Below are 120,794 nucleotides of genomic sequence, written 5' to 3'. Positions count from 1 at the left end.
AGACTAATACTCATGTCAACTTCTTGCATTTTTTGACCAACTATAAAGCTGGTCCAAACTTCTTGAAGTCTCAAATCATGTTTTTGGATTTTTGTTTGGACTAGCTCTGACTATATGCTCCACAGGATACAGAAGTACTAGAAACTTATTTCAGGAAGGGAAGGTATGTAGAGAGATACTAACCTGCACAAGTTGAAAAATTCTGGGGAAGTTCAAGACCCTATTTAAAAATATGCTGTTGTATTTTCTCACTTCAAAGACCTGAAGTCTCTCGGAATACTTTACAAGAAGTAGAAAAAAGATGAGACCACAAAATAGCAACTGAAGGACTACAAAAAAAATCTGTTAGATGTGAGTAACAGAACGGATATTCACAAACATGGAGGTGGAGATAATACAGCAGTAAATAGATCCATTAAGAATGGTATGCAACTAATGGCACTACTTTTTAGAAATACATAACCTAACCTGTCTAAATCACTAAGAAGACATTGTCAAAGTTTGGTATGGTACTTTTCCATAGAGACTCATGTTGATGAAATATACCCTAAAGCATTAAAGCTAATGAACTTGCTTGTACTACGGAAATCCCCCTCCCGACATACACAGGATGAGGTGCAGTACCAGAAGACATGAAGCAAGTGTAGCAATGACTATATATATAATTTACATTTTCTAAATAGGAAAAGGGGTAACTTACCTCTTCCTTATTGCAACAGAATGCACAAAAGAAAATTGGACATGACAATGCAACCATGAAGATGTAAAAACTTGTCTGGCACGATCTGATCTATTTTAATCTCTGAAAAATGGTGGTTTGAGCCAATATCAAATGCTTTCAAGTTACAATCTTGCAATTCTCATTGGCTTGCTAAGTGAGACAGGCAGCTGGACTGAAATAGCTGGGGTAGTAAATGTAAAGTAAAGTGGAAAAAGCATCAGGTTATTTAATAACCTCATTGATATGACTGATTTAAAATAAAAACTCTCAAAGTGCTTGATCCAATGTCCCTTGAAGTCCAATGGAAATGCTCCAACTAATTTCAGTAGTCATCTGAAGTTCAGTGGGGAGGAGTAAAAACAGACAGAAATAATACCAAGGAAACAAGACAGATTAGAAACATGATGGAAAGTAATGGATCAGATTAAATTTAAACTTGTATTTATCTCCTTTTTAGGGTATGGAAGAATAATCAAACAATTAAGGGGAAGATAAAACCTGTAAAGAAATGCTGCTTTTTGCTATGATCTTAAGTAGCATTGCAATTTTTGGGCTGCAGAGGCACATCATGGAGTCCCTCTGACAGCACCTTAATATTAAGTGTGAGTTCCTTATAGCTAAATATGCAGGTCCAGAAGTTGAGGATGAGCAATAAAATCAGAGCCAGACTCATTTTAATCTTTCCTGAATGTCAGATATACTTTGGCTAAGAAATGGGGGAAGAATTACAACTATAAAAAAAAAACACATTAAGAATCTCTAATAGAGGTACTTATACAATGAGGTCTCATGTAGAATAATGGGCTAAAATTAAACATCCCTCAACAGTTTGACAGAATAGACAGACCTCTTTCAGGCGCAGGTAGAGGACACAGCAACTCTGGACGCTAAGCTAGTGGGCTCTCACAGCCCAGCAAAGAACTAAGACTACACCAAAATCTTCTAGACCCTTGTCTCAGGGCACAAATTTATTTGAACACAACTCAAAGTAATGTACAACAAAGCTATTTCTCTGACCAAACTGGCTGCAGGGTCTCTGAGGCTTTCCCCTTGCACCTCTCTGCCACGGAAAAAGGAGGATTCGCCCTTTGCTTTAAACCTCTGCTGAATCATGTGACAGGCAGGCACACCATAACCCTTTCCTGGTTTCTTCCTGTCAGACACTGAACACCAGAGTTCACAATACTCTTGAAAGTAACTACAGAAAAATCTTGCATTAGTGGGAAAGGAGTTAATGGACCAGATATTAATAGAAGTCTTCTACAGTGATGTATTTTCCAAGGCAGCGGTGCTAATGTCTGAGTGTACTTCATCAAGCTGACTATATATGATAGAGCAACTAAAGCTACCCCTATTGTGTTGCTATTTGATAAATATGTAAGCTCTTTTAAAAAGTGTAGTGACTAATCCGTATTGTATTTTATTTGGTGTCTGAAATCAGCAAGTTCTGCAGGAGGCACATTCTCTTGCTTATTAACATATTGTCATTGTTCAGGCCCATGAAATATACTGTTGCATCCATAACTTTTTAAGACCACCAACTGAGTATTAAAACAGATCAGTGAAGATTACTTCCATTAAATTGTTTAGTTTTTTTTCCTTTTCTTATATAATTTAACCATTTCTGAGAAACTGACTCTGGGAATAGACATGTTCACTATTTACAAAACTAAACTTTATAAAAAGTACTCTGTACTCCGTGAATTCCAAAGCGTTTCATAATTAACTAGATTCTGGTGGCAGTGATTATGCAAGCTCAAACAGTGTGTTTAATGCTAGCAGAGATGGCCTTTGCCAATACTCTGAGAGGCAGAGTGGGAGCATTGGTCAGGACATCCACGTTAGTCCCTTCTTTTTGAAAAATTACAGAAGCTATAACTACCCATTGACAGCCACCAGAGATGACGCAGGGCCATCTTTGTTCAAAAATACACTCAGTGTTTGGCAAGAGCTTGATTCTTGCCTTCTAGATCACCTAGCAACCTTCTAGGTCACAGGTGAGTGTCACAGATAAAAGGATAAGGCTGCTTATTAACAAAGCTTTAAAAGGTTCATGTGGGCCAATGGTTTTTCAAGTGCGATGACATAAGTGGATTACCATATGGTTAGGAAGTCAGACTCTATGGTCTAATATTGCAGAATTTGGTGCAGTACAGCATCTTTAGATCTGCTGAAATATTTGCCAGTTGGCTACTATCCAACACCGTAAGTAACCTGAACAGACTGACCACTGATCCAGTTCAGTATGGCAGTTTGTGTTCTTCGTTTTACCTTTCTGCCTGTTCCCCTCAGACTTTTCAAATGATCATTACCTATTTGTTTCATAGTTAGATGGCTTTTTATACAAATCTCTTTCCAGATCACTGTACCTGACCTTTCCAAAGTAGAGCTGCCATAAATATAAAGGGAAAGGTAACCACCTTTCTGTATACAGTGCTATAAAATCCTTCCTGGCCAGAGGCAACATCCTGTTACCTGTAAAGGGTTAAGAAGCTCAGCTAACCTGGCTGGCACCTGACCCAAAGGATCAATAAGGGAACAAGATACTTTCAAAACTTGGAGGGAAGAGGGAAGGCTTTTGTTTTTGTGTTCTTTGTTTACGTGTTTGCTCTCTCTGGGACTGAGAGGCAAGAGAGAAATCCATCTTCTCCAACCCATCCTAATCCAAGTCTCCAATATTGCAACCAGTAGAGGTAAGCCAGGCAAGGTGGATTAGTTTATCTTTTATTTTATGTGAATTTTCCCTGTGTTAAGAGGGAGGTTTATTCCTGTTTTCTGTAACTTTAAGGTTTTGCCCAGAGGGGGATCCTCTGTGTTTTGAATCTGAATACCCTGTAAAGTATTTTCCATCCTGATTTTACAGAGGTGATTCTTTTACCTTTTCTTTAATTACAGTTCTTCTAAAAACCTGATTGATTTTTCATTGTTCTTAAGATCCAAGGGTTTGGGTCTGTGTTCACCTGTACAAATTGGTGAGGATTATTATCAAGCCTTCTCCAGGAAAGGGGGTGTAGGGCTTGGGGGGCTATTTTGGGGAAAGACATCTCCAAGTGGTCTCTTTCCCTGTTCTTTGTTTAAAACGCTTGGTGGTGGCAGTATACTGTTCAAGGACAAGGCAAAGTTTGTACCTTGGGGAAGTTTTTAACCTAAGATGGTAAGAATAAGCTTAGGGGGTCTTTCATACTAGTCCCCACATCTGTACCCTAGAGTTCAGAGTGGGGAAGGAACCTTGATGAGCCAATATCCATGAGTACAAATTCACAATCTTACATTTCTATAGGGCTTTTAATGCTTAATGATTGCAAAGCACTTTACAAACTAGATACAAGAATACTTTACTTAACTCTGAAATTTTGGCTATTTACAGCATACAGAAACAATATATACCAATTTCTCCAAGGGAGTGACTAAACATGGTAGCCAAGTGATACAACAAGACTAACATAGGAACACAAAGCAAAATGTAATAAGTTTGAATTGGACCAGTACTCTCATGCAGATTTCCCTACTCTTGCAAAACATACAGTGGGATTTTAAGGACCAAAAATAGTCAAATCTGTTTTACTTATCTGGGAAATGGCACCTTGACAGTGTGGTGCTGCTTAGAACTGTGGTGGATCACTGGGTCAACAGAGTTAGAGTGAAACAAACCACGCAGTAGGTGGCTACTGACTTTTCAGCACTAGGGTTTTTCCTTGGTCATTATTTACCAGAAATGAGAAGGCCCAACTCTGCCTCTTTTAGGAGATTAGACTTTGGAGCAGTAGGGTGAAAGGCACAGATGAGGATTTAAGGGTTCAAAGTATCAGTATCACCATGATTAGAACTCAGTTTTCTGTGGTCAGACCACCAAGCCTGTAACATTATTAAATATAGCCATATAATAATACCCCTTTAAATACAATGTTCAGAACAATCCTGCAGTTGCAGGGGAATGGACAAGATAACTAAATTTCTTCCATTTTGAATTTCTGTGACTTGAAGGTGTACTGTCTATTTAGGTGTAGGCAACAAAATGTTTACTTATATTACTAGGATAGTACCATACTGCAAATGGGTGTGTTTTTCACACTTTAAATAGTTATTTCATGAGAACAATAATACTCCTTTTTCAGAGTAGAACATTACTGAACTAAAAGTCAGACTTTGTATAATTTTAGTAGCTTTATACTGATACTTCAGATAAATAATTTGCATTTTAACATCAAGCAAAGCATACTACATTTGTCTAAGCTCTTAGAGGATAAATATTTATTTATAACCTAAGGCATCTATCTTAAACAAAACAATGCAATACATAATCATTTTATACAGTCAAACTTCTACTCTTATTATTAAGGCAACAGTTGCATTGTTCCTTTTATTAAAAAAATGCAGTTTTTTCTTTTATATATCTACTAAATCATATATGCAGACTTAAACACAAACTTATCTGTGGTATTTTCCATATGACAGAGAGCATTTTGATAAAATATTAAGTATGCAGGTAATTACAGTATTCAAACTTCCCCCAGACTTTCACAACTTTCTTCCTAAAAAAGGCATGTAGTATAAAATCAAGCCAAAGTTCTCAAACATTTTAACCCAGAGCAATTATCTCATTGAGAATGCAGATGGATTGTTTTAAAATCAGAAATCCACTTCAATATTCTCCTAATGTACACTAGTTACATTTAAATAAACAGCCTTTGTAAATCATATTGCTAAACATAGTGTTTACAGGGAGTAAAAATATTTTCATGAATGATATATTCATCGAATTATTGGTGCTGATCTGTCATTTGTTACTGTTGGTCGGAGTTTCACAGTGGTAAAAGGATTTTCTCCGCTGTGAAAAGAAATATGAAATTACTACAGGTGTGAGGGCAAGACAAGGTGTATGGGTAGCATGACTAAAAAGTAACTCTCATAAGCTACCATTCAGTAAAACACTTAAGTATGTACTTGTGCTTATGTGTTTTACTGAATAGGGATGGATTTAAGTATATGCTTGAGTACTTGGTTGAATGGAGGCTATTGTATGCATGCACTTGTTTCAGGGAGTTATTTGGATTTTTTCCCCAAGGTTGAATTTTTTAGAAAACACACTAGGAATTAAATGCTGCAGTAAAATGGTATTGTGCAACAATTTAAGACTAAAATTTACATTTCCTTCTCTGCACTGACCCTTACGTGAAGAATAAAATGAGTGTTTCAACTCCAAGACACTTTACAATTATTTTTAACTTAACTAGAATGAAAAATATTTTTATGGGCTCAATTTGAGGACTCTTAACAGAGCAAACTCTTTTTCATCTGTGTAGCCCAAGAAGCTTTCACTTTCTGTATTTGGGACTTTCTTAAAACTGGTTGAAGCAGGAGTGATGTTCTCATTGCTTTTTCTTTCCAATCTTTTGTTTCCTCTGTTTAACCCCAAACTAGGAGCTTGACCCTGTTACCTTTCATGTAAGGGGAAAAATCCCCTTGGCTTCACTGGTGCTAATTCCCCACAGAAGGACCAACCCCCTGTGCCGGTGGGGGTGGGGTGGGTAATATGGCTACACTGCAAAGGTTCTCAGGGTATGTCTACACTACCATTAAAAACCTGTGGCTGGCCTGTGCCAGCTGATGCAGGCTTGTGCTAAGGTGCTGTTTAATTGCAGTGCAGCTGTTCAGACTTGTGCTGGAGCCCGGGCTCGAGGACCCTGTTATGTGGGAGGACCCCACAATGTTTTTAATTGCAGTGTAGACTTGCCCTCAGAAGGGATCATCAGCCTGCTCCTAAGTGAAAGCCTGATTTGTAATGTGTGCCATGCTATTTTACTGCTGCCCAGTAGGGGAAACTGCAAAATGGACATCTATTTTCCTTTTAAGATAACGACCAACTATTACTGCATTAGCCTGTTTTAACATTTGTTTTATTTAATTAAATTATAAGCTGAACAAAGCATACCTTAGGAAAGGTGGTTTTATAATGCCATTTATAACCGGTTTCTGCAAAGGAAAAGAGAGGCTATTATCAGTGTTATACAATTTACCACATCAATTCTGAAAATTGTTTAGAAAGATATGCTATCTGCTTGCAGTTGTTTGATAGTCAAGAATAATTTTATATTTAAACAAATTAAGTATTCCCAACATTCACCATTCCACATTATCTGGCTGCACAATGAAATACTCAGCCAACAGGAAGGGACAATAGCAGTTCAAATGCAGAGGGGTACGGAGAAGAAAAAACAGTAAGACCAATGCTTGAATATCAAACTTAGAACATTAAATAAAAAAGTCAAATACATGATGGAGACCCGCAGAGATCTTCACCCTATTACCCTTCTATTGTTTTCAAATGTAAGGTCTGCACGGGTTACCTGCATATTATAGATCAAATCAGGAGTTATAAAAACACATTGGAACAAAAACAATTAATCAAGTAAAAGAAGATTCTAAAATAGGTTGGGAGAAATCTACTGATCTGACAGGTTAAGAATCCCAAGATGCTATATCTATCTATCACAGCATATTACAATTCATTCCTCTAAATTTATGAGCCTCATTACTTGCAGCAGACATAACACACAATTTGTAAAATGCTAGTGATTTCAATAAGACACCAATGCATGACTGGCTGGTCTGGACCTGCTCAGTTGTAAGAATACAAATGCATATTTTAAATGTTATTTCTATAAACAGGATGTAATCTATATATCTGCTTGATACATTGTGAAATCATGTAAAACATAAAGACATCACCCAATTTAACTGCAGGTTTGAAATTAAAAACAGTAGGGCACCGATTCTGATCTGTTTTATAGTGGTTGCACGCTAGTCTATCTGCATTTACTTCAGTGTAGCTACTGCAGAGTTACAATGGATTGAGTTCAAAATCAGACCCTTCCATTACACTTTTGCACTGAAAAAAATATAATTTTTACATGGATCTATGCTTTCTCTACTATCTGTAGTAGTGTGAGACAATAAAAAGGAATAGCCATATCTTTACCATTTCATTACTATTCATGGTCACATATTTAAATATGAGACAAAAATATTACTGTGTGGCTAAAATTATCTGGTACTGTACATTACTTTTCCTCCTGAAATCCATATTCAGTTGTGAAGTTCAGATAATTACCCAAAAGATGGCAGTGTTGCACTGCCATAATGTTACTATAATAGTCAGTTTTACAGCTGAGATAAGGAAAGCTATCATAGCGGTGACATTTCAGACACAAATCTGCAATGTTTTCTTGAGGCCATTAAACTTGTTCCCCTTTATACTGCCTATTAGGGAGAAAAATTATACTAAATCAACTGTATAAGTCAATGCATAAATCAGTTCAATAAATTTATACTGTAGAATAAACAATCATGTTGCTTTTAACAGTTGTCAACAGAAGAATGAAAGCAGTTCAAAGATGATGAAAAATTGCCATTACTAATATGAAAAATTACTGTTTTATATTTGAATATACACACACACACACTTGAATAAAATTATAGGAATACAGGATTGTCAACCAGTCCTCATTTGGTTTACACTAAGCATTTCCTTTGCATGGCTATTCTAGGTGTTTGATTTTTTAAGTATACAACAGTTAGAAAGAAAATTGGTTTGGTAAACAAGGGTCTATAAAACCTTAAACAGTTGTATCAACATAGTTAAATCTAGATGTATGGGTTCTGATTTCACCAGTATGGGTGAAAAGGTATTTAGGGATCCATACTCATTTAGGCCCCAATTCAGCAAGGTACTTAGGCATATAACTAACTTTCTGTGCATGAGCAGTCCCATTGAAGTCAATGCGATTGCTCACACCCTTGAAGTGTTTAAATACCTTGGTGTATCATAGCCTGAATCATGGGTTGCTTGTTATGAAACAAACACGCCATGCCTCCCCTCCCATCAAAATGAAGTATTTTTAAAACCTGAACTGCTATACTAATCCTTTTAAATGTAATTGTTCTGTAAGGAATCTTTCTGCCCCATGAAGTGAAATATCAGAGGGGTAGCTGTGTTAGTCTGCATCCACAAAAACAATGAGAAGTCTGGTGGCACCTTAAAGACTAACAGATTTATTTGGGCATAAGCTTTCGTGGGTAAAAAACCCACTTCTTCAGATGCATGCAGTGAAAATTACAGATGCAGGCATAAATATACTGACACATGAAGAGAAGGGAGTTACCTTACAACTGGAGAACCAGTGCTGACAAGGCCAATTCAGTCAGGGTGGATGTAGTCCATTCCCAATAACTGAATAGGAGGTGTCAATACCAAGAGAGGGAAAATTGCTTTTGTAGTTTTGTAGTGTAGTTGTACTCACTCACTTAGCCACTCCCAGTCCCTATTCAAGCCCAAATTAATGGTTTTAAATTTGCAAATGAATTGTAGCTCTGCAGTTTCTCTTTGAAGTCTGTTTTTGAATTTTTTTTTGGTTGAAGTATGGCTACTTTTAAATCTGTTATAGAATGTCAAGGGAGATGGAAGTGTTCTCCTACTGGCTTTTGTATGTTACCATTCCTGATGTCTGATTTGTGTCCATTTATTCTTTTACATAGAGACTGTCCGTTTTGGACAATATACATGGCAGAGGGGCATTGCTGGCACATGATGGCATATATCACATTAGTAGATGTTCGTTGAACGAGCCCCTGATGGTGTGGCTTGTGGTTGGGTCCTCTGATGGTGTCACTAGAGCAGATTTGGAGACAGAGTAGGCAACAGGTTTGTTACAGGGATTGGTTCTTGGGTTAGTGTTTCTGTGGTGTGGTGTGTAGTTGCTGGTGAGTAGTTGCTTCAGGTTGGGGGCCTGTCTGTAAGCGAGCACTGGCTTGCCTCCCAAGGTCTGTGAGAGTTTTCATGAAGTGAAAGTAACTTTCATTGCCTCAGCTTTCAACCAAGAACACAGAAGCAAAACCCCAATACTTAAGCCACTAAGCTATCCACTCTTTGTAAGTCAAAATACTTCAATGAGTTAAACTGTGCTTCAGTATAAATTGCATACCGTTGCATATTGTTCCATTTGAACACTAACTGAATATTGCGGAACATTCTTGATCAGCCTGGTGTTACATGGAGCCAGTTTCTATGGCTTCACAGGGAAAGGGGTTTAAAAAAAAAAACTGCCACAGAAGTGGGAGGGACAGGCAGTAAGTGCTCTCCTTTTCCCTGAATATGTGCAAGCTCCTTAGTGTGAGCTCCACTTGGTCTGAGGTTTTGTGGGTTCTTTTAAGGGAAGGAGTTGGAGTAGGCAAGGGGTATAGAGCAGGCATGACTCTCCACAGCTGGCTTCCCTTCTAATGTAAGTGGCGGTGATTTCTCTCTACAACTCTATCCCTTCTGGAGTAGAAAAGGTTGGGGACAGCAAGTGGGCATTGCAGAAATGTTGCTGCCAGGCCTTAGGGGCACCCCAGACAGAAGTGATGAAGATCACATCCTCAGGAGCTGTGGAACTCACTTTTCCCTATGTACATTTAGTATCTACAGAGCTTGCCTGTAGTGCCCCTCTCTCCTTTCTAAGAGGCTATAAACCCATCTTTTCCTCTGAGGGGAGCATGCAGCTCTAACTACCCAAGGGGAACATACCAGAATTTTACAGGTGATTTTGCTCTTCCTCTGGGTTTTTCCATGCAATGACAGCACAGGGGACACCTTCATTATGTTTATTAATTTTTTTAAAAAAATCACCTAAAATGAATGGTCTCTAAAAGTCACCAGAGGTAAATTAACCATATGAAAAACTACACAGCACAATGCTGCTGAGACAACTTTACTGATGCAATAATTTAACAGAACTACAGTAAGTCACCTCTTTCCCTGTCATGGCAAAGAACTCACTGTACTGCTTGCTTGGCAACTTCCCCTGGGCTAATAAATCTTTTAAACTATTGCAAACGTGATTATCGTCAAAGGACACGTTGATCTAGTAGGACTCACCAGTTAGCCACAGAATAAATGAACCAATATATAATTCTGACATTATATAATTGTTAAGGCTCATTTATTCTTTATCCAAAAATGAAAACTGCAAATGTTTCAGAATGTCGATGCTTTGTTCACATCATCATTTTGGAAGTTCCTAGATACTTTGTCAAATCTTTTTTTAAAACTTTCCCAGTATTTTTGTTAACACAGTACTGTACCATATTTGCTTTTTTTTGGGTCTCTGGTGCTTCCTGATTGCATATTTCCAGTTCCAAATGAGGTGTGTGTTGATTGATCAATTCATAATTCTGAGGTTCTACTGTAGTTGATTTACAAATTCACCCAAAGCTAGAATATAAATCTTATTTTTTTGGAAATCGATTTTATGGAGTGTAAGAAGTTTTATTCTCACGGGAGCAAGTTACCCTAGAAACCCTGCATGGTAGTGAGGTCATACAGTTCTATGCAACAGAACTAATTACTTATCATTGTAAGTAAGTAAAACCACTTATTGAAGTTTGGCTTCAAACGTAGCTTAGAAAATGGTTTGCTCAGAGCACTCAATGAACAATCTGGATGTACTCTTTTAGTAAGAAGGCGTCAAGTATGTATGGGCCATAGAATTTATGAATGACTTTTCCTCCTTGAAATATATAGCAGCTAGTCATATCTTCTGTTCCAAATAAAGAAAACATCTGGCAGGTCAGCAACAACCAGCAGTGCAAGTATGCCGGTATGCTCTGGTACACCGTACCAGCAAGCTGTTTATAGCTGGTATGGAGTACTGGAAAGACACAGCAGCAGCCCGCTGGAGAAGAGGGCTGGGGGACAGGGCTGGGAGTTCTGCTCCTTTCCCCGCTGGGAGGGGCAGCAGTGGCAGCCCGGCACTGCTCCGGCGGCTATACCGCCCACCCCCAGCCTCGCCTCCCCAGCACTATCCTCTGGCGGGGCTGCTGCTGAGCCTGTAGTACACAGATGGAGACACAGCTCCGTGGAAGGGCAGGGGGTGGGGTTAGGGGTTCTGCTCCTTTCCCCGCTGTGGTTCCTGGGAGAGCCCTGCCCCAGTGCAGCAGGAGGACAGGTAACATGGGATGGATCATGGGGAGGGGACGGGGAAAGCTTGGGGGCCCTGGGCTGGGGGTGGGCCGGTGAGTCACACAGAGGGTCACGTGCGGAGGTCACACGCCCTCCTTAGTTGGTGACCCCACCCCATACCAGTAAGAAATGGATTTTACTTGCACCACTGGCAACAACAGCTGTTTACCACATCTAATAATAAATCCAAAAGCAAACAAAGAAATAGCATAACTGTCTACAGAGTTTAACAACAAATGCACTATGGCTATTGGAAGAACATTTACATGTACAATGTTCGGAGCTGTAGCCATGCTCAAGTGTATAAATTGTTGTTATGCTCGTTGAAGCAGTGGCATTGGAACAATTGATAGTGGGAGTACTGAAAGCCACTGAAGAAAACTAAACCCTGTAGATGATGGAAACCACTTCAAGCCTGGGGGGTGCTGTAGCACCACCATCACTCCTGCATTGAAGGAATGGTCATGCACCCCCAAAAAAGCAATGTTCAGCCCTAAAGGAATATGTAAGCCAGGAGAAAGGAGAAGTAATATTTGGATTTTTTTTTTTAAATAACTAATTCTGTTTCCCAGTCTGAAAATATTTTTGAAATGTAAACATTAAGATTACACTTAAATGCCTTGTGAGAAGTGACATATAAGCAAACAGATAATATGTTCAATTACTGTTTTCTATTTAAGGTTGTAGTTCTGGTGGATAGACCAGGATCTGTCCCCTATTTTATACCCACATAACAAATTAACATTTGAAAATCAATAAATACATAGGTAGGAGAGTCATGCACAAGTGGATATATATCACATTTTAAAATATTTTATATATAGGCTTTAAAATTCCCTTTTATTAATTGCATATCATAGGCCAGTATTTTAATGTCAAGATCAGTTTCAGTATGTGTACTGTAACGAGGCACCATTTGTTTTAAATTTTTCCCTTTATAAATCCATAAATACCATATAAAGGTGCTTATTCCAAGCTCTAGGCATCTTTGATACATAAAACACAAACCACATCAGAAAAACAAAACCAGCAGCAAATGCCACCATGTACTGGCAATAATCAGTTAGCCCTTTAACAGCAATTAAAAAAAAAATCCATACTCTCAAAAAAAGCACTATTTTAGACCAAAGACTCCACTGTTGCTACCGTGACTATACTGCTATCTCGCTGAGAGCTAGCGCAAGAATGCATACGCAACTGGGGGAATCACTCCCCAGCTCATAGCATAGCCTTTGCAAGAGTCAGACATTTACTTTTCATGGGAAGTATTGAATTATTTATCAAACATTCTCATTTGGTAGTAAATCTTTGAGTTTCTGCATCTGCAAGTGATATATATTTTGGCTTGTCACTACAAGTAATTCTTCTTGTGCATGTATGGATATTCTTGTGGAACTCCAAAGCAAGACAACAGAGGATCAAAGGGAAGCTCACTGCATTGGAAACTATATGCAGTAAGAGAGGACATTTCCAGGAGACCTAGCTAGCTGAACTTCTGGCAAATCTTTAGATTCTTTAAAGGAATCAGTCATATACTGTAGGTCATGTGTTTTATTTAAAAAAAAATTATCAAAATTTGGATTAGCATGTTATGACAATTAATTCTTCAAAGAAATATTGTTTCTTCGTCAAGGAGAATTCAGATAAATTTTTCCCCTTCTGGGCATGTCAAACTTCATTATTTCATATGTAAATGCTCCCTCCTTTATTTTATTTTTAAAGGAAATAACCCAACTTTCAGATATGTCATCATAACTTGTATTTATAACTGGTTAACGTGTTTTATTTAAATCTTTTTGCCTGAGTTCATATCTTCAAAATAACACTATAACATTTACTTAGTGTTTATTAAATCATTATTAAAACTAGCATTTACTAGTTCATAAATCTCCAGAAATATTGCTCATTCTCCACTTTTTGAGATACACGTGGACAGAGAACCACAAATATATATATGCAGACACATATATAGGCTAATCTATTTTGTCCAATCTAAAAAGGTGCCTACCACCATTATACCTAAGGACTTGCACATATCTAATTATATTAACAGATTAATTAAAAAAGGAGAGAGAGAGAGAGACCTCTTTGATAAAGATTATAGTTTTCTGATGCCACCTGAAAGTCACTGCTCTCAAGTACTATCATGTACATATTATTGATCACTAACTGAATATTTTAATATTAATCAAAAAGATGTAACAAACTTTCAGTTTCTGCTTTTCACTTTCCCAGCAGGATGTTCTGAGACTTCCATATTTCACATTGCCACAGTATGAGATTTACAAGGGCATTCTCATTACTACTATATATGCCAACAGATCACTTAGCAAGCACAAACATGACACCTAAAGTGCTAATTAAATTTACTATAGTTATAAAATATTTAATTCAGTCCTACTAGTTTTTTGTTTATTTCTGGTGCAGTAACTACATATGAATTCTGTTTAGTTAGTCATTTGTGACAGAATGGTATGCAATATGGAATTTAAAGAAACTCACTCTGGAATTATACACTTATCAAGTCTGGCATCTTACTGTGGTACAGCATCTCAGTTTTAGCAGAGTTTCAACTACTGCCTTATGGACTGTTATATTAAAGCAGATTTTTTCTCCCCAAAGCATGTATTCTGTTTCAGGAATTTTGGAAACAATCTGCGCAAAATCATTTATCAGAGTTAGGTATACAGCAATCAACATGCATTGTTTGTATTCAGATTTAATGGCTAAACTACCAGGCTTACAAATGAATAGGTAAAAAATGCAGTCCATTCAGTCGTGCGTGTTTGCAGGGTATGGGACTTAATGTGTGTGTCTAAATACTCCCCCTGGCCAGTGTAGCATATACAAGAGAAGCCTGGCTGGAGTCAGGGAGCTGAGTGGGACTGCTGACAGACAGAGCCTCCGTGAAGGAAGGTAGGGCTGCTGCTGGGAGTCCAAGGCTCTTGGGAAGGAAAGTGAAAGACTATGAGCTATATTCTGCTGTCAGTTATACCCACCCAATACCATTTACTTATATGGGGTTGCACAGATCTTTCTGAAGGCAGAATGTGGCTCATTACTCTCAATTGCTTGGACTATTATAATTTTAAAATTGCGTAAGTGATGAGTTTTCCATCACCTTCCTTGAGATTTTATTCAAGTGTTTAATATCTTCCAGTGCTGGGAAGTTTTTTCAACATTCAGCCTCAATTTCACTTCCAAAAGATCATCATATTATTCCTAGGTATGCGCCTAAACAATTCCTCTCCCTTCTTAACGTTAGCTGAAAGACAAGGACTGAAATGGAAAAAAAGTGGTGTTTCCTAAAAAGGCTTGATCCAGTGTCAACAGAACTAAATAGAAAGCCTCCAACTGACTTCAGTGGCCATTGGATCAGGCCTCCAAGGACACACATTAACTTTGGCATTGTTATTTTTAGGCCTGTCTGCTCTTGATTAGCAATTAAAATAAGATGTCAGTTTTTAACGTTTATTACATTGTTATTTTTTGAATGTATTAAAAACAATGGGTCTGTCTGTCTGTCTATCTAATCTATCTATCCTTTTTACACATGCTAAGAAGCATCTCCACTTTCTGAACTGAAATAACACAGAATTGTTTACATTAAATGCTTATTTTGTATTAGCAAGAATCTAAATAAAGAGTAACCAATTCGATAAAATGACGGATGCATGACAAAGAGAAACTGGGTATGTCTGTTTTAGAGAAAAGTAGATGAACTTGTAAATGTAGATTAGAGGATGTATTGTATAACAACAGTGAGAAGTAAAAATTACTTCAGGTGGTTAAAGGTAGTTTAATAAGTAGTAGCTTGAGCTTCCAAAGGAAAAGGTTTAAATTAGACTTCAGGAAAAATAATTCTTACAGTGGGGACAGTTTGGCAAAAAAAAAAAAAAAAAAAAAAAAAATTGTTGAGAGCAATTGCTGAGACTTTGACACCAGGCGTGTGTGATGGGGCAGATGTTGTTAATGTAAGCTGTGGGCTCAATCAGCCTCACCCGGCTACACCTGCAGTGTGCGTGTGGGGTGGGGGGAAATTAAAAAAGCTGAACCTGGCAGATCTCTGGCTTTCTCAACAAGAGAAGCCTGGCTGGAGTCAGGGAGCTGAGTGGGACTGCTGACAGACAGAGCCTCCGTGAAGGAAGGTAGGGCTGCTGCTGGGAGTCCAAGGCTCTTGGGAAGGAAAGTGAAAGGAAGGAAGTCTGCCCAGGATTCTTGGTACTGGTGAAGAGGCCTGCAGGGAGCAGGAAGACTCCTGCTGGGATAGGGATTGCCCTGTCAGGGGGGTGGAGCAAACTTTCCTGCAACAGAACAAGTTGGATGACAGACAGTTCTAACAAGCTCTGCAGTGAGCCTGTGGAAGAGATATGGAGAGGGAGAAGCTGATACACTTTAATCCTGGGAAGAAGCTATGGCAAAGGCTCTCAACAGGGGAAGAGGGTAGGAAGTGGTCTAGGGATGGAGCAAGGGGTCTGTGTAGTCAGGCCGTGACTGTTTATTAAAAGGCACAGGACTGGAACCCAGGGGAGAAGGAGGGAGGGAGGGAGTGGGACCGTTGTCCCCACTACTAGCCTACTGAAGAAGGTGCACAGGTCAGGACTACTGAAACTTCTGGATACCAGTGGTCAGGGCTAGTGAGTCCAGAGTTGGACTGAAGGCCCAGTGTAAGGCTGATGGACTATTACTTGTTGGACTATTGGTTTATCCCATAAGGCGTGGAAATGTCTGTGATCTGGCTGGAGGGCTGAGTTGCAAGAAGTACCCCACCACGGGACTGCAATGGCTGTCAGCAGGGGGCGCTAAAGGAGGAGTGCTTGCTACACCATGCCTGGACAAAAAAGGTTTGCTGGCTGATGAGGCACATGCATACATGGTGTTCAAGAGTGAACAAGAGTAAACAGTACACTGAGCCTGTGAGGAGTTCAGTCAGATGGCCAGACAAATGATAAGGATGGAAAAGAACAGTTGGACCCATATAATTGATTAAATGTAGTGCCATTTTACTCACAGGAGTTGTGCTTTCTGGTCTGGCCACAGTAGTACCTTTGGAAGAGTCTACTCTCATATCTGAAGTTGTGCCTGTTTGCAATGATCCCAGATAATCTGGTGGGGGGAGTACAACACCACCTTTCTCTGCTATATTTATAGAACTGATACTTCTGATTGGTGCAGCGCTAAAAGGAAAAAAAAAAAGCACATAATAGCTTAATTAAAACAACAACTGATACTGGTTTGGACCCCAGTCCAGCAAAGAACATAAAAACATGTGCCTAGTTTTTAATACACAAGTCGTTCCTTTAACTTCGGTGGGACTACTTGCGCTTAAAGTGTTTTAATAGATATGGGTCTTTGGTGAAAGAAGATGGTGTGTAATCAAGGCATATGAGAAAGAACATATAATGTTCGAAAATATGTATAGTATAGATCATATTACTGAACAATAAAACTCTAGGAGAAATTAATTTAAGAAGAAAAAAAGTTTATTAGAAACTGAACACCTCAACAGAATGTGGTGGGTCTTTGTCTAGCCAGCAGAAAAAAGCAGGAGAGACTCATTTAATGGTTCCTACTGCATTTGGATTATGAGAGAGGAGAAAGGGGGATGGATTTAACTGAGTGGAGCCCAGGGGGAGAACAGGAAGTGACCAGAGTAGACCAACCCATCATGTGCACCAGGGAGGAGAGAGTGGGGAAGACAGGAGGATTTACACCGAGTGCATTCTGGAAGGATTTCTCTCTCTTTCATCAGTCGCCGACAAGCAGCACCCACCCTTCCACCTCTGGGAACAGAGCAGGACTAGGTAACTGGCTGTGTGCATCACTAGGACAAAGAGTTTCTGTAAAGTTTAAAGATCTTTAAGCAGTTCAACAAACCCCATAATATTACCTTCGCACTGGAACATGCACTGTTTCATCACTTGGTTCTAGTAGCTTTGTGTATGATGATGGAAACCATCCTTTCCTGTAAAAAGGGAAAAAATGGACAACCTGATATATTTACTTGAGTATTTATACTTTTAAATTGATAGCACTGTATGGAAGAGCAGGCTCAACAAGGCTGGATGAAGACTTAGCTTTTATGTGTGGCTTTTGGTGATATTGTTTTCAGGGGATTTTGTATATATACTACTTTTTGTATGACAAATTTGCCTCCACAGTAACACTTTCCTGGTTGCTGAACACTTCTCTCAGAATTCCCAATCAATGACAGTGAGCAGGGAAGCAAAAAACGACTTGACAATTTAAATAGACAAAATAGAATAAAATGCATGTGTCCCTCTAATGCTGGAATCAGGTAATACATTGACTGACTTACACTTTAGTAAAGTCATGTTCCCCATAAAGCCATCCATCCTTTTCTTCAGCTATAAGAAGTGTGATGACATCTCCCTGTGCAAAGCTAAGTAATGTCTTGTTAGTTCCAGCAGTATGCGGAAAGATAGTTTTTACTTTCTGCCTTTTCATTATGTTCAGTCCTGTGGCAACAGAAGTTGAATGTGATAAACTGGCATCGTCTGAATTATCTGTTAAAAAAATCAATATAACAATAACCACAGGGTAACCGAGTGAAACAGGTACCTAAAAAGAGAAAAGCAGGAGCACCAAAATTTCCACCAAACAGCACTTCCAAACTGTCTATTGTCCTGTTACAGTAAAATCTTCACAACTGCCATTTGCAAATAATTAACATTACCACAATATTCCTTCTGCTAAGTATAGGAAATACTATGGCTAGTGCAATAACTCCAAATTAGTAAATGTAAAACATGTACAGAATGTAATGACCATGACTGGTTTCCTCTAGTGACTGAATGTAGCTAAAGTATACATTGATAAGAAACCTTACATGCTATCATTTCCGGTTCCAGAAGATTTTAACTGTGTTCAGACACTAAAGGCCTATAAAATCTGACTTTTCAGATGTAACAAGAACTCAGCTTCAGTTGAAGTCAGTGAAAGATGCAGGTGTTTGACACCACTGAAAAATCAGGCCATTAATGTGATGACAGGGATGTCTCAAATCTTTGTCAATGACATAACTACCATACATAATAAATGGTTTGTGTGTGTTTGACCAAAGCAGAAGAGCCAAGCATTATTTTGATTATCTTGGAGAATTTTGTGCATTCCTTAACTTAAGCTCTTGCCCTCGGTTTTTTTTCTAACAAGCAGAATATAATCTGGAGGTAATGTTTTAACACCACTACAACATATCCTAATCTTGATGGGATTTCCCAAATCTTAATGGGACTTTCCATTTGAGCAGTGAGAAACAATGAAATAGTAGACCCATTTTCCCTCACACTTGTTTTTCAAAACTACTTTTGGAACCCTTTTTAAACAATGCAATATTTGTTCATTTTTACTACTTGGATGCACTGAAATAATCACTCAGATTAAGAGAGAACAAGCTAAATTAGAATGCTAGCAATTTTCATTTGGCTTTACAAAATGGCACACCAATATGCCAAAAATGCAAAGTGACAGTCATGTGACTGACCAAATACTGTAGTTCATGAGGATGATATTAAAACACTTTCATCAGAGAATCTCAAGAGTTTTACAGCACTGCACTACTATTTTTCACCATTTTATAGTTGGGGAAGTTAAGGCAAAGGAAGGTTAAAGGTGGGATTTCCAAAGACTCTGTTAGCCTAAATCTACTCCCACTGAAGTGAAACATTAAGTGCTTTTGAAAATCCCACTTTGAGTCTTGATCACAATAAATCAGGAAGTAATTGGCAGAGATTGATAGAGCCCTACAAATCTGCGGATATCCACTTTATATCTGCAGATATCTGTATCCAGACCATGTTTGTGGATCATGGATCGGATGTGGATACAAATTTTGTATCTGTACATGGCTCTAGAGAGTACAACAGAATCTAGATCTCTTGACTTGTGCTTTTACCACAAAACATTCTTCCCCCTTCAGTATTTTAATTTTTCTTATTAGACAGCTACCTACTGCAATATCTTTTTACCAAGAATATCACTAAAATTTTGGAAAGACAATTTTTCCTTCCCCTAGGATTTTCCTGCTGGAACTCCAAAGATATATCGTATAGTGACTACTTTGGACAGCAAGACAGCAACACTAATTTTTGCTAGATAGCACAGTATGTCATTTGTATTTATTGTATATCAGTAGCAAAACAAAAGTGAAGCCCATTTTCTATATTAAAATAACATTTCAACAAGTAAAAACTCACCTGCTGAATTACTTAATCTTTCCGAAGGAACCTTTGGAACTGCTGGTGGATCATTAAACATGTCAACTAAAGGACTAGTAAATGCTCTAACTGTAGGAGCAGGGGGCACTCTTCCAACCTACAGACACAAAGTTTTATTAAGATAATGTTATCATAGTAACAAAATGACAAGGACCTCTTAGATTACTTGCAGCACTGAATTCTAAAAGGTAATAGCCCAATATTCTTAAATTATACAAGCTTCAAATTTTGGAAGGTCCTTAGCTGCCCAACTTCTTTGATTGGAAAAAAATAAATTTGAAAGAGTCCTCTACCACTGGACCCACATGGGTGCAAGGACCTTCCCCCATAGAACCAGTTGCAGGACTGGGGCCTAGTTTCTAACGTAAGTATTCCATTCAGTTACATTCTGGTTGCTATATATTTCATCAGATATATAATCACCATTATCTTTTCAATCATTTGAAAATAGAAACTTAGGTTTCTTTTTAATTCAGAAAAAATACTCTCAAAGTAAATTATAGTACACATAGGTGTCCTCTGTTCCAAGTATATTATGACCGTTGTATGCTACCAATTTAGTTGAGAACTCAAGTGTTTCCAAAAATTATTTTCCCCACAAATAGGGGTCTGAACATGAGAGCCTATGGCTTCTTTTTCCTGGCAACCCAGAATTCACTGGAGTCAATGGGGCTTTGTGAAGATACAAGAATCTACCTGATGCATCTATTTACTGGACTGAGGTTCCAATTTGTAACTCATTCCAGAATCATAATTCTGGTTGTTTGTTATGGCTTTTGAGTCCAAATATTTTTGTACATGAAGAGATCAGGGAAATCAATCCAACCTTGAGAACTTGTAACCAATGCATACCATACTATTTCTCTCTGTCACTGGTGAAGGTTGTGGAGTTCCTGAGATTGGAGTGGAACCAGGCGTCTTCATATCTTCTATCATATTCATAACTTTTTCTGGCACTTTTGTGGCATCACTACACATTTCCTGCCATCCAGGCAACTTGGAGTTAAGTAAATCTGCACACTGTAACCAATAAAAAAGTTACATAATATGTATGTCTTTTTTGGTTAAAATGTTTGAATTGTAAAGGGGCACATTCTGCCTTTAATTACATTAGTGCAAACTCATTTGAAGTATATGGGGTTGTACGTGTCTCAGCCTAATATAAATAGCCTCTTAGCCTAATATAAATACTCTTGTTAGGGAGTCTTTAGATACAAATTTAAAATAATGCTATGTGATAGAAATAACTGCCCTACTTCAAGACTGAGATATTGGAATATTTATTCTGTCAATCCATAGATCTTTCAATAATATTTGGTTTCTGGTCATAATTTATTACAACAAGAGGTAATGGATTACTAACCAAAAATACTACATTGAAAACATTTTTCTATTAAATAAATAAAATTTTCATGAGCTACATAATGTATTTTATATTATCTTTATCATTTATGGACCTCATCATACACTAAGGAAATGAGTTTTGTCTCACCTCATTATGCTCTATGAGTTTTATCTCATCTGATTAGGCCCTATGACTGTTTGCATTCATGCTACCTAGATTTCGAGCCACACTGACCTGTTTATGATAGAAGTGCATGTGCTGAGTTAAACTGCAGTGCTTGTCAACCAGAAAACAGAATCTTCTTTTTTCTTCAAGTAGAGCTTCTCTGCAACCTTCAGCAATAAATCTTTGAATATCACTCTGTCGAGAACTCACAGTTTTCAAATACTAAATAATAATAATTAATAAATTAATAATGAATTATGCATAGGCTACTCATGAGCTTGACTTTTCTTACACAACTCTACTTATCTAAGCATATCTTGTTCCTTTGTGGAATTATTTTAAGAAATCTAGTAACCTAAATTCCTGTATGTAAAGGAACATGAAACTTTTGCTTTAAACATCTTTTAAATTTCAGATAATTATTTATCCTTAGTATGCCCACCAAAGTAGACAAAATTGACTGTTTGCCAGTAATCCTCCACGTATTAGAAGGCAAAAAAACCAAAATCCATACAGTGCAGTAGCAAAGGGAAAGAACTTCTAGCCTCTACACAGAACTGAAATAGGTCATAAGATTACTTCAGAGTAGCAGAAAGTGAGCAGAACAAATCAATTTTGTGTATTTTTTTTTTAAACTTCAGATGTTATCTATTATCTGACTTTTTTTTTTTTTTTAAATCCCACAGGTCCTGTCTTTGGGCTCCCATCAATATAGTCCATCAGTGATTCACAAATATTAACAAACTTATTCTCATAAAACCACTGTGAATTATGGAACTATCACTACCTCAATTTATGGCTGGGGAACTGAGTCACAGACAGATTGAGACCTGACCAAGGTAATCAAGGAAGTCTATGTTGGAGGCGGGAATTAAACTTTGATCTTCTGAATCCCAGTCTAGTACCTTAATCACAAGACAATCCTTCCTCTACTGAATGTAGGTTATTGTACAAATAACTAGAAGCTGTAGCTAAACATTATGTTCAATATACTTGGCTAAAATTTCAACTATTTTATAAAGAAAAAACATTGAAAATAGGAGATAAAGAAAAAAATTAAAAGAATAAGTAACATGAAATGAAGACTGAAGTAAGGAAGTGCAAAGAAAACTGCAAATAAACAAGTATTTGTGTATATCTTTTACATACAAAACATTTACATTAAAATTTGTACCATTATTTGAAGCAACAGCACAATCTACGTGTTTACTTTAACAATGTTACTATTTTTTATTTTGCATCAAAATGGCAAGGCTTTTTATAGGATCCTAGGACAGGTACTACTAAGTGATAATATATTATGTTTAGCGTAACACCTTTCAGAATAAAGGTTTCCAAAGCACTTCAAAAACTCCAACTGATAGACCAACTACACACAGGTCTAACTTCACCCACTACTGTTACTACAGGCAACTGTTTTGGTACACAAAGGAGTTACAAAGTTTATCTTTTACAAAGATTACCAGGTGATCTTTAATGAACACAAATAGTCAGTCCTAAGTTTTACATCTCCCCTCGAAGATGGCAGCACGATGTCCCCCAGTAGCATACTGGAACCTCCTGCACCTACTCTGCCACTTGCTGACACCACCTGCTCCATTGGAATTTGTGTAAAGGGGGTGGGGGTTGGAGATAGAATGGCAGAGAGGGAGTTTGTCAGTGGAAGGAAGGGGAGGGGTGTGCGATGAAGTGAGGCGCCACTAGTCCTGATTCTCTGCTGGTAGATGGTCTTCTGCCAACAGCATCACTTAAAGCTGTCCCCCTGCAGCTTTATGTTATGCCAAGGCCAGGCAAAACAGAAGAATGGCCATTCTGGATCAGATCAACGGTCCATTTAGCCCAGTATCCTGTCTTTCGACAGTGGTCAATGCCAGATGCCCCAGAGGGAATGAACAGGTGATCACCAAGTGATCCATCCTGTCGCCTTTCACAGCTTCTGGAACAGAATCAGGGAGCTGTGACTGGCCCTCTGTCAACCCTCCCCGCACCCACCCAGCCCCTCACTGTGTCTGAACTTGCTTTGGCAGAGTGAAGAATTCACCCTTGTATGTACTGGAATACATAATAAGTCACAATTAATTGTGGCCACAGGTAATAGTATTCAGATGTCCTACTATTTGAGGCTGATTATAAATCCAGTAGTCAGAAATCCAAATGCCATTACGACAACCCATAATTAATTGCTAGTACAAAAACAGAAGCTGCTACGTTAAAAACAAAATCCAGGGCTTGATTCTACAAAAGCGTAATGCAATCAGTGGGACTCCATGTAAGGAGTATAGGATTGGACCATAAACCTCAATGTCATTTTTTTTTATTACATATGCTAGTAATCTCCTTAACCCAAAATAACTTGGGAAAAATCAAAAGCAACAATCACTGCTTTGAAGTTCTTCTGTCTAACTGCTGCCAAATAACTAATATAGGAATTATTCTATATGACAGAGGTGGGCAAACTACGGTCTATGGGCCACATCCGGCCCACGGGACCCTCCTGCCTAGCCCCATAGCTCCTGGCCAGGGAGGTTAGTCGCCGGTCCCTCCCCTGCTGTTCCTCCCTCCCCCACAGCCTCAGTTCACTGTGCCGCCGGCGCAATGCTCTGGGCGGCGGGGCGGCGAGCTCTTGCCGGGCAGTGCAGCTGCAGAGCCTCGGCCTGACCTGGTGCTCTGTGCTGCGCGGTGGAGTGCCTGGCTCCAGCCCGGCGGCACAGCTGCCTGTCCTGGTGCTCTGTGCTGCGCGGTGGAGTGCCTGGCTCCAGCCCGGCGGCACAGCTGCCTGTCCTGGTGCTCTGGGCGGCGTGGCTGTAGCGCCGCCAGCCACCGGTGCTCCAGGAAGTGCAGTAAGGGGGCAGGGGAGTTCGGGGTGGTGGTCAGGGGGTGGGGGTGTGGATAGGGGTTGGGACGGTCAGAGAGTGGGCAACAGGGGGGTTGAATGGGGGCAGGGGTCCCGGTGGGGCAGTCAGGAAGGAGAGGAGTTGTTGGATGGGGCGACAGGGGGCAGTCACGGGCGGGGGTTCTGGGGGCGGTCAGGGAACAGTGGGGGTTGGATGGGGCAGGAGTCCCGGGGGGGGGCCGTCAGGGGGCAAGAAGCAGGGGGGGTTGGATAGGGGGTGGGGGTCGGGCCTGGCTGTTTGGGGAGGCACCAACCGGCCCTCCATACAATTTCGGAAACCCAATGTGGCCCTCAGCCAAAATGCTTGCCCACCCCTGCTATATGATAACTAAATATATTGTAGGCTTAGCAATCAAGGTCAGTTTGCACCAAAGTGGATTCAGGAAAACTTGAACTAACAGCTGTAAGTTTTCTATTGTTGACCAGTTTCCCTAAACTGGATAGAAGAGAAAAGCCAATAAGTAAGAGAAGTGAGTACACTAACCTCAAATTCTTTATTCTCATATTTCATTGTGTTTCTTCCACCTTGACTTTTCCTTTTGATTTTTTTCAGCTCAGCCTGAGATTTTTCCAATGAATCTAACTTGCTTCTGTGTTCTGTTTGGTATCGCTTTAAAGTTGCCTGCAATCAAAGCATTGAAGTATCTTGCAGTGCATGCAACAATACAACTATCAGAGCACTTATGCGGGCAGCTAAGAAATCCACTGTATTGTTATGATGATTAACATTAAAGCTACAAATGTATCAACTATTTTTCTTCATGTTGGAGAATCTAGTTCAAAACAAAATTCCACTGTTAATTCACTCTCAGGTTTTTCATTTACAATTAAAATAAATGAAAAATGTTACAGAATTTTTTTTAAAATTTAGGATGTAGATAATATTCTCTAATATATAGTTGTACATTACAAAATAACTTATAAAATAAACCAAAGAAGTTGAAAACGTCCCTCAGTAGTTAAAGATCAAATTCTATGTATGCTCCTTTTGTAAATTATCATTTTAAAAAGGCACAAACAGTTGCTATGGCTACACACAATGCAAATAAATATATGATCTTTTCTGGTATTTAATTCAGTGTACTTACATTCATATATTTTACATCCAGTTCTGTTTTCTTCTCCAGTTCAGATATAATCTCTTTATGAAATTTTTTGAACTTTAAAAGTAAGCAAGTGATAATAGGGTTATTTAAAATTAAAGTAAAACTGTTTTTTTATTTCAAAAAGGTTAGATAGAGTAAAAAAATACTTACACTTTCCTCTAGGCTGTCATTAAGTATCTTGTTTGTGCTTGAAATCTCTATAAGAACATGTCCTGTGGATAAACAAACACCCCTTTTTCTTGTTTCTTTACAGATGTTTGAAGTTGTCAACACACAGTAGACGTGGGATGATACTTTTATAACTAAGATTATAAAGTGAACTAAGAATTTAAGCAGGGCACCTTCTTGCAATTGTTAATCATAGCAATCTTATCCTGAACAAAATAATTTTATCTGGCCACAGTTTTACCAAGCAGCTTACACACACGACTTGAACAATCAATTATCTATGTGAAAGCAACACTGAACCTGTCTTCATGTTTTCTTGCCTACTGCCCTATATGCATGGAACTCCCTCCTTGGACTAGTCAGCAAAGCCACTGTCCTTTCGTCCTTCCTCCTTTAGACCCACTTCTATAACTGCTGTAACTACATGAAATCAGCCAACCAGGGCAAAATCCACAAAGGCATTCAAGAGAAAACAATCCCTCTCAAAAGAGAACAAAAATACAAACAACCCCCTCCCACAACAACCCCCAAAACAAAACAAACCTTTCTCCCCAGACTACATTTAAGGGATCTGGAACCATCAAGCTGCAGACATAGCTAGCCTATGTAAGTGTGTGAATGTATTGTTCATATCCCTATCTCCCTATCCTCCCTTCCTTATTGTTTGCCATGCTCAATTTACGTCTGTCTTAAATCAGGCTGAAGTAGAAACCATGTCTTTTGGGTTTGTAAAGCACCTCGCACACGGAGCACAATGGAACCGGTGTTAAATAATGTAAAATATGGGGTGTACAATCTTTTCAGGGAGAAAGATGTGCATCTCCCCCTATTTCTTGGACTGCCCATGTCTGCCCCATCCCACCCAGTCTCCATCCGCTGCACGGATTGCTTCATGGGATTTGGAAAAAGGAGAGAGAAGAATGCTATGGAGATAGCTGAGCTCCAATCCTTCTGGAAGGAAAGAGATCCCCAGTTGGAGGATCCCCTTCGTGCCCAGATCTTGTGGGTGGGAGAGCTGGGCTATCGTTAAGGGGATTTTCATGTATCTGTTTTTCTGGGTCATTACATCCACCTGACAGAATGCTGTGATTGTTTCTCTGGGTATTCTCTGTTTGTAGTTAATACAGTGTGCAGGGGTAAATACCATGTGAAGTGAGAGTTGCTATAGTAACTGGTTATTTATATGCAATAGAAAAAGTAAATACAGTGCAGTTGCATAAAAGCACTTGTCTGGTAAGTAGATGGCATGAGCAAGTGAGCCTGTTATTTTAGGACTTCAGGAGTGGATGCACTCTCCTGTAGTATTCCTGTTAACAGAACTCCATCATCACAAAGATATTGTAAATGTTAGACTGGTAATCCCAAACAAAAAACTAGATTAAACTGGAGAAAGCCTGTAGACATTTATCAATAACTTTAAAAGAATATTGCTAAAAGAAACTTAAAAACAAGAAATTCAAATTTAAGGTTACACTTAAAACTAAAACTAAATGTTTGAAAACATATAAATGAAAGGGGTGGGGGAAAAAAAGAACTGACAGTACATTTACTTTAAAGGGCATTTAAGCTTGCCTGTGCTAACTTCTTTTAAGAACTTACTTCCACTCTCTCGGACAGCATGTGAATTTGCTGCCACAGCTAATGGCTGGTGGCGTTGTAAAGATTAATGCAGCAGACCTTGGAGCTCCAAGTACTGACAGCTATCCAACAACACTAGGTGCTGGCTCACTCTCTCATCACCCTTTTACACTCCCATCCTCTGGGTTTCCCCTCCCACCACAGTGTAAATGCTTAGTAAAACAACCCTTTCACCTGGTGTGTCAAGAATGGAAAACCTGACATGTGAATGTTGTTTTTCTTGTCTGAAACAGCACTCAGGCTGACTGTAAGCCCTCAGTTTTAGGGTCTGAATACTTAGTTAGAAACACATTTTTTCACCCTTATTACAACATGTATCTTGCCAAAATTTATCTTGAAATAAAAAATATTTTAAAAATTACATGTTAATTTAAAAGCTTGCACTAGTTTAGTTTACAAATTTATTTTCTTCATATTTGTATTGGTTACAAAATACACGAGTACATTTTTAAATTAATATTTTTAAAGATTAGTGACCATCTGTTGCATAAAATTTTTTCCTCTTTTAAGCAAATTCAACCAAAGCAAATCCTTGTATTCTTCACTCCAGATATAAAACCAGTTTTCATGCTAGAATCCCCTCATTGCTTCCAGTAATCCAGCATCACTCATATGTATTGGCTCACCCATTTCATTTCCTGTTTCATGTTTTGAGTCAACATTTGGAGCAAAAACCCATAGTAAGTGCACTGTGATCTAAGAAGATGCATGGCCAAATTATAGGCCAAAATCTACCTCAGATATAAATCTGGAGTACTTCCACTAACTTCAGAACTTGGCCCTGTGTTTTTAAAGGGTACTTTAAAAAGAATTTGGCATACTTTTAGATTAAAAACAATATCGATTAAAATAATTTGAAAGTCAATGGGAATTAGGTTCCTAAGTGCCTAAGTAACTTTTGATGACTTTGAGCAAAGCAGCACCTCAATACCTTTAAAAATTTAGGATTTATGGATATTTACATGGGGAAAAAATATGGACTCAAACTGCTCACATGTAGTTGCCCCATTTTCTTAGTATTGCAGATGAAAATTGGTAAAGTTAAAAGCCATTATATTTACAGAGCATGTGCCGAGTGCTCTACAGGAGACAGAGGAAGACATAATCCCTACCTCAAAAAACGTACAACAGTACCTTTTACCAGAGTATTTCAAACTGTTTCACAAAAAGGAAACAATCTTTTCCCCATTTTATAGGTGGGGGAACCGAGCCACCAAATGTAGTTGTACTCTGAAAATTGACAAGTCAGAATGGCACTACCGTGCTAATTTGTGAATCGTATGTGCTTGATGTACAATTACTTCTGATAACTCATCTCGGCTTTTGAGAATCAAGCTGGCCTCTTTCCATCTCATTCCCTTAGTAACACCTGTGCAATCCCATTCCCATCACATGGGTTTACAGAAGTGCAGTGAATCGGAACTCAGTAAACAATTCTCTTGATGAAACACAAAATGGAATAGAATCCCATTAACTTAATCTTAGCTGTGTTGGTTCTGCAAAGCTAGCATGAAAAACACTTATTTATTTCAGTAAAGCAAACAGATATGACTCTATGCACAAAAAGAAAAAAAATCTGAATCATTTGTACTTCGTTTTCAGAGTAGACCTGCACTTTAAAGAAACTTTCTTAGAAGAGACAAATGGAGCCTCACCTTAAGAGCCTATGGATAAACACACTCCTCTTTAGGGCTGGTCTACACACTGTTTTTGTACCATTAAACAAGCTGATTTAGTTAAAATGCAATCCCCTGGTGTGGTCACACATATTGATTTAAAAGTTTGTATATGATATTAGCTTATGTTAATTGTTCTTAATATGAGAATTAGTTTGACTGAAAGACAAAAATGGAACATTTTTAATACTAAAGAGCCTACCTATAAACAAATACTCAAATTATGCAAACTATATAAGCCACTTGAACACGCTTTGAAAATGTCCAATGCCTACACCAGAATTAATAAACACATTATATATGTTACTTGCTGAGGAGAACACAAGTATTATTTCTATTAAAGGCAGATTGTTCTGGAAACACCATTCTGGAAACACATATTTTCCAATATGTTGGGAGTGGTCTTCAAGTACCTAAATTATTTCATTCATCCATCTCCTGTTGTTTCATCCATGGTAGTTCTAGTGCCTTAAATAGGAAGCACCTCACCATTTTTATTTCATTAGACATGTGAAGAAGAGGCTGTATCTAAGTCATAGGTTACAATGGGAGACAACAAAGTTAACAAGTATTTTTAGGTCCCATTTATATTAGGATCAGTCCCTTCTATAAATTACTCTTTGTCCAAGAGGAAGAATTTTATTGTGAAAGAAAGTTGAAAGTAAAGTCCTTTGAAGCCATTAGTCCCCCAAAATGTGGATAGGATAAAGGGTGCATCAAAGAAATATAACTAAACAAACAAATGTTATTACTAACTGTGTTAAGTTTCAGAGTAGCAGCCGTGTTAGTCTGTATTCGCAAAAAGAAAAGGAGTACTTGTGGCACCTTAGAAACTAACAAATTTATTTGAGCACAAGCTTTGCATCCGATAAAGTGAGCTGTAGCTCACGAAAGCTCATGCTCAAATAAATTGGTTAGTCTCTAAGGTGCCACAAGTACTCCTTTTCTTTTTGTGTTAAGTTTGTCACCCTTTCAAAGGAAAGATTTATTGCATGAAGATGGTGTGACCAAAAGGACCACTGTATTCACATCCCACACACTAGTATAGCCACATGCACACACACTAGTATAGTATAGAGTATATAGTATATAATAGTATAATAGACTCAACTATAATTAATTTGCAAACTAGATACCATCAGATTAGGCCTGAATAAAGACCGGGAGTGGTTGGGTCATTACAAAATCTAAACTTAATTTCCTCATACTAATTTCTCCCTACTGTTACTCACATCTTCTTGTCAACTGTCTATAATGGACCACTCTCTTACCACTTCAAAAGTTATTTCTCCTCCCTTGGTATCCTGCTGTTAATTGATTTATCTCGTTAGACTGACCTAACACTTGGTAAAGCAACCCACATCCTTCCATGTATTTATACCTGCTCCTGTATCTTTTACTTCATACATCTGATGAAGTGGGTTCTAGCCCACGAAAGCTTATGCCCAAATAATTTGTTAAGTCTCTAAGGTGCCACAAGGACTCCTTGTTTTTTTCGCTTTATTTAAAGATTATATTTTGTGATGAAATCTCCAGAAATACTTCCAACCAAAATTGGCAACCCTAAATCCCATATGCCCAAGGGGAAACCCACTGAAGCAACAGAGTACATGTTAACAGACTCTACTGCAGAATGAGGGCCATAGTTTAGTTTATAATGGTGCCTGTCACAAGGGAGATGGCTCCTTAAGGGGAAATGGGCCCTTGTCATCCCCCTCCCCCCAACCTATTTGCCTCCACAGGTGGAGGAAATGAATTAATCATGTGACATATGGTCATGTGACAAAACCAGGCCTCTAGGAGTTAGAAAAAGAGAGGCCTGAGGCTGTGGATGATCAAAAGCAAGACAGGCAGAGAGCTAGAACAGAGGAGTGACCCCTTATGAAGGAGGGGCTAGTCCAGGCTAACCCTAGTTGGAAACTGGTACAAAGAAAGCTCCAGGGAGCAGCAAGGCTCTTGCAGAGACCATGAAAAACCAAGAGAGCGCCTGAAGACAAGGTTTGCCCCGTGACCTCTTTGAACCACAGAGAGTTGGAAAGGTAGGCAAAGGCTGGTGGAAGAATTCCAGGTAGGAGTGTCTAGGAATGGCTGCTTGAATTATTTTGAGACTCTGAGAACGGTCTGAATTGTTTTCAACTTTAATAAATCAGACCCCAAGAAGGAAAGTACTTACTAGACTTATGAAAGCTTTTTGTGAGTTCTTGATGAATCCAAGAGAGCAGAGGAAGGGAGGTTTCTGCAGAGCCATGGGGTTGAGGCAGGGGGGCACTCTAGAAATGACCGACCCTCTTACAGTGTCATTCTCATAATCAACAAAGTTTTGATTTTTATCAAAGTAAACTTAATAATGTGCTGAAGCACTTTCAGGAATTGCCCTTTAAGTCTCTTCAATGTTGGCAAAATTACAGTAAATTAAAATGGAGTCAAATATACAAGCCTTACTATCCTTTTCATTCAATGCAAACTGGTATAAAAATCCTATTGTATTGTAGCATAGGTTGTCTGGTTTGTTTGCAGTTGAACACATAATACAAGTAGGTGGCCTTCATTTTTTAAAGAATGCTGCAATAATTATTGGTTTAAAATATAAATCTCAAAATCCTGAAAGCATCCCTTTAACTGTAGAAGAGCTTTGTATTGAGCTGGTTCACAAATAATTTTCTCAAAATTTGCTCTCAAGTTACATTAGCCACCATGTTTCAAATAAGTATTTCTAAATTGAATTGTTTAACAAGTTATTAAGACTCAGACATTTCATCTCCTTTGAACTAGGGATAAATTCAGACATTTTTAATTTCATATACACTCTCTGATTTTTGAATTATTTTAATCAGCTGTGGGTTGCTTTAGTAAGGTAATTATTTTATTACAAAAAAATCTAAAACGTTTAAAATATTTGGAAATCTCATTGAATTTGGTTCAGAAGACAAGATCCACAACCTTCTTAAATCCATAAAGCCCTGGAAGCTGCCTGGGACTAAGCATATTGGCTCAATGTCTAGACAAAGCTACAGTATTCAACAGCAAGTCAAGCAGAATTGTAACAGCTACTGTTACTAATTTTGTGGGTAGGGCTCCAGTGTTATTTGGAGGTGACGAGCTCCTGCTGCTATTCTTTTCTCTTTCTACAGAGTTTCATTCTTGATTGAGATGAGTAAAAGGCTGATCCTCCACATTAAACCCCTCCCCCCACCAATAAATTCTTCTAGCAAAAGGGAGTAGTAATCTCTTTGTGCACACATACACCCCTTTTCATATGCCCGATTTGACCAAACTCTCAATATCTTGTACAAAAACAGAAGTACAACTGTTTTTACAATTCTTAATTTTTATTATTTTTGCTGTCTTGAGGAATTTCTACACCTCTAAGAGTAGGTCTACACTGCAATTAACAACCCACAGCTGGCTTGTGCCATTTGGGTCAAGCTCATGAAGCTTGGGCTAACAGGCTGTTTAATTGAGATGTAGACATTCAGGCTTGAGCTCCAGCCTCAGCTCTGGGATCGTCCCACTGCGCAGGGTCCTAGAGCCTGAACATCTACACCACAATTAAACAACCCCTTAGCCTGAGCCCTGCAAGCCTGATGCAGCTGACATAGGCCAGCCAGGAGTGTCTAATGGCAGTGTAGACCTACCTTAAAAGACTGAAGGGGACTAGACTAAGGATAATGTCTTCACTGCAAAATTGACTTACCTACACTCTAGTTACTTCTCTTGAGGTAGCCTAGCTTGAGTAAGAGTGGCCACACAGCCAAATAACACTGGAGTTGCTGTGAATTCACTCATACCACACAGGTCTGATTGACTATACTGATTCTAACCACTACTCCTAGGAATTAGATTACACATTGCTTTAAGAGTTATGAATGCAGCCAAGGATTCCTGATACCCCAAATTCTTCTGCTGTCTCTCAAATTGTTGTGACACACACTTTACCAGTGGGCTATACATCTACTCTAAAGCCTGATCCCAACAGGGGACTACAACCTACTTCTTCTACCAGTTACTCCTATAGTTCAAGTGGAAGTGGCTGTAGATTTGAAGGTCCTGTGTACAAACCCTGATGACCATGTGGTGGTGGCTGGGGAACAGTATACAATGACAGAGTATCCTAATGTATCTGCCTAAAAGGGCAGAATTAAAGTTGCATAACTAACCTTAATTCTGGCTTTTCTTTAGTTCTGCGTGCTTTGACTTTGTAACTTTAATGCTTTCAACATTTAAGAGTATGACTACACAGCTGCTGGGAGCAAGTCCTGCAGCCTGGGTTGACAAGCTTTTGTTTGCAGGGTTTATGCTTGTGTAACACTGACAGACCCTGGTCATCAGTGGGCAGGATTGAATCTGGGACCTCTGGAGCTTAGTACATGAGCCTCTACTGCATGAGCTAAAAGCCAACTGGCTGTTACCTTAGGTTGTAGAGCAGACTCATTAATCTCTTTCTTTATGTGGTCTCGCTGCCACTAGATGTGACAGAACACCACACCCAGGAAGTGTGTGGGTTACACTAGCATGCTAAAAATAACAATGTAGATGTTCTGACTCAGGCTGTAAAGCATAGGGAGGAATGTGGGGTTCAGAGTCCAAGTTCCAGCCTGAGCCTGAACATTGAAAGTACCTCTGCAAAGTTATTTCTAACACGCTAGCCTGAAATCTGCTAACATAAGTCCATCTGCCTGGGCTGCGAGACTCACTCCCAGCAGCTGTGTTGACATACTCTAAATGGCCCAAGGAGTTGCGCATGACTTACCACCTGGGGAAGCTTATAGGGGGCTTAATACAGCTACATGTAACTAATAAAACTCAGTTGGTACTACATGACAGATCAATCAGAATATTTTACATAAGTTACAGATGAAAATCAATCCTGAAGAAAGGGTTGAATGTGCATTTTATGGATTTTTCTGTCTAACTTCATTAGGCCTGACCTACTAAGTGGTTTAAATAAAGAAAATGAAAGTTCTTAACTAATATGCTTTACATACAATATAATCATGATGAACTGCTTACAAATAGTCACTCCCACACAACTACTCGCAAGAGAAATAAAATATTTATAATGAAGACTTTACTAAACTTTCCATTTATCCAATTTAAGAACACTGTCCCCAAACCAATCTTACTACTTTTAAATATCAGTGAAAGATACTTGTTAACATTCAACATTCTGTACAACATTGTGTACACAACAATGTGTACAACATTCTAAAAAGGAAATGTTTTTATTTCCTTCTGTCAATTTTCTGTTAACTCAGCTTTTTGCCACTATGGTTTGATCTCTCAATCATTATTCAGACAAACTGCTTGATGGACTAACCACGCAGCAAGAACAGCAAGACCAGGCCTATGTTAGGTTCCACAGTATGTCTTTTAAAAAAAAAAAAAATCAGTTTTACACTAAAATATTTTTTTATCTAATTTTAATCAACCAGATGTAAATGAACGTTAAACTTCATCTTGTTTTAAACAATTGGTAAGTTTGCATTAATTTTAATGTTAAAAAAAACAAACAAAGCAGGTGCACTATAAATAATGGATGAAAAATGGCAAACTTGTTTTCCACCTGTCACACCATTGCTAATAACTTTGATCAAAAATATGCCTGTAGCAGTCTTTAAAGTGTACAGGAAATAGTTTACATTAATACATGTGTATATAAAAGACTGACCTTTTATAAGGCCCTGAAAACATTATATGTAATGGCTTTGTTGAGCAATGTCTGAGTTCTAATCTTGTTGTGGCTGTAATGATTACACAAATCAGGCACAAATAGAAAATAAAGTTACAACACCACTATAGGTCTGAACATGCCTGCATGAAGCCATGCTGTTCTTTAGGCAGATAGTAAAGGAATACTAAACATGTGAGTTGGTCTTTACTCTTGCAAGAAGACTAGAACAGGCAAAGCATAGTTAATAGCTGGAACTGAAGGTTTCCGGTGCTTAAAAAATAAAACAGAAGTGGTACCTATAAGCTATAATGTGGTTCTGTTCTGGGTGGTCTGGTCCAATTTTTAATATTGGAGCTCTCTGCATATCTTATCAGTTTCTCAGTCCCAGCATTGTCAGAAACCTCTTAACTCTAAAATGAAGAAATTAATGAAACACAAATGATATTGTAAAATGTCAACTGGTAGAGTCCTAAAGAAGTTGCCTTCCATTAGTAATGGCCGACATCCACAATTTCTTGATTAGATCGTATATTCCTCAGGCAAGAACAGTCTATATTTTGTGTCTTGTATAGGCCTTAAAATATTGTCATCTCTTTATTAATAAAACATATGGACAATCACATACATATATTCAGTGACCTTCTCCAGGGCTGGTGTTAGGGTTGCCCACCCTTCAGGATTGTCCTGGAGTCTCCAGGAATCAAAGATTACCCTTTAATTAAAGATTATGTAATGTGATGAAACCTCCAGGAATACATCCAGCCAAAATTGGCACCCTAGTTGGTGTCATCTAGGTCTCCTATTTTTACCCTATTACTCTCCCCTGCAAGAGAAGCTTCAATAGCACACAAATATAATGAAAGCTCAAATGTCATTCTATATGTATATGTAATTAGTTACTTACTCCCTTGTGCATTAGCAGAATAATGTTGGAAGGAAACGCATACTATCAGATGTGGCCAACAATGGACATATGTACAGATCTGTGGGAGTGGCCCGCTGCATATGACACTCAATACCTCAATCTAAATATGTGACCACACCCCGTTTGGACAAGCCTCACAGTTCAAAGAGCTGCGAGAGGGAACAGAAGCCACAATGTGAAAACCTGCATCTAAATATACTAGACCTGGGCACTGGCCAGTCAGTGTGTTGTACATATATGAAAGCAAGGAACGCACCAAAGGTTTGTTTGGCTCCTATGGTTTACATGCCAATCAAACAAGATGCCTACAAGACTAACATATATAACACAATTATCCAGCACAGCCAGACACACTACAAGACAGCACCCGTTCAGTGTCTTTGCTGTTACCCACAAATCATGCCCAAGGCATCAGATTAATATACACCATTGCAGGTGTGTTGAGGTTTTTTGTTGTTTTACCTTCAAGGAGTCGTCACACATATGACAGGTTTCAGAGTAACAGCCGTGTTAGTCTGTATTCGCAATAAGGAGTACTTGTGGCACCTTAGAGACTGACCAATTTATTTGAGCATAAGCTTTCGTGAGCTACGCTGTAGCTCACGAAAGCTTATGCTCAAATAAATTGGTCAGTCTCTAAGGTGCCACAAGTACTCCTTTTCTTTTCACACATATGGTTACAGATGCATTGTACTGTGGTCTGTACAGTCAGGGTTCATACATGAGTGCATGTACAGTAGGTGCTTGGATGTGGTGTGTATAGAAATGAGTCAGAAAGGGGTGAATAGGCTAACTAGTACAGCCTAAGAAATCTGCATATCTTTAAATTAACCACCCTGACACTAAACAAAGGACAGTATACGGTGAGGCTACTCGTTACCACACAGCACTCTCACTGGGGCCAGGAAAGCCCACTTTAGAGTGTGGATTGTAGGGGCTCTTAAGAAGTTGTTCAAGCTAGCACATTTTTCCAGTTATCTGTTTAACATTATAGAATAAAATCTTTAGCAGTCCATTATATGCCTTCTCATATTGAGTAGCAGTGCCAATTTCTTTCTGTGTTCTCTGCTATTAATACTCTCTTCCCTAACATCAGTGTCCCTGGAGTTGGTCTCAGTGGGCTGTCTTGAAGGACACAGTCTATCCCTTGGCTTTTTGTTTTTTTTCTCATGGCTGTAGGAGTTACCAACATTATAAAATTCAAGTTTCATAATGGAAGTTTTAAAACTGAAGTTAAAACAATGCAGCTGTGTATGGAACAAACATAATTCTCCTGTAACCTTAGAAGAACCAGCTGTAGTAGCAGAAGCTTCTAAGCATGTGCACCCCTTGAAGTGCCCTCCCCACTATCACTTGGTGCCCATATTGCAGAACTTCTTGTGCTCTGTGTTTTTAGGAAGGGAAGGATTACATAATCTGAAGGAAGAAGAGGGGTACTTTAGGCTTAAATTAGTGGTGGTTTGTCCTGCTTCGCTGCAGATGTTAGCCTGGAACATGAGGGCTGCCGCTATTTCCTAGCTTCCAGTGCTAACTGCAGTGTATGATTCGCTGACTATTCACTGGCTGTATTCTATTACTTGTGATCTCTTCCTGCTAGCAATGATTGTATGCAATGAGGGATCATGCATTTCTCTTGCTTTCTGGTCATTGTTTGGTTGGAACGTTCCTAGTCTATCTATGCAGCAATTTTGGAGAAAACTTCTGAAATCTGAGAAATTGGCTGCTAGGATTTGAACAGTAGGCTCCTTGGGCCATCATCGGAGGATATACATGGGCACCATCTGCAGGCTCCCTTTGGGTGTGCTACCTTTAGTTGACAGAAATGTACACAGCTACCTCTATCTAAAGAGAAACATTTCAGTTCTGCGGTGGCATATAAGGTAGGGACCTGTTAAGGTTCTTATAAAGCACATGCCTCATGTGAGCAATGCAAAGCTTCAGCTCCTCTAGACAGCTAATCTTAAATAACTTTCTCTCAACCCTGTTCATGGATTTAATTTAAGTACATAAATCTGGTTAGTTGCTGAAATACAATCTGTCTGATTTTCTTCCACAGTGCCTGAATATGTATAGCTCCCACTAGGTGCTCAGCATGTCTAAAACTCAGGGCAATGATTAGGTGACTAAATATGGACTTATTTGCTTACATTTAAAGATCCAGGTTTGAAAATTCTGCACATAACCCCTACGGCTACGCAAACTTCCATCAATTTGTTATATACAAAATAAAAAAGGAGGAAGGAAAAGGCTCCAAGCAAAAATACCTACACTACTTTTTTGCCAGAATTGGTGTATTTATTAGGGCTGTCAATTAATCACCGTTAACTCACATGATTAACTCAAATTAATCGTGATTTTAAAAAATTAATCGCAGTTTTAATCACACTGTTAAACAGAATACCAATTGAAATGTATTGAATATTTTTGGAGGTTTTTCTACATTTTCAAATATTTTGATTTCAATTACAACACAGAATACAAAGTGTACAATGCCCACTTTGTATTTTATTACAAATAGTTGCACTATAAAAATGAGAAACAAAAGAAATAGTATTTTTCAATTCACCTCATACAATACTGTAATACAATCTCTTTATCATGGAAGTGTAACTTACAAATGTAGATTTTGTTACATAACTGCACTCAAAAACAAAAGGTCTATTTTCTCTTTTGGTGGTTCGGGTTCTGTAGGTTTCACATCAGAGTATTGGTCTTAAGACTTCTGAAAGCATGCTCCACACCTCATCCCTCTAAGTTTGGAAGGCACTTCAGATTCTTAAACCTTTGGTCGAGTGCTGTAGCTATCTTTAGAAATTTCACATTGGTACCTTCTCTGCGTTTTGTCAAATCTGCAGTGAAAGTGTTCTAAAAATGAACAACATGTGTTGGGTCATCATCTGAGACTGCTATAACATGAAATATACAGCAGAATGCAGATAAAACAGCAGGAGACATACTATTCTCTTCCAAGGAATTCAGTCACAAATTTAATTAACACATTTTTTAACGTGCATCATCTGCATGGAAGCATGTCCTCTAGAATGGTGGTTGAAGCATGAAGGGACATATGAATCTAAGACATCTGGCACCTAAATATCTTGCAACATCGGCTACAACAGTGCCATGTGAACACCTGTTCTCACTTTCAGGTGACATTGTAAACAATAAGTGGGCAGCATTATCTCCTGCAAATGTAAACAAACTTGTTTGTCTCAGGGACTGACTGAACAAGAAGTAGGACTGAGTGGACTTGTAGGCTCTAAAGTTTTACATCGTTTTGTTTTTGAATGGAGTTACTACTTGTACATAAATTCTACATTTGTAAGTTCAACTTTCAGTGATAAAGAGATTGTATTACAGTACTTGTATGAGCTGAATTGAAATACTATTTTATAGCAAATATTTGTAATCAAAAATAAATATAAAGTGAGCACTGTACACTTTGTGTTCTGTGTTGTAATTGAAATCAATATATTTGAAAATTTAGAAAACATACCAAAATTTTAAATAATGGTATTCTATTGTTTAACAGTGCGATTAATCACACGATTCATTTTTTAATTGCTTGACAGCCCTATTTATAAAAAAAAAATTGTTTTTACGTTCTGAATGACCAAGTAAAGTAGAACCCTCAAAAGGAAAAGAGAAAAAACCAAGCTGTGCTTCCATGTTTGGAAGACAAGATCTAGGAAGCCTGCATCTCTTCCCCCCCACCCCTTGCATTATCTACTGTGGATTGGAAGTTATAAGCTGATACAGTATGGTACCAGATCAGTCATGACAAGAGTGTTTTAAGTACAAAATGAAGAGCTTATCCTTACAGAAACAGAGGTCAGCCATGCGATGATGATGGGATATCTAACTGGTAGGTGGTGTATGGACACATACTTCATCCAGACAAGTATTTTCTCTCTCTCTCCCTACACCTGCACGCGCACACGCACACACTATTGTTTGGCCAAAAATCTGACAACATTTGAGCCAAATAACCATAGAGGAATAAAAGTCTCTCGAAAACCCAGTAATTCATGCTCCATAATATGCCACTTATATCAACACATTTTTTTCTAAAGAAAATAATTATCCATAGCACTGTTTGTTTTTTGAAAAAACAGAGAACACAGTACAAATATTGGGTGACTCATATTAATGAGTCACCAATAGGGAATTTATTGACAATTATTTGTCACAATTTAATACAAAATGACACAATTTTTGGACTTTAAGATGAGTGCAAATGTATAAACACACAGTTGGTTTAACTTAATAAAAAAAATTTTAAACTTGCTGTACAACCACTTTGAAACTCCAATTTCAAACACTTTGACAGTAAAACTTATTCTTTCAGACCCACTTTGTATCTCGTTTTCAAGATAGCTTCCTGTATACTTAATTTTTTTTTAATTAAGAAAAATGTTAGTGGCTAGTTTAAATTTAACTTGAGTTAGGAGTGTTCCTTAATCTCTGTTTCACTAATCTTTTTTTAAAAAGAGCTGGTCCTATATAGTAACTTGTGCTACAGCAGCAGGTAGACTTTTGATTTTTTTCCAGAAATTTCAGTTGACTGAGGTGCCAGAGTGGTTCAGTTTTTGTTGGCATCACTTCATTTGCCTGTCCACAACTCATTTTATTTCAAATAGTAAAATGCTTGTCATTATACAACAGAAGAGAGCTCCTGTGCTAGCAGGGAGATGAGGCCAGATAACCTATAGGCTTTCCTTTAGAGTCAATGAGCTAATAAAGAAAAGGGCACTCCGTGTTTAGCTTTCTAAGGCAGGTGAAACAGGATTACAGTTCAAAGGGTCTAATTATACCCTGGCTTAATGAGGCACAACTCCAGTAAAATCAATGAAGAAGCACCTACTTAAGCCAGGGCTGAATTTGGCCCAAATTGTGTAAGCAAACTGTTCTTTTTCTGCTTGGCTCTCTCACTAATGAGTGATACCTAAGCAGTGTATTCTGGTAGGTGTGGAGATAGTTAGCTCTCCAGCTTTTTAGGTTAGAGCTCAAGTAACTGTCTTGCTTATTACTCAGGAAAGGAAAAAAGTAGTCATCTGTATGATGGAAATAATGGCAAGATAACATTTTGGGTAAATGTTTCAAGAAGCTAATGCCCTCCATTAAAGGTGTAAAATGGGAATTTTTCAAGGATAAACTTCATCCTTTGTTTTAACTAAGGATACCCCCTTTAGTGTGTGTGTGTGTGTTTTTTACAAACAAAAAAAAACCTGACAACTTATTTTCTAGTTTGTACTATTTCTAAAATTGTTCGATAGGAATTGCTTCTCTACATGCTCAAGATTCCTTGTAAGTAAAGTTCCTGATCGCTACAAGCGATGAGGCAGAACAAAGCCTATTAGAACTGACATGTATTTGGATTTTCAAGAACATTCCTTTCAGTGTATCATTTTCATGTCTGACATCACAACAGACTACAATAAAAGTTTGAATTTACAATATTAGCAAATACAATCCTATTCACTTTTGAAAGATTAGTGAAACTATCAGAATCGCACAATCTTCATTTGCTAATGATAAACACTTGTAGTGCTGTTTAACATCCCAGATTAGTTAGATCTGAGAAGAGATTCTTAAAAAAGATAAGATTGTAATCTGGATTTCACAGAAGTATCCAACTCACACTTTTTTTTAAACTGTCTTACTAAAAATATTATTGCTTCTATTTCAACTGAAAATTATTGCAATAGTTATAATAAGCCAGAGGATCAAATAGTTCTATTTGTTTAAAAAACTCACTTGAATCAAACTAAGCTTCACTCTAAATATAAAAGCACCATATCTTTTCATCAATTTTCATACAAAACTTTCATTGGCTCAATGTGGGTTCGAGTCATGTAACAATGGAAGGTTATGGCCCTTAGTGCAAGCAGCCAAACTCTGAGGAAACTACAACTTGGAGATTGTAGAAGGCCAAGGAGTCTGAGGAATGTTCATTTAAATCATAAGTGTAAACAAGTATGTAATTTAATAACACAGTTCCAGAATCATTCATTGCTTCTTATAGTACTTTGCACAATTACCCCCAGGAAACAGTTTTAGCACATATAAGATATGCAAAGAGTTTGTTTTTAGTAAAATATTAAATGTGTCCCTCAGTATATCCACACACTTAACACTAATACAAATTACTATATAAAACTGTCAATTCCAGGCAATATTCTTTATTGACCAGCCCAAATATTTACTATACCAAGCTTAATACTGAAGTATTTGGTTTTAAAAAACTAAAATGCAGCACAGTTGTGTAAAGGATAATTTCATGGTCTGAACAAGAGACCTGTCAGAGAAACAGCTGTTATGTTTCAGGAACAGAATGAACAAATGCTGCTGTGTCTTTTTTTTTTTTTAAATACAGGTTTCAATTCTCAAAGCTTCTCTAAGTACTTGTAAAGTCACAATTTGAAGAGTTCATGTGACTTCTTTTTTTAATTCAACATTGCTTTCACGAGTTGGTTCCTTTCTTCGTCTTACAGTATACCTCGAGGTATACTGGATATAGGTACAAATTCAGGTTAAATTTGCAAAAACTGCAGGATCTGGTCCGTACTGATCACCTTTAAGGCCTTGGTAATTAAACTGTAAAGTAAGAAGGCAGTGCATACTATTGTGGTGGTTCACTTCAACTGTTCTGAAGCAAATGAATCTGAGTGCTTCATATTGACTTGAGAAGTGCTAAGATATTCAGTATGAAGCCTCTATACCTTCTGTCCAGCTTTTCCCCAGATTCTGTATCGTTTTGTTCTCTCATCTCAAGAAAACAGCTGTTTTCTACCTCCAAGTTTGATTTCACTTACATTCTGTCTTTTGTTCTCATTTCTCTGTGTATTTTGTCCTCCCCTAAGTTGTTCTGTTCTTCCCCAAATCTTCTGTAGTTTTGGTTATACTCTCAGTGTCACTAAATTTCTTTACAGTATACCCTTTACTGTAAGTCCAGTCTTCTGCACCATTCCAGGGAGCCTAACATTTTTCACCTCAATGTGCAGTAGTGGTCAAAAAGGTTAACAGGAACTATTGGAAAAGGGACAGATACTAAGACAGCAAATATCATAATACCATTATGTAAATCCATGGTCCACCCACACCTAAAATAGAGTATCCAGTTCTGGTTGCCCCATATCAAAATGGATATAGCAGAACTAGAAAAGCCCATTTTATAACCATTTAAAACATTATCTGAAAGGCTTTATCTGCCAGTGCTTGAGTTTAGAATTCTATTTTATTCCTACATCATCTGACATTACTATCCCTTTAGATGCTAGGTGATGCCATAACCACAGAAGAAAAGCAAAACCACCTCCTCCCCCTCTGGAAGCAAACTTCCATTTACTAAGAGTTGGTAGTAGGACCAGGGCTGTTTCTTTATGACATGGGATCGTAAAAACATCCTTTTACATTCAAATACAAAATTTCAGTAGTTTTGGCCAAGATTTTTAGTAGTGACTAATTTTGGGTGTTTCAATATTTGGGTGCCCTACTGAAGACACTTTTATAAGTTTCTGATATTTTTGTTTAGAAAGCCCTGAGCACCTACCCTCTGAAAATCTGGCCCCTTTAAAGGTGCCAAGTTGGGCTTCTGTACAGAGGCACCTAAAACCAAAATTTTAGAAGTGACTAAAGTTATTTTTATCCTATCTATTGGTGGTGAATGAGGCATATTTTGATAAATGTTGTTTATGTTGAAGACCAGCTCAAACAGAAATAAGTGGGAATTTTGCCATTCTCTAAGACAGAGAAGGCCCTACAGTATTTCCTTTAACACTTGAAAGTAAAATGTGCTGAATACCTCTCAGGCTGACATTTGGATGTAGCCAGCACATGCTGATAAAGTTACTGGAATTTTTTCCTTTACCTTTGCAGGTCACCTTTAGAACAGCTTTATTTGTTTAATAAACCACGCCAGTTCACCTCTAATCAAGTGAAACAAATTCTGAGAAACCAGTTCACAAACAGACATGCACGTTACCAAACCACAACACAATTAGTCACAATTGGCTTTCCTTGCCCATGGAAGACAACAAAAGTTGTATGGTAGAGGTCCTGCAGGTCAAGAATAGAGTGTATTGGCAAATCTGTGAGGAAGCTCACAAGAGGCCTGGTTCTTCTCTGTATTACATCAGTGTAAGCCCAGAGTAGCTACTAAAATTGTGGAATTGCACAACATTTTTTTACAAAAGGGTAGATTACAGCAGAATTTGACCTCACTTTTTTATACATGTTCTCATATTTGCAATTATTGAAGAATGTGTCACAGTTAAAGGCTAAGATACCACATCACCTGAGACTCGCTTAAAAAAAGTATACTCCTTTGTCTCTGAAAGGGTTCAGTGTTGTTTATAGGGCTTTTTAATAATGTGAAAACTATTTTTTTCAGACTTCCTGAAAGTATTACAGTACTTCTTCCAGTGTTCTGACCTTTTGTATTCTACAACATGTACTTTATCAGACTTGAATTTTTTCCAGTTTGACTTCTATCTTCTCAATGAAAATAAAGATGATGTTGTATACCAACTATAAAGTGTTTGTGTGCAGTGTTCGGGGTTTGAATCTGGTGACTGTCAGAATGAACCTCTTAAACCCTACTTCCAATACACACGTTTCATAATTACTTGGGGGAATAGGCTATTAGTCCAACGATTAACATAATTTCATGGTCAATAAGGAGCGCTCAAAACTCAGATCTTTTGTAGACTCTCCTCCACTAAAGAAAGGACTGCAAATAAATTTTGTAGTTAGCCCTAGAATACCTAGCAATGATATTTTTAAAAGGAGGAAAAGCCATTTGAAGTTCTGTAGAGGCACACTTTCTGTACCTTCTAATCAGTTCTTTAAAAGGAATAAAGTTAGCAAAGGCATAACTAAGTTTTTTTTATTAGCTACTGTCTTTTTATATGCCTTTTTTACACAATTAATAGCATTTTTAAATTCTTGTGGTTTTGTACTATAGCACAGAAACTATAACAACTAGACTTACTTACAAAGCAAATAAAAGAAAACTACTATATCGGGAACTGTTTGCTTTTTACTGTTTGCTGTTCTGCCACTCCCTCAGTTTGAACATACAATGTGAAGAGTCACACAATGGTGGCTTCAGAACAAATCAAGAAAATATGAGCAAACACAAAGAAACCAACATTCACTTCTCAAGAACAGCTTAACTCTTACCATCTTAGACCATAGAAATATTACAAAAAAAAATTCAGTTCCTCTCACCAGTTGGATCCTTGTACTAACAAGTAAAATCACAGGAGAAAGAGCTATGAGTTCCCTGTTTGTCTTCTATATATAGAACTCTTATTACAGCATAGTTTAAAAAAACAGACCAATTCTGTCACTAGTTTTCTGTATTGATTAAAGGATATTGAGGTATCATAGTGCTTCTCTCTTACCACACACCTTCTCTGGCTTGATTCTGCAATGAAGTCATAATCCTTTGTTGAAAACAAACAGTTGTCATGGAAATATTTGTGGTGATGTATTCGTAGAATTAGTATTATGACTTCACTGCTAGCAGAACAAGGAGAACACTGATAGGGTGTTTGGAATTTTAGCTCAAATGGCAGGAATCTTATGAAACTTATAATAATGTAAAAGTAATTATACTACCACAGATTTTAATATTTCCTGGAGTTTTAGGTCTCTTTCAAAGGCTGAACTTCAAAAAGAATATTGTTAATACCTATATAAGATTATGGAAGAAAGCTTAAAGTAGGGTTTAGATTTTCAAATATATGTTACTCAGATGACTATCAAATCTTGTTCTTAATGTATCATGTGCTAACACACCCCCAATCTTGTTATCCAAAATCCAACATTCATATCTAATATGAAATTTTTTTCCCATTGCTATGTAACAGAGTACTACAAACTTTGAAAAATACATTTATGCACAACTATAGGTACACAAGACCAGGAAGAACTATGTGACATTTATAAAAACATCATCTTATCTTTGGAGTTTAAAATTTAACACCTCTTTAAACAAATATCATTTTGCTAAGGTACTAAGTAAAAAAATAGTACATCTAAAATTTAAATACAATTCTCAAGTTTATGTAGACCCTTCCTTCTACCCATCATATACAATAAGATTAATGTATTGTGGCTAACCCTTTAGTTAGTCTTGATTTCCCTTATAAAATAAGTGAATACTCTTGGGGATTTCCTCTTTTTTTTTTTTAAATTTAATTTTTCCTTACTGGTAATCTTTGTCCGTCATCCCTAATTCATTTCCTCCTGCTTCTGAACTTCTTTTTTTAAGTTGCTCCTCTATAAGATATAGAGTCAGATAATAGCATGACCTAGCCTAGAAACAGACTTGGGAGGAACACTGAAATCTTCAACAATGTTTGGGTGAATAATCAGGTGACTCATAGGGAATTCATGTATCACAATACAGTAAAATTCTGGGATTTGTTCAGTCCTCTGTAATAAAAATCAGAGGGTCCTACAACAGTCTTCCTGCTTAGCCTGATGTCAACTCTTTCAGGGGTGTATGTGCCTGCAAAAAGCAAGAGTGAAGAACTAGAGAAGGTAGTTTTTTGTTTTCCCATTTAAACTCATAACCAAGGAGGGAGGCAACATGAGTTGGCAAAAAAATTTAAGTGTACTTCCTTCAAAGAGTTATACTGAATTTAGCAACACAGAAAAGTGTTCAGCTTGTGAAATTTGAAATGGGACTGTGTGAAGACATTGAGGTGGATGGGCATTTTTCCTAGGACTGAAACTACCTGACACTGGTACAATCTAGTGCAGCAGTTTTCAAACTGTGGGTCGTGACTCTATCTTAATAGGGTCACCAAGGCTGGCTTAACTTGCTGGGGTCCAGGGCCAAGGGATAAAGCTCCTGTTACAGGCCCCCCTGCCTGGGGCTGAAGCCCTTTGGCTTCAGCTTTGACTCCACCTGAAGCAGTGGGGCTCAGGCTCTGGCACCCCCACCCCAAGCAGTGGGGCTTAGGATAGTTCAGGCTTTGGTCCCCCCCCCCCCCATGGGGTTGTGTAGTAATTTTTGTTGTCGGAAGGGGGTTGCAGCGCAATGAAGTTTGAGAACCCCTGATCTAGTGCATTCCAAAGATACATTTTGCTCTTCAGAAGTATTTTTGTGAGCCCATCTGATAAGTCTCTGAGAGGGGTAATTTAGCAGTATCAAGGTGAAGGATTCTAGGCAGAGCAGTCACCCCAACTCTCCCTTCAGTAAGAGGCTTCTACAAGCTCCCTCATCCCAGCAGCTCCTTCCAGTGCCTAACTGTTAAAATCTAATTAGTTCAGTGAGCCCCCAGCTGGGAAGGAAAAGTATCCTAAGCTGTAATTTAATGAAATGTGATATACAGTTTTACTTACCCAATTCTTTAGAAACTGGAGATGCAGTTGCTATTTCTCCAATCTTTGCAACACCATCATAATATGCTCTTCCAGCCACTATCATAGCTATAGGGAAAACAACAAGAGTACTCAGCTTGTGTGGCATTTAAAAAATTGAGTAAATTATGAATTACCATCCACCAGGAAAGGGTGGATATTTTCACAGTGCCTGCCTGGGGTTCAAACGGGTTGCACAAACTTGGCTTTCTAACTTTTGGGAATTATTCTAGGGTATTCTCCGAGTCCAGTCCAGCGCCTGTTGACATCAATGGAAAAATTCTGACTTCAACAGAGGCGGGATCAGCCCCCAGTAATAGTAAATGACTCACATCCATTAATAGGATATAGAATTCCCAGAAAGCATATGTTTTTAAATGACATAACATACCTGTACAACCAAAAAACACAGGTCCTTTCTGTCTTTCTTTAGATTCATATGCCCTCTTAGTTCTTATTAATATTAATGGACACATGGAAAAATTATACTCCATTGACTGGATTATTCAACTTGAATTGAAATGGATTTTAAAGTCTTATGAGTATGGAGCATTGCAGCTGACTGGCCTCATCACTCAGTAAATAGCAAAGCATGTTACCACACAGAAAACCTGCATTTAAAAGCAGTTATGGGCTCTTGAACTTCAGGCTAGGAAAGAATTATAAAGGTTTGAAAATATGACAAATATCAAGAGCGAAGATAATTTTTAACCACTCCCTTGCAACTCCTAATGAGGAAGTAGTTTTAGAGGTCAAAAGCTATAACAAAATACTTGAAACTACATGGGAGAAGGCCTGTGATATTCCAGGTAAAGTACTTTTAAAGAAGCACAAAATGAAATTGAGTGGGGTGAAAGATCCTATAGAAGCAAACTCCAGTCCACAGACAGTACTTTCAGATGTTTAATGTGATTTTTAACAGCTAGAAATAAGAACCACCAGCAACTCATGATCAGCAAGTTCTCTGACCACAATTTGAAATAATCTTGTGGATGTGAGTTTAGTACAGAGTAAATATTCTCCCCCCCCCCCCATTTCTGTATTAAACTCTTGCATATTAAGATCATGGTAAACCCCTCTCAAGTCTTTGATTCTGGCATACTGGCCACAAAGTAGATTTTTAAAAGGATAGAAGTTCAAGAATGAAAATCTCTTGTCATGGGCATTCTATGAATCAAGCAGGAAAAGAGTCTATATCCACACTTTATACTAGATATTGTTTACAACATACTAAAGATTGCCATAGACTGTCTTTGTTGTGCCATTCTACTTTAATAGGATATGTTTGGCTAAAAGGTGAGTGAGTGTGGCAAATTCCCAGTACATAACTATATTTGGCCTTTGCAGTTCTATGTAAAATTTAAAAAAAAAAAAAGCTTCACTACACAAACCTATCAAGTGAGAGAGAGAATGGAATGAGCTAATTTGAAAACATCTTTCTGTAACTTCTCAATTTTTAGACTTCCAAAAATTGTATCAAAAGGGAGAAAAAGGCCTTCTCTTCATTTCTTAAGTGAAGAGCAGCTACGTAGATTCAGATATACCTGTCCCTTCTAAGCCCTGGTCTACACTAGGACTTTAGGTCGAATTTAGCAGCATTAAATTGATGTAAACCTACACCCGTCCACATGATGAAGCCCTTTATTTCGACTTAAAGGGCTCTTAACATCAATTTCCTTACTCCACCCCTGACAAGTGGATTAGAGCTTAAATTGGCCTTGCCGGCTCGAATTTGGGGTACTGTGGACACAATTCGACGGTATTGGCCTCCGGGAGCTATCCCAGAGTGCTCCATTGTGACCACTCTGGACAGCATCTCAACTCAGATGCACTGGCCAGGTAGACGGGAAAAGAACCGCGAACTTTTGAATCTCATTTCCTGTTTGGCCAGCGTGGCAAGCTGCAGGTGACCATGCAGAGTTCATCAGCAGAGGTGACCATGATGGAGTCCCAGAATCACAAAAGAGCTCCAGCATGGACCGAACGGGAGGTACGGGATCTGATCGCTGTATGGGGAGAGGAATCCATGCTATCAGAACTCCGTTCCAGTTTTTGAAATGCCAAAACCTTTGTCAAAATCTCCCAGGGCATGAAGGACAAAGGCCATAACAGGGATCCGAAGCAGTGCCGCGTGAAACTTAAGGAGCTGAGGCAAGCCTACCAGAAAACCAGAGAGGCGAACGGCTGCTCTAGGTCAGAGCCCCAAACATGCTGCTTCTATGATGAGCTGCATGCCATTTTAGGGGGTTCAGCCACCACTACCCCAGCCATGTTGTTTGACTCCTTCAATGGAGATGGAGGCAATACAGAAGCAGGTTTTGGGGATGAAGAAGATAGCTCACAGCAAGCAAGCAGAGAAACCGGTTTTCCCGACAGCCAGGAACTGTTTCTCACCCTAGACCTGGAGCCAGTACCTCCTGGACCCAGCAGGCAGAGAAGGGACCTCTGGTGAGTGTACCTTTTAAAATACTATACATGGTTTAAAAGCAAGCATGTGAAAGGATTACTTTGCCCTGGCATTCGCGGCTCTCCTGGATGTACTCCCAAAGCCTTTGCAAAAGGTTTCTGGGGAGGGCAGCCTTATTGCGTCCTTCATGGTAGGACACTTTACCACTCCAGGCCAGTAACACGTACTCGGGAATCATTGTACAACAAAGCATTGCAGTGTATGTTTGCTGGCATTCAAACAACATCCGTTCTTTATCTCTCTGTGTTATCCTCAGGAGAGTGAGATATAATTCATGGTCACCTGGTTGAAATAGAGTGCTTTTCTTCAGGGGACACTCAGAGGAGCCCATTCCTGCTGGGCTGTTTGCCTGTGGCTGAACAGAAATGTTCCCCGCTGTTAGCCACAGGGAGGGTTGAGGGGGTAGCCACGCGGTGGGGGGAGGCAAAATGCGACCTTGTAACAAAAGCACATGTGCTATGTATGTAATGTTAACAGCAAGGTTTACCCTGAAAGAGTGTAGCCACTGTTTTATAAAATGTCTTTTTAAATACCGCTGTCCCTTTTTTTTCTCCACCAGCTGCATGTGTTTCAATGATCACAGGATCTTCTCCTTCCCAGAGGCTAGTGAAGCTTAGAAAGAAAAAAAAAACGCACTCGAGATGAAATGTTCTCCGAGCTCATGCTGTCCTCCCACACTGACAGAGCACAGACAAATGCGTGGAGGCAAATAATGTCAGAGTGCAGGAAAGCACAAAATGACCGGGAGGAGAGGTGGCGAGCTGAAGACGGGGCTGAAGCTCAAATGTGGCAGCAGCGTGATGAGAGGAGGCAGGATTCAATGCTGAGGCTGCTGGAGGACCAAACCAGTATGCTCCAGTGTATGGCTGAGCTGCAGCAAAGGCAGCTGGAGCACAGACTGCCACTACAGCCCCTGTGTAACCAACCACCCTCCTCCCCAAGTTCCATAGCCTCCACACCCAGATGCCCAAGAACACTGTGGGGGGGCCTCCGGCCAACCAGCCACTCCACCACAGAGGATTGCCCAAAAAACAGAAGGCTGGCATTCAATAAATTTTAAAGTTGTAAACTTTTAAAGTGCTGTGTGGCATTTTCCTTCCCTCCTCCACCACCCCTCCTGGGCTACCTTGGTAGTCATCCCCCTATTTGTGTGATGAATGAATAAAGAATGCATGAATGTGAAGCAACAATGACTTTATTGCCTCTGCAAGCGGTGATCGAAGGGAGGAGGGGCAGGTGGTTAGCTTACAGGGAAGTAGAGTGAACCAAAGGGCGGGGGGTTTCATCAAGGAGAAACAAACAGAACTTTCACACCGTAGCCTGGCCAGTCATGAAACTGGTTTTCAAAGCTTCTCTGATGCATACCGTGCTCTCCTGTGCTCTTCTAACCGCCCTGGTGTCTGGCTGCGCGTAACCAGCAGCCAGGCGATTTGCCTCAACCTCCCACCCCGCCATAAACGTCTCCCCCTTACTCTCACAGATATTGTGGAGCACACAGCAAGCAGTAATAACAGTGGGAATATTGGTTTCACTGAGGTCTAAGCGAGTCAGTAAACTGCACCAGCGCGCCTTTAAACGTCCAAATGCACATTCTACCACTATTCTGCTCAGCCTGTAGTTGAACAGCTCCTGACTACTGTCCAGGCTGCCTGTGTACAGCTTCATGAGCCATGGCATTAAGGGGTAGGCTGGGACCCCAAGGATACATATAGGCATTTCAACATCCCCAACAGTTATTTTCTGGTCTGGGAAGAAAGTCCCTTCCTGCAGCTTTTGAAACAGACCAGAGTTCCTGAAGATGCGAGCGTCATGTACCTTTCCCGGCCATCCCATGTTGATGTTGGTGAAACATCCCTTGTGATCCACCAGAGCTTGCAGCACTATCGAAAAGTACCCCTTGCGGTTTATGTACTCGGCGGCTTGGTGCTCCAGTGCCAAGATAAGGATATGGGTTCCGTCTATGGCCCCACCACAGTTAGGGAATCCCATTGCAGCAAAGCCATCCACTATGACCTGCACATTTCCCCTTGATATCAGCAGATCTTTGATTGCGTGGGCTACTTGCATCACAGCAGCCCCAACAGTAGATTTGCCAACTCCAAATTGATTCCCAACTGACCAGTAGCTGTCTGGTGTTGCAAGCTTCCACAGGGCTATCGCCACTCGCTTCTCAACTGTGAGGGCTGCTCTCATCTTGGTATTCATGCGCCTCAGGGCAGAGGAAAGCAAGTCAAAGTTCCATGAAAGTGACCTTACACATGCAAAAGTTTCACAGCCACTGGGAATCATCCCAGACCCACAACACTATGTGGTCCCACCAGTCTGTGCTTGTTTCCAAGCCCAGAATCGGCGTTCCACAGCATGAACCTGCCCCATTTGCACCATGATGCATGCATTGGCAGGGCCCATGCTTTCAGAGAAATCTGTGTCCATGTCCTGATCACTCACGTGACCGTGCTGACGTCGCCTCCTCGCCTGGTATTGCTCTGCCAGGTTCTGGTGCCGCATATACTGCTGGATAATGCGTGTAGTGTTTAATGTGCTCCTAATTGGCAAAGTGAGCTGAGCGGCCTCCATGCTTGCCTTGGTATGGCGTCCGCACAGAAAAAAGGTGCGGAACGATTGTCTGCCGTTGCTCTGACGGAGGGAGGGGCAACTGATGACACGGCTTACAGGGTTGGCTTCAGGGAGCTAAAATCAACAAAGGGGGTGGCTTTACATCAAGGAGTATTTCAGGCAGGACTTCACGGAGGGTTCCAATAAGAAATGGTGCACCTAAGTTATTGTTCTTATTGGAACAAGGAGGTTAGCCTGGCCTCTGATTGATACATGGCTAGATTTACCTCACTGCACCTTCTCTGTGAGTGACTGCAGTGTGACCTAGAGGAATGAGTCCCCTAGACAGGAGAGGGGGGGAAGCAAATGAGTACAAAACAAATCTGGTCTATTTCTTGTTTTGATCCATTCCATCTTTTACAACTTTGGCTGGCAGCAGACAGTGCAGAGGGACTGCATGCCATCCACATCTCATGGCTGCTCGGCAGAAGATGGTACAATACGACTGCTAGCCATCCTCATCTCTTGCCTGCCCAGCAGAAGATGGTACAGTACGACTGCTAGCAATCCGTATCGCCTGCCTGCTCACCATAAGACGGTTCAATAGGACTGACTGCAGGACTAAAGAGAATGACCTGGTCAAGTCACTCCAAATTTAGTCCCTGCGCCCATGTCTGCCCAGGCGCTCCCAGCCGACGTGTTCAGGAGCACCTCGGACACGATGAGAATGACTACCAGTCGTACTGCACTGTCTGCTGCCAGAAGGCAATGGGTTGCTGCTACTATGTAGCAATGCCGTACTGCGTCTGCCAGCACCCAGGAGACATATGGTGACGGTTACCTGAGCGGGCTCCATGCTTGCCGTGGTATGGCGTCTGCACAGGTAACTCAGGAAAAAAGGTGCGAAACGATTGTCTGCCCTTGCTTTCACGGAGGGAGGGAGGGAAGGGGGGCCTGACGATATGTACTCAGAACCACCCGCGACAATGTTTTAGCCCTATCAGGCATTGGGATCTCAACCCAGAATTCCAATGGGCAGCGGAGACTGCAGGAACTGTGGGATAGCTATCCACAGTGCAACGCTCCAGAAGTCGACTCTAGCCTCGGTACTGTGGAAGCACTCCACCGAGTTAATGCACTTCGAGCATTTTCTGTAGGGACACACACACTTGAATATATAAAACTGATTTCTAAAAAACCGACTTCTATAAATTCGACCTTATTCCATAGTGTAGACATACCCTAAGGTTCGACAGAAAAGCTTAACCATCACCTATCAAAAAAATCAAACACTGTATCAGCTGGAAATACATAAAATTCATAGGGAAACAAAAGATCAGCATGAATTAAATCAGTAAACAAGGTGACCAATAATAGCTTTTCTTACTGACAACTCACAATGTGGTGCAATACTTTGAAGATGACACAACTGGTCTTCTAGGAACAAATTCTGCCCCCCCCCCCCCCATCTCCCTCTCCATGGCTGCAGAAGTTCCCAGATGTAGTGAAGATGTGCTGTGAAAGCTTTAGGGAAATCTACAAGAAAGCTATAATCCTGGAGTGCCAGTGTTGGGGAAAGGCTGATAGATCTGCTGCTGTGTGTTTTCAACAGCCAGTGATGCCCTGTGAAGTGGCATCACAAGCGTGACCAGGCACATGGAAAGATTACTTCTCCTCTTACCCTCACAGAACCTCCCTATAACTAAACCTGGCTACCCAGAGTTGCTATTTAGGAATGGAGAATAAAACGCAGTTACCTTAAACAGAAAGTTATTATGTGAATTATTCCAGACACCTAAATTGCTGTGACAGAATAGCACAATCAATACTGTTGATTCCCAAAAAACAGATGACAGTAAAAGCAAGGCACTCTTCTTAAAAGAACTAATCCCATATAATTTAAATCAGTGCCAAAAGAGGTCTGTAATTGCCCTATGATAAGTGAGCATGAATTACAAACTATCAGTGGAAAATGTTTACCATTTCACTGCTAGTCAGTACGTCTGAAGCATCCAACTAATAATGTGTTTATCAAGAGTAGCTGAATGAACCAAACCATCCATCCTAAACATTTTACTCATTTGAAGGGAGGTTCCATAGATACAATTCTGCACATTTTTAATACACAAATAATGAAACACCATCAAATAATCTCTTGTAATTTGTGCTCAGAGGACTTTCTTCAACCAGTTCTCTAAGTAGGATTTTCACGGAAAACCATTGTTTTACATATGGACTATTATGAAATCACATCAAGGTTATTGTTCTATTAACAGGCAATACAATGGCACCCTTAACTTCCAACAGTACTGACTACCAATATTAATGACAAGTGTAGTTGTGCCATTCCCCAGGATACAATCTGGAATGTTGGACAGCTGTGTCCCCTCAGTTCTCCAACCTGGGGTGCCTTTTACACTGTTTCGCTGTGAGAGCAACCACTCCTAGCCTGCTCACACAGCCTCCAACATGTGAACTACCCCCAGGTATGCTGCAAGAGTGCTTCAGCCAGCCAGCCACCCTTGAATTATACTGCAGAGTGACACCAGCAAATTCCCAATCCCAGACATCCCCCAGAAATGTGTATCTTGTACTGTCCAGCTCTTTCCTTCTGAACAATACAAGCTCATATAAAGTCCGTCATTTCGTTTACAGAAAACGTTATCCATAAATCTTATCTCAAATTAAGGTTTCAGAGTAACAGCCGTGTTAGTCTGTATTCGCAAAAAGAAAAGGAGTACTTGTGGCACCTTAGAGACTAACCAATTTATTTGAGCATGAGCTTTCGTGAGCTACAGCTCACTTCATCAGATGCATACCGTGGAAACTGCAGCAGACTTTATATATACACAGAGAATATGAAACAATATTATTAAATAATAGGTATTGTTTCATATTCTCTGTGTATATATAAAGTCTGCTGCAGTTTCCACGGTATGCATCTGATGAAGTGAGCTGTAGCTCACGAAAGCTCATGCTCAAATAAATTGGTTAGTCTCTAAGGTGCCACAAGTACTCCTTTTCTTTTTATCTCAAATTAAGTTTCCCAAACACTTCAATGCAAACACACACTAGTTTAAATAAAAAGTTTAACTACAGAAAGATTTTAAGTGATTACAAGTAATGAAACATAAAAGTCCAAATTGGGTACAAAGAAATAAAGGTAAAACACAAACCAATACTTGACAAGTTAAATGAATTCAAAGCAAAAGTCTCTCTCAACCCATGTTCATTTGCAGACTTCCTCGTGGGATGCTTTCCAGCCACAACCCATCCCCCAGTCCAGGGCTCCTTTCCTTGTCCTTCAGGCATTGTGGATGTCGTGGGCAGAGAGAATGGAAGGTGAGAGGTGATTTGGGGCCCCTGTTCCTCATTTTTTATATCTTTTTCTCCTCTTTGATAATCGTCTCCAGCTGGGGTTCAGCAGATCTGGGGAGATGGGAACTTCCAGCTGTTCCATTGCCAAGCTGTAAATTTCTTGCTCACATCCTTCTTCCTGCCAGTGTGTCCACTTAACCAGGTGCCGGTCCATTTGATTATGCTAACATTCCATTTGGTTATGCTGATTATGCCAAGGCATCAGTTTGCCTATTGTCTCTAAGGAACTGGTTTGTGCCTGCTTTTCTAGACATGGAACATATCTCAGCAATATCATACATTAGAATCTTATAACTTTACGTACAATGTTGTCACATTTTACCAGGACAATGGTGTTCAGCAGACTGAGTTTTCAAATGATACCCCACAGGCATACTTTGTACAAAATTTATCATCCTCTTGTAGAAAGGATGAACATAAGGGTGCAGACTGTCACAACAATCTGCTAGACCTTTATATTTTACTCTTAATTTTTCTGTAGCACATGGACTGGTACTCATAGAGATTAATATATTACAAATATTAACCTGCAATCATCACATACTTCCAGCTCATATAATGTCACTAAGCATTTAGAAAATGTCTGAAGGATTCTCTATGGCCAGAATAATAATTAGGTTACCAAATATAGTTCCAGAACTATAATGCCACTGATGTTTTTCATTTTAACTGGTAAGGCATTCTGGAGTCTTTAAATTATAGGACTTGAAAAATCTTTCAAGAACTTAATCTTCCAAGTTAAGGAGATTTATGCTACTTAGAGTTGGAATGCTAGATAGTCAGATTTGGCATTATCATCTTTATTTTCAACTGGTGACACTAACACTTCTGAGACAATAAGTAAGATGCCTGAATTAGCCATACAACATAATATCTACCAACATTTCAAGTTAATATTTCCACTTCCTTGGACAGATCTGAGGAAGATTTGTATGAAGTATTGTCTGCGTACAATTTGTTAATCAAGGATTTTGTCAAATAAAGAATTAGTTTCAGTCTCCAAAAAAATACCTATATCTATATGTGTTTAGATCTTATTTTACTCATGAACACACAGAAATTAGTCGGAACTAAGGTTCACTTGAAACTAGACTGAGACTATCAACTCATATCATACAGGTTACCCAACAGCTATTGGCTGCTAATTAGGTCCTTTTTAAAAACAGGAAACTCTACAAATCTACGGTATCCTATGGAAGAATGTGTCAAGTGATGGCCTGTTTGAATATCTATGTGATTACAATATTGTCCCATTATTGACTCTAGATGCCACAATGACTCTTTCTTTCTTCATATGTAAATTCTCCTACACAGGAATATGATGAGCTAGGAGGTCCCTACCAGTCCCAAATCCAGTCCCCTGCTATTGCAGGCAACTCCATCACATAATTCTGTTCACAAACTTATCATGCTTCATTTTAAAACTAATCAGTTTGTTTGCCAAACCAGTCCTATTAGAAGCCTGTTCAAGAACCTCACTTCTCTGATAGTTAAAATCTTTCTTCCAATTTCCGGTCTAAATTTATTCATGGCTGGTTTTTACATGTGTTCTTGTGCCGTCATTGTCCTTTAGCTTAATTAGGTCTTCTCCTATCTTGATTTTTACCCCTATTATGTATTTATAAAGAGCAATCATATCCCCTCTGACCCTTCATTTGCTAGTCTAAACAAGGCAAGCTCCTTGAAAACTCCTCTCCTTTGCAACTTGCTATGGAAAATGTAGATTCCCAGGACAAAGCATATCAGGATGCAACAGCAACCTGAAAGTGAGCATATACTATAAATTCTTCCAGGTTTGCAGTACTTACGGTGCACTAAAGCTGGACTCAAACCATTTCAATTCAGCTAGAGGGCTGTTATTGATATTTAGTAAATTCTGTCAATTAACATTTCTCACCTTTTCTTGGTCAGTGAATTCACAACTCCAACACAAACTGCATCCTGCATGTTTGACATGATCACATTTGTTAGGCAACAGGCATTATAGAAATTTAAAAGGCGAAGCTGGAAAACTTTCATTGCTGTAAGACACAAGGACTGACCTAATGTACAAGAAAGAACTCCTGTTCTCTGAGAAGATGTGACAAAGTTTTAACTGTCCTGATTTTAAGACAATGTTTTGATTACTTTTATTGCATATTGGCTGGAAACAACACAACTGAGTTCAGGTTTTTCAGGAAACATTAAGCATAATAATAAAGTCACAGTGGTTTCAATTATTTCCTGTTAATGATTTCCATGTTACTATGTGCATTTGATTTAAATGGTAGGGCCAGTTTTGACGGATTGAACACTGAAGCAGCAAGATTCAGACTGGAGAAGGGCTAGCAGTGAACAACTGCTTACACATGTAGAAGTAGTTTATAACATACAAATCTGATTTCGCTGCACCTTCAGGGCTTCTGGATCAGACTTTTATGTCATGAGGTTAAGAAGAAATGGCAAGAATTGGTCAGATATTCTTACAAGTGGAAATGATGCACATGCTTTGAGGAGCAGTTTGTTTTTGAAGGAGACAGAAAGTCGTCTTCCTTTTATCTTTTTGTTGTAGTAAGCTTTTCATCCCCCAAGTACGATCCAAGCAGGCCATCTCCTTTGACCTCAGAATACTCTTGTTGGGGACACCAGGGAGAAGACACAGGGCAGTGAGCCAGCCAGCCAATCATAATTTTACTGCCAAAAGGTACGGTTGCTAATTTTGGTTGGACGTATTCCTGGAAGTTTCATCACATCACATTTAATTAATCTTTAATTCCTGGATACTCCAGGACAATCCTGGAGGGATGGCAACCCTAGCTAAAAGTGAGGTCATTGCCTATCCCATAGTACATCAAGTTGTCCTTACATTGGCTAGTTGTCCTTGAGCCAAGCCCTGAAGGGGTTACAGGATCCCCTTCAGTTCCTGGTCTCACTCCCCTACACTACAACTTAATTTTTTGATAGGTAATGCCCATTACTTTCCAACTCTTGATGGAGTTGATCAGTATTTTTCACAGTCTGGGTCTGAGCCAATTTTCTTGCCCCATTACCAATCTCTTTATTTATGGCTTTCCATGAAAGCAAAACTATTCTGAGGGCTAGATTTGAGTCAACTGGACACATTACAAGCTGTGCTAAGCTCTGACCAGCTATAGATTCAACTTCTTTTCACCACATGGACTAGTGAGGCACTGGATCATCAAGCATCCTGAGGGCATGGGCTACAGAAGTAGCCCTGAGGCAAAAGCTTCCTGCTTCTTGCATGAAAATGAGAAACTTCTCACTGTGGTCCAGGTCCCTGCAGTCTCTCACTCCTTTCTAGGCCATCTTTCACAGGGGTTTAGTATTCAAACTTTCTGAATAGATGCTGCCAAATTAGCCTCACTGACTGGACTACAGGATACAGAAGTCCAAGAGATCAGTATGGTGCTTGATCTAAATCCAATATTCTCAGACTGGAAGCCACAATTCTGTTTTCGAGCAATAACTTAAAATTTCTCCACCACTTTCTCCAGATATGATTGAATGATTTGGAGCAGACTGAGCATGTGAACAGGAGTTTGCCTTTTGTTAAATTATATCGCAATACAGGCAATCTAAATTATTTAATGTTCCTTTTTAAAAGTAAGGTTTTTCTGTGCTTGTACAGCTGGGTTGTTTTTAATGAGGAAAACATACTATATAATCTCTTCACCTGTTTAATGACTGGTAACTTGTAATTCAGAAAAGAAAGGGAGACTTATGTAACCCCACAGTGTCCACAAAAACGTTAATGAAACATTGTGTGTCGATTTAAAGTTTTACTCTTTGTCCGTTTAATTCTGATTTATGTGAGAAGTCATGATACATTTTACTGTGTAGGAACAGAATATTTACTCCTTGTTACAGCTCCATTTACAGCTTACATAAAACAACAATTATCAGATCTCTATTGTTGGCTCCCATAATGTGCTAGTTGCTCATCAGCTGTTGTGATTAAACATTCATTCAAATTAAATTGAGGATACATACAAGACCTGGTACATCAATCTGCTCTTAAGAACACATTTCCTGGTACACAGTACATAACAGCAATGTACTTCTCCAGTTCTGCTGTACAAACCAGGTACATTTTATACCACTGTTACAAACAGATATTTTGTTAAAATGGATACTGGTAGAATTTGGCAGCAGTAAGAGTTTGAGCTGCATTTTCAAAGTGTTAGTGAGCAGTACACAATGAATCAAAATAGCAAGTACGAAAACCTTTTCAAAATGTTTAAATATTGTTGTCATATATGGTACTGCCTTCATTCAAGAAACTGAATAACCGACATAAAGCATTAGTTGACATGTTCATGAAGTCTAGCACTGTGACAAATGAAAAGGACAAGCAATAGACACCTTCAGCCTCTTGAATCAGGTCATATTATAGAGGGAGTCCACAGCTCTCTAATATGGTATCAAATTGTTCCATAGGTCCACGTAAAAGAAGTGGAGCAAACCACAAAGGGTCCCTCTAAGCAAATTCGCAGGGTCAAGAGAACACTCTTGTAAACCAATTCTTATACACATAGTTCCACTAAAGTCAATGGATATATGTCACTTGAGAAAAAGTTTGAGATAGGGTCCGAGGACACTAATTCACTTATTTCAATTTTAACTGATTTTAAAAGTGACACTGTCTAATTTTTTAAAATCTAGTCCAATCCTGCAAACCTTACTCATGCAAGTAGTTCCACTGAACTCATGGGGCTATTTGCATGGGAAATGAATACTTATGTGAATAAGAGTTGGCAGGAACAGGTCGTTTTTCCATGTATTTCTAAAGACACTTAAAATATCAAAAAACATCTAATTTTTTTAACCTTGATATTATTTTTACATTTCCACTAAGCCTGGATAATGAAAATTCATTAGTCTGTTTCACTTTATTTTTCATGCAGTAGTACTATGGTAAAATGTTTGGGATGCAAACACTGCAGCCTAAATCTTATTTTCACTGATTTAAAGAAAAATACAAAACCTAAAATTAATAGAAATTATGATTTTAACATGCAAAATTGAATTTAGGCTTATATATAGTTTCTAATATCTTGAAATATCATATAAATTTAAATAAAAAGTTATTAAATTTATAATTGAATTTAAAAATGAGCAAGACTTACCATTAACAGCTTTTTCATAATTTTTCCCCAGGTTTATTACATTCCGTAGCCCAGGATTGAACTGTTCCATAACATTCTGATGATCAGAAAAAAAGCCATATTATAACAAAGAAAACTCAGTGCTGGCAATAAGTACACAGAAAAGCTGATTTGAGTCACCACAGTATAAGCCAGCACTTGTCTACATTGCAAATAAAAACCTGTGGCTGGCCCGTGTCAGCTGAATTGAGCTTGTGGGACTTGGGCTAGGGGCTATTCAACTGCAGTGTAGACATTCAGGCTTGGGCTGGAGTCCAAACTCTGGGACCCTGAGAGAGAAGAGCGTTGCAGAGTTTGGGCGTTAGCCAGAGCCTGAACAGCTACACTGCAATGAAACAACCGCCCTGGCCCTGTGAGCCCAAGACAGCTGATGCAGGCCAGTTGTGGGTTTTTAATTGCAGTGTAGACATACAGGTCCAGATTTTAATTTCAGATGCAAGGCAGATATTGAAGATCTGCTACTGTGGATGTTAGATTAGGATATCGGTGCAAAATTAACCTCTGGACTAAGCAGTGTAACACTTCCAATTTCAATGTATTTGTGCTCACTTAAAACAGAGATGAATCTGACCTTTTCTCTAACCTTGGTAAGAGTGCTCATATATTCAAGACTAAAGTTTACACAGATCCTTCTTTAATGAGGGAGAGAGGGAGAAATAGGAGAGAAGGGAAATCCCTTTTCTCCACTACTACCTAAATATTTTAAGACAAGGAAAAAATACTGGCTACTATTCAGAATTTGGATATTCCTTCAAAAACAAAAAATACTTTTGAGTTTTCTGACTAGACAAGTGACTTGGATGACTTAACACCTTCCAATCAATAACAATATAGTGATGGGCCTGCTGAAAGGTTGTTTTTTGTGCGTGCATGCGTGTGTTGCAGCATGGTATTTTGAAAGACCAGTTGACACATTCAATTTGAAAGCTCAATATACTGTATGGTGTCAGCCCAATTTGAGCGTTAGTACTTCCACCGAAAAGTAAAATGAGAATTACTGGCTTCCTTCAATGCAAAATGAAACAAAAAAACTCCCACTACAGCTGCTTTTGAATATTGTTACAATTATCTTGGCTGGAGCAACTAAGACTAGAAATCCAAAAATCACATTACATGTCTGCCTTCATAACCACCAAATTCTATAACAGGTGAAGTGGCAGAGATTGTGAAACTGTCATTCACAATTCAGGAAAATAGCTGCATTGGTCCAATTTAGAAAAAGTAACCATCCATTGAGATCCAGTTTTAAACACTCCAAATTTTAGAAATGCCTCCCCTCTGTCGAAAAGTGGAAGGAGACAGCAGCATTTTCCTTCAGACCAAGATATTCAAAAGTGGCCACTGATTTTTCAGTTTCAAGAGCTGAGACACCTTGAAGAGGCCTGATTTTCAGAACATCCATCCTTGGAAAATCTGGCCCTTTTAAAAGTGTCTCAAATTGGGTAATAAAATGCATGCAATATTACTAATTACTTTTGAAAAAGTTGGGTACGGTGTTTAGCTACTTGGTAGGTTGCTTGAACGATAGTCTTATGGATTTATGTGGTTGTGGTTTAGCTGTAATTCAGATAATTACCCCATTTATGTTTAAAAAGAAAAGGTAAAGAAGCAAAAAGAGGAGTGGGTTGATCTTGCATTCCTTACTCTTGCTAAACTTCCACTGATGTAAACAGGACTATGCCTGAGCAAACAACACAGGACTGGCTACATTTATCATATTACTGGTCATTTTAAGCTAAGTAGCTTCAATATTATGACTGTTTTCCCCTTGTATGTTAAATACAATTCCCCTTTTAAAGGATTTTTCTCTTGATATCCACAAATACTGAGCAATTAATCTTCACAATATATACTTTTATTTGGAATATATATATATATAGTGCTAAATTATTTTGTGAATCACTGAGATTTTGCAATGTTTATAATTTCAAATTACCTCAAGCACTCTACAAGCACTTATTATGCCAAAGCAATGCTAGAATTCAAATATCAAAGGTGAAGGAAAATGAAATGGAGAGAAATATAAAATTATATTGTATTAGTTCTGCACTATCAAATTTAAATTGAACAGTTTTAAAATGTAAGCAGTTTCAATGTAAAATCTCCCATCTTTTTCAGATTTTTTGTTCTGTGATGGCTTGTATAGGAAACCCAGAAGCTGGAAGCAGGGGCCGGGGGGGGGGGGGGGAATCTTATACTGGCAACAAATTCTATTAATTGTTTTAACTTCAATTTATACATATGTTACAGAAATCTGTTCTGCAAGTCCATTCTTTTCTGTATATAATCAACCTTTCCATTTTCTGACATATTTCCGTATATGGTACATCAAATACAAAAATAATAGAGGCTTTTACAAAAATAAGTATTACGGGTTCTGAGAGAACCTAGAAAAAAAGACCTTCTAATAAACTCTGAAATCTGCAAAGTAAATCTACAAATCCCACAGTGCTACATTACAAACCACCAGAAACAAACAAGGATCATTACATATTTGAGAACTTGCATAGTAATTGAATAAAGGAGTTTGACCTGAAGCACTGGCATCTTTTTAGATGTTATTCAAATAGATTTACTTTGAAAATCAAGGTGTTCAAAATAAACACCTTCTGTTTAACAGAAAGACCAGATGGCAATGAAAAAGTCTTAATCTTTTGTGTGCTGTACTGGTAATATACTAGCAAACGTATGTCTATTTAGTATATGCATGGACCAAGAGAATGTGATAAGAACATTTTAAAATGTAAAAAATGTGGGAAAAAAACCCCCCAGATTGTCATCTTAAGGCTATTCAGACAACATAAAGAAAAAAAAGAAGCCTTTTTTACAAAGCATCAATCAACAATGAAACCTAGTCAATTTATAAAGTGAAGAATGAGTTAAAATTGGTTTCAAGTACAACCATCACTTCTGTTTTCCTTTTTCTAAAAGTGGAAGGAGAACAGCAGCATTTTCCTTCAGACCAAGATATTCTGTGCCACTGTAGTGCTTTAGTGAAGACACTACTATGCTGACAGGAGCACTTCTCCTGTTACTACAGTTAACCAACCTCCGTGAGAGGCAGTAGCTATGTCGACGGGAGAAGCTCTCCTGTTGACACAGTGCTGTCTAGACCAGGAGTTAGGTCAGTATAACTACATCGCTCGGGGTGTGGATTTTTCACACTCCTGAGCAATGTAGTTATATCAATATGTTTGTAGTCTCAATGTGGCCTTTGTTGGCACCAGCGGGAGTGTAAATTCTAATGTGCACCACCGCATCACACACTAACTGGCTTATGTGGACCCTCTGGCATGCACTAAAAATCCCCCAATGAAATGGGACTGCATTTAACATGCAAACAGTACTACCTTAATGTGCACTATAGTGTGCACTATAGATCTTTTAGTGCTTGCTCCATGGGCCAGTTAGCGTGCAACATGCACAAAGGATGGGAAAGGAAACAAATGAAGTGAAAAAACCCATGTAGGCCACGTCTGCTGGATCGGCGGGTAGTGCTCAATCTATTGGGGACTGATTTATCTCATCTAGCGTAGACGCGATAAATCGATCCCCGATCGCTCTGCCGTCGACTCCGGAACTCCACCATTACAAGAGGCGGAAGCGGAGTCGACAGGGGAGCCGTGGCCGTCAATCCTGTGCTGCAAGGACGCAAAGTAAGTGATTCTAAGTCTATCTAAGATACATCTACTTCAACTACGCTATTCTCATAGCTGAAGTTGCGTATCTTAGATCAATCCCCACCCCCAGTGTAGACCAGGCCCTAGTCTCCTACGTGCTAGTCTAGTGCCCTATGCTCTGGTACCACAATGCCTCTTATCTATTCATAAAAATACTTAACTAGAAGAGAACAACAGGCATATAACCACATAGAAGAGAACAACAGGCATATAACCATCTCATACAGCTCTCTGAGCTTTACGATGAATGGAAATTAAGAGGAAACACCTATTCAAAACAGCCATCAGGAAACATCTTTTTATGCAAAGTACAGCAAAAAGGCAAAACGACCTGCCATGAAAGAGTTTGAGAGAAATATATTGTGGTCATTCATGAAACAATTATATGGAGTTGTAATAGAGTCCACTGCTGGGCGCCTTCAACTCCTATTGAAGTTAATGGGAGTTGAATGTGCTTAGGACTCTCCAGAATTAAAAGGGAACTAACCTTGCATTTCCACACATGTTCTCTCTCTCTGTAATATAAAACACTCACTCACTCACTCCTCAATTCCTGCTACTATTATAAACAGTTTTAACCTTCAAAACAAATGAGACCCATTGTGGGAGTTCTTTCCTGTAAATGCTCAGCTTTGCTTTTTATTTTGTAATGCACCTATTCAAAACAATAGCTCAGCAGGTATCAACACAGCTAAACAATACCCAGAGTCCCTGTAGCTTCAGGTTTACATCCTGCTGACACTTTAACCAACAAAAAAATCGATAGATTATACACAAACACACATGCTGTATATTTAGTAAACCTTACTATTCATATTATTACAGTGTTAGATATTCAGTCATAGCAAGACTGAGCCATACCTTAGTAGTTATTAAATATTTATATTGGGCTGATTACATGTGCTATTTCATATTTAAAATAACTGCAAATTACATTTAGAAGAATCCTTTAATATAACAATTTTATGTTTGGAAATCCCCTTGAGATTTCTTTAATTGACTCAAATAGGAGTCATATATAAACATACATAAAACAAATCATAATGTACTGGGCTCAAAACATTTTTTTTTTTTTTGCGTGATCATACTACATCTCTAAAACAAATAAAATTAGGCCTGTTCTCATCTTCATTAAGAGTCTCAACCTGTTCCATTGGGAGCTTTACCACTGATGTCAATGGGTGCAGAATCAAGTCCTAAACCCATTTTATACTGGTATAATTCCACTCTAATTAACAGAATTGCAGTGGTGTAAAACAAAATTAACAAAGTGAAAAAATTAAGATCCAAATGTTTATTCAAACCAGGTGAGATCTTATGATTGATTGTCAGTTTGCCAAACATTTACCATTTAAAGGAGAAACACATTAAAGCGATTGTCCATCAGTATGTTTCAAATATAAATTATTTTTCAGGAGGTTATGAACATGTGACCCAGGATGAAATCTAGGTCCAAATGAAGCATTAAGAAGGCACAACTCCATTGTGGTCAATACAGATACATATTTTACATTTAGGTGGAATTTGGCTCTTGGCACTCCAGATCTCAACCTGGGAGTGTCTTTTACCTTTTTAAACACATTTTTAAAACAAATTTACTTTAGGTTTCAGTAGTACAAGACAATTGTTTTGATGAAACACATTTAAGGTTCTTAAATTGATTTTAATTTGTTTTTAAAATGAATATGGCAGGCAGTCCACAATCTAGTCACTGGTCCTTTTTTCTTTTAAAGGAATTTAAAGTAACTATTGTCAAGATTCTTAACTATGCATATATAATTACATATTTACATGACAAACCATGACTGTCTACAAGAAAGTATTATTTAGTAATTCCATACATTATCAGAAGAACCTAACACTTCCCTAAGTAAACAGGATATTTTAAAAACTGCCTAATATGCACTTAGAATTATTGCTATAGCGTTCAGGACAGTTATATGCAGTTTTAAATCAAGGCTTAATAACAAACACCATTGAACTATAGGAACTATCACCCCATCAAGAGTTCTGGAAACCTCGTAAGCCACAAGAGCACATCGTGAGTGTCTTGTGCAGTCACAAGAACATAGAAATGGAATTATAACTTTCTAATTCAATGCTTTCTTGGTTATCATTTTGCATAGTATGCAATCAGATGATTCACGGGCAGTTTTTCTCTATATTGCTGCTAGCATGAAGTCACATTGACTGTAGTGGCCTTCCAACAAGTGAATGGCCTAGCAGTCTACCTGGGGTCACACAGTATCTACTCTCACTGCAGAGCCTCCTGATTCATAGGTACAACATCATTCCAGTAAATTATTAGGGTTGTGTGCTCTGAGGAAGGTTGTGACTGCCTTTAAATCACGAACTTCCACACCCTCAAGTTTCATCCTGCATGTGCCAGTGTATCATATACTCAAAAGCTATGTAATATGTAAAGAATAAGAGGGCAAGATTAAGTGTCAATCTTAACTTTGAAATTCTTTGCTTTTGTTGATTTGTGGCTTTAGGGTGGCGGTGTAATAACAATATTGATTAGTTTTGGGGTGTTCACTTTTTCTTTTTATATTGCTAAATTAACACACAAATAATACCCCAAAGAAACATGAATTTACAGTCTACCTTGTCAACTCCTCTTTTAGCCAATCTGATTATTTGGGTAAATATGTGTAAGAACTTCAAACAGAGTGAATAAATATGTATTTAAAGGGCATCCAATAGCATGGATAGTACTATTAATGCAGGACAAGGGAGGCAAGGTGGGAAACAGACAAGCAAGAGAACCTTTAATTTTCCTTTTCTTTTCCAATCTCTTTCAGTTCCCCTTCAAGCTAGGATTTTTTTTTAAGGATGAAAGCCGATAACTGGTCCTGCTAGCCCTATGTCCTACCATTCCTCAGTTCCTGTAATCCTGTCACAATCCAGCATTTGTAACATTATAATTAACTTTCAGAGCTTCCTCCTGCAAACTTACTCAAGAAAATTATCCTATTAGCAATAGGCATACTTGTGTGAGTAAAGGGTTTGCTGATTTAGGGCCCATATTGGTAACTGTGATATCACAAATATTAGAGATTATGTAAGAGACAGGACAAGATAGAGTGTAGAAGAGAGAGCTTTTATTTATACACAAAGAACCTGATCTTCCTTCCAATAAAGTCAATGGTAATTTTGCCCAAATTTGGTATTTTTAAGCCCTCTAGTCACAGGTGCTGGAACTAGGGGTGCTGGGGGGTCCGGTAGTACCCCCTGTCTGACTTGAAGCGGTTTCCCTCATAAAAAGAGTTTACAGTTTAGTTCAGTGGCTCCCAGCACCCCCACTATACAAATGTTCCAGCACTCCTGCCCCTAGTGATCAAACAGAAAACACAACATGATTCCAACACAACTGGACTAATTGCAAGAATAAGAGGTTGTAGGATCAGCCTGAAGTGTGAGAGTAACAAAACAAATGCGGCCGGGGGGGTGGGGGGAAATAACCTTACAGAAACAGTTTGAGGGATTATAAAGAGTCAATTTTTAAAACTGTTTTATGAAAACATACCTTGACAATGTCTTATTATTATTATATATTATCTTGTATGAAACCTAGAAATCCTTCATTTGGGCTCAAAGCTGCAAATGCACACATGTAACTTGATTAACAAGTGTTTTTTGCAAGTCTGAGCACTTTGTCTGGTAAAATATAGTATGCAAAACTAAGATTATGGGCCAAATACTGCACTCATCTCTCAGCCAAAATTCTGATTTTAAAGAGTTTTTCCTGAGTAAGGATTACAGGATTTGACTCAGTATGATTAAATTCAGTGTGTTTAAATAAAGACACATGCAGAAATTCTAAGTATAGAGACTTTTAATATAGGTAGTTGCTGAGTTTGGAGAAGAGAGTTTCAAAATAAGTATGTACAGCTAATGTAGAGAAACAAAACGTTCTGCAACTAGCAATACACAGGTGTGTGTGATTTTTTAAAAAAAATTAAGAGTTGGACTGTCACTCATAGTTCATATACTTCTGCATGAGGCTCATTTATGGTTGTGTGTACACATTTTCACAAAATGGATTTTGTATCTTATAGATGTTGATTTATTACAAGCTTTAGCATATACTTATGATGTAAGTAAAATTTTAAAAAATTTTTAAAGAAAAATTTCACACCCCATACATGAATTTATACATAACTAATCAGCATCCAGACCTACAATTAAGCATGGCCCCATTTATGAAATTAGATCCACAAAGACTGACTCCTCTGCTGATTTGTAGCCTGGCTGGGGCTCAGGATCACCGCATGTGTGGACCTGTGTGAATCCGATTGCCAGACTGGGGCCCATGCCAATAACTTTACTCAAGTGCTTAAACATTTTTAGGCTTCAGCCCAGAGTGAGAATCACTATTCATAAAACACCAGCAGTAAAATACCCTATTATCAAAATGAGCTATATGAATTATTGGTCACTTAAAGTTATTGATTCTGCTAAAGAAAAAATAAATCTTAAACTCTTTACGGCAAAAGAGCTTTAAGGCATTGTGGATCATATTGCAATACAGTGTTATGTGTATAAGCATACATATAAACACACTTGCCATAAACTGGGTTAACAGTAGTCATATTGGGGTATGTATACCCCACAACCATAATGTTTTCATAGATTTAATAACAAAAGCAAAACCCAAAACAGTGCAAGAGTCATAAGCTTAGCTGAAAAAAGTGAACACTTATGGCACAAAATATTTTAATTAATGCTATACTGTTCTCCATGTGAAACTACAAGGAGTCAAACAAATATCCTTAGTGTTACCATAAAAGTTTTTTGAAATTTTTTGTTTTATTTAAACTCCCTCCCCCCCACACTCTTCTTTTTGTGGCATGTGTAAACATGTGTATTGTGGCATGTGTAAACATCTCATGGAAAAAACTTGCTTAGTAGCAGCCTGATCAAGGTAAAAGATCCTGACAGTTTGGGAGTAGCATATGAAAGGACTATAATCATTATCCTGGGTATGCTGAGTTCTCCTATATTGTTTAGAAAGGAAGAATAATGCAAGTATGCTGTACATCAGTGGCTTTCAACCTTTCCAGACTACTGTACCCCTTTCAGGAGTCTGATTTGTCTTGTGTATCCCTAAGTTTCACTTCACTTAAAAACTACTTGCTTACAAAACCAGACATAAAAATACAAAAGTGTCACAGCACACTCTTATTGAAAAATTGCTTACTTTGCCATTTTTATCATAGAATTATAAAATACATTGATTGGAATATAAATATTGTACTCACATTTCAGTGTATAGTATATAGAGCACTATAAACCCATCATTGTCTGTATGCAATTTTAGTTTGTACTGACTCTGCTAGTGCTTTTTATGTAGCCTGTTGTAAAGCTAGGCAAATATCTAGATGAGTGGACGTACCCCCTGGAAGACTTCTACGTACCTCCAGGGGTAAGTGTACCCCTGATTGAGAACCAGTCAGTTTTATACTGATGTGTTTCTGAAGGGTGACCTTTCTGTGCCAGCTGCTCTCTCCCCTGAGGGAGGGGAGTACGTGTGCGCCCAGGCAGGGATGCCCCAGCTGCTCTCTCCCCTGAGGGAGGGGAGTACGTGTGCGCCCAGGCAGGGATGCCCCAGCTGCTCTCTCCCCTGAGGGAGGGGAGTACGTGTGCGCCCAGGCAGGGGATGGTGCCCCAGCTGCCCTGGGAGGGGACTGCCCCTTGGACTGGGTTATGTCGCTGACTCCCTGAGCGCCCCCTTTCGCCGCGCCCCGGCCCGGCCCTACTCACCTTGTAGGTGCTCTCTGTCAGCTTGTTCACCTCACCGGGATCCCGAGACATCGTGCCCCCGGACGCGGCGGCAGCGCCTCAGGCAGGAGAGAAGGGGAAGGGGGCGGCTGCGGCCCCGGAGAATCCGGCAGAGAGGCCGACGGGGCCGGCGGGAAAAACTTTCTCCTCAGGGAGCTGCTCCGCTGCCCCTCACTCGGGCCGGGGGAGGGGGGGGGGGCAGCGCTCTCCGCCCGGCCGCCGCCCCAGAAAAGTCCCGCCAGAGACAGCTCCGCTGCCACCTTCGCCCAAACTGTCAAACTTGCAGAACCAGCCAGCCCAGCCCGGCAGCGCTCCCGGGGCGGAGCCAGCGAGGTGGGGCCGTCTGACGCGGCAGGGCCCGCTGGCGGGGCGGGGCCTTCCCGGAGCGGCGGTGGGTTGGGTAGGGTGGGCGGCTCCGCGCTCTCACCTGAGCCGCAGCCCATCCCCTCGTGCTGGGCGAGCTTTGAGCTGCTGTGTGGTGCCGTGAGACAAGGGAAAGTCGCCCCAGGGCACGACGGGCACCAGGCCAGCGAAGGGCTACGAACAACTCTGCCAGGCGAGCTCCCCTCAGGGGGACACGACACGGCAGGGCCACTCACCCGCGTCGCTGCAGTAATTGAGCACCTCAGGAAGGTTAATGGGCTTATCCTCACAGCACTTGGGCGGTAGGGAAGGGTATAGCCCCTGCCAGTTCTGCCCGTGGTACTGAGGCACAAGGAGAGTGAGTTGCTGGCTCATAGTCACTCAGGCTGGGCATCAAACCCAGATCTCCTGAGTCCCTGTCCAGTACCTTACCCAGTCCAGCAGGACCACGCCCCGCACGGCCCTGAGACCGGAGTTAAGTTTAGGGCTGTGCAAAGACTGCAATGGTACATAATACCCTCCTCCACCCATAGCTAAGGTAAAGGGCTCTGGAGTGGCAGCAATAAAGGGAGCTTTTTCAAAACAGAAAGGGGTGAGAGGGTTGGGGGTTCATTGCGGAAGCTTTCTGCAGAGTGAATGGGATTAAGACACTGGCATCCACTTTAGGCACATTTCTTCTTTAAACAGTTAAGCTTCACTCTCCACCCTGAGAGGTTTCAGAGGAACAGCCGTGTTAGTCTGTATTCGCAAAAAGAAAAGGAGTACTTGTGGCACCTTAGAGACTAACCAATTTATTTGAGCATGAGCTTTCGTGAGCCACAAGTACTCCTTTTCTCTCCACCCTGAGGTTATTCTTGAGGGCTAACTTGAGGGAAGAAGGTTTAGAACAGTCTACAAATATTTGCAGTGTGTAAACATCAAGGATGGAGAAGAATATTAGACTCATAAAAAGTAATTGGCAGGTTTGAGATGAAATTAAGATTAGGGCAGTACCAGGAAAATCTTCCTGATAGAGCAATATAAACTGTCTCAAAAGGGAAGTGACATAAACCCCATAACCTTGGACATTTAAAACTAGACTATATGAAACTGTAGTAAATGTACAATAGGGAACAAGGCAGCATTGGCAAGACATTGGACTGAATAACTTAATACTCCTATTTCTAGAATTTCTGGTCAGCTGGTTCCAATCAGCATAGCTCCACTGAAGTCAAACAAGATATGCCAATTTACACCAGTGGAAAAGCTGACACTATTGTTCTCTTTTTCCTTCTTCTTATCATTACATTAACACAATGGCAGACTCCTCAGTTCTACTTGTATTCAGGATTCTTGCATATTAGAGGTCATATGAATTGGGGGTGGTGGGGCTCATTGGTCTCAAGAGTGATTTTCATGTCCCTGAAACTTGCTCTGACCCTTCTATAGTCTAGACTGCAGACTCAGTCCCATTACGAGCCTCTCTTCCTACAAATGACTTTCTGAAAATGATATTCTCAATTAGAAAGAGTTTGTCTTCAAGCTTAACAGCTTGTTTTAATTAAGGAAAACTTGTTAATTCCCCCCCACACAAACACACACACCTCTATCTCTTTAAATGTTGGGCTTCCCCATCTGGTATTGTCTCCTAGTTTTTCATGCCACCTTGTTGCTGTGGTGAGATCACAAGAGGCAAACAACAAGACTTGGACTTAGAACAGAAAGACAAATGGACTCTGATGTGGGAGGAGACTGTTAGCTTTCAGGAGTTGTAAAACAAATTGTTCTCAAGGTGTTTATGCCTTTAATTCTTTAATTCTTCCTGCTGGGAAAGAGTGAGCTGTGAGAGCATTATCATGACTACAACTAACATAGCAGGAACAGAGGAAGGTTTATGGGGCATTTCCCACCCTTCCAAGCAAAGTCTTCTCAAGCCTCTGGAATTTATTGTATTGATAGCATTTCTGTAACATACAGTTTACAATATTGTCCTGTTAACTGTTCTTAATAATTTTGGGTCCAATTCTGCAACCTTTACTCACACTGAGTGGTACAAGCAGTACATTCAAGACGTTCAATTAAAGTAACCTTTAATTTATGTGAATCTGTGTGAATAAGGGTGAAGAATCAGACCATTTATTTCTATACCTTTTTATAGCATCTTTCAGCCTGCTGGATTTCAAAATGCTTTGCAACTGGAGAACCACATAACTGCCTAACTGAACAGGGGTGTTCAAAGCAGGTGCACGGATGAAAGGGTGCAGAGAAACCCCTCATCTTGCATCCTGACACAGCAGCCAGGGGGTGCAAGTCACTGCAAAGGAGATGGAGAAGAGGTCATGGTTCCCTTTCCTTATATTGCATCAGCCATTGGAACTGGTATGTACGTGGGAGGAAATATGCTGTATCCCCTAAAAGCGTGTACCAGTGATTCCACTATCCTGGTACACTGGGGAGCTCCAGGAGGCTCTCTACAGTCAATGTGAGTCTGTACCTAATTAGCATCATAGCAGGAGAGAGCCCTGGTATATAAATTAGCTGTACACATAGGTCCTGATTCTCATTTACACTTAAGGCCCCTTTATAGCACTCTGGCAGTGTAACAGGGACTTGAAACCTTTTGTGCAAATGAGAATCTGGCTCGCAGGGTTTACTTCACGTACCACTCAAGTGCAACCATTTTTAGGTTACATCTACATTCCAGCAGCAGATATGATTTTCAGGTCATATAGATATACCCATAATAGCTGTAATCTAGCCAGCTTGCTAAAAATAGAAGTGAGGATGGGCAGGTGTGGGCTTCAGCATTGGTTGCACAAGTGAGCAAATACCAAGGGGGATCAAGCAAGCAGACTTCTGTAGCCCTTGTTGAAGCCCAAACTAATGTCTATTTTTAGCGAGGTAGCAGATTACAGCTAGCGAAAGTACATCTAGCTGCAAATCACAGCTGGGGCTGCAGTGTAGATGTACCCTTAGGGTGATAGACAGCAATAACATACAGCCACATTACACAACAACTTAAGGCATGAAGTATAGAATACTATGTTCAACACCCCCCCCAAACCCTGTAGGAGGGATTTAAATTGGAAGTATTATATAAATAAATTAATGTTATTATTCTATGTTTACATTCAGTATGGGATTTTAAAATTTTATGATTCTCAGCACGACCTCATTAAATTCACTGGAGGATGAAGGCATTGCTATCTAGGACCAGAGCAATCAATTCTGGAAAGGCTTCTCTTGTGGTCCTTGTTGTGCTTACCCTCAACATTCATCAGTAGGTTGTATTGTTGTCCACTGATAAAAATGTCTCTGCATGTCACAGAGAATAAAGGGATAGTTTTGGGGAGCTGCACCCAAACTTCAGATGTTTATATGCGTACTTCTAAAAGATCCCTTTGCATTTTAAAAAGTTGTAAATTTTTTCAAGGTTTTATTGAAGACCATCTTTCTCATTTTCTTCCGTCAACATGGACAGTACTCTATTTTTAGCATTCTCCAGTCTTCAGATAACATATTTTTGCACTTGAATTTATAGAATCATAGAATATCAGGGTTGGAAGGGACCCCTGAAGGTCATCTAGTCCAACCCCCTGCTCGAAGCAGGACCAATTCCCAGTTAAATCATCCCAGCCAGGGCTTTGTCAAGCCTGACCTTAAAAACCTCTAAGGAAGGAGATTCTACCACCTCCCTAGGTAACGCATTCCAGTGTTTCACCACCCTCTTAGTGAAAAAGTTTTTCCTAATATCCAATCTAAACCTCCCCCACTGCAACTCTTACTTATAGTAAGAGAAGGTGCAAAATTTTACGTATTTTCTTTATTAAATATTTCAGAAATGTACAGAAGGAGGTAACTAAAGACTTAAATGTATTAGCAAATCAAATTGCAGGGTGAACAGGTCAAAAAGGATCAAAAACATTTTAGAGATAAGGAATGCCACAAAGGGAATTGTAGATGGCAAGGGAGAATCCTTTAATTGGGGAAAACAATGTTGGTATTCATCCATCAAATAATTATACAACATAATGAAAGAATGAAAATAAACAGTTGAAACAGATAAAAATATAAAATATACTGAAAGTTAAATTTTGCAAGTCTGACTTATACTTCAAAGATAGAAACACAAAATGTTTCCTCCAATGTCTTGGAACCTTTGTCGAAGGCATAGTAATTTACAGAATCAATATGTTGAAATGTTACCTTTTATTGGGAAAAAAAGGTGTGTACATTTTGACATTAGATATTCAAATAAAAATGGCAAATGTGGAAAAATATTTTCTGTTTCTTTTATGGAATTTTGTTTTTCATGGTGGTGAATATTACTACTTCAAATCTAGTTAACATTATTTGTACGTGCAGCATTTGGAAAAGGTTACAATATACCTCTTGTTCTGTTATTTGAGATTTTTAAATATCTACTGCCCTGCATAATAAATGGTAGTATTGTTCAGATTTAGTTTACCATAATTGTGTTTTAGCAAACAACATAAAAACCCGTACTTGAAATGTGGAAGTATGGTCTAATTGCATATTTGCAAATTCCCGAACATTGCTGGGTCAGAAAGTCCCACATTCACATGGAAGGCTCCTGATAGAAATAACAGTATCAGCTGAACTTGACAGCAAAGTTTCATTATAGTACAAACTTCTGTATAGAGATATAGAGTCTTTGATCTCATACTGGTTTTACATCATTGTAACTCCATTGACTAATTGGGTTACTCCTGATTTTAACTTGAGTGGGTGAGATCAGAATTGGTGAAATAAGTCTCCTTCAGCAAGTTACTTAAGCATGCTCTTAAATTTAAGCACCTGAGTAGTCCCATGGGACTTAAAATTAGGCATGTGCTTAAGTGTTTTTGCCAAATCAAGCAGAATGCTCATTGCCTTGCAGATTCAAGCTCTTAATGTCTACATTTTGCTTTGTACTCTGTTGCCTATATACAAATATCAAAATCCATCATACTGTTTTGAACATTCTGTCCCATATCTTTGTTTATTTAGGGTCGTGGTTCTCAACCTGGAGTACACATACCCCTGGGAGTATGCAGAGGTCTTCTGGGGGGTATGCCAACTCATGTAGATAGTTGGTTAGTTTTACAAGAGGATATATAAAAAGCACTAGGAAAGTCAGTACAAACTAAAATGTCACACAATGACTTGTTTATACTGCTCTATATACTATACAGTGAAATGTAAATACAATATTTATATTCCAATTGATTTATTTTATAATTACATGTGGTAAAAATGAGAAAGTAAGCAATTTTTCAGTAAGTGTGCTATGACACTTCTGTATTTTTATGTCTGATTTTGTAAGGAAGTAGTTTTTAAGTGAGGTTACGCAAGACAAATCAGACTCCTGAAAGGGGTACAGTTGTCTAGAAAGGTTGAGAGCCACTGATTTAGGGAACATTTTTCAAAAGTGGTCTCTGATTTTGGGTGCTACAGTTTTTGATCTAGCAACTCCACACACATCTTGGGTCTAATTTTTAGATGTTTGGAGTACACATGACTCCTATTGACTTTGAGTTAGGGGAATTAAGCCATTTTGAAACTCAGGCCCAAGGTGTCACCTAGAAACAGAAAAAGATGACATCCAAAATCAGAAGACTTTTTGAAAAATTTGTTTTGCTGAAATGCAGTATTCAGAATCTTTGTGTTATGTCATGAATATACTTACAATATGTTTTTACTATACAGTTATAACATCAGAGGTATTAGAAGGAAAGAAGCTACACCTCACTGTCTTAAAAATCTAACAATGTCTAATGCAGGTGCCTGTCTACTCTAGAGATGAGGACAGGTGGCATCACTAACCAAAAGAACACTTCATTTCAATCTTGTACCTTCAGCCTCTTTTTAAATTACATTATCTGAAAGATATCTCAGAGACATTATTTTATTTTGTTTGAATGAAGTCTCCTCCATAATGTGCCTAATATTTGATGAATGCAAAGTATGGTCCAGAATCTCTGATTGGTTCAGTGTGGGCAAAGAGGACACACACACAGATCCAACTGTAGAATTGGGACCAAAGGACTGAACCAAAATGAACTGGGATATTCACTCCGCTCACAAGCCCAATCCCTCTTTTTATTATTTTAAATACATTTAGAGAATTCCCATGGAAATTGTAAATTTGAACAGACTTGCTACTGAAATACTGTATCCACAGAACAGGTATAGCTTGAGCAGCAATTGTGAAAGCTTTGTTGTGAATTTGTCAGCTTGTCACGGTTTTTAAGTGAAAGGGGGAAGTCTTAGAATTCATGTCTATTGAAAAAAATAAAATGTATCCTAATAAGGAAAAAATAAAATGTATAATGGAATTCTTAAAAATTAATTGAATTTAATACTTATGTTTTCTGAAAATGCCCTACGTCATTGACAAACAAAGATACCTTTAAAAACTATTTAAGCATATTGTGATCTGTTCATTTCCACTCATCATTAAATCTTCAACATGTGTTTTACACAGATAAATACAACTGTTAGTGATTACACAAATTGCTGTTAAGCAGTAGTGGCATATGCATGGTAGAGCCAGCTGTGGCTTATTTCATTCCCTATGGTCATTAGCAGGCATTTAGCTTAATTAAGAAAAAATGTACACATCACTTTAATTTGTAATATGAAGTGATATTCAAAGTCTACAACCAGAATAACATTTTCCAATCTAGAATGTAAAGGGACTCTGTCAACCTCATTGTTTTAAATATTGACTAGTTTAAAAAAAAAGTTCTCTTTCCACCCTTTTGAACATTATATTTTGAATTTTAAAAAAAGCTTTAAAAGGTTTTCTCCTCCTCTGTTGACACTTACAAGAATCTTTTCAGATAGTTTCTCCTCTACTGGCTGTACAGGGAAACAATGAAACTGACTATGTTCAAACTGCTGTTAAATGAACAAAGTAAATACACTTTTTGTAGGACTGACTGAGCATAATGAGTCTTATTCTACTCTCACATTAGTTTTATACCTTAGTTCAGAGGAGTTACTCCATTTTTAAACTGATACAGATGTGGGCAAAATTAGCCCCCATACGTCCCCTGATGTCATTCCCATGAGTGGGATTTTCATGGTGAGTGGAACATGGGGCAGTCTAACTGTGACCTACAGCTCAAGCCTGCAAGGTATTGAGCAACATGGCCCTGATCCAGTAAAGCATTTAAACACAGGCTTAACTTCAAGCATATAGGTAGTCTCATTGGCTTCTTGAGAAAAGGAAAATTTCAAGCAGCTGCAGAATGCTTTTTATAATCACAGGTAATAGTGCTTCTTCTTCCCACATACCCTTTAAATGGGGACATGCTGTCATGACTTTGTAGCCTAGAAAGCTACATTTTTGTTCAGGTAAGACTCTTTGGTATATTTTTAGTCAGTTTTTGGATACCTGTGTTGTTGATATCTTAGTGGTCTTCCATAGCAAATTACTATGGCAATATAAAGAGGAATGGTAACCTACTGATTTCTCCATTATATCATCTTTTTTTTTCAGATTGGAAATGTGTTATCCTGAACATTGAGTGTGAGTTTTTCTCTAAGAGGTATTTGTTGTACTTGCACAAGACACTTCAAGTTATTTAACTTGCCCAGGATTGAGGAACGTTGACAGGCCAAACTGGTGGCTGCTGCCACTAGCACTGCAGATCCTGAGCAGATCTGCTGGTAACTGAAAGTCTTACTTTTCCAGAAGTGTTAAACCAATACCTTATACAAGCACTGATTTCTTATCAATAGATGGATAGATTTTTGCTTCCTTTATTTTATCAGCTGTAACCACTAGATGGCAAGCATGCTATACATAACAGAACCAAATACGATTTTTATATAATGTTCAAAGTGCTTTACAAAATAAGAAGGTAGATACTTGTAGTAAGCAAATGGAGCAGCCATTATGTTGCTCACACACAGCCTTGGACTTTTTTCCTTGAGAGAGGAAACCTTGTTAGGATGCTGATGTTATCACTTGTGTCTAAAAAGTGCCTTGGGATTTTTAACTTTCCCCTGGAGGTCAATCTTGGAAAGCAAGTCCAAGTTCTGGTTAGGGACTTGACCTTCCAGACTTCTAGTCTATTGACATTGTGAATGCTTCCGTATAGGCCATGCCAATAATATACTATTTAGAGTAAGTATATATTCATTTTTCCCTTTTGTAATCTATCAGATGGAGGATTAGCTATCCAACAACATGTTCTTTGTTCCAAAGGGATTAACTGTTGTTGCCTGAAGGAAAATGTAGAGTATTACAGATAAAGGTAGGATACACATTATGCTGCTCTTACTACTTCTAACTGTTTGGCTATTAAATTAGAGATATTATTATTAATTTATTAATTGTTTTGAAATGTAGTATGTTATAGGCTCCAATTAGGGATTGATTCCCCTATTATTCTAAGCACTGTACACATACTCACTGAAAAGACAGTACCTTGTAGTTATCTTCAAAGGACTCCACATACATTTGGGCTCTATTAATCTTAACTCTTATTTTAAAGTGGTATCAAAGAAACAATGAATATCAAGGTATTTGTTTTAGCATTTTCTACTTATAAAAGTAGCAAATCCTGTAAAATCTTTTTTTTTTTGGGGGGGGGGTTATCAAATACATTTCACAGTAAATGTATCACCTTGGTTTCACTTCAATAACAAAGCCTCAAGGAACCATTCAGTGTCACTTTTTGCAATCAATGGGTCTGAAATAAGCCCTATCCGAAGTACTTCGGTGGACAGAAGTTTGAGTTTTAAAGTTCATTCAGAAAAGCCATGTGAAAAGATAAAAGCAAGGACTACCCTCATCCGAAAACATGCAGGCACAACATAGGATGCTGATGTGCACACACTTCGAACAGCTACACTGGCACCGGTGTCCCCAGCCAGAGGAACCCTGGAGTAGGGACATGGGAGCTTCAGCTCCACAGACAGCACAGCTAAGTGAAGCCTGCTCAGGACCAATACTGGGGCCCAGTGCTTTGCGGCCTTTAGTAAGAGGGATCCCAAGGTGCCTTGGGCATGCAAACCCCTCGGTAGTGGGGCCAACTCAACAGGATGTGGTTACCCAGAGGGTTTGGCCACAGCCTACAGGGAGATGCTGCAGCTCCAGCTCTTCTAGGAACCTCTCCTCTGTGCCAAGAGAAGGGGCTGAACAAAGTAGCAGGAATGGCTGTGGAGCATCCAGGTCCCTCTGGAGCCCACCAGACTATCCCAGGCACTGCCTAAACAAATTACAGCTCATAACACAGAATATAATATATGAACACTGGATAGACTGAACATATTATATTATGATAGGTATTTTGTGTGGGCAGTGCCCACTAAATTTTTAAACCTAAATGTACATTTAGCAACTTTGATAAATCTCCTAACTTACTCACCTTACTCCCATTAACATTTATGGGAGTTACATGTGTGTTTCAAAAGGGAAATATAAATTGAGTTCTAATAAATATCTACCAGTACAAGGTATGAATTCCAGTGACTAGATGGATTTAACATCTACTCTGCAAGTGTGTTTAGTGTTAAAATACTCTGGACCAAATTTTGCCATCAATGTTCAGGCAACAGTTCCCATTGCCTTAACTGGGGCTACACATGTTCATCAAGATACAGGATTTGGCCCTGTGAAAAAAGTGAATGCTTTAGCTCTTGGTGAACTTTTAGGCTACACTCTGCCCACTGCTACATCCTTGCAACCTCATTGAAGTCAGTGGCAATAACCGAGGGCAGAATTTAACCCTTAATTTTTAATAGGACTTATTCTGTATATTAACCATTAACTATTACTTTTCAAACATGAACTAATTAATCATCACAACACCCCCTCCTGTGATGTGAATAAGTATTACTTTAAAAAGACCATTTAAGTTGGAAAGACAAGCACCCAAAAGTTAGCAAATGCCAGAATGAAGGTCAATCATACAACTTTACTTTGTCTCCCTTGGCCATGTATATTATGATACAGTCTGTAATTATGTGACCCACTCCACAGGCCCCCCAGGACTGCACACTGTAGTCATGGAAAGGTGTTCCTGAGCAAGGTTGTCCCTGGGTTTTAGTGGTATCAGGATCCGGGTGGATAACTTCCATCCTGTGCTCCCTCAAGATGAACGTGGCTTTTCTGAGTGTCTATGAGAAGTCCCTGTCAAAAGTTCACCTGATTTTTACCTACTATATCAAACAATAAGGCTACTTAAATAAGAACTGGCTCAAATTTGACTATGGAGTACACAATGATCCCACACGATCTGTACATTTTTTCTTTTCGTATTCCTTAAATCCTGATCAGATGCTACCACTTGCTTCTGATTTATTCAGAAATGTTTTAGAAACAGCAGATGGACCCTTGGTAAGCCCCAGACAGAACACCCCAAAAGGCTTTTTCTGAGAACATATTTTGTTGTTGAGCTCTACTAGCCAGGTTCTTGTTGCATTACACAATACCCAGTGAAACTACTTACTGAAAATGTTATGATCTCCTTCTGCATGTGGAAAGCAATGGAACAGGTTTCTACAAACAATACACTGAAACTTGTTTTGCTTCAGTCTTCAGAGGACAGCAGATAGCCAGGTCCCACATTTATCTTTTGTTCCTGTTATTTCTCTCTTAACACAAAATGTTGGAGAGTAGGAAACACAAAGTGTTAGGGCTAATTCTGCTCTCAGTTACATCAGTGCTAATCAGGAACAATTCCACTCAAGTCACTTTGAGTTCCCTTGGATTTACAGGAGCATTACTAAAAAAATTTGGGCCTAGTGCACCATGTTTTTTGCTTTTCCCTTTGAAACTGATCAGCTCTCTGAAGGATACTGTGGTCAAGCCTATCAGAAGAGAATGAAGATTACTTCTGTAAATCCTAGGAGCTGAATTCTTCCCTTGCATAACTTACCTGAAATCGTGAGAGTTACATCGTGGATGAAATTGTCCCTCTGTGTTTTGAGGAGACCCAACTTACTGTTTTCCCGTGTTGTCCATATAGAGACAATGATCTATACCACCATTTCAGTTAAAGGGATGGCTTAGAGGGCTATTCAAAATAACTAGACACCCTGGAACTCTATGTTCAAATCCAGCTTTTGGATCCAACTGCCGGAGGTATGTTGACTTCCATGCAGTTTACTAGGGCTCTGATCCCCAAAGCTCACTGAAGTGAATAGGAAGACTGCAATGGGCTTTGGAATAGACCCTATGTGTGGATCTTCTGGATGATACTATAAATACTGAAACTCTTTTACATGTACTGTATAAGATTCATATCATCCACCACAACTGGGGTAGAACATAGCATCCATAATGGTGGATTTTCGCTTAAATATCATTATACATGAAAGTCAGGGCTGTTCTGTACATTCAAGGGAAACTCAGTGAGTGCCTTATTCTTTTAATTTGTCTTGAGCTTTCAATAACATCAAAAGCTATTTTAAGGGAAAACAAGTATCCAGAACTCTCTGCTACACTAATGGAATAGTATTCAGAGAACATCAATTGACATATATGTTCGCCTCCACTCATTCTGAAATGTCAACAGGCAGGTATGGAACATTCCACATTTTCATTACCTACTGAACATCAGTCAGTTGAGTATACTGTGTGGATAGATGGGATGTTTTTGTAAAGTCATTTTCCATTAGCATCAAACAAGGTACATATTTTTCCAGCTTAGATCATACATAAAGTCTTAAAAAGAACAGGAGTACTTGTGGCACCTTAGAGACTAACAAATTTATTTGAGCATAAGCTTTTGTGAGCTACAGCTCACTTCATAGGATGCATTCAGGCACGCATCCGATGAAGCGAGCTGTAGCTCACAAAAGCTTACGCTCAAATAAATTTGTTAGTCTCTGAGGTGCCACAAGTACTCCTGTTCTTTTTGTGAATACAGACTAACACGGCTGCTACTCTGAAACCTGACATAAAGTCATAGGAATTGTTCCCTGCCCACATCTTTACTATTATAGTGCTACCTAGCAACTAAAAGTAAAAAAGCATCTTATAGGGAAGAGTTGGGCCTGAGCTGCTAAATTCAGGTTTGAATTTGGATCTGAATTTTCCCAGAGTTCAGGGTTGTTTGGATGTGAAATTTTTGGTTTCAGAGTCATCTCTTCTCACATTATTTTACTAACAGAGCCAACTACAAATCGTGGGTACTCTGTCTAAAACATTCACAGAATAAAGCAACACTCAAAACAGAGAATGCTGTAAATGGAACAAAGTGTTACCATATTTATCCACTGAATATAAAAATGAAGGTCCAGGGCTTCCCCTTGGTGAGAAGACCAACAGAGGGAGTGAAAATGTAATGTCCCCAATATAGAGAGTTTCTTTTGATCAACCTACTGGAGGGCACCCTCCCCCTGCAAAATTAACACCTCCTAAAACTTGTGACTCCTCCAAAATCATTTTCACCTCTTTTCTGGGATTGCAGTGACCTTGCAGAAATGTAACATGACCTGAATAACTCAAATTCAATTATACATGATAATCTAGATTCAAAAATAGAGCACATCATTGTGTAGCTCTTACTTTTCTTAAATTGTGTGAAAATGTGCGTTTCAAGCTGCATGAACAGCAGAATAGGGCAGTTAGGTCTCCACAACGCTTAACACACCTATGATACGTACAATGGGGTGAAATAAGCCTGAGGTGGCATCTTTCCCACTACTGTCTCTTGTTTTTATTTATTTAAGTCAGGCTCTTATGGTACTAGTCTCATTTTGATGCCTGCAGATTATTCATATAACTAGTTCCACATGCATCAACATGAGAATAAAATACGTGCACTCTAGAGAAAATAATTAAATGAATCACTAAAGCATAAAATGCCCAAGTTAAAATGCTTAAATATTCCATTTGATGCAGCTATATATGACAACGTAATTTTCATCAGCCCAGAATAAGTCAGGCTGCTCTGATTTTCATTGCCATTAAGAGCAATTGCACTGAAGAGAAGATACCAATGCAGTATTAATGCTACTGTCTGGGATGCTGCAATGTCCACTAGGTTTCTGAACATGCCCCTGTAGTTGAGAGAAGGTGTTATCCTTATAAAATTACTAATAATTACCCTGGTCAGTGAAGTAGCACTGTTGTGGCATGCACACCTTTCTGTAGAAATTGTACTGCCTTTTTATAAGGTATCTGCAGTAGGATAGGATCTTTAAATTATTGGCTGACCAGGTATCAGAGCAAAAACTTATTGAAAGATGTAGCTATGACAACCCAGCATAAGTACAGTTGTTGGCAAAGAAGGAGATGAGCTAATAGCCAAGTACAAGCAGTTGTGAAGCAATTCATACACTTTTCCTATTCTATATGAATATGACAGCTATTGTGGGACTGAAAACTATTTTTCTTTCCTCTAACACAGTGATTCTCAAACTGTGGGTTGGGACCCCAAAGTGGGGCATGGCTTCATTTTAATGGGGTCGCCAGGGCTGGCATTAGACTTGCTGGGGTCTTGGGCCAAAGCCCCACTGCTGGGGACCAAAGCCGAAGCCCTTGGGCTTCAGCCCAGGCTGACAGGGCTCAGGTTACAGACCCCCTGCCTGGGGCTGAATCGCTTGGGCTTGGGCTTTGGCTTTGTCCCTCTCCCCCCCCCCCCAAGGTGGTGGGATTCTGGCAGGCTCAGGCTTCGGTCCCCGCTCCTGGGGTCATGTAGTAATTTTTATTGTTAGAAGGTGGTCGCGATGCAATGAAGTTTGAGAACCCCTGCTCTAACAGAAGGAACCGGCTTGAGAATGAGATGCCAAAAGATGCCAAAAGACCTAAGCCCCAGAGGCATATGGCATTGTGGTACTGGGGTGACCAGATAGCAACTGTGAAAAAACGGGACAGGGGGTGGGGGGGTAATAGGAGCCTAGATAAGAAAAAGTCTCCAAAAACAGGACTGCCCCTATAAAAATGGTACATCTGGTCACCCTATGTGGTACCCACCTCTTCAGACCCATATGCCTCTTTGTGTCCCTTCCTCCCACTTCTCAAAAACCTAATGGTGACATTTTGAAAATATGCTCCTTAACCTCTCTGTGCCTAAATTTAACCATGTAAAAATGGGTACAGTAATATTTATTACGTAATTGGCTGGGTGCTGCGAGGTTCATTAATTATTAAATGTGAAGTGCTTTGATATCCTCTAATAAGAGGTGCTACATAAGAGTAAAAGATTATTCTGATGCCAAGAAATTCAAAGAGAAAACTGGGACTCCTTTCTTAAGCCTACAACTTTGTACTGAAGATGGTTTTTGAAGCATCAGTTTGAATCTGAGTCACAACCTTAATATTATTTAAATAAATACATTTTTTCTATTTATAATAGAATAAGTCAAAGGATTCTGGGGTCCTCATTGTCCTAATATTCAAAGTTCTCCCTGGAACTGGCCATGACTGAGAGATCACCAACTATGATCAAAATCAATGGTGACAGCTGTGTCCAACTGGAATTGCAACACTGTCCACAAAAGCAGGGAGACCGAGGGCTGGATCAGGACCTAAATGCAAAACTTATCTCTTTGAATTAACTTTCCTTTATGAACACAACCAACCAAAACATAAAATACACACAAATCATGTATCTTACTACTGCTAACTGGGAAGGAAGGGAGAGAGATTGTTATATCTTTCTAATTGTTAGGAGGCATTCATTTTCTGTGGTGGTGGGAGTCAGAGAAAAATTTAAAAATGTGACCGAGTTAACATAATGTTTATATCTATTCTGACAAGCTGGATTTTTATGCTTTGTCTCAAAGAGGAAAATGATAAATAGATTAAGCTACAGCACATTGTTGATTCACACTTCCTCTTATACCAGTTCTCTATATAATAGAGATTTTGAACAGATTCTACACTCCTTCAGTTTCACAGCTAGAATCAGTTTAGCAGATCCACACAAAGTGTGAGAAACTAATAAGCTTTTTTCATCTTTAAAGTAGCTTTTGCATCATTCTGTCCATTTCCCACCCAAAAAATTTCTCACCTTGACACAAACAATGGGCTTTAGGTTAGAGAAATCTAATGTTAATTAACATTTGTGGTCATGGTGAATTGTGCAAATGTAACTTTAGTACTGAAGAAAATTGATATGCCAACATTGATCTAAAATATAAAAGATAAAGGCCTATATGAAGGATATCTTTTCCTTCAGAAAGAGGAAATCCTTTGATTTAACCTAGAAGTAAAATAAATGGACCTTTTGGCACCCAGAAAAGATAATCTTTATTTTTAAGTGTATAATAAAGGAAATAACAATGGATATAATTTGAACATAAATTGAAAAATGTATTTCAATACTTGTTGTAGGTTGGTAATATTTTCATATAACTAAAGATGTGTTGTAATAATAAAAAGTGGCGAAAGGAATGATTTCCCAGCCCTTTCCCAAGATGAAAACAATAGACAGATTACACTCCATCTAACTGTGAGGCGCTTTGACTTATGCACATACTTAATGTAATGCTCCTCAGGACATGTTCAGGAGAATACCTGCACAGAACTTATGCAAAATCAGGCAGAGTGATAGAGTGTGGTAGAGTGTCAAGCTCTAGACTACATTATCTCCTACTCTTCACATTATTTAAGTATAGTTTTTGTTTCCTCTTTTTTTTACAGGGGAAAAATGTAATAAGATCTTTGAAATTTCTTAAACAAGTATTTCTTTAATCTGGAAAAAATATTCCAAGACTACTAATATATTTTGTTTAGTTACTTATTTATTCTTGCAGACATAGTCTTTTTATTGCTATGGTTGTATTCCAGGATTAGACGGATGGAGCATAGTGTGAATTCAGTGCAGTAGTCAGTTGAGGGTAGCTATAAAGTCAGCGCAAATACAAGGACACAGATGGCTACTTAAAGTATGGGCAAAGGGTACAATCCAGACTAATGATCAGCTGTGTCACCTCTGCCCTAATTATAAAGGGTAGCCTTTACAATGCTTTGCTGCTATAGCCTCCAACCAGACTGCTCACAAACAACTTCTAGCATAAAGAAAAGGAGTACTTGTGGCACCTTAGAGACTAACCAATTTATTGGTTAAATAATTTATAATTTATTGGTTAAATAAATTGGTTAGTCTCTAAGGTGCCACAAGTACTCCTTTTCTTTTTGCGAATACAGACTAACACGGCTGTTCCTCTGAAACTTCTAGCATGCAAGTCACTCACTCCCAGCTATGTCTGTGTGTGTGCAGCAGCCAGCCAGCCATACCTTGGCTCTTACCAGCTTTGGTTATACTGTAGGTTGATCCCAATATACTCCCACTCTTAGATTTTCTCCCCAGAAATAAATGTCCTGTATTGCCCATCCCTTTCCTGGATAGTACAAGTTTATATGACATCTGTTATCTATGTGGAAGTTATCTATCTGCTTCTGTTTTCTCACCTCTTTGAGCTTCCTTTGTCTCCTCTTCCTGCTTGATGACTCTGTTTACTGCTTAAATGCAAATTAAGCAGAGCACATATTCCTTTGTTTAGGACAGACCTGTTTGCCAACCTCAGTTTCGAACATGTGTTAATAACACCATACAGTGGAATCTTTATCAGGGAGATACTGATCATCAAATTATGAGTTTTCAAAAGATACTTTACAAGGCATACTTTGTACAAAGATTATTACAGTAGTGTGCAGGGTGTGACTACAGGGGTATGTTCTGTCACGCTCAGATCCTGAAAACACTTACATACACATTCAGCTTTACTACCGACTATTTAAGGTAGTAAATTTAAGCACATACATATACATTTGCAGGATTTGGGACAAAATGCAAAGTTCAGACCAACAATGAGAGGCAGCAAATCAAAGTGTAAGCAGCACAAGAAAAATAAAGAATAAATAGGGTGACCAGATGTCCCGATTTTATAGGGACAGTCCCAGTTTTGGGGTCTTTTTCTTATATAAGCTCCTATTACCCACCACCCCCTGTCCCGATTTTTCACATTTGCTGTCTGGTCACCCTAAGAATAAATGAAGTGTGCAGTAGATAGTAACAAGAATATGTACAATATGTTTATTTCCACTGTAAATGTTTATTTGTATGATTATTTTCTTGCTCTGCTTCTTCAGGTCTTCTTCTTGCTCTCATCATTGCACTTTTTTTATTCTATAAGCAGCAACCTGTGTGAATATGTATTATTATTACTCTGGTTGTGTGAATTAAGCAGGGCTAGATTAAGCAGGGCTAGATTTGGGAAGGGGTTTACAAACTGAACCTACAAGTTGGTGGAGTGGAATTGGAAATGAGCACACCCTTGGAGATTTAAAGGCTTGAAAGACAATGGAAAACCTCTCCTTCCTCACATTAAGGCCAAGCACCCCCTCCAACCTTGGATGACACAAGGGAAGCTGGCTTTGAACTGAGCGAACAACCTCAGGCCAGCTTTACCAGTCTTCCTCTAGAATGGGCTGAACTTCAGAAATCTACTCAACCATGAAGAACCCTACACTCAGTTTAAGTGGGTCTGAAGTTCAGTGTGAATATTTTATCCAGCTCCAGTTACTGGATATCAGGAATTTAAGAATATAACCTTTAGCACAGAGCAGAACTATACAAGTTCTCTTTTTTACATATTCTAATTACATAATACTAGATAGCTTATATAGCATCTGTCAACCTGATATCCGGATGAATCACTTTCTAAACAGGCTCCTGTAATGTTTATGGGTTTTTGCTGGGTTAATGCTTTTCATTGTTGTTGACCAGAGTGTAGGCATCTGTGCCACATCATGAAAGAATATTACCTATTCTGTGGGGCATATTTTGTCTAGGAAAATGGTATTTTGTATCACCATAGCTATTGGAAGCTTCAGTAAACATGTTTTAAAATGTGCTACCTATGTACAGAAGAGATGATTTAATGGTGCATTATTTTTTATAAATTCTGAAATGTATATTCTTCCTTTGATAAGATGCAAAGGTTCTGCACCACAACCAGCGTGTAGGTAGTTAACTCACTACTAATCCAGTCTTTTTTCCACACATGAACATAAAGACCTATTTGGATACTTTTCTAGGCCTCCTGATTGAGTGAAAGAGCCCCCACCTGTGTACAATTATTAGATAATGGTATGATCTGAATCCGGAAGCTTTATAAAGGAGTTTCCTCTGCAGTCAGTAGATGGTAGCTGTACCAAAAAATAATAATAATAATAAAAAAAATAAAATCTGTAGCTCTGTTGACCTTCATGCATAGGCTAAAAGAAGAATTTAGTCCCATGTCAGATGAAATATCTAAATGAATGATTTATTTGAGAGAGACAAAACTATTATGTGCCACAGACAGATAAAAGGAAGGACTTAGGGTCACCGAAGACTGCAGTGGCAGGGAATTGATTAATTGAAATATGTGTCTTTGCCTTATAGTTTTTTGGTTGCTTATATAACAACCCCACCATGGGTTGTCATCAGAGATTGAATTTATAACATTCAGCATCAAAAACAGAAATTTAAAGGAGTTACTCCATTCAGAGAGCGATATTACCTATTATATAGATCAGCCACTAGAGGGGGACATAACACATTTAGGATCTGACACTGACAACACCTATGCATGTTCTTAACTTTCTGCACCGTGAGTAGTCCTACTGACTTCCCCACAACCAATGTGCAGGGAGTTAATTCCCTACTTATCCATTCTATTTCATTGGAGCTACTCACCATGTGTAAAGCTGAGCACATGAGTAGGTCTTTGTGGATTCTACTCGTTAGCCAGTGTGGTACCCTAAGACACACATATCATTCTCCTACACTGCATGTAACACTTGTTTTGACAAGCATGAATCACAATTTGTACAGAATTACATTTGTGGTTCTTGGCTTATTGCAGGTAGAGAGAGAAGGAGAGTTTAGTCACTAATTTTATTTACTTAGAGCTGGTATGAAATGGTTGAAAATTTTCAGAACAGTGTTTCCCTTTTTTTGATTAATTCTAATTTTACTAAAGAAATAGAATTGTTGACAGTCCATATTTTCTTACATAAGCACTAAAAGACACATTTTAAATAGATATTTTAGTTGGCGGCAACTTGAAGGGAAAAAAGTAAGAACTTAAAATGCGTGGCCTAGGGGTTCTCACAACAAAATTTTTCGTGGCCTCAGAGTGCGGCCACCAACTCTTGCTGGTGGCTGCTCTAACAAATTTTCCTAAAATACTTAATTAACTTTAAGAAAAACAAATAAATATGCACATCCAAATCACTGTAATTTATTTATATAAGTTTTTTTTGCAGACTCAATAATAAAAATAATGTACAGTTGTATGTTGGTCCTCCTGGTCCCCGCTGCCTCCTGAGCCCTGCTGCTTCCCCCCTCATTGTCCTGAGCTCCCTTCCATAGCCTCACACCCCAGGCTTACCCCGCTCCTTGCCTCTTGACTACAGCGCCGGGTAAAGCTGGCATCGCTGAAACCCAGCTGCCCTGGGCTGAAGCCCAGAGCCCCACGGCTGGAGCCGGGGTGGAGGTGGGGGGCTGAAGCCCGGAGTCTGCCACCAGAGCCCCAAGGCCAAAGTGGGGAAATGGGGTTAAACCTGCCCCAGAGCCCCTGGGTTCTGCAGGGAGGAGCCGCTGCTTTGCCCCTCCCCCATCTCTGCTCAGGAGACTGTTGTGGTTGCAGGAAACCCCCCGGTGGCTGCATGAGGCCATAGTGGCCACATTTGAGAAACAATGGCCTGGATCATACTCCCTGCCCCCATTAAACCATCAAGAGGGGTGAAATAATCCTCATGAAGATCCTATCACAGAGACTTCTGCACTAAGAGGATAGAGCACTAAGGGGGTCTTCTCCCTCCTGAAAAAGGCCACAGGGCTCACCCTAAAACCTGGCAGATTACCAGGGATTCATGAGACCCCACAGCCACCAGTGCATAAGTTGTGTGCCTCCATATTGCCTCTGGCACTCTCCCTTCCCTCCCAGTTCCCTGGCAGTTCTGATTCAGTGGCTGGGACAATGGAGGGGACAGAGGACTCACTGGTAAAGATAATAATATATAGCTATAGGCTGACTTATCCATTCCAGGGAATCAGCTCTCAACAGGGCGAGAGGGGGCCAATGTGTACTCCCTTCAGTCTAATCCTGATCTCTGCCCAAACACTTTTTCCCCATAGCCTGTCCAGTATCCACCCCATCTCCTGGTACTGATCTGAGAGCTGTAGAGGGCCATCTGCGGGGTCCATAGCAGGAGAAAATCTACAGAGGTAGCTGATCTCCCTTTTCATATAGGGCAGGGCAGACCAGTGTGTGGAAAGACACAGATTTCAGGGGCACAATCTGGGCCTATGGAAGCATCATGGAGATTATTACCTTACTGGAAAGCATACATACTGCTGTTGCCAGCACCCAGTGCTGAGAGGCTAAACAACAGCTGCAGTTGGTTTGCTACCCGGTGTGCTACACCCAATAATCACAACGGGGTGGAGAAGCAGAAAAGTTTATTTGCAGCTGCAAAAAGGTACAGGGAGAATAGAATCTCAAATCCTGTATGCAGAGCAGGAAGTTACACAGGCTTTTATACATCCTTTTTCCCAGCATACTTATCCAATAGCAAGCTGCCCTAAGTATCCATATAGCCAGCCAATCCAGTTCCCAGCTCGTTCCCTTGTTCTCTGTATCATTTGTTAAACCATACATAAAGCTGCTTTATTCAGCATTTTTCTTCCATATCTGCCCTGTTCGGCCTTGCTTAGTTTCAGGCAGTCTGACTCTGCAACATATTGTTGCAGATCCTTAGCATAACTGCTGTGAGTGCCTCCAGGCGGGGGGGCCAAGGACACTTGGGCCTAGTACGCAGAGCTGCTGCGTGTGCCTCCAGGCAGGAGGGGGGGGCCAAGGACACCTGGGCCTAGTGCGAGGGGGCTTCATCGACACTCATGGTCTTCCATCCCCTCGAGTTACCTAGTGGCCATGCCCCAGTGTCCCCAACACCCCGAAACAAAACGTCGGAAAGATTAAGGTAAATGGCATGGTAGAAGAGCTTATTCACACCAAAAAGTACCTTTAAAAAAATGGAAATCCAGCCCAAGCACTTCTAACTGAATGGATTGTAAACTTTGATAAAATATCCAATGGAAATTAGGAGAGCTAACAAGAAGTTAGGAGCGATTTGTTAACAAATTATCTTTGTATGCACATAAGAAGCAGAAGACCTTTAGGAGAGTTGGAAGTCCACAATCAAAGAAGATAAAGCGATGGCAGAAGAGCTAAATGCCCCCTTTCCCAATCTGCTTTCTCTAGAGAGAATAATAGTTACACGGAGGGTTACTCTTCAGGTAGTGAGATTGAGACAAAAGAATCAGTGAAGAAATTAAATTGCAATAAATCCCCAAAAGCAGTTGGTGTTTTTGGGGAGTTTTAAAGAAATGAGCTATCAAAGTACTTGAACTAGCAAAAAATATATTTTATCATTAAAATTGCTACTGTACCAAAGGGCTGAAGGGGGGAGAACTTTGTAGTCATCTTTTAAAAAGATAATAATGTGATCCCAGGAATTATAGAACAGTGAGCCTTAGTTCAGTACCAGGAAAATAGTTGAGAAAACCATAAGAGATAACAAAAAGGCACCTATATGTATAATAATGACAGACAAATCAGCATGGCTTCTCTACAGGTAAATCATGTCTGTTTAACCTCTAAGAATTGTTAAGAGGTTTAACAGACTAGAGGATAAAGGGGAACTGGTTGGTATAATTTACTTAGACTTTCAAAAACCTTTTGATAAAGTCCCCCATATAAAGCTATTAGGAAACTAGATAGCCACTGAGTCAGTGTGAGATTTCTGTCATGGATTCACAGTTGATTAAGATTTTGGAAGTAAAGAGGACTAATTCTCCGTTTAGAAAGAGGTCAAGAGTCGGGTGACTCAGAGTTCTGTACTGTGACTGATATGTCATTATGTTAACTATCTGGAAGGGGGTGAATAGCAGGACGTCAACATTTTTTCATGACACAAAATTATTTAGGTTAGGCATAATTAGGAACGACTATGAGGAACTCTAGGAGAGGGTAATAGAACTAGATAATAAAATGTCAGATTAACTTCAGTTTAGACAAGTGCATGGTAATGAAAATGTAAATCACTTGTACATGCTGGATTCTGAATTAGTTCTAGGGAAAATTGCATGATACTATATTGGATTATTTGAGAAATAGTACTGTGATCATGTAATTAAAGACTGTGATAAAGCATAAGCACAAAGGGGAAAAGTTACTGTAGAATTGCATGTTCAGTCTAATTTTTTTACATTTACTGACTTTTGAGCATTCACAGTTGTGATCATGCAGGCTTTTCCCAATGAGAGAACCCCACTGGACCAATGCCACCCAATGCAGTCACAAAGGTCCACCCACAAGGAGTAGTTTGCAGGATTAGGGCCTATATTTGTAAATTTACAACTGTGTAAAAATAATTTTTGTATGCTAATGTAACTTTTTTTTCAAGGGGGAAAAAAGCAGAGAAAATCCAGAGATATTAAGGTTGTGTGAGCAGATGTACAAAGCTCATTATAAGTCCATTCAGAACTCTTAAAGTTATGCAGGAAACTGACTACCTCAAAGATAAAGCTTCAGTACACATTTTGTTTCTGAATCAAAAATTTTTTTCTCTACAAAAATGTTTCTGCATTGAAAAAGTTCTTTGTGGGCATTAGCAATCATGCTAACTGGGTACGATACTAACGTTTCAGAGCTCCCAACCTCAGGAAAAGTTACTTTCATGCATTCACAAAAATAAGACAATAAATACTTCTGACATAGATATTTTTTATTCTTTGCCAACAAGGAAAGGGCCTTGTAAAAATTTGCCTGCTTTAAAGTTTCAAATTGTAAAGTTGAATGAGCAGAAAACATTTTACAAATGTACTTTGTAATGGGAAAGCATTCATTCTTCATTTTACATAATTCAAAACCAACTGAATAGGTATCAGTGAATGTTTAAAAAACTCACTTCTAGACTGAAATCAAGCATGGAAAATTTCAGTCCAAATGATGAAGAGCCATATTGTTCAACCATATTTAAGCAGAGGCCAAAGGGGCCAAAGGGAATCTGCTGAAAATGGTTGGCAGAATATGGGTTGACAATTTCAGAAAGCTGTGTGTCGTAATGAAAATCCTGATGTAACTTCACTTATAGCGGGTGATATCATGAATCTACTAAAATACTAGTTGGAGGGTCTTATTTTCATTTACACTAAGAATGTTTTCCAAACTTAGTATAATTGTACATTTGACCCTATGTCTTGTGTGAGCACTCTCCTAGTACATAGCAAAGCTCCTCTGAGAAACAGGTCAAAGAATGCAGTTTAAAATACATTCATAATTCTTTTCTATGGAATTATATTAGCTTTTTACAAACATACTATAAACAGATCTATATATAATGTAGATTTATGTTTACTCATACATTATACCTGTAGGTATTTACAACTTAAGACATTTTGTGAACTAATTTTTTTTTTTGCTTAAATGAACTAGTAGATAAATTATACTAGGTTATTTTCTACCCTCAAACTGCATGCAGAATTCCCAGTAGTATATGCAGGAGTTTATGAATGAATCAAAACAGTATATGGTGAAATATTATTTAAATGTTACTTGGATAGATCTAAGTTTTAAAATATCCTTAAATATGGAGGAGAGTTGAAGAATTTGAAAATCTACCACAGACAAACATAAATAATGAAATGATATAAGCTAGTTAAAAAAAAAGTCATACAGTTGTTTATGTATTCCCTTTGATTTCTCATTTGCAGTTGCTGGGATATAGGACTTCTCTATTGTTGTGTTCTACCTGTCATTTATTTATATGAAAACAGCCCATAAGCTTAAAAACTTAAAGCTTTGCCATTCTTGGCCTGATGACCCCTATTTATGTCTTCCTCTTATTTTCAATAAATCTAACCTACTAATATAAATACTATAGGGATGAGTACTATAGAGTTACTACAAAATAATAACTATAAGGGCAGTCACATTTAGGATTGAATGGTGTTTATCCTGCAGTAATTTCAGCAGGCTTTGGGCTATCCAGATAATTTTAAAAAAATCTTTGAGTGTGAGACAATTATACACAATGCAGCCACCACTGAATTACTCCTATGTGATTTTTAGAAGCTGTTTTTTTGGGTAAAATCCTTGAATCCCAGAACTCCAAAGGAAAAAATGCTTTTCAATTGGTAAGCAGAGAAGGAAGATGGCGTAAAAGGATTCACACCATCAATGCCCATGGCAAATTCATTTCCCTCTTGCTGACCTGATTCATCAATAGATGACACAGGACAGCAGACAAAGTGAGGAAAAATAATAATGATACTATTAAGTACTAAGATACAAAAAACAGAGGCATAAAAGAGGAAAGACCGTTGGTGTGGCTGCACTGAAAGAAGAGGTGATAGACTGGAGAAAAATTACCAATACAAAATCACAATGATCACAATTACAGAGAGGAATTCATAAAAATTTAGAGATAACTTTTGTTATTAAATGTTGTGTAGAGGTGAGGAATTTTTAAAAAAATATTCTCCTTTGAGTGATTGCGTATGTATCTTTTCCACAGCAGGTCTATGTGTTCCCAACACACTCAAGTTGAAGACTTTTACCAGCAGTACCACTGGGCAGCGCATGCGTCCCTGCTGTTTTTGAGTTTTCAGGTGAGCCTTTACAATGCCTCTTCAGATGATCTGAAGTCCCTCTATCAATAAGGAAACTGCTGATGAGTCACTTGCAGTGGAATGTATATGTACACAATCACAAAGGAGAAAAAAGCAGGACTTAGCTGTACCTTTACTGTTTTTTCTTCCAGATGTCTTGTGCACATATACATTCCATGACTCTCCCACCTTCCCTGCTACTTCAGACATTACATACAGCAGTCTGAAGGAACAGAGAGGGAGGTGGCAGACATGCCGTGATGGGGTATACAAACCCCATACTGGTGAAGAAAGGTTAAGGAGCAACTGTGTGCCCAGCCAACCCTACTAGGCATGCTCACAGTGGAGGCTGAGCTCAAAAAGGAGCAGCTTAGCTCAGTCAGGGTGGATGGAGCAGGCTCCTGCTGAGAAGCTGCTAAGGCACCATGTGTCATGGCCCAGGTCTCGCTGTCAAACCATCCCAGGCCTTTCAGTTGCACAAGTCAAGGACAGTGAGATGTGACTGTGAGAGGAAGACCCTTTGCACGAACAGAGAGGTCTCCAGGACAGCCCAGAAGTAAAACTGTGACACCAACAGAGGAACAGAAGCTGGGGTGGAAGTGGTGCAGGGAGCAGGCATGGGGCGCCCACCTCCGTAGGCTGCACATTTTGAATTATTGTTTCATTGGGCCATGGGTTGGAACCCAGTGGAGAAGGGGTTCCCCTACCTCTGGCCATTGATGTTAGCCGCTGGGAAAGACGGCCATTGACTCTCATCGTTGGGCAATACAGCAATGGGTGATTTAGCCGTCGGCTCTCGATGCTGGGCGAGGCAGCCAAAGACCCTTGCCACTGGGCAGCATAACCCAGAGTATACCGCCAGGCAGTGCTGCCAGTACCTGAGCTAACCCCCCGCCCCCCCCAACACATGACCTTGTATTCCCCCATCTGGGAGCATGAGGAGAACAAGGGTTCATGGGCCACCTAGAACAACAGTTACTATATAGGTAAGTAACCATTTTTCAAATTTAGGAACTCTTTAATTCTAACTCACTTTTGGCCTTGGGCAAGCAATTTAACTTCTAACTCAGTTTTACCATCTCATGTGATGGTTATTGTGCTAATATATAGTGCGTACCATAGCGCTTTTCATCTTAAAATCACTACTAATAAGTACTAGGTATAGTATGACCAGCCTCAAGTGTTTGAAAATCAAGAGTCGGTTCTTCCAAAATCATGGGATTAAAAGAAAAATTATGTGCGGTTCTTTTAATTTACTCTCTGTCTTTTTAGCCTTTAGATTACAATTGATCACATTTTCAAGCTTTTCATTGCAACCATGAAGGCAAACTTAAAAAAAAAAAAAAAAAAAAAAAAGGTGTGATTCTCATGTAATTCCAAAACTCTTGGATGTGGAGCTTTAAGAAAACCATAAAATATTGTGAGATTTGTATTAAAAATATGAGATGTAGTATTATTTTTAATTATTTTTAAAAAGTTAATGTTCAAAACTATACATACTACACGTCAGATTTTTGTTCACATATTTCCAGGTCAAGCTTAAATACCGGTTAGTGTACAATGTGCAATACCCTTTGTGGCAGGGTGCATGAGTATTATCTGCTCCCCTGGAAACAAAGGTTAACTTCAGCTGATCTTCTCTCTCCCCTTGCACAGCTGCTTGTGGAGAAGAATTATTAATTGGTTGCTTGGGAGACAGAAATGGGAGGATATCTTTGGGAAACTTGAGATCCAAGCACAGGGTCATAGGATTTGGCAAAATCATTTCTTTAATTTAACTGTATATCAGTAAGAACTTCACTCATGGACACAACACATTCTTTCACTGAGATGCACAGAAAAGCATAAATAAGAAAACAAAGATAGGGTTGAGTACTGAATTTCAGTTCTGGAATCTTACCTGAATCTAAACTACTACACTGGATGATGTGCGAAGTTGGTATTTGGGTTTGCCTTATTTTAGAGACTGGCACGAATGGCAAAGTTTGGATCTAGGTCTGATTCAGGCTCATCTGTAGACCTACAAAACATTTTTTAAGAGTCTTTGTGTGATTTGTACCATACATTTTATTTGTAAATTTGTTGTGGAACACTCAATATATTCTTTGAGAATTTCTTTTTATGGATTTCATTTGTCTGATGTTTTACTTAGTGCACAAGATCTTCCTTCTTTTGAAACAACAGGATATATTTGGTCTGAATGTGCACGAAGAATAACAAAACTGAGCCCCCTCCACCCCCAAGATACTGATGGGCCTTAAAATGGAAGACTCAAATATCTGATTATATACAAATAGTGGGGATTATTAAACACTCTCTGTATATAATTGTCCTTCTCCTATATAATTTACAATTTGTCCACACCTTAGTTAAGATGTAAGGAGCCAGTTTTGTGGGAAAACACACTGTAGGGTAATACCCTAATTAGGTTGGTTTATTTCAACAATTATATGGATGTCATATAAATAGATTATACTACAGTGCATAAGAAGAGAAAGTAGAAAAGAAATAAAGGTGGGTCTTTTGTTCTGGAACACTGTCAGACAGGAGAGCACATTGCTCACTTAATGCCCAATGTTTTGCACTACACTACACCAGTTGTACCTTCTCATGCCAACTCTTCACGTCCCTTGTGGCAGGAATCAGAAGAAAAGCAGTATTATCTGGATTTTGTTTATGAACTCCAAAGGCGATCTTTGCCAAAACAGCAGATTATGCAGGAAAGGAATGTGTTCATATCAGAAAACACATGTAAGCCCTGTGGCGTGAAGCTTTGGAACAGTGACACTCAAGACTGTGGCTCTCAAGCTGCAAGTCACTCTTTAATGTGTGTCCTGTGGCTCTTTGCAGAACATGATATTAAAACACTGTGTGAGTATTAACCAATCAGGATGATTTTACTATGTTATTAACCAACTAAGTTATCAACTTACATTAAGTTATTAACTTATTTGCTGGGCAAGTAATTTAACTAAATATATAAAACTAAATATTTCCACTGACATTCACACTACTGTGGCTCTTTTGAAGAATGTTGATCACTAATTTGGCTTCTGAACCACTGAGGTCTCAGTATCACTGCTTTAGAGGGTAGGGGGCTTGCTACTACCATCTGTTGGTGAATAGGGGAAAGAGCAATCAACACCATCTTCATAAGCTGTTTACCTAGAACTCCAGACAGGCAGAAGTTTCAAAGGGAAAGAAGCTCTCTGCCACCACCTGTTCATGAATGAGGAAAGAACAGCTAGAGGGAGGGATTCCTCTGCATAAACATTCTACCCAGAAATCTTTCAGGTAACATTTGGGGAGCCACCAGAACTAAAGCAAAACTCTGAACTGGTGGTATAGTGGGACAGAATTGGGAAGGGATGAGGGAGGAGGAGGTTCCTACCTTCTAGCAAGCACTCGGCACAGGAGTCAGATATGCCATTGATTCACCCACCACTGTAAACCTTGTGTAGAGGAGACTTTGTGGTGAAAGCAGCACTTATAGATTCATAGGCTTTAAGGCCAGAAGGGACCATCATGATCTGGTCTGACCTCCTGCACATTGCAGTCCACAGAAGCTGAGGTGGCTCTTCACTGAAGCTACAAATGGCAACAGCAGACTTGAGCCTTTCTACCCATCACCAAGAAAACTGAAATTAGTAAAGTAGGGTTAGGTGGTGGCACCTTAGGACTAGACCAGCAGCACTTCCCCAAAGGGCTGGAGGCAGGCCGGTCTGACTGTATTCCTGGACTCTGGGACTGCACTAACCACTGACATCAATCCGTGAGTGGGGAATAGCAAAGGTGGGAAATGACAAGTTACAGGGACATTTGTCTCTCAGAGGTTCATGCTAGTGGACTGGGAACTAAGTTAAAGGACTGCTGCCGAAGATACCATTGGGGTGGAAATTGTACTTATTGTTTGTGTATCTATATTGTTGATTTATTATGTTTTCCCAAGCTGATACTATGTTCTGTTGTCCCCCAGTAAAGTTTCCCCTTGTTTAATACAGAGAGTCAGTGCTTGTGAGTGGGAAATATTGCCTATTAAAGGTGCCCAGGGAAGGTATTTCGTTTTTTCCAGGTTTCTGGGTGGGGGCTTGAGGCAGTAGTGTTTGTTAATTTTAAGAGGAACACCGAGATATTTGAACCCAGCCCCTGTTGCTGCTGACAACACCTGTCAGAAGGATTACACATTTACCAAAAAAAGCCCCAAAGTCCTATGTTGCTCTTTCCTTTTCTTTTAAATGAAGACAAGATAATGCTGTGGTAAGACATGGCATGGATTATCCTGACGCCAAGCCATTACAGCAATACAGAACAGGCAGGAAAGGAGTCTCTTTCATACTACATAACTTATTTTTCTGTGATTGGCTGGGAAATGGAGCTCAGTTTGTATCCAAACTAATTCCAGGGTGTCTTATATCAAGTCAAGTTGCCAACTCAGTAAGCATATTCTTTGGCTGCTGTTTAGAAGCACATACTCGTGCCATTCTTTTTTCCACATACTTCTTAACCTTGTGCAATGTTTATTTCCCGCTTAAAAAAAACTTGCCAGAACACTATAAGAATAAGGGTGTAGGTATCAAGTTACAAGCATGGGACTGACTGAGCTGAAGAGGAGATGTTATGTTAGTATGGGAGTGACTATGCTAAGATCTCTGTTAAGCCTCTGAGCATGCCCAGTGTGATGTTTCCAAAAGTCTGAGCAGTATCTGGCTGAGCTGAATGCTTATGCAGTTAATAAAAGTGCTTTTTCTGTCCTGACTGTCTTGAGTGCTTATTATACGTTACATATTTTATTTTAAGCTTGAGGTTTTCCAAATGTTGGAAACTCCAGGCCCAGAATAAAGGAACTGAAAGTATGTTGTTGAATATAAGATAGAAAGGGAACTTACTCTTCATGTTGCCAGGCCTTAAGATAACATGGGCAATTTAGTTGCAATGTTTTCCCTTTTTAAGATAGGCAATTAAGAATACTTATTGAGGACAATTTCAGTTTATGCCAAACTCACCTATCAGATATTGCACTCTTAGTTCAGTTTTCTCCAAAGGTGAAATGTAGCTGCTATAACTTTCGTTAGAATAGAAGTACTTATGTGGCCCTATTTTGCAGACCTTACACCGAGTAGCATTTATTTACCAGAGTTTTCCCATTGGAGTTTATGGGACTACATGTGTAAGTGCTACTCTGTGTGAGTAAAAGTTACAGAAGAGTACCTTAATGAATAAAGCCTCATAGCACTACTGTGAGGTAGTTACATATTGTGTTACTTCAGCTTTACAGATGGAAAAGCTGAGGTGCAGAGGTGAAGTGACTTGCCTAATGACATAGAAAGTTTGTGGCAGAGCCAGGAAGTGAATCCAAACAGTCTAACTCTTGGTCCTTTGCTGTTGCTATGAAACCATCCTTCCTCTCTAGTTAAAGAATCATTTTTTAACATGCTCATAGACAGTAAAATCACTGACATGTTTGAGATAAAATACATGTTGCTAACACTGTGTATTTCTTATTTCAAGGACAGAACCAAGATCTGTGAAACAATACAATAAACTGTGTTTTTAAAGAGAGTGCTCTTCACAATGATGCCAGGGCACTTTTGCCTTCTAAATATAAAAGCTATTAAAAGTTGTTTTTTTCTTTAACTTAGTTCCAGGTATCATTAAAAAGATATTTCCAGAAGTGAAGTGCTGCTGTGGGTCATGCCACCCTACTTATTTGCTTCCATTTTCAGAACAAGTGTCTTTTATGAATCATGCATTATTTCCTTTTACCACAACTCAGAATTAGCAATAATTTCTCATGGAGGTAATCTGGGGCACCAGAAAGGAGGGGGTGGGGCAAAATGGGTATTTTATACCAGTTGTTCAATTTGCCTGATGTATTAGACTGTATCATTTGTGGGCAGTGATGGAGTTGCAAAAGATTCCGGAGGGAAATAATTAGGAGCCACCGGGTTTCAGAGTGGTAGCCATGTTAGTCTGCATCAGCAAAAACAACGAGGAGTCCTTATGGAACCTGTGACAGGCTCAGGCCAGATGGCTACAAGAGAGTGGTCGAAGGTAGATATATTAGTTCCAGGTTAAGCAGGTCCCTTTTCCCTGGGTAAGATAACAGGGACTATTCCAGAACACCCAGGAACCTTCTAGAACTAATTAAAGCAGGCAGGCTAATTAGGACACCTGTAGTCTATTGGGAAGCTGCTAGAATTAATTAAGGCTAATCAGGACACCTGGTTTTAAAAGGCTATCACTCCAGTTAGTGAGGGGTGTGTGTGTGTGTGTGTGTGTGTGTGTGTGTGTGTGTGTGTGTGTGTGTGTGTGTGTGTGTGTGTGTAAGGAGCTGGGAGTGAGAGAATGTGCTGCTGGAGGACTGAGGAGTACAAGCGTTAACAGACATCAGGAGGAAGGTCCTGTGGTGAGGACAAAGAAAGTGTTGGGAGGAGGCCATGGGGAAGTAGCCCAGGGAATTGTAGCTGTCGCACAGCTGTTCCAGATGGCACTCTAGACAGATGCAGTCCACAGGGCCCTGGGCTGGAATCCGGGGTAGAGGGCAGGCCCGGGTTCCCCCCAAACCTCTCCACTCTGGACCCAACACAGGAGGTTCCACCAGAGGGGAAGGTCTCTGAGCTGTTCCCCGACCCACATGGTGGATCAGCAGAAACTGCAGGGATTGTTCTTACTCTTTGTTTCCCCATGCTGGCCAGTGATGAGATTATCTGAGTGAACGTCAGATCTGAGCCACGAAGGTGGCCAAACTGAGGGCTACTGTGAATCTCTGAGGTGAGCAAAATCCACCAATAAGCACAGGACTCACCAAGGTAGGTAGAGGAGGAACTTTGTCACACACGTTAGAGACTAACAAATTTATTTGGACATAAGCTTTCGTTGGCTAAAATGCACATCATCAGATGCATGGAGTGGAACATACAGTAGGGAGGTTTAAATACACAGCATATGGAAAGATGAGAGTTGCCTTACCAATTGGGGGGGGGGGTCAGTGCTAACGAGCCAGTTCAATTAAGGTGGAAGTGGGCTAGTCTCAACAGTTGACAAGAAGGAGTGGAAATCTCTTTTGTAGTGCTGATGAGCCAATGTAAACAAGGTGGCCCATTTCAGTTGACAAGAAGGTGTGAGTATCAGCAGGGGGAAATTAGTTCGTATAGTGACCCATCCACTCCCAGTCTTTATTCAGGCCTAATTTGATGGTGTCTAGTTTGCAAATTAATTCCAGTTCTGCAGTTTCTCATAGAAGTCTGTTTTTGAAGTTTTTTTGTTGAAGAATTGCCACTTTTAAGTCTGTTATTGAGTGTCCAGGGAAATTGAAGTGTTCTCCTACTGGTTTTTGAATGTTATAATTCCAGATGTCAGATTTGTGTCCATTTATTCTTTTGCATAGAGACAGTCTGGTTTGGCGAATGTACATGGCAGAGGGGCACTGCTGGCATGTGATGGCATATATCACATTGGTAGATGTGCAGGTGAACGAGCCCCTGATGGTGTGGCTGATGTGGTTAGGTCCTATGAAGGTGAGGTCCTATGATGAATAGATAAGCGGATAGAGTTGGCACCGGGGTTTGTTGCAGGGTTTGGTTCCTGGGTTAGTGTTTTTGTTGTGTGGTGTGTCGTTGCTGGTGAGTATTTGCTTCAGGTTGCGGGGCTGTCTGTGAGCGAGCCACCAGTTATGCCAACTCTTTTGGTTATGGCTGAATACTTCTAACTGCCTAACAGGACAGAAGCTCATGTTGCAGTTGCTGCCACAGACATACGCATAGGACAGACTTTATCTTGAAGGCAAAGCTTTATAAGTAATTTTGAGCTATAATACTAGCAATTGGTACAACAATTTAAATGAGACAAGCAGGATCATTGTTCTGCCACAGACTTCACAGATCAGAACAGCAGAAGCAATAAAACTAATGAAAGGTGCAAAGCCTTATGGAAAGATTTACAGATAAAATGGATTGACAAAGCTAGTGAGCCTAAAAAAACCCAACAACCCACAAATTAAACAGTGGAACAGCTTTTCCTTAAAATGTAATGATCAAGGCAAACAGATGAATGTAGGAGGCATAAGATAAATCAGCTGTTAACTCCCCTTTAAAAATCACTTATTTTTTAAAGGGGATAAAAGGGCTTCTTAGTATTTTGTTTTTTTTTTAAATAAAAGTTTTGGGCTTTTCATTTTTTTAGAAGAAATTGTCTGAAAATAAAAAGTGTTTCTTGCTTCTACATTTTATTTATTTATAAAAATGAAACACCTGTTCCCCAAAGCTGTGGATAGATTTAAATAATAAAAAACATGTCAACATTTCATAATACGCTAACAACAGTTGGGAGTTAGAACAGATGATCCTCAATCTAATTTCTAACGTACACAAGAAGAGGATTCAGTCACATCAAGCTACATTCCTTTGGAATCATGTAACCTCCAATCCAAACCTACCTTAGGGGAAAAAACCTTAGTGAAGAGAGGGGGATAGCACCAGACCCTGAAAATCAACAAATTCAGACTCTGGTAGAACCAGTAAGTGGAAAATGTGCCACTGCTGAGGTTCTTCTCTTTAAAACGACCCTATTCCCTGCATCCCAACGTCTGAAATTTGGAGTGTAACAGTCATGCTTTGGCTGATCAAAGTAGGAAGGAGAGAAGTCGTTTCCAAGTTAGCCAGCACCTAGATTAAACAAGGCTTTGTAAATTAATATGAATACCTTGAACTAACTCAGAAGCAAATGGGAAGTGCAGCATAAAAAGTCCAGCTATAATGTTTTCAGTACTGCCATGCAAGTGATTACCCTAATCTCTTCCTATAAAATATGTGTGGAAACTCTATTTAGACTTTCTTGGAATCTGGTATCATCCCTTCTGTTTCCACAAAAACACACCAATACAGGACACTGTGTACTGCATCTGGCAATGAGCTGCAAGCAACCCTATGGAACTTGGTGCTTATTGAACATATCACAGCAATGATAAAAATATCTAGTAATTGTGGTCTACTCCACAGCTCTTCTTGTGAACACTCCACCATGTTGTTTATAATCATAGCACAGAAATGAAGGGTTTAGACTTCAATTCTAAAGACCTGCAGAACAGATAAAAGAACTGGAGATAGGCCCAGGACATGATCAGATCTGAACTTCCCCAGAGTCTACTGGTGGCTGTATTATGTAAATCCTGGATTTTTTGGGCCTAGTAAATATGTGGATTTTCAGCTTTTCAGGAAAAGTATTGTTGTTAGTTTCAATTCTTTAAAACATATCACTGAAAATTTAGTGGCAGATGATAGCCTCCCCCTTAACTAATTTGCAATTAATTGCTAATTAACTGGTGGGAGAAACTGGAATACTGTATTTCTTATCTGTGAATGGTAATGTTGACAGAAAAGGTCTTTATTTCCAATTTTCCCAAGTGTCTCAGAAGCCTTCTAACTAGTTTAAACAATTTCTGTTACTACAGCCTATAGGCTGCTTACAAAACTTAAGCAGCTTAAAAATAACTTGCAATCTTCTTGATGCCTTTTACAGTAATGTCTCTAGTTTTGGGAAAACAAACTGACATAGATATCACTGAACCATTTACAAAACTCTGAATGTATTTGCTGGTAAGAATTACTTCTACAGAGATATTTATTTTCCTCAGATGACTCATGTTTTAAAAATAAGTGATGGGGGAAGGGGTATTAACAATAAATGCCTTTTAAGTCTTATTGTGGGCCCAATTTCAAAATGAGATGCCTAAACAGGACATTCAGACTGACACTTATGCAGATGGGACCAAATGCAGCTTGCCTCTTCATTAGCACTGAAAGTTCTGGATGAAGTAGAACTACTGATGTTCCACTGCACTGTTGAAGGAAGGGCTGTAGAGAAGCCTTATAAAATGTAAAGTTTAGGGTTCCACCCTAATTCCATATTTACTTTCTAGGTTTTTTTTGCAATACTAAAAAAACAAACCCAAAGATGTTTTTAATTACATGAAAATATAATTCCATATCTCTTATAATGAAAATACAACTGAAATGTACATAGAAAAGGATGTAAAATAAGCAAAAATAAATGTATATTTTTTCCACGGGTTTTAATACTTTTTTTCCCTTTGTGGCCCTGATCTGCATTTTTTTAATAAACCTGTGAAAAACTGTTTATACATTTAATTTTGTTTATTTCTGTTGTCTTTTTTACATTTATATTTATATTTTATATAAATTATATTTTATTGTAAGAAATTAATGTTTTTCTTACTCCTTGAAAATTAATATATAAGGATAGGATTAAAGTTAAAACTTTACATTTCATAAGGCATTTCAATTCAGATTACAGGCATATGAAAAATGAAAAGGAGAATTACTGAGTATACATTAAGTTATTCAGCGTATTCCTACGAGTGGAATTCCTCACCTAGGTGAATTAATAGAATTGCTATTATCAGAGGCTTTTTCCCCCTTCTAAATCTCACAGGCTTTATTGGTTTTGTAGGGTAGACAAAGATTGAATTTATATTTTAAGCCTTCTGATGGAAACATATTCTGGTATGTATAATCACAAAGAAAAACACTCAGGAAAAACTGCCTCAAAATGGCATTCCGTTGACATGGAGTTCACACTGAACAGTTTATTCATCACTTCCATTCTAGGGAACCACTATTTTAAACATTTTCTCCTTTCTAATGGATTTAGTCAATTGTTTGTCTTCCAACCATGAGGGATATGCTGTATAGCTTTATCTGAGACCACTCACCATTGCCACTCCATGAATCAGCAGCATTAGGTACTAGTATAATGGTGACTGACTGATCTTTCTTCAATCTATTAGCATCAGAACTGAGACACACTTTTGTCTCCCACCCCCCATGCACTTTACTGTTGTACAGCATTGCTATTCAGCAACAAATGTTTCTAGATTCATGTAGGCTCATCAAGTAGAATTTCATCTGGCTGATCCTGCTCCCATTGGAGTCAATGGAAATTTTGGTAATGACTTCATTGGATAAGGAACCAACCAGTAGTCTCAAACATTTTCTGTGCTTAAATAAAAACTTCCAGTAATGTTACCTTTTAGTTACTATGTAACTACAGCAGACTTAATGCCTAAGAAAGTATATGAATGTATGTAAAAATCTACCCACAGTTATACCTATGCTGGGGAGAGGGATAGCTCAGTGGTTTGAGCATAGGCCTGCTAAACCCAGGGTTGTGAGCTCAATCCTTGAGGGGGCCATTTAGGGATCTGGGGCAAAAATTGGGGATTGGTCCTGCTTTGAGCAGGGGGTTGGACTAGATGACCTCCTGAGGTCCCTTTCAACCCTGATATTCTATGATTCCATATAGTTCTGCACATTTGTTTTATATGCTGTTTGGTACAAAACAATCTATATTTACTATGGCAACTGCTTCATCAAGTTACAAATATACTACTTATGAGGTGCAGACTACCTACTTAACAAATCGCACACATCAAATTCGTGTGATGTGAAAATCTCTAAGTGTCACAATGTTTAAAAGGAGAAAATGCGATGTAGGTGATAGTTGTCTTTTTCATTTGTGGCCCTGATCCTGGATTCATGTGGTTGAACCACTGTTGCTATGGGGGCTCTGCTGAAGTCATTGGGCCTCCACATAATTGCATAGGCTGGGGGTTCTCAAACTGGGGGTCACAAGGTTCTTACATGGGGGTCGCGAGCTGTCAGTTTCCACTCCAAACCCTGCTTTGCCTCCAGCATTTATAATGGTGTTAAATATATAAAAAGTGTTTTTAATTTATAAGGGGGTGTTGCACTCAGAGGCTTTCTGTGTGAAAGGGGTCACCAGCACAAAAGTTTGAGAACCACAGGCATAGGCAAAGGGATCTCTCTCTCTCTCTCTCTCTCTCTCTCTGTATAATATTAAATACAAAAAATAAAATGAAAAGAATACTAAGGTTGCAAAGTCAAGCACTGAAAATGTAGGAAGCATCAGAATTAAGGTTGCCTTTCAACTTTGGTTCATCCCCCCTGTGCATATGCATTACGGCAGTCTTTAATTACATGATTACCTGCAGTTTTTTCCTCAGGACTCCTGTCCCATTCAGTGCACAAAATGGACATTGCTTATTAAATGGGCAGCTATTCAATATTTCATTTTATCCTCACCATTCAATGCATGACTCCATGCCTTATTTACTGCACTCTATTTAAACCCTGCTCTCAAGACTGAATTATTAATTTCCTCATGGGAATTTATATGGCATTCACTGAGCTCATTTGAGTGCTTCACAAACATTAATGAATTTATTTTCATAGCACCCTTCTGAGATAAAATGATATTATTATTCCCATTTTGCAGATGGGGGAACTGAGGAACATAGACATTAATGTAAAAAATATACACTAATTTTGGGTGCCCAGTTTGAGACACCTAAGGCCTGATTTTTCAGCATTATAGCAGGTAGCATTATATAGCACTTTATATGCTAAAAGCACAGCCACATTGACTTCAGTTGGAGCTGTGAGTGCTCAGCACTTCTACAAATCAGATCCAAGGATCTCATTTTGAGCACCCAGAAAATGAGGAACACACAGTTAGCAGCCACCCGTGAAAATTTGGTTTAAGCAACCCCTAGCATCACATTGAAACTCTGTGGCCCAGGCAGGGATAGAATCCAGTTTCCAAGGTGACATTCCACTGCCTAAACTATAAGACTGTCTTTTCCTCTAGTCACCACAGGTGATGGAGTGGTTGGGAGCTGTGCTTTGAACATATAAAGTACTATATAATGGTGAGTACTCTGAAAAATCAGGTCCTAGGCATCTCAAATTGGGCACCCAAAATTAGTGGATTCTTTTGATCTTAATCTCTGGGCCTCAGCTCCCCATCTATAAAATGGGGATAATAATACCAACAGCTGACCTTGCAGGAGCGTTTTGAAAATAAATTATGTAATATTTGTGAAGAATTCAGATACAATATTGATGAGCACCACAGAAAAAGCCTAGGAGGAAAATAATAATTCTGTCTTCCGAGCTGGGGTTGAATAGGGTAATGTAAACAAGGCACAGAGCCATGAACTGAACAATGAGGAAAAAACAAAATATTGAATAGCTGCTCATTAGCTGAGCACCATCCATCCTGTTCATTAAATGAGCCAGGGGTATTATGGAAAAAATAGTATATGATCATGTAGCTAAAGACTGGATCATAATGCATATAGACAAGGGGCCTGAACTAAGGTTGTGCCGGCAACCTTAATCCCAGCAATTCCTAGTTTTTGAGTGCTTGACTTAACCTTAGTAGTGTTCTTTGAATGTAGTTTTTTGCATGTAATACATATCAAGCTTAACAAATGCCTTTCCTTACATATCCTGTTTGGGAGAGCTACTTTCCATGAGATAATGGAAGAATTCATAGGTCATCTTTGGACTACTTCTTCTGCTTCTTAAGTGTCATCTTACATTACTGTAGGTTTGCAATCATGGTAGCCCATTCTGTACAAACCTCTGCTAATCTCTTTGTGGAGGAATAGTCCTTTTGATCCACCCAGGATACCATATTGTCCATCCACAATATTCTTTTTTTGTCTCGTGTTCTTCTATCAACTTTCCTTTCCAATGATCATAAATGTGCATTGCCCTCTGAACCTCTTAAAATGTTCCCTGCAAATTGAATCTTTCTTTTCATAAGATCTCTAACTAGCATTTGCTTATTTCCAGTAATAACCAATACTTTTTAGTTGTTTACACAGACTATCCAGGACATTTTCAGAATTCTTCAATAACACCATAATTCGAAGCAAGGCTTAAATGCAGGCAGAAGTGTCCAGAGCGGAGCTCCGGTAAATATTTTCAAACCCACGGGGCAGAAGCCCCAAACCCCAGGGCTCCAGGAAATACTGTGGGAGAATTTAGGCCCTGATTTGAAGGATTGTAGTTTCTTTATTATCAATTGTTTGAATGTCCATGTTTCAAGCTGTAAATTAACACAGATCAAACATAAATTTTTAAGAGTTGGAATTTAGTCTGCAGATTTATACCCCTTCTCATCAGATGTTTATTCTTCCAGAATGCCTCTTTCACACTTAGTATTCTGGTGCTGACTTCAAAGTTGGATCTTTGATTTTATGTAATGATGCATTCTAAGTAGCAATAATTTCTCACTTGCTGTACAGCTGTCAATCTTGCACATTTTCCCAGGATACTTACATACCACCATAGTTTTTGTCTTGTTCACATTCAACTCTAGACCATGTTCTTTGCTATATTCATGAACAGTCTACACTAACTTCATCAGATCTTCTTCTGAAGCAGCCAACAGCATTGCGTCATCTGCAGAGCAAATGTTGTTCACCTATTTTTCATTCATCTTTATACCTTCTTCTGTTCTTCAATTAATTTTAATCAAACGCTCACTATAAATGTTGAATAAGTTGGTGATGTTATACCAAATATAATTGTCTTCTGATTCCAGTATAATTGTTTCATCACAGTTCATATCCATCAACCCCTACAAATCTGAATATATTGAGCAATTTGTAGTGGTAGATTGTGTCAAATGTTTTTTGGAAGTCAGTGAAACACAAGTATATAGTGTTTTTTCCCCCATATGATTTTTCTTATATGAACTTCAAGTTCATAATGGTGTTCATTGTGCCCTTTCCACATTTGAAGCTGTTTTGTTATTTTCTTATTTCCTTATCAATCTTTTCTTGTTTTCAGTTTTGAACTACTTGCAAAAGTATCTTACAGGCATGTGATATTAGGCTGATTTGTTCTGTGGTCTTTACAACAGGGGTGGGCAAACTTTTTGGCCCGAGGGCCACATCTTGGTATGGAAATTGTATGGCGGGGCATGAATGCTCACAAAATTGGGGGTTGGGGTGTGGGAGGGGGTGAGGGCTCTGGCTGGGGGTGTGGGCTCTCGGGTGGGGCTGGGGATCAGGGGTTGGGGGTGCAGGAAGGTGCTTCAGGCTGGGACCGAGGGGTTTGGAGGACAGGAGGGGAATCAGGGCTGCGGCAGGGGTTGAGGCATGGGAGGGGGGTCAGGGGTGCAGGCTCCTGGTGGTGCTTACTTTAAAGCAGCTCCCGGAACCACCAGCATGTCTCCCCTCCTGCTCCTATGCGGAGGCGCGGCCAGGCAGTGTGTGCTGCTCTGTCGCTTGGGGTGGGGGCAGTGTGCGGAGCCCCCTGGCTGCCCCTGTATGTAGGAGATGGAGTGGGGACATGCCGCTGCTTCCAGAAGTTGTGCGGACAAGGCAAGCCCCCAACCCGCTTCCTGGCGGGAGTTCGAGGGCTGGATTAAAATGTCTGGAGGGCCAGATGCAGCCCCCGGGCTGTAGTTTGCCCACCCCTGCTTTACAACCTATAGCGTTTTTTTTCTGGGATTTGGATACAGAGTGAGGTTGTAAAATCTTGTGGCAATTCTCCTTACTCAAACATATCCTTCATTATCACTGATAGGGCTTTCAAGCCTTCATCTCCGATACTTTTTAACAATTCAGCCAATATTCCATCACCGCCTAGTACTTTTTCATTCAGAATTCTTTTATTGCTGCCATGATTTCAACCATTATTGGCATGCTTACTTGACTGAGCTCTAGTTGAGATTTTTCAGGCTTATATCACCATATAGTTCCTTGATATATTCTCACCATCTCTTGTTCATGTCTTTAGGGTCTGTCAAATATTGTCCATTTTTGTCCTTTAGAGTCGTACTGATCACCTTTATTCTGTAATTAAAGGCTCCTATCTTTTGATACTTCTCACTTAGTTTGTTCTCTTTATCCAGTTGTTCAGTTTCTTTGCATTTCTCATTCAGACATTCAGACTTTGCTAATCTGCATTTATTCTCTATAATTTTATTTCATCTTCGGTATTTCTCTTTTACTGTGATCCATCTTAGTGCTTTTACTTTCCTTCTTTCAGCCATCAGAACAATGATTTCATCTGTTATCCATGGGTTTTTCTTAGCTAATAACTTCTTCCTTACATGTTTATCTGCAGCTTCTTTGAGAGCATCTTTCAGATGTTCCCAAGTTACTTGGTCTTTGTTTCCATTAGTGATCTGCAACACTTTGTCTTGATAGTGGCTTTGTATCTCATGATTCCTGAGAGCTTCAAGGTTCCATCCCAGACAGTGTTTGGCTTTCTGTAACTTTTTCAGTTTGATACTTAGTTTCATCAATACCAATCTATGATTTGGTACACAATCTACACTTGGTGTAGCCTTAACCTTCTTAACAGTATTTCTGTACCTACAGTTGATCATGATAAAATAAATTTGGTTTTTATACATCCCTCCTGGTTACTCCCATGTATGCATTGAATTTTCTTTTTGTTCAGAAGAAGTATTGCAGATAATGAAGTCATGGCTCTTGAAATACTCTGTGAATCTTTCTCCTCTGTTTCTTTCACTGGTCAAATGGGCCAACTGCCACAGATATTCTTTCCTTTCCTACTTTTGCATTCCAGTCTCCCATAAGAATTATGACTCTATCTTTCTTTCCACTACTGATTTTCATTGCTTCTCCAATGTTTTCATAGAATTTTTTGAGATCCTCATCATAATCTGCAAGTGTTGGGGCATACACTTGAATAATCATTATATCTTTTAGATGTCCTTTTATCACTATTGTCGCTACATGTTCAGATGATAGAACTGTAGCTGAAAGGATCAAACAAGTGAATCTATCTGCTATAACTGCCATTCCTTTCCTACTTTGATATCCACCTCCACTGACAACTCTGTATTCTTTGCTGCTTGGAAGACTTATGACAAAGTTATTTTGACCTCTCCAGAATGTCTCATTTAGTCCCATATTTGTAATGTCTAGCCTTTCCATTTCTCTGTGTGTATTGGCTAGCTCCCCAGTTTGATGATTCAGTTCCCTTACATACGGTGATCCCTGCAGTTGCTAATTTCATATGTGTGATGGGATGGACTAGGCCCAAAGGCCCCCTGCTCGAGGCCTCAAGGTCCTGCCACGCCCATCCCAGAAAAGGAGCAGTGGAGAGGATGTGCAGGGAAAGTCCAAAAATGGAGAGAAAAACTTAAAAAAGTGACTTAAAAAACACAATACAAAATCTTTTTAAAAGTCATGATTTGGGGGTCAATCTCATGACTTTTGTGGGCCCAGCTCATTATTTTTTGATCTCTTGAAGTTGGCAATACTGGTGCATGCTCAAGTTTTCAGTGCCTTTAACATATATTTTTGCTCTGCATCATGTTCCTGCTGATCACTTGCAAAGAATCATCCTTATAACAAAAATCTTTGTGTGATCTTTTCAGATATGGCACATATATTCCTTACAAAGTTTCTCTTCACTTGTCTTTTTTCATACAACTCTCTCAACTTCATATTAGATTTGGATTTATTATCTACTGTAAATGCAGATTCTATTGGCACAATAAATAGGAATCAAGTTTGATTGTGAGATTTTTCTCATTCTAAGAAATCCATTTATTTTTTGCATTATTTTACAAAACAATTAGTGCTATTATTTGTTTAGCTTCTTATGTGGTCTTGGCACCACGCAGCATACATAAATAGACAGTATGTGCCCGAAAGGAAAATTGTTTGCTGTTTATAAATCTGCATATTTTGTTTGTTCATATGGAGTCTGATCAATGTCCCATTAATATCAATGGGAGGCTTTTCATTACATAAAGGTATAGGGGCAAATCCTTAGCTAGTATGAATCAGCATAACTCAGTTGACTTCAATGGATTTATAACATTGCCTGAGGATTCCATGCATCAGGGTGATGTTATTACTGTTGGTTTATTTAAGTACCAGCAGTGCTCCGTGTTGTGCAGAACAGCAAAGACGTGTTCCCTGACTGAAGGCCCTAACTTCAATGGAGTTCCTCTGAACTTTCACCAGTGAAACTGAGATCAGAATTTGGCTTCTTACATATAAAATAGTATGGGACATATCTTTGTCCCTTCTCCTTATCTGCCTGCTTTGAGACACTTTGGTAGTTCAAAGCTAGTAGAAAGCTAGCTTAACTAGCTGGTTGGGGATTCCCCTGATAGAGGGAATCCTCAGGCAATATAGAAGCAGCAAAGAGAGTCATGCCAAGAGAAGGGTATTGAAGAGGACTTGGCAGGAGTGCTGCTGTGCTTGGGTGATCCTCAATTCCTGGGGGTTATCAGTCAGTACAATTTAGAGCATCCCTAAAGCTGTTCTGTGTTGCGCTTGAGTTAGACTGGGACAGGGGGAAGGTCACCTTTGACACATTGCCTCTTCCCCTAGCTATGGTGCATGAAGCTCAACTTAAATTGAAGACTCAGTCCCCATGAATTGTAATTTTGGCTTGAAAAAGCAGAGGTATATTCTCATTTAGATGAGTACTGTTTTGTATGCAAACCTTCTAGGCAACAAGATGAGAATATTCTCCAAGGTGTACAGTTACTTACTGCAAGTACATGGCTTTGCAATTCATTAAATTCTTCTCTCCTGCATGAAAATGTTAGCTCTTGTAAAAAACTGTAATGTGAGTCTTTCGAATGACATGTATAACCATAATGCAGTTATTTTCTATTCGTTACATTCTAGTTACTGTGCAGTTGGTGAACTTAATACCAGTGTTATCGAAAGAAGAACACTTACTAAGTCCTTTTAGTGTTATGGAAGGACATTACAAATGCTCACAATTGAAAAGCATCTATTATATTATAAAATTTCCAGAACTGTAAAGAATTCTCATTCTTTTGCTTTCAGTCTTTGTGTTTTGACAAAAACAGCCATTTTACTGTCAAGATTTCTTTTCCTCTCTCTTGTTCAGATTTAACATGTTTATATATGATTGTTTCACATATTTATAAGTTCAGTTTGAGTCATTTGTTTCTAAAGAAGTTGCTGTCATTAACTTGATTTCTGGGTTTCTACTCTGATTACATTCACTTTATTCAACGAGTGCCTTACCTTTTGTTTGTGTGCTTGTATCTCATTGATAATCAGTGGTAGTTTGGGCAAGTATCAAATAGATGGTGGTGGATTTGAATTTTTCAGTGCTAGTACTCTTATTATAAAGCACAACTATCACCAAATGGTGGATTTAAAGGGACAGGTAGAGAAAAATGTGGAAAATGTGTCATTCCTATAAACAGAATTATTTTGTGCAATAACGTATTTTAATCCACATAATAAGATTTAATGACTAAAATGACCCCATGGGAATGAGAACTTTTTTCCTACACAGTCTAGGTATTTCAATCCTGAGAGTTAGGAGGATGATTCATCATGTTTTCGCTGTTTTGAATTAAAGGGGATTATTTCACTTCTGAATCCCATTAATTTACAAACATAAAGGGCAAGGAAAAGTAGTTCAGCATAGCAGGTATGTGCAGGAAGATCAGTTTCCATTCTGAAGGCTCTTAATACCCATAATGATCTACAGTAGCACAACTCTGAAAACCAGAAAATACTGACCACTTGCAGCTGCAGTGAACTGGCAATCCTATAAATCATTAAAACTCATGTACTGTAAATGCAAAATGTAAAAGCTGGATAATTTCATTGTTACTCTCAGCCAAAACATCTGTCTCATTAATATTAAATGAAAGTGCTTTTGGTTGTTAAGAAAACATTACTATAAAATGTATGAGTAAAATGATCACCTCTTTAATACACTGTTATGAAACTCCCTGCGCAGAGAGAGGGAGATTTACCCTTGCTTTATCTTATGTGGGTGTGAGAGGAAATGGGAGTATAGATTTGTGCATGATAATAAAATGTATAATTTAGTGTCTCTTCATGAGATTAATATTGTATTGTGCTATAGATTGGTTTTTGATTCAAGAGACTAATATTTTCATTTGTTAATTTTTGCCTTATTCATCAAAATCATCAATTGAACACATTCTAATTATTTGATTTTTGAAAGCAGAAAATGTTATTAGAGTTTTGTTCTTACAGAACAAAATTATTCTATATTAATTTTACTATCAATTCTTAATGCTCAATTTTTGCTGAATTGCCAGAGACTTTTTATTAGCTACATTTCTTGGTTTTGATTTTATTTTGATGCTCTGCAGAAGTAAATTATGTTGTGTTAATGAAGGAACATACATACAATGAGAAATGAGTAGTATGTAAATGAGCAACATTTTGTAATATTGAAGGAAGTACCAGTAAGCAACGTAAAGAATAAGGTACAGTAATTTCACTGTATACACTGGATTATTAAACCTCTTGCCAATTCTATACAACTTCTAATAATAAAAACTATTACACTAACAAATTCTCTGTTCAGAATAATGGAACAGCACCATCCACTTCAGCTCTTTGTTGTTACTTTATTATACATGTTGGAAGGCAATGTGATCCATTGGAGAGGGCACTGAGCTGACAAACAGATGCCCTGGGTTCTAGTCTCTGCTGTGAGATCTGGGGCAAGCCATGTCACTTCTCTGTGCCTCAGTTTTCCTATATACATGTGAGGATAACAATACCCTTTTCTATAAAGCACATTAGTGCAGCAAAAGAACTAAGTAGCATTAAATTGTGCTGTTGGTCTATGTGGCGGTTCAGTGATGAGACAGAACACAGCTTTATGCAAGCAAGCAGGCTGGTCAGCTGAGATGGGCTGTTCTGTCCCCCCGCCTTCCACCTTCTCCTTTTATTATATTTCTCCCCCTAAGCATTACACACTGCTACCCAAAGGAATGTATGACGTTGATTAATATACTTGGTTACCATCCTTTATCTACTACAATCCTGGTTCTCAGGCCTTGAGCCCAGGCTAAGAAAGCCTCCCACAGTTGCTGTCCAAACAATCAAGTTCTCATGGTTCATATCTAGCCCTTGTCCTTGGATAGAGCAATGTGTGCATTGCTTCTACAGAACAGTCAGGGTGTGCCCTGCCTGCTTCCAGGTGGAATAGCTAAACATGAACTCTTCAGGTCTACTTGGCCCTTCACAAGCCAACAGGCTTTACCAGAGCTGCCTGGAGGACTTCAACTGACTTTAGTCAGCTAATGAAGACTGATCTTGTTGTAGGGCTGACTGTTATTGGCCAGTCCTAAAGGGATTCATGAAGATGAGTTGCATTTATTCGAGGCAGAAGCATCTCTTCTCTTCCTTCAAGGAGGCAAGGGCAGGGCTCTCATGCAATGCTTTATGTTTTTAGTCTCTTTGCTGCCAGGACTTCCTAACCATGCAATGTGCTTGTTTTAATAAAGCTGCACCCTTGTTCTTTTCTATCAAACATAAAATCGTATAACCTGTCCTTGTCTGAGAGTGCCCACAGAACGTGATTCCTTGGGACTTTGTTTCAGAGTAGCAGCCGTGTTAGTCTGTATCCACAAAAAGAAAAGGAGGACTTTTGGCACCTTAGAGACTAATAAATTTATTTGAGCATAAGTTTTCGTGAGCTACAGCTCACTTCATCGGATGCATTCAGTGGAAAATACAGTGCGGAGATTTATATACACCGAGAACATGAAACAATGGGTGTTACCATACACACTGTAATGAGAGTGATCAGGCAAGGTGAGCTATTACCAGCAGGAGAGCAGGAGAGGGGGGGACTTTTGTAGTGATAATCAAGGTGGGCCATTTCCAGCAGTTAACAAGAACGTCTGAGGAACAGCGGGGGGAAGGGGGGGAATAAACATGGGGAAATAGCTTTACTTTGTGTAATGACCCATCCACTCCCAGACTTTATTCAAGCCTAAGTTAATTGTATCCAGTTTGCAAATTAATTCCAATTCAGCAGTCTCTCGTTGGAGTCTTTTTGTTGAAGAATTGCCACTTTTAGGTCTGTAATCGAGTGACCAAAGAGATTGAAGTGTTCTCAGACTGGTTTTTGAACGTTATAGTTCTTGACATCTGATTTGTGTCCATTTTTTCTTTTACGTAGAGACTGTCCAGTTTGGCCAATGTACATGGCAGAGGGGCATTGCTGGCACATGATAGCAAATATCACATTGGTAGATGTGCAGGTGAATGAGCCTCTGATAGTGTGGCTGATCTGATTAGGCCCTATGATTGTGTCCCCTGAATAGATATGTGGACACAGTTGGCAACGGGCTTTGTTGCAAGGATAGGTTTCTGGGTTAGTGGTTCTGTTGTGTGGACAAGCCATTTACAACACACACTTTGCTTCTCTACAAAAGAAAAAGGACACTAAACTATCTAAAAAGGACATCATACCAAAAGGACTGAAGGTAAAAAATCCATTACAATCTACATACCACCCAGACTATGCTGACAGCTTGTGCCACACACTCTCAAAGAAACTGCGGAAGAACCTGATCAACATCCTCTACAGCAAACAGGGAAAGATTAAGAATGAGCTCTCAAAACTGGATACTCTCATAAAAAACCAACCTTCCACACAAACTTCCTCGTTTACAAAAACTAGACAAGCCATTTACAACACACACTTTGCTTCTCTACAAAAGAAAAAGGACACTAAACTATCTAAAATAATGTCACGGCAAACCTGGTGGCTGAACTTTGTGACTTTGTCCTCACCCATAACTATTTCACATTTGGCGACAATGTATACCTTCAAATCAGTGGTACTGCCATGGGTACCCACATGGCCCCACAGTATGCCAACATTTTTATGGCTGACTTAGAACAACGTTTCCTCAGCTCTCGTCCCCTAATGCCGCTACTCTACTTGAGCTATATTGATGACATCTTCATCATCTGGACCCATGGAAAAGAAGCCTTGAGGAATTCTACCATGATTTCAACAATTTCCATCCCACCATCAACCTCAGCCTGGACCAGTCCACACAAGAGATCCACTTCCTGGACACTACGGTGTTAATAAGCGATGGTCACATAAACACCTATACCGGAAACCTACTGACCGCTATACTTACCTACATGCCTCCAGCTTTCATCCAGACCACACCACATGATCCATTGTCTACAGCCAAGCTCTATGATACAACCGCTTTTGCTCCAACCCCTCAGACAGAGACAAACACCTACAAGATCTCTATCAAGTGTTCTTACAACTACAATACCCACCTGCTGAAGTGAAGAAACAGATTGACAGAGCCAGAAGAGTACCCAGAAGTTACCTACTACAGGACAGGCCCAACAAAGAAAATAACAGAATGCCACTAGCCATCACCTTCAGCCCCCAGCTAAAACCTCTCCAATGCATCATCAAGGATCTACAACGTATCCTGAAGGACGACCCATTACTCTCAAAGATCTTGGGAGACAGGCCAGTCCTTGCTTACAGACAGCCCGCCAACCTGAAGCAAATACTCACCAGCAACCACACACCATACAACAGAACCACTAACCCAGGAACCTATCCTTGCAACAAAGCCTGTTGCCAACTGTGTCCACATATCTATTCAGGGGACACCATCATAGTTCCTAATCAGATCAGCCACACTATCAGAGGCTCGTTCACCTGCACATCTACCAATGTGATATATGCCATCATGTGCCAGCAATGCCCCTCTGCCATGTACATTGGCCAAACTGGACAGTCTCTACATAAAAGAATAAATGGACACAAATCAGATGTCAAGAATTATAACGTTCAAAAACCAGTTGGAGAACACTTCAATCTCATAAACATAACTGAGAGAGAAGGCCACACTGCTTGGCAAACAAAGTTTGTGTACTTTGTGGAAAATATTCATATTTGATATACCATTCAGGACTACATATACGAGTGTTCAGTTTTTACAATTTCGAATAAGAAAGGAGAGGGTGGTATGCAGTTGGTTAGGAGGTGAAGAGCGGGGGAAATGTTTTGAAAATATCTGACATCTCCATTCCAAAGACAAATATTTGTTCTTCAGAAGTATTTTTATGAGCCCTTGTGATAAATCATTTCTGTCAAGGCTAGATTAGCAGAATTCTGAGAAAGGGAGACTCCACTTCAGTCTGAGAAATCTCCCTAACCCTTCCTTCAAATCTTCCTTCACTACATGGCTTTCATACATTATATCCGGTGGCCAGGAAAGAAAGTAGTGACACAGAGTTGTTGTGAAGCACCATTCCAAAGAGATGCTAGAGTATGAAATGTGGATAAAAGGAGAGAGTTGACTTTATGAGGTGTGATGAGTGGGGGATGCTCCCAACCCTGCATCTTCAGGGGTGACTCAATGCTCTTTTTGTTAACCCTTCAAGCTAGCCCAGGATTTACATTTGCACATGGCAATTGCTTGGTTTCCATGTCTTTGTTTCTTTCTAATTACTTGGGGTCTGAGTCAGAAAATGACACCATCTCATTCGCTTCATGCTTATACAAATTCAACAAGATTGTCCTTTTTGATAGTCTGAAGAATGGTTAATAATAATACTATTTAGCACTTATATTGTGCTTTACTTATTCAAAGCTCTGTATAAACATTAACTAATTAAGCAGGACGGGTTTAATGAATAACATTATTCTTCTTTATCCTTTGACTCACTGTAGCTTTTCATTATGATAATTAAAACAGTTTTTATTTGTATGATATAAGAAGCCATCTGGACAACAAGGCCAACAGAAATGTTTACATATAAGTTGATATATGAGCTCAGTCCAACACACATTCTTGCAGGAAAATTTAATACAATTAATTAAGCTGAAATTGACTTAGTTCCTACAAGTGTCCATTATTAAAGGTTTTTAATTTTGTTGGAGAGTTGTTGGAAACTGCTTCTTTAGATGCAGATGAAGTTATTAATAAATGTTTGCAGGATCATTGTAGTACCATAATTGATTAAAGTGAAGAAGCTTTCATTTACATAGGGTATTGTTTTAAAGGTATGCAGCTGGGTAGTAAAGTTTTTTTGATATTCTTCATATGTCCAAGTTGGAGGTATAAAAACATTCAGATAGAAAGACTATCTAATTTACAATGTGTCTGCACTGACAGCGGTATCATTATTATTGATGCAAAAATATTGTAAGATTAGCAGTGGGGGGAAAAAAGAATTTGATTTTTCTGTAGAACTTTTTGTTATTTGTAAATTTTAAGGCCAGTAAAATTTTTGATTATGAGCATCTAGTCTGACTGCCTGCAGAATCCAGGCCATAGGTTCTACCAAGTAAATCCTGTAGTAAGCCCAATAACTTGTGGTTGAAGTAATGGTTGAGTGTTACTTTTTAGAAAGACATTTGATCTTGATTTAAAGACTGAATGCTGGAAAATTTGCCACATGCTTTGATGATCTGTTCCAATGATTAATCACCCTCATTATTAACAATTTGCATCTTTCAGCTTCTAGATACTGGATCTTGTTATGCTCATTTCTACTAGATTAAAGATCTAGGGATCTGATAGATATCTTCTTGCGTTGGTGGTGATAGACCATGATCAGGTTGACTCAATGTTTTTCTTCAATGAGCTAAGTAGACTGAACTTTTAGTCTCTCATTGTAAGGCTGAGAACTGATCTTTTCAGGATCCTATCATAAACAACACCACTAGTCCCCCATTAATCAGCGGGTTATCTCAAGTGCCTATACACAAATGCACGAAGCCTGGGAAACAAGCAGGGAGAACTGAAAGTCCTGGCAAAGTCAAGGAATTGTGATGTGATTGGAATAACAGAGACTTGGTGGGATAACTCACATGACTGGAGTACTGTCATGGATGGATATAAGCTGTTCAGGAAGGACAGGCAGGGCAGAAAAGGTGGGGGAGTTGCACTGTATGTAAGAGAACAGTATGACTGCTCAGAGCTCAAGTATGAAACTGCAGAAAAACCTGAGAGTCTCTGGATTAAGTTTAGAAGTGTGAGCAACAAGGGTGATGTCGTCGTGGTGGGAGTCTACTATAGACCACCGGACCAGCGGGATGAGGTGGACGAGGCTTTCTTCCGGCAACTCGCAGAAGTTACTAGATCTCACGCCCTGGTTCTCATGGGAGACTTCAATTACCCTGATATCTGCTGGGAGAGCAATACAGCAGTGCACAGACAATCCAGGAAGTTT

The 120,794-nt window shown here is 39.1% G+C and overlaps 1 protein-coding gene across 1 annotated transcript; it reads right to left on the bottom strand.

Moving 5' to 3' along the window:
- Positions 1 to 2,981: 2,981 nt before the first annotated feature.
- On the bottom strand, positions 2,982 to 70,262 carry BAIAP2L1 (BAR/IMD domain containing adaptor protein 2 like 1). Its single transcript, XM_048866178.2, has 14 exons — positions 69,930 to 70,262; positions 60,445 to 60,520; positions 46,900 to 46,986; positions 25,614 to 25,675; positions 25,446 to 25,517; positions 24,842 to 24,979; positions 21,534 to 21,686; positions 20,807 to 20,974; positions 19,934 to 20,051; positions 18,037 to 18,244; positions 17,608 to 17,682; positions 16,729 to 16,894; positions 6,654 to 6,694; positions 2,982 to 5,549 (listed from the first exon to the last, which is right to left on the bottom strand). The coding sequence occupies exons 1-14, from the start codon at positions 69,978 to 69,980 to the stop codon at positions 5,474 to 5,476; spliced, it is 1,491 nt and encodes a 496-aa protein (XP_048722135.1). The 5' UTR covers positions 69,981 to 70,262; the 3' UTR covers positions 2,982 to 5,473.
- Positions 70,263 to 120,794: the final 50,532 nt, after the last annotated feature.

The sequence above is a fragment of the Caretta caretta genome, chromosome 10 (assembly GCF_965140235.1).
Source record: "Caretta caretta isolate rCarCar2 chromosome 10, rCarCar1.hap1, whole genome shotgun sequence".
Lineage (NCBI taxonomy): Eukaryota > Metazoa > Chordata > Testudines > Cheloniidae > Caretta > Caretta caretta.
This window is presented reverse-complemented; position numbering and strand designations above follow the sequence as displayed.

What these genes read in the sequence shown, in the direction of transcription:
- BAIAP2L1 (XM_048866178.2), bottom strand. Translation starts at nt 69,980, where the DNA reads ATGTCTCGGGATCCCGGTGAGGTGAACAAGCTGACAGAGAGCACCTAC. An exon ending in TTATGAAAAAGCTGTTAATG is followed by an intron (nt 46,987 to 60,444) that starts GTAAGTCTTGCT and finishes TTTTCCCTATAG; the next exon opens with CTATGATAGTGGCTGGAAGA. An exon ending in ATGAGAATAAAGAATTTGAG is followed by an intron (nt 21,687 to 24,841) that starts GTTAGTGTACTC and finishes ATTATTATTTAG; the next exon opens with TATTTGAAAACTGTGAGTTC.